This window comes from Halichoerus grypus, chromosome 13 (assembly GCF_964656455.1).
Source record: "Halichoerus grypus chromosome 13, mHalGry1.hap1.1, whole genome shotgun sequence".
NCBI classification, from domain to species: domain Eukaryota; kingdom Metazoa; phylum Chordata; class Mammalia; order Carnivora; family Phocidae; genus Halichoerus; species Halichoerus grypus.
The window spans coordinates 59,273,491-59,417,669 of NC_135724.1; the positions used below are offsets into that span (position 1 = coordinate 59,273,491).

Consider the following 144,179-nt stretch of genomic DNA (forward strand, 5'->3'; position numbering starts at 1 on the left):
TAATCCCAAAACCAGGCAAAGACCCCATCAAAAAGGAGAATTTCAGACCGACATCCCTGATGAATATGGATTCCAAAATCCTCAACAAAATCCTAGCTAATAGGACCCAACAATACATTAAAAGGATCACCCACCACGACCAAGTGGGATTTATCCCCAGGATGCAAGGGTGGTTCAACATTCGCAAATCAATCAATGTGATAGAACACATAAATAAGAGGAGGGAGAAGAACCATATGGTCCTCTCAATTGATGCAGAAAAAGCATTTGACAAAATACGACATCCTTTCCTGATTAAAATTCTCCAGAGTATAGGGATAGACGGAACATTCCTCAAGTTCATAAAAATCCATCTATGAAAAGCCCACAGCGAATATCATCCTCAATGGGGAAAAGCTGAGAGCCTTTCCCTTAAGATCAGGAACACGTCAAGGGTGCCCACTCTCGCCACTATTGTTCAACATAGTACTAGAAGTCCTAGCAACAGCAATCAGACAACAAAAAGAAATAAAAGATATTCAAATTGGCAAAGAAGAAGTCAAACTCTCTCTCTTCGCAGACGACATGATACTTTATGGGGAAAACCCAAAAGGCTCCACCCCCAAATTACTAGAACTCATCCAGCAATTCGGTAATGTGGCAGGATACAAAATTAATGCACAGAAATCAGTTGCTTTCTTATACACTAACAACACAACTGTAGAAAGAGAAATTAAAGAAACGATTCCATTTACAATAGCACCAAAAACCATAAGATACCTCGGAATAAACCTAACCAAAGAGGTAAAGGATCTATACTGTAGGAACTACAAAACACTCATGAAAGAAATTGAAGAAGACACAAAAAGATGGAAAAATATTCCATGCTCATGGATCGGAAGAATAAACATTGTTAAAATGTCTATGCTACCCAGAGCAATCTATAACAATCTATAACAATATAACTATGCCATCCCGATCAAAATTCCAATGACATTTTTCAAGGTGCTGCAACAAACAATCCTAAAATTTGTATGGAATCAGAAAAGACCCCAAATCGCCAAGGAGATGTTGAAAAAGAAAAACAAAGCTGGGGGCATCACGTTGCCCGATTTCAAGCTATATTACAAAGCTGTGATCACCAAGACAGCATGGTACTGGCACAAACACAGACATACAGACCAATGGAACAGAATAGAGAACCCAGATATGGACCCTCAACTCTATGGTCAAATAATCTTTGACAAAGCAGGAAAAAAAATGCAATGGAAAAAAGACAGTCTCTTCAACAAATGGTGCTGGGAAAATTGGACAGCCACATGCAGAAGAATGAACCTCGACCATTCTCTAACACCATTCACAAAGATAAACTCAAAGTGGATGAAAGACCTCAATGTGAGACAGGAATCCATCCAAATCCTAGAGGAGAACATAGGCAGTAACCTCTTCAACATCGGCCACAGCAACTTCTTTCAAGATACATCTCCAAAAGCTAGTGAACCAAAAGCAAAAATGAACTTTTGGGACTTCATCAAGATAAAAAGCTTCTGCACAGCAAACGAAACAGTCAACAAAACAAAGAGGCAACCCACAGAATGGGAGAAGATATTTGTAAATGACACTACAGATAAAGGGCTGGTATCCAAAATCTATAAAGAACTTCTCAAACTCAACACCCAAAAAACAAATGATCAAGTCAAAAAGTGGGCAGAAGAGATGAACAGACACTTCTCTGAAGAAGACATACAAATGGCTAAGAGACACATGAAAAAGTGTTCATCATCATTAGCCATCAGGGAAATCCAAATCAAAACCACACTGAGATACCACCTTACACCAGTTAGAATGGCCAAAATGGACAGGGAAAGAAACAACAAATGTTGGAGAGGTTGTGGAGAAAGGGGAACCCTCTTACACTGTTGGTGGGAATGCAGGTTGGTGTGGCCACTTTGGAAAACAGTGTGGAGGTTCCTCAAAATTTTAAAAATAGAGCTACCCTATGACCCAGCAATTGCACTGCTGGGTATTTACCCCAAAGACACAGATGTAGTGAAAAGAAGAGCCACATGCACCCCAATGTTCATAGCAGCAATGTCCGCAATAGCCAAACTGTGGAAAGAGCCGAGATGCCCTTTGACAGATGAATGGATAAAGAAGATGTGGTCCATATATACAATGGAATATTACTCAGCCATCAGAAAAGATGAATACCCAACTTTTACATCAACATGGATGGGACTGGAGGAGATTATGCTAAGTGAAATAAGTCAAGCAGAGAAAGGCAATTATCATATGGTTTCACTTATTTGTGGAACATAAGGAATAACATGGAGGACATTAGGAGAAGGAAGGGAAAAATGGGCGGGGGGAATTGGAAGGAGAGATGAACCATGAGAGACTATGGACCTGAGAAACAAACAGGGTTTTAGAGGGGAGGGGGGAGGGGGTATTGGTTAGCCCGGTGATGGGTATTAAGGAGGGCACGTACTGCATGGAGCACTGGGTGTTATATGAAAACAAAGGATCGTGGGTCACTTCATTGAAGGCTGATGATGTATTGTATGGTGACTAACATGACATAATAAAATTTTTAAAAAAATGCAGGAGTAGCCTGGCTGGGTGATTCTGGCTCTAAGGTCACTCACAAAGTGACTGTCACAATGTTGGGTCAGGGCTGCAATCTTCTGAGATCTGGCTCACTCACATACCTGGCAAGTTAATGCTGGTTGTGGGCTGAAAGCCTCAGTTCCTCTCCATGTGGGCCTCTGACACTTATCCAAGCTGTGTAAGTGTCCCTGCAGCCTGGTAGACAGCCTCTCCCAGTGATCCAAGATGGAACAAGGGAGAGGCCAACAGTTCTTTTATGACCTAGCCTTGGAAGTAATTCTCTGTCATTTCCAAAATATCCTATTGGTTACAAAAGTCAGCCCTATTTGGTATGGAAGGGGATACACAAGGACACAAATCCCAGGATGTGAGAGTACTTGGAGGCCATCTGAGAGGTTGGCCACCAACTGCCAGCTTGCTTCTGACCTCCCACATCAGTTGGCAGGCTGGTTAGCTGGAATGTAGTACATCTTCTCCCTGGAATGCCTAGCCTGTCAATCAAGCTCACTCTTCTCCTTTGTTGTCCTCTCCACGCTGCTTTGCATTTTTGTCCTACCAGCTTCTACAGCGGACATTACCTCTAGTCATTTTCACTGTGCTCTAGGGAACATTTATTCAAGTGTAAATAAACTTTCCCCCATAGCCTGGTTTAACATAAGGCTCTCTTTCCCCCTCTCCCAAGGAAATGGACCCATCTGAAACTCTTCCCAGCAGAGGTAAATCATTCTTCCACATTCCAAATACTTGCTCAGTTTCATCAATTGCCCTCATACTCCACTCAAGCCAGATGATATCCACATCCTGTAGCTTGTCACCTTGAACTGCCTCACATCTGAAATCTTAAATAAACATGCCAAATTCTGAGCCCAACCTCTTCAACTCCTAGGTTCTCTTTGCCTTATTCCTGCCATCCTTGTTTTTTGAATTTGGAAGCCCTCTAGTCCATTCTCTGAGTATGACCCTTCCTATATTCTTTCCCAGTGCAATCTAAGCCTCGTGATGTATTGCTTCATCCTGTTTTGTCAACATCCTCAATACTCTTGACTCCTTATAGTTCCATCATATCTATACTACAAAAGGTCAGTTTTAGAGAAACTCATCTAGGACTTCTAATCCCAGACAAGCTAGAGTAACAAAGATCAGACTTACCCTCCTGACCAAATAAGAAACTGGTGGAAAATATACTTTTAAAAAATATTTTCCTTTATTTATTTTTCTTTTAGAGAGAGAGAGATCACAAGTGTGGGGGGAGGAGCAGAGGGAGAGAGAATCTTAAGCAGGCTGCATGCTCAGTGCAGAGCCTGACAAGGGGCTCAATCTCATAACCCTGAGATCATGACCAGCGCTGAAATCAAGAGTCAGATGCTTAGCAATCACCTTAAGCGTCCCTAAAAAAAAAAAAAAAAAAAAAAGTTTTTCAAGACCCTGGACATCAAGTAGTAAAAGAAACAGAAAACTAAGTAGACACCAGAATTGCACCAGTTTATAACCTAGAGAGACTTTCCAGACAATGGGTGCAAGGCAAGGGAAGCCAAGTGCAGCCCAGTAGTTTCCCTTTGAAACAAGAGTTCTCTTATTTGAGCTGAGAGTTCCAAAAATCAAAGTGGTTAGTTTTCAGGGCAGGGCAGCAGAGATGAGAGGGCTGTATAAAGAGCTCTGACCATCTGCAGTTCCCCCATCGAGTCGTCCGTTAACTCCTGATCAGTGTAAACATGTGAGAAAATTATCTGAAGCCAAAAAAAGAACCACCAAAAACATTAGAGGGAACAACATTTACAGTTCGCACACAGCCAGATTAGCTCCTGTTCCCACTGGATAGAGAAACCAGAAAGAGTTTGCCTCAATGGGGCAAAATTATCTCTAGACTAAACAAATCTGTAATCCTGCCTATCAAAGCATTAACTGGAAGGATCAAACTGTTTCTAAGTAACTGCATTGCAGAACAAAGCTCAAGACAATTTATTGGAATACAAAAGTATCCAGCATCCGAGTAAGTAGAATTAACAGTGTCTGGCAAAAAATCCAAATTACCAGGAACAAAAAAGCAGGAAAATATGACACATGGAAAAAAAAAGAACAATCAGTCGAAACTGACCCAAAAATAAATGGATGATAGAATTAGTAGACCAGTAGCCATTATTCTGTAGTATTATTCCAGATTACCAAGAAACTAGAGAAAAGACAAAAATATGAAAGATACAAGAAAGACACAGCTTCAAGAGATGAAAATTACAAATCTTGAGATAAAAAATATATTAGTGGGATTTACAGCAGATTAGAATGTAGTAGAAGAAATTAGTGAACTTGAAGACATCAATAGAAACCATTCAAAATAAAATACAGAAAGAAAAGATTGAACAAAAATGAAAAGCATCAGTGAACTTTTGAAGTCTTCCCAGAGTCGGGGAAAGACAAAAAGGGCACCTGGGTGGCTCAGTCATTAAGTGTCTGCCTTCAGCTCAGGTCATGATCCCAGAGTCCTGGGATCGAGCCCCGCATCGGGCTCCCTGCTCAGCAGGAGGCCTGCTCCTCCCTCTCCCACGCCCCATGCTTGTGTTCCCTCTCTCGCTGTCTCTGACAAATAAATAAATAAAATCTTTAAAAAAAAAAAAGAAAAAATATTTGAAGAAATAGGGGCCAAAATTTTCCAAACTTGATGGAAATTATAAATGCACAAGTCCAAGAAGCTCAATAAACCTCAAACACCAGAAACATAAAGAAAACTGCACCACCGTACATCATAATCAAATTGCTAAAAACCAATGTCAAAGAGAAAATCTGAAAAGCAGCCAGAGAAGAAACACATTGCATGCAGAGAAAGGCACAAATTTCAGCAGAATTTTTTTGGACACAACAAAAGCCAGAAAATAGTAGAGCTATCATTTAAAGTACTGAATGGAGTAAAAACTATCAACCTAGACTTCTGCTAAATAGCAAAATAAAGGTAGAATAAAAACACTTTTTGACATAAGAAAGCTAAAAAAAATTCATCATCAGAAGACTCATGAATACAAGAAATGAATCAAAGGTCTCAGGTGAAAATCTGCATCCTTGCAAAAAAAGGAAAGAACAATTTGCAAAATGCAAAAGGCCTTTTTTGTTCTTATTTAAAAATCTTAAAAGATAATGGACTATTTAAATTTTTTAAAATAGGAAAATTGCAGTTTATAAAATAGGTAGAAAAAGAAGCTAGGACAACAATCGCTTTATAAAAGAGGGAAGAAATGGCATATACTCCTATAAGATTCTTCTAGAATACATGAAGAATGTCTACCTTCAAGAATCTTAAAGGTAAACAGTGATAAGGAATTAAGATGCTACAGTAAAGATACTATAAACCCTGAAGCAACCACTAACATCAACAGGAGTTATGGCCACTAAACCAATGAAGGAGATAAAAACTGAATCATAGAAAAGACTCCAGTGAGGAGCAAGATGGAGGAGTAGGAGACCTGAATTTTGTCTCGTCCCAGGAATTCAGCTAGATAGGGATCAAGCCATTCTGAACACCTACAGACTCAACAGGAGATCAAAGAAAAGAATAGCAGCAATTCTCTGAACAGAAAAGCGACCACTTTCTGGAAGGCAGGATGTGCGGAGAAGTGAATCCGAGGCGATATTCAGGAGGATAGACAGCGGGGGAGGGGGTCTCTGTCGGCCGCTTCTGGCAAGTGATAGCGGAGCACAAAATCGGAACTTTTAGAAGTCGGCTCCACTGAGCGACGTCGCTCCAGTGGCTAAGCGGGGGGTGGAACCCTCGCGGGACAGTGTGGTCTCAGGACCCTTGGGGTCACAGAAAGACCGGGGGTGCCTGAGCGTAGCAGAGCACCCAGGGATCGGAACGGGGAAGCCGGCTGCAGAGATGGAGCCGAGGAGCAGGCTCTCAGCTCGGGGTTGCCATAAACCATCATCCGCGGCACAGTCGGACCAGTACTCCTCCAGCAGGGACCCAACAAGTGGCAGATCTGGGGAGACACCCCCTTCCTCCCCTGGAAGGAGCAGCGTGGGAGCTCACTGCAGGACTGTGCTGGGTTTGGAGACTCTACACGGGGTCGGGTGCCAGAGATAGAAACACTCGGTCACAGGCCGGTGAGCACGGAGTGCGGCCGGAGACCAGGGAGATGGGGGTGATTGACTGCTTTACTCTGGGGGGTGCACCGAGGAGTGCAGTCCTGAGTTCTTGGCTCCTCTGGGGCGGAGATTGGGAGGCCGCCATTTTCACTCTCGTCCTCCAAAGCTGTACGGAAAGCTTTCAGGGAACAAAAGCTCCTGAGAGCAAACCGGAGCAGATTACTTAGCAACTCTATGCCAGCAAATTAGATAATCTGGAAGAAATATTACAGAGATGTATAACCAACCAAAACTGAACCAGGAAGAAATAGAAAACCTGAACAGACCTATAACAACCAAGGAAATTGAAGCAGTAATCAAAATTCTCCCAAGAAACAAAAGCCCAGGGCCAGATGGCTTCCCAGGGGAATTCTACCAAACATTTAAAGAAGAATTAATACCTATTCTTCTGAAACTGTACCAAAAATCAGAAATGGAAGAAAAACTTCCAAACTCGTTTTATGAGGCCGCCATTACTTTGATCCCCAAACCAGGTAGAGACCCCATCAAAAAGGAGAATTACAGACCAATATCCCTGATGAACATGGATGCAAAAATTCTCACCAAAATACTAGACAATAGGCTCCAACAGTACATTAAAAGGATCATTTACCACGACCAAGTGGGATTTATTCCTGGGCTTCAAGGTTGGTTCAATATCCACAAATCAATCAATGTGATACAATACATTAATAAAAGAAAGAACAAGAACCATATGATCCTCTCAATAGACGCAGAAAAAGCATTTGACAAAGTGCAGCATCCTTTCTTGATCAAAACTCTTCAGAGTATAGGGATAGAGGATACATGCCTCAATATCATAAAAACCATCTATGAAAAACCCACAGACAATATCAATCTCGGGGAAAAACTGAGAGCTTTCCCCCTAAGGTCAGGAACGCAGCAGGGATATCCACTATCACCACTGCTATTCAGCATAGTACTAGAAGTCCTAGCCACAGCAATCAGACAACAAAAAGAAATCAAAGGCATCCAAATCGGCAAAGAAGTCAAGCTCTCACTCTTTGCAGATGATATGATACTTTATGTGGAAAACCCAAAAGACTCCACCCCAAAACTGCTGGAACTCATACGGGAATTCAGTAAAGGGGCAGGATATAAAATCAATGCACAGAAATCAGTGGCATTCTTATACACCAACAAGAAGGCAGAAGAAAGAAATTAAGGAGTCGATCCCATTTACAATTGCACCCAAAACCTTATATAAGATACCTAGGAATAAATCTAAGCAAAGAGGCAAAGGATCTGTACTCAGAAAACTATAAAATACTCATGAAAGAAATTGAGGAAGACACAAAGAAATGGAAAAACATTCCATGCTCATGGATTGGAAGAACAAATATTGTGAAGATGTCAATGCTACCTAGAGCAAGCTACACATTCAATGCAATCCCCATCAAAATACCATCCACTTTTTTCAAAGAAATGGAACAAATAATCCTAAAATTTGTATGGAACCAGAAAACACCCTGCATAGCCAGAGGAATGTTGAAAAAGAAAAGCAAAGCTGGCAGCATCACAAGCTGTCATCATCAAAACAGTATGGTACCGGCACAAGAACAGACACAGATCAATGCAACAGAATAGAGAGTGCAGAAATGGACCCTCAACTCTATGGTCAACTAATCTTTGACAAAGCCGGAAAGAATGTCCAATGGAAAAAAGACAGTCTCTTCAACAAATGGTGTTGGGAAAATTGGACAGCCACAGGCACATGCAGAAGAACGAAACTGGACCATTTCCTTACACCACACACAATAATAGACTCCAATTGATTGAAAGACCTAAATGTGAAAGAGGAGTCTATCAAAATCCTACAGGAGAACACAGGCAGCAACCTCTTTGACCTCAGCCTCAGCAACTTCTTCGTAGAAACATCGCCAAAAGCAAGGGCAAAAATGAACTAGAGGGGCTTCATCAAGATAAAAAAGGTTTTCAAAACCAAAAGACAACAAACAGACTGGGAGAAGATATTTGCAAATGGCTTAACAGATAAAAGGCTAATATCCAAAATCTATAAGAACTTATCAAACTCAACACCCAAAGAACAAATAATCCAATCAAGAATTGGGCAGAAGACATGAACAGATATTTTTCCAAAGAAGATGTCCAAATGGCCAACAGACACATGAAAAAGTTCTCAACATCGCCCGGCATCAGGGAAATCCAAAACAAAACCTCAATGAAATACCACTTCACACCAGTCGGAATGGCTAAAATTAACAAAGCAGGAAACGACAGATGTAGGCGGGGAGGTGGAGAAAGGGGAACTCTCCTACACTGTTGGTGGGAATGCAAGCTGGTGCAGCCACTCTGGAAAACCATATAGATATTCCTCAAAAAGTTGAAAATAGAGTTACCCTACAACCCAACAATTGCACTACTGGGTATTTACCACAAAGATACAAATGTAGCGATCCGAAAAGGTAGGTGCACCCAGATTTTTATAGCAGCAATGTCCACAATAGCCAAACTGTGGAAAGAGCCAAGATGTCCATCGACAGATGAATGGATAAAGAAGATGTGGTACAAATATATAATGGGATATTATGCAGCCATCCAAAGGAATGAAATCTTGCCATTTCCAACGACGTGGTTGGAACTGGATGGTATTATGGTGAGCGAAAAAAGTCAATCAGAGAAACATATATCATATTATCAGACTGATATGAGGAATTCTTAATCTCAGGAAACAAACTGAGGGTTGCTGGAGTGGTGGGGGTGGTAGGGATGGGGTGGCTGGGTGATAGACATTGGGGAGGGTATGTGCTATGGTGAGTGCTGTGAATTGTGTAAGACTGTTGAATCACAGACCTGTACCTCTGAAACAAATAATACATTATATGTTTATAAAAAAAGAAGATAGCAGGAAGGGAAGAATGAAGGGGGGACTCAGAGGGGGAGACGAACAATGAAAGACTATGGACTCTGAGAAGCAAACTGAGGGTTCTAGAGGGGAGGGCAGTACGGGGATGGGTTAGCCTGGTGATGGGTATTAAAGAAGGCACATACTGAATGGAGCAGTGGGTGTTATATGCACACAATCAATCATGGAACAGTACATCAAAAACTAATGATGTAAAAGGGCGCCTGGGTGGCTCTGTTGGTTAAGAGACTGCCTTCGGCTCAGGTCATGATCCTGGAGTCCCTGGATGGAGTCCTGCATCGGGCTCCCTGCTCAGCAGGGAGTCTGCTTCTCCCTCTGACCCTCCCCCCTCTCATGTGCTCTCTCTCATTCTCTCTCTCTCAAGGAATAAAATCTTAAAAAAAAAAAAAACTAATGATGTAATGTATGGTGATTAACAAAACATGAAAGTTTAAAAATATATTAAGAAAAAAAGACTCAATTAATCCAAAAGAAGGCAGAATAAGAGAAAAAAAATGGAACAAAGAACAGATGGGACAAATAGAGACCGACGAGCAAAGTGATAGATTTTAACTAGACTATATAAATAATCCCTTTAAAATGTAAATGGGCTACATTCCCCGTTTAAAAGTAAAAGATTTTCACAGATAGGATAACAAAGTAAGACCCAACTATATGCTCCCTATAAGAAATGCAGTTTCAACATAAACAAATAAACCTATCCATCTGCTTTCTGTTATACACCCAAGCCACTAAAGCTGGTAAGAAGAAATTCACTCAAATGGGCATATTATTGCTGCTGTAAATTCTTGGGATCCGTCTTTTCATTCTAACTCCCCATGCAAATATTTCAAGACTTTCAACACGCAAGCTACATAGGGGACATCTAGGCTTTATAACCAAATTAACAGCAAAAATTACTCGTCCATTCTCGTAGCTATACGAGTATTTATCTCCATGTCCATTTTCACTTCCTTTTTACCAAATTCAGAGAAAGAATCCCTCAAGGGACAGGTCCTGAGGGCAGGAGCCATCGCTAAGTCCACGGGCTCAGGACCATATGACCAATGAATGGGTAGGTTTCCTTTCTGTTCTGGGAGCTGCTGCTCACTGCCTTCATGTCTGATAGACACCTTGTTCCCCTGGGTGCTTATTCAGGAAACCTGAGCTTGTTAGACTACCTCCTAAGTATCTGTCCTATTCCCTACCCGACCAAAACCAATACTACGCTCACCCAAGCACCTCTCTTATGTCCTCCACAGTGGCCTGCATATTCCTCTCTCGTGTTTGATTATGGCCCTCCCAATCCACTGTCCAGGCTTCATCCGGAGGATATTCTAGGAAGTCAAAATGATTCTGTCACACCCACTACGTCTGCTTAACTCTTCCCTGCCCACTCCCTGCCTTGTATTCAAGGCAAAGCCCTGGTTCTTCGATCTGCCTTATGTGACCTGGTCACCTCGTCCCCCACAGCCTCCCTGGTTCCCTGGGTCACCGTCCTCTTTCACATCCACATCGCATGTCAAAACTCTCGCACCCACTGTGACCACGGCCTTGAAAGCCTCTCCACCCTGTGACTCTTTTGCTGGGCCCACCCGTCAGCTTCAGCTTTGTTTTAAATGTCCCTGCTTCAGTGGAGCAAGATGACTCGGACTACAAGCTCAGGGCATGCAAAAAGCGTCATCCTATTTTTCTCTCAAGTCAATTTATATCTGACTTCAGCCCCCATCATGCCAGACTAGAGGGAAATTAGATCTCACTCTTTCTTGATGCTTTTATTCTACTCACTCCCCAATATTGTGCAAAATCCCCAGTCTTTTGTAGTGAGGAGTCCCCACCATCTGCTCCTATGACAGATAGGAAGGCCTCGTCCAGACCATGTGATCATCAGGCCATGTCAACCTGTCTGAACCAGGGCTGGGCAGTCAGGCATTGAGGGTCCCGTCTCTGGGAGCATCACACAGCCAGCCCCTCTGGGGTCTTGCCACCGCCTTGGGTTGCAACAATATATGGTTGTATATCCTCCCTCACCTACTCTCTAAGAGTCCACAGCTCTCTTTCCCCACCCGGTCGTGAGACATCTTATCTCTCGGTGTCAGTTCTCCCAGTCCCTCTGCACCCCCCCACCTCACCCCCTAGGACACCCATAACTACAGCTTCAATGGGAAGGTCTCACAGGTAACTTCTTCTCTCCTCCCACCCACACGGATCTCCCGCGGCCAGGAGTCCCTGACTTCATGAGGAAAGGGAAGTGGGAACCAATTAGAAGGAAACACCAACTAGAAGGAAACCCCAACCCAAACCTTCTTAAAATGTTTTAAAAATGGTATCCTGCTTCGTTGCAGAAAGCCTTCCCTGACCCTGCAGACTACATCTCTTAGGACCTTAAAATCTCCTTCATAACCGTCCGTGCACCCCCTCTACCCATTTGATGTCTGTGTCACCCACCAGACAGAAGCTCCGGGGCAAGGAGCCTGACATTGAGCACACCACATTGGGTTTGTTGAGACTGGCAGAATCAACGAAGAAACAATGCACAGGCAAGTCCTATACACCTGGGAGAGTCTCTTGGGTCTTGCCAAACTCTGAAACATCAATTCCCAAAAAATATTTGCTCTTACTTGAAAAAATGCTAGAAAGCCCGGCTCACTGGCGCTAAAAGGAAAGGAAGCTGTATTGATCTCGGTCCTGAGAGAAAGCAGAAAGAAGAAGTGTGCGTGTTCTGAAGGACTAGAAGTTTAAACGCAGGCAATTGGAAGACAATGTGTCGTTTCCACTCTACTTCTCTTGTTCCAGCTAATGGCATTTAAATGACGGTGGTGATTCAGCACGGCTCAGCCCCTCATGTTGTGCTCTGCCAGGAAATCTGAAGTGTGTAGGAACATCTGCACAGGCTGTCACGTTCCCCGTTCAGAATAAGAACCCTAGCTTCGTCCCCTGCTCTCATGCCGAGAGGGAGTTGCTTTGGTTTTACAAATGAGTCCACAGATCCTCTGAGAGCTTCCCCACAACAGGTGGCACCTAGGCCGCCTGGGTGGCTCAGTCGGTTGGGCGAATGTCTTCGGCTCGGGTCATGGTCCCGGTGTCCTGTGACTAAGTTCTGCTGCCTGCTACCTGCTGGGGGGGAGCCTGCTTTTTCCTCTTCTTGTTGCTCCCCCTGCTTGTGCTCTCTCGCCCCCTCTCTCGGACAAATAAATAAATAAAATATTTAAAAATAAATAAATAAAAATTTAAAAAAAACAAAAAAAGAGGTGGCACCTGACTGCCTTCTTCTTGAGACGTGTTTCTCACAAATGGAATGAAGGGGAAATGAAAAGTTTGTGTGATTTCTGAGACGAGGTTCTGAAAAGGCACGGCGGGGTCCTCGCCCCCTCACGAACCACTCCTCTGGGGGGACAACCAGATGGCCCGAAGAAAGGCTCCCAACAAACAGCCAGTGAGGTCCTTGGCCAAAATGTCTAGACAGAGTGGGAAGAGGGTTTCCCAGCCCCACGTATGCCTTCAAATGACTGCACCCCAGCCTACGCCTCATGAGAGACACTGAGCTGGAAATACCCACCTGAGCTGCTCCCAGATTCCTGACCCTCGCAAACTGTAAGATAACAAATATTTTTATTTTTACTGTAGGCTTTGAAGGATTATTCAGTATCTCTGCCTTGGGTTCCAATTCCAGTACCCAATAGAAACTTCCAGAAAGAAGGGTGTCCAGTCTAGAAATGTAAAGGTGTAGATGAATGTTCTTTCTTATCCTCTAGGTTCTGGAACCTTCTACCCAGGTGTTATATCTCAAAGTAGGACAGACATACCACAGATGGTTCATGAGATGACTGTAGCTGGTGCAAAGATGAGCATTTATTTTTATAACATTTCTAAATTTATTTTACTATGTATTAAAAAGCACTGGTTTTCCATTTTCAGTGCTGATGGATTTCTTAGTGTCTGAGGGGCATTTGAGCATGGAGAGCAATATTCACTACTAACTGTAACTCAGGCGATGTCCCAACTATTAATCTTGGGAATTTATTAAACAATTGGAATTTCTTAGATATTAAACAACCAACATTGCCCTAAATATTTATAACCACTTACCAATAACTAATAAAAAAGTTCAGATTTAGCAAAATAAATGTTCCCGATCAATAAAAAACCTAGATTACAAACCTAACCCAGAATTTTTATACATTAAATTAAAATCTTGCTTCTAACATATTTATTCCTTTGAATATTCTGAGAATTTAAATGCAAAATGGTCATACCAGCAATGTTAAAGTGCAAAACTGATTAATGCCCTTACACCAAAGGAGGTTACGATGATACTCGTACGGGGGCTTTAATTTGTTGTCTTTACCCTTGCACATTCTCAGCATCCATAACTGATTATTTTACACCTTTCTAGGATTCTAGAAATTTATGACTTCAGAGTATGGTAATATTGTTTTGAAGCCACTGGGAAATGACAGGCCTTGTGCTGAAAACTTCCTGATTATTGGTCAGGACATGGTTGCACAGAACAAGTTCATTCAAACCTGAACCACCTGTCATCAGGGTGAGTTTCTTTTGATTGCCAAGAAAAAGCACGTGTTATATAATGGGACATTTCACTTCCAATCTTCCTTAATGGTGTTGACCTTGAGACTCGAAGTTTTCCAGTAATGAACTGGTCTCTAGGTTTTTATGTGGCATTTACTTATTGTGCAATAATTAAGATTGTTGGTCTGTCTTATCCCAGTAATTGGAAGCTCAGAGACACATGTCTTATTAGTATCGCATTAAAATTAGTGGCGTTATCCAGAGTTTCATTGGGAAAAAAGGGAGTAAGTCTGGGGCTTGTTTTTCTTCTTTTAAGGGCATTTGGCTAATTTGCTTTCTAGGAGCTCATGTTTGGATATTGTTTAGTTGGTAGGACTGTGTGGGATCACAAACGGCCAATGGCTACTTCACTTTCCATATGCTTTCTTGTTCGTGGCCCAGTTCCTTTGTTTACTGGGATTATTTTAGCTGACTCACCAGTTTCAAGTCACTCCTTCCTTCTTATGCTGGTCCGCGTTGACAGCTGACAAATAGGTGCTCACCAAAGAAACATGATATCCACAGCTAACAGAGATAGCACTTTCTATTATGAAAATAACAAGTATGAGGCCTTTGCCATTAAACCCACCCTTTCTTGGAATAACTCCATTTTTAAACATTATATTACCTATCTTGATTTTTTACTCTTGTTCCAAAGCATTCAACCCTCAATTTAGTCTTTTCCTTTTTAGAGATGCGTGTTCGAAATCAAATATTAGCCCCCACGAGTGTGTATGAGTTGCCACTCTGGAAGAAATGCTATTTTTTGTTGATGTTGTAGGGACATTTTTTCCAAAATAACTGTCAATGGTATTTCTTTTAAGTCCATGAATTCACACTGACGTTCTAAATTTTGTGCTTTGTCATATTGCCTGATCAAATAACACGATTCCATCAATCACCAAGACTTTTTCTCCAGGATGGATGTACTACAGGGCTATATGGCTTCCTTTTAAAATCTGTTTAACATTAAAAAGTGAGGCAATAAAAAAAATACATTGTAAATAGCAGCACTGGGCTGTGACAATCACCCTGAATGTGGATGGTGAATGAGCGAAGCTCTGATCTTGCAGGCTGGTCTGTCCACATGCAAGCCTCCTGCTCCAGCACAGTGGATTAGGTTCTTGGCCCTTCCTCTGAGAAGCGCCACAGACTTGGGGACTTCAGACCACAGAAATGTCTTGTCTTAGTTCTAGAATCTAGAAGTATGAAATCAAGGTGTTGGCATGACCAGGTTCCCTCTGCAACAATTAAGGAAGTATTCTTCCTTGCCTCCTTGGCTAGTATTTATAACACTCCAATCTCTGTGTCCGTCACCACATGGCCATCTCTAGCGTTTTGTGTCTCTCTCTCTTCTTATAAGAACAGTGCTCAGATTAAGGGTTATCTTACTCCAATAAGACTTCGTCCTAATTAATTACATCTGGAATGGCCCTATTTCCAAATAAGGTACTATTCACAGGTACTAGGGGTTAGGACTTCAGCATATATTTTGGGGGGGCACAGAAGTCTACCCATAACAAAAAGCCTATCAGGAAGCCTAGCTCAGCTGTTTCTTGAGGAACATTCTAGCCTGGCCTTTCACGGTGATCAAGAGGTGGGAGTCCAGAGGATAGAGGCAGTGAAGCTCCAAAACAGAGGAGATGTGGCCACATGGGGGCCTGAGGCTCACTCAAACTTTCTTCTTCTGGTCAACCAGAAGGGTTTTTTTGGTTGCTGTTGATCAGAATTAAAGCTGGTAGTGGAGAGGTAGTTTGAAAGACGTTTTTCATAACTTAAAGTTTCTTAAGTTGTAAATTGAGGAGATTGGGCCTATTCGGGGGTTTTCCAGTTTTGTTCCAGGGAGCCACCTCGGACTCCTGTGCAGAAGGGTGAACACCATGTCCCACAACAGCTCCGCTTTTGTTCCTTTCACCAGTTGTAAAACTGCCGACTCTATTCCGAAATCAAGGTTTTGTTCTTTATACATACTGTTTATCTCTTCTTTTTGCTGGCGAAATACTTGTAACAAAAATTTCCCATTATAACCCTTGGTAAGTGTGCAAGACAGTGGCAAAAAGTACATTCACACTGTTGTGCAACCATCACCCCACGGCTGGAGTGAGGTCGAAATGGGTGAGTGAGGTCAAAAAGAAGAAATTTCCACATATAGAAGTCACGGGGATGGAACATATTGCATGGTGACTATAGTTAGGGGAGATCTTAAATGTTCTCATAGTAAGGAAAAAACTCATAAGTATATATGGTGATGGATATTAACTTATTAGGGTGATCATCTTGCAACATATACATCATTATGTTGTACACCTGCAACTAATATAATGTTATAGTTCAATTATATTGCAATAAAAACTATCTGAATATAGACAACTTTAAAAAAAAAACCCAACCAAACAAAATATCCTTAAAAGGATAAATTTTATCATGTAGAGTTTTACATAATAATACAAAACAAAACAAAAACTTGTCCTCCTTCCTTTCCAGGTGATGTAAATACCTCAGGGTGAAGGATAAGGCTTCTAAACTGGAGAGCCTTTTGGGCTCACATCCTGCCTCTTGCACAGCTTGAAACATCACTCTTGTTCTCTCTCTCTGCACTATCCTGACCCACATCCCAGTCCCAGCCTTCGCCTCTGCAGGGCCTCGAGAGTTCTGGGGCTTTGAATTTCCTCTCTGCATAGAGCTCCCATAGATTTTCTGTTTGCCTTTAGAGGATTCCAAGTGGGGATCAGAGTGTATTTTTTTCTTAGCAGCATGAAGCAACAAATAGGTGACTGGTAAAAACAGGGATGGGACCTTTGCTTTTGGGAACATCTAGACCTTTTTGACCAGCTCTGGATCGTTCCAGCTCATCACAGCCCAAAGCATCCCTGGGGCCCCTTCACTTTGTCTCTCAGTAGGATCTCATCCTTCAGGAAACATCCATGCCAGGCAGCATATGTGAATTTCGGCCCCAAACAGACTGAGTAGTAGCTCTTACGACAAATCTTTCCCATCTGCAGGAAGTTCTCTTCCATGTATCCTCTCTCTATGAGATAACTATTTTTGACCCTGCCTTGAATCTCTAGCTCTTGCTACTGTGCTAGTGCTGAGCTGGAATCCACTAAATATAAGATGTAGCCTACCAGAGCCATTTCAATATGATTAGACTATCATATGCTGGTGGGGTGGGGGACACTTAACCATTTGACCTCTTCACCTTTTCCTATAAGAGAAACCATACAGCTGCCTCAATCCTATTTTTTCAAAGATTTTATTTATATATTTGAAAAAGAGAGTGCACACGCACGTGCACAAGAGCAGGGTGGAGGTGCAGAGGGAGAAGAAGCAGACTCCCCGCTGAGCAGGAGCCTTCTGCAAGAGGTGATCACAGGAACCTGGGATCATGATTGAGCGGAAGGCAGATGCTGAACCAACAACAACCAAGATATCTTGATCTCAATCTTATTGTATCGTAAGAAAATGATGCACCATGTAAGTCACAGGTCAGCCTAGAAACCCAATGTCATTGGATGTTTGTTGAGTGTATTTATATAAAGAACAAGACAGCGTTCCACTCCACTTTTCCTTCTCCTGAGAGAGCAGAGACTATACCAGAGTCCCCGGTTCCCCGGGTCAGACGGAAAAGAAATTAACTTGCCACTGCCCCCCCCCCCGGGGGGAGAAGCCTGTCCGACCACCTCCTGGCCTCATCTGTGTGAAGGCAGGGCCTTCCCTCTTCTTCCTGCAAGGAGGTGGCACAGAACAAAATGAAATAGGAAGGCGTGGTAAACATTAAAAGAGCCCCAAGAATGAAAACCACAGCTGATAAGAGTATCAGATGTAAGGATCTATCCAAAGATTTTCACACACCTAAAGGAGCAGTTGTGGTACTTAAAATGATCATTAATGGAACTAAATATGATGAGAAACCATAGGAATAGACAGTTCTTCACTGCAGCATCTGGGCAGCAAAACCGTCGTGGACTCTAGGCTCTTCTCACCGTTTCCATGAACGAGCTGGGCCCCCCGGGCCTGGAGCTAAGCGAGGGGCCTGAGGGGCCCATAAACAGAGATAACACCGCAACCAGGCTGCAGATGCGCTGCTTAGCATCTGCAGACGCTTTCTCTTGGTTCATTAAAGCACCAATAAGATGCCCCTTTATCCCTCTATGTTCATATAAATAAAAGGATGAAAATGTAATTACCATAGCTACTTAATTAAGAACAGCTCTGAAAGTTGCCCCTTGCTCCTGGTGTATGAAAGACTGGATTTGGAGACCTTGGTCTACACTAGCTCTTGGCAGACTGCAACTTCATTCTCCAAAAATGCCCCCAGGAAGATGGTTTTTTCAGCCCCATTTTGCAGGCATAGAAACTGATACTGTGGCTTCCCTGAGGTTGCACCAGCTCCACGTGGCCTTTGCAAGACAGAAACTCAAGTAATCTGCACCCCCTTGTCCACCAGACCCTCACTTAGCAGGCCTGGGCTCGAGAACCAGCTTCTTAGTTTCAAGCCATGGCCACTTGGCTCTTCGGCTGTTGGATCTTGGGCAGTTAAATCTCTCTATCTTAATTGCCGCATCTGGACAACTCAATCAGGCACTTCCTGACCACGGGCACGTTTTGAGAAGATATGTGGGTTCTTTGCTTTCCTTTTCTTCCCCCTCCCCCTTATTGAAAATGAACTGCGGTCTTGCCACCAGTCTGACCTCGGCAGTCATACCCCAGAGCATTTCCGCAGAGGCGTCTCCTTTCACTTTCTCTTGTGGGGGACACAGTGGATTTGCAGCTAATTCACAGGATGAAGAAAAAAGCCCAGATCTGGGAGCCCGTGAACACATGATGAATGCCAGGGAAAGCTCAGGCAAACAGTGGCCTTGGAAAGCAGACCAGACTGCAAAAGTTCCCTGGGAGGACTGGCACTCCAGCCCAGGAATGCAGCCACCAAAACAGGAGTTGGGTCAGAGCCTTCTCTGGGATTCCTCTGGCCAGCCCAAACCTTGGTGTGCATGCTAAGCAAGCACGCTCCTGAGTCTCTGATTTTTCCAGAGTCCCCCGGCCACCTGGAAGTAGCAGAGAAACCGGCAGATGCTGCACTCTCACTCAGCTTTGCCATCTTAGATCATAGCACGACAGCAAGAGGGGCGCCCTTGTACTTGAAAAACTGACTGGCAGCTTCACCACTTGCCCCTGGTCTCTCGCTTCACCCAACTTGCCAGGCTCCCACTCCTCTTTCCTTCCTGACCTTGGTCCTGCCGGGAATGCTGGGAGGAGGCCTTCTCCTGCAGGGAAGCGGGGGGCGGCCCTTCCCGTTACTTGTCCTTTCTGGCTGAGCTAATGCATTGGATTGCACTCCTGCTCCCTAGGAGGAAGCCCGGGGGTTTGCAGGTTAGACCTGTTACCCACAGGGACAGCTTCTGCATCTTTCCAGTGCCCTCAGATTCCAGATCATCAAAACTCTTCACTAGCTGGCAAAGCGGAGGAGCTTGTGCTGCCTTTCCTGGGCTGAAGAGAAGTTTTTCTGGGGCTGGAAAATTATTGGATCTGGGATTTTGCACCCCACGTACTGGCTGTCTCTCCCCGACCGGAGGCAGAACGCTGGGGTCCCGCTCACCTGCTGCTTTAACGAGGGAGAGCCTCTGCCCGCTCAAGTCTCCCCGTCTTCCCAACGCTATCCCAGAGTCTCCATTTATTACATGAACACTAATTTATCACCAGGTGATGAAGAGTCGTGGAGGAAGAAGACCAAGATTTATTGCATGCCTCCTATGCGCCAGGCTCTGAACTTAACCCTTTGCATTTTTCTGTCATTTAATCCTTGAGTCACCACTATGTGTTTGACATTTGGGGATAGATTATAAAGACTCCCACAGTTCACCATCATCCTTATACATAAGCAGAGTCCAGTTTCCCATCTCTTTAATCTTGAATCTTGTTGGCGATGCTACTTTCTTTGGCCAAGGGAATTTTAGTAAATGGGATGTAAGCAGAGGTTTCAAAAAGGTGTATGCACTGAGGCTTCCTAGAGCATTATTACTATGTAAACAGACCTTGACCAGTAGTATGAGAAATTATGGCCTGGTCGCCTGTGTCACATCTGACCCCCTCACATGCGTGAGGCCACCCGTGATTAGCCAGCAACTGCCAACATGTCAGCCTACCTCACACACATGTACAAACCCAGCTGAGATAGGCCAACTCAGCCTAAACCACAAGAACCTCTCTACCTAAATCAATGGTTTTTCACCCACGACATTATGAAACAAATAATCAATACAGCCTTCCTACACCAATTTTACAAAACAGAACACCTGGGCTCAGAAAGATTTAGTAATTTGTCCAAGGTCTTCAAATTCAGGATGTTCTGGTTGCAATGCACATAACAGAATCCATACCATGGGAAGAAGTTTTGGCCAAACTCCATGTGTTAAGCCTGAAAAGAAAATATTTATGCATTAAGGCCGTCCTCCAAGATTCGGAAAACGGTTGAAAAGAAGACAAAATAGGCCTCTATTTTGGCTTGATTCAGCAGGGCCAAGGAATAGAAACTTTCAAAAACGCACAACTTAAGTAAAAAAGAGAAAAAACGTGATAACATCCAGAGTGATTTACTATAGAATATTTGAACACAGAAGGAAATCCTTTAGAGGTTCAATGACAAGCTCAGAGCAGCATTTTCCTCTTTGGGACTGAAGTTGGCTGGGAGGCAAGAAAATTTCCCTTCTGTACTTCAGGGTTCTAGAGAGACATGATGCCTCAGACCTTTTCTGGGTGTCTGCACAATCCAAAGTCATTGTGGGTAAAGCCCCTAAGACTTGAAATTTGGCCAAACTGAAAATACACAACACACCTGATGTGGTAGTTTGCCCAGAATGCCTTAGCACCCTGCTCCTTTGTTCTTTCTTTCAATACTGTACAGGTCACATCTGTGCACAATATCGAAAGCCACATATCAAAAGGAAAGCTGGGTTGATGCCTTGGTCTTTGCAATCATAGAAGAACCTTGTAAAATCTGCTCCGATCCTCGCCGGTTGCAAAAATGTACTTCCTGCCATCAAACGGAGCTGCTCTGTTAGTCTTGATCCCCCAATATCCTCCCTCTATACCCATCCAACATGGGTTCCTGCAAATCAGAAGTCTCCAGACTTACCCCAGTGTGGATGGATTTGGGCTCGCCTCTCAGGTGGAGGGCAGTAGTCAGCCTGACCTGACACTGGCGTTCTGTTTTTCGTAAAAGGCCTCTGTGTGCTACTTAATGAACACTACTCAGTGACGTGGTTTCAGTGACTGGGTGTTCTACAGATCTTTTATGTTTGCTTGTGTGAGTATAGAATTCTGTGTTACATACAGTGTTAGTTTTTGTTGAGGAAGAATTAGACAATGATTCAAAAGAATTCTAGAGGGGGGAAAGATGGCGGAGGAGTAGGGGACCCTATTTCAACTGGTCCCCGGAATTGAGCTGGGTATCTACCAGACCACTCTGAGCACCCATGAAACCAGCCTGAGATGTAAGAAGATCTGGATCTCTACAAACAGAATATCGCAGGCAGCTGGTTTTGAGGTAAGAAGCGGAGAGCCGTGATTCTGTGGGCAGATATCAGAGGATAAACAGCAGCAGGAGGGTGCCTGAACATGGGGATCCTACACCGCCGGTGAGTGACAGCCTCGCGCGCTGCAGACGGGGCACAGACTCGCAGACCAATAGTGTCGGGAAAGGACTTTAGGGCAGCCCCTGGGGTGGAAAACCAGACCGGCGGGGTCACGCGCACGTGAACGGCAGCCTCTGAGACGGAAACCCAGTGCGCCGGGGTCGCACCAGTGAGCTGAAACCCCCGGGGTGGAAACCTCAAATGGCGGAGTCATGCGCACGCTAACTGCAGCCCCCGGGTCGGAAAACCAGAGCAGCTGAGTCGCACGTGGGCGAACTGGGAGCGGCTGGCGGTTTTAGAAGCACAAAGGGCAGAGACGGGCCCCGACCTGGAGGCAGGACTGGGAGTGCTGCAGAGGGTCACACAACCCAGGATGCTGCAGTTTAAAGCAGCACGGACAGAAACGGAGACGGTGTGGCCTGGAGAGCTCACTGAAGAACAGACTGCGGTCTCTCTGCTCTTGGAAATGGTCTCTTCTGCTCTGACTCGCGTAAGAGATGTGGAAAGCCGCCAGGGAAAGGCGCCAGAGAGCAAAAGCCCCAAAGACTGATTCCCACTGAGCCCATCCCCCACCACAGGGGCACAGGGCAACTCCGCCCAAACAGGGTTGCCTGAGTAACAGCCCGGCAGGCCCCTCCCACAGAAGACAGGCTGGGAAAACAAAAGGCCACCAACCCTAAGGTACCAAGAAAACAGGTGCATCTTGCTTGGGTTCTGGTCAATAATTTGGACTCTATACATTCTGTCAAACACCCACTAACAGAATGATTCGGAGGAGGAGCCGCCAAAACAGAAAAGACTCAGAGATTATGACTTATGCTGCAGATTTACAAATGGATGCAGATATAACCAAGATGTCGGAGATGGAATTCAGGCTAGCAATTGTGAAGACAATAGCTAGAATGGAGAAATCAATTAAGAGTTTCTAAGGGCAGAAATAAAAGGTGAATTGGCAAAACTAAAAATGCTATCAAGGAGATCCAATCCAATCTAGATAATCTAACAGCTAGGGTAACTGAGACAGAAGAGAGAATAAGCGACCTGGAAGACAATATAATAGATAAAAAGGGAAAAGAGGAGGCCAGGGAAAAACAACTCAGAATCCATGAAAATAGAATCAGAGAAATAAGTGACACCATGAGGCGTTCCAATGTCAGAAAAATTGGAATCCCAGAGGGAGTGGAGAGAGGGAGAGGACTACAAGATGTATTTGAGCAAATCGTAGCTGAGAACTTTCCTAATCTGGGGAATGAAACAAACATTCGAGTCCTAGAGGCAGAGAGGACCCCTCCCAAGATCAAGGAAAACAGGCCAACACCCCGGTATGTAATAGTAAAACTTGCAAATCTTAGAACCAAGGAAACCATCTTAAGGGCAGTTAGGGGGAAGAGATTCCTTACGTACAGAGGGAGGAACATCAGAATAACGTCAGACCTATCCACAGAGACCTGGCAAGCCAGAAAGGCCTGGCAAGACATATTCAGGGTACTAAACGAGAAGAACATGCAGCCAAGAATACTTTATCCGGCAAGGCTTTCATTTAGAATGGATGGAGAGATGCAGAGCTTCCACGACTGGCAGAAACTGAAAGAATCTGTGACCACTAAGCCGGCCCTGCAAGAAATATTAAGGTGGGTTCTATAAAAGGAGAAAGACCCCAAGAGTGATCTACAACAGAAACTTTCAGGGACAATCTATAAAAACAACATCTCACAGGCAACATGACAATTAATTCATATCTTTCAATAATCACTCTCAACGTGAATGGCCTAAACGCTCCCATAAAACAGCACAGGGTTGCAGATTAGATAAAAAGACAGGACCCATCCATATGCTATCTACAAGAGACTCATTTTGAACCTAAAGATACATCCAGACTGAAAGTGAAGGGATGGAGATCTATCTTCCATGCCAGCGGACCTCAAAAGAAAGCTGGGGTAGCAATTCTTATATCAGACAAATTAGATTTTAAACTAAAGTCTGTAATAAGAGACACAGAAGGACACTGTATCATTCTTAAAGGGTCTATCCAACAAGAAGATCTAACAATTGTAAATATCTATGCCCCCAACATGGGAGCAGCCATCTACATAAGCCAACTGTTAACCAAAATAAAGAGTCATATTGATAACAATACGTTAATTGTAAGAGACCTCAATACTCCACTCTCAGCAATGGACAGATCATCTAAGCAGAAAATCAACAAGGAAACAAGAGCTTTGAATGATACATTGGACCAGATGGACCTCATAGATATTTACAGAACATTCCACCCTAAAACAACAGAATACTCATTCTTCTCCAGCGCACATGGGACTTTCTCCAGAATTGACAATATACTGGGTAACAAATCAGGTCTCAACCGATACCAAAAGATTGAGATTATTCCCTGCATATTCTCAGACCACAATGCTCTAAAACTGGAACTCAATCACAAGAAAAAATTTGGCAGAAATTCAAACACTTGGAAGCTAAAGACCACTCTGCTCAAGAATGTTTGGGTCAACCAAGAAATCAAAGAAGAACTTAAACAATTCATGGAAATCAATGAGAACGAAAACACATCGGTCCAAAACCTATGGGATACTGCAAAGGTGGTCCTGAGGGGGAAATACATAGCCATCCAAGCCTCACTCAAGAAAATAGAAAAATCCCGAATTCACCAACTAACTCTACACCTTAAAGAACTAGAGAAAAAGCAACAAACGACGCCTAAGCCACACATTAGAAGAGAAATAACTAAAATTAGAGCAGAAATCAATGAATCAGAAACCAGAAACACAGAAAGAGAAACACATCCAGATCAATGAAACTGTTTGTTCTTTGAAAGAATTAATAAGATTGATAAACCACTGGCCAGACTTATCCAAAAGAAAAGAGAAAGGACCCAAATTAATAAAATTATGAACGAAAGGGGAGAGATCACGACTAACACGAAGGAAATAGAAACAATTATTAGAAATTATTATCAACAACTATATGCCAATAAACTGAGCAGTCTGGATAAAATGGAGGCCTTCCTGGAAACCTATAAGCTGCCAAGACTGAAAGAGGAAGAAATTGACAACCTGAATAGGCCAATAACCAGTAACGAGATTGAAGCAGTGATCAAAAACCTCTCCCAAAACAAGAGTCCAGGGCCTGATGGATTCCCTGGGGAATTCTACCAAACATTCAAAGAAAAAATAATACCTATTCTCCTGAAGCCGTTTCAAAAAATAGAAACAAAAGGAAAACTTCCAAACTCATTCTATGAGGCCAGCATTACCTTAATCCCAAAACCAGGCAAAGACCCCATCAAAAAGGAGAATTTCAGACCGACATCCCTGATGAATATGGATTCCAAATCCTCAACAAAATCCTAGCTAATAGGATCCAACAATACATGAAAAGGATCATCCACCACGACCAAGTGGGATTTATCCCCGTGATGCAAGGGTGGTTCAACATTCGCAAATCAATCAATGTGATAGAACACATTTTTGAGAGGAGGGAGAAGAACCATATGGTCCTCTCAATTGATGCAGATAAAAGCATTTGACAAAATACGACATCCTTTCCTGATTAAAACTCTCCAGAGTATAGGGATAGAGGGAACATTCCTCAAGCTCATAAAATCCACCCATGAAAAACCCACAGCGAATATCATCCTCAATGGGGAAAAGCTGAGAGCCTTTCCCTTAAGATCAGGAACACATCAAGGGTGCCCACTCTCGCCATTATTGTTCAACATAGTACTAGAAGTCCTAGCAACAGCAGACAACAAAAAGAAATAAAACGTATTCAAATTGGCAAAGAAGAAGTCAAACTCTCTCTTTTCGCAGACGACATGATAGTTTATGGGGAAAACCCAAAAGACTCTACCCCCGAATTACTAGAACTCATCCAGCAATTCAGTAATGTGGCAGGATACAAAATCAACGCACAGAAATCAGTTGCTTTCTTATACACTAACAACGCAACTGTAGAAAGAGAAATTAAAGAAACGATTCCATTTACAATAGCACCAAAAACCATAAGATACCTCGGAATAAACCTAACCAAAGAGGTAAAGGATCTATACTCTAGGAACTACAAAACACTCATGAAAGAAATTGAAGAAGACACAAAAAGATGGAAAAATATTCCATGCTCATGGATCGGAAGAATAAACATTGTTAAAATGTCTATGCTACCCAGAGCAATCTATAACTACAATGCCATCCCGATCAAAATTCCAATGACATTTTTCAAGGTGCTGCAACAAACAATCCTAAAATTTGTATGGAATCAGAAAAGACCCCAAATCGCCAAGGAGATGTTGAAAAAGAAAAACAAAGCTGGGGGCATCACGTTGCCCGATTTCAAGCTATAATACAAAGCTGTGATCACCAAGACGGCACGGTATTGGCAAAAACACAGACATACAGACCAATGGAACAGAATAGAGAACCCAGATATGGACCCTCAACTCTATGGTCAAATAATCTTTGACAAAGCAGGGGAAAAAATGCAATGGAAAAAAGACAGTCTCTTCAACAAATGGTGCTGGGAAAATTGGACAGCCACATGCAGAAGAATGAAACTCGACCATTCTCTAACACCATTCACCAAGATAAACTCAAAGTGGATGAAAGACCTCAATGTGAGACAGGAATCCATCAAAAGCCTAGAGGAGAACATAGGCAGTAACCTCATCGACATTGGTATGAGAGACCGGGAAAGGGTCCCATACGTGAAATGAAGTGAGAAACAGGCCGGTGTGGAAGGGAGCTCTAAACTCACCTCTTGTTTCTGATGCTAGTACCCTTGCCCCGGCTGTGCCTGCAGGCCTAAAGCCAAGCACCTAACTCAAGGGAACAACGTTTAGAGAATTCCTGCTTCGGCTAAAATAGCCATGCCTGAGAGTGGACGCATTTTGCTGTGTGAAAGCGTGAGCGCACTGCAACTGAGTCCCAAACCATTTTCTGTGTGAGACTCAGGCCCCGGAAGAAAGCAGAACATGACTCCCCACTTGTTTCATGAAGCTAGCACTGCGGCCCCACTTTTGCATGGAAGTCTAATCGCTAGCGTTCTAACTCGGAGAAACAACACTAGAGAAACCGTAGTTTAGGTACCGTCAACCTCTGCGAGATGAAGCAGTTTAGGGTGAACTCTGGGTGAGAACCTGAGGACAGGTTCCATTTCGTAAAATACACCATTGATTCTTGGCCTTAGTAGCCTGGTAGGCGAATGAGCTGCAGCTGGGATTCTTTACAGGCTTGTTTCTTCCAAGTCAGTGTCGAGCACGGAGCATTCCTGCACACATGGAGCAGTAGTGTTAGCTTCAGGTAGCAAGAGCTGAGTCCAGAGGTGCCTTCTGCCCGGACCTGTTTCTCCCTCGGTTTCACGTATGGAACCCGTTCCCCAGGCTCTCACCCACGGTACCCTGTATACTGCTTCCTCCGCCTGGAGGTCGACAGTAACTAAAGCACGATTTCTCTACAGTGTTGTTTCTTCGAGTTAGAATGCTAGTGATGAGACTTCCATGCAAAAGCGGGGCCGCAGTGCTAGCTTGATGAAACACATGGGGAGTCGTGTGCTGCCTTCTGCTGGGGCCTGAGTCTCACTCGCAAAAAGCTTTGGACTCCCTTGCAGAGCTCTCACGCACGCACACAACAAAATGCTTCCACCCTCAGGGGCGGCCGTGTTAGCTGAAGCACGGATTCTCTACCAAGTTTTTCCTTTGAGTTAGGTGGCTGACTTTAAGCCTGCACGCACAGCCGGAGAAACGGTACTAGCCCCATAACCACGATGTGAGTTGAGAGCTGCCTTCTGTACCGGCCTGTCTCTCCCCCGATTTTACGAAATGGAACCCGTCCCCAGGCTCTCACCCACAGTACACCCTGACCTGCTTCCTCCCACAGAGGAGTCGAGGATGGCTAAAGCACGGTTTCTCTAGTGTTGTTTATCCGAACTACAACGCTAGCGATTAGACTTCCATGCAAAACTGGGGCCACAGTGCTAGTTTCATGAGACAAGTGGGGAGTCGTGTTCTGTCTTCTGCCAGGGCCTGAGTCTCACACGGAAAATGGTTTTGGACTCACTTGCAGTGCGCTCACGCATGCACACAGCAAAATGTGTCCGCCCTCAGGCCTGGCGATTTTAGCCAAAGCAGGAATTCTCTCCAGAGTGGTTCCTTTGAGTTAGGTGGTTGGCTTTAGGCCTGCAGGCACCCCCGGGGCAACGGCACTAGCCTCATAAACAAGAGGTGAATTGAGAGCTGCCTTCCGCACCGGCCTGTTTCTCACTCCATTTCACGTATGGGACCCTTTCCCCGGTCTCTCATACACGAGCACTGTCAGATTCCTCTGGCTTCAGGAACGGCACTGTTAACTAAAGCGCACTCACTCTATAGCATTGATTCTTTTTCTTTTTTATTATTGTTATGTTAATCCCCATACATTACATCATTAGTTTTAGATACAGTGTTCCATGATTCATTGTTTGTGCATAACACCCAGTGCTCCATGCAGAACGTGCCCTCCCCAATACCCATCACGAGGCTAACCCATCCTCCCACCCCCCTTCCCTCTAGAACCCTCAGTTTGTTTTTCAGAGTCCATCGTCTCTCATGGTTCTTCTCCCCCTCCGATTCCCCCCCTTCATTCTTCCCCTCCTCTTACATTCTTCTTCTTCTTTTTTTCTTTCTGAACATATATTGCATTATTTGTTTCAGAGGTACAGATCTGAGATTCAACAGTCTTGCACAGTTCACAGCGCTCACCAGAGCACATACCCTCACCAGTGACCATCACCCAGTCACCCCATCCCTCCCACCCCACCCCCCACTCCAGCAACCCTCAGTTTGTTTCCTGAGATTAAGAATTCCTCCTATCAGTGAGGTCATATGATACATGTCTTTCTCTCTTTGACTTATTTCGCTCAGCATAATACCCTCCAGTTCCATCCATGTCATTGCAAATGGCAAGATCTCATTCCTTTTGATGGCTGCATAATATTCCATTGTATATATATACCAAGTCTTCTTTATCCATTCATCTGTTGATGGACATCTTGGCTCTTTCCACAGTTTGGCTCTTGTGGACATTGCTATAGCATTGATTCTTGGTGTTATTAGCCTGGTTACTAGGCATCCAAGCACACAGGGTACAGCAGTGCTAATCTCCTCAAACAAGAGGTGAGTCCACAGCAGCCTTCCTCACAGGCCTGCTTCTCACTCCGACTTACGTTTAGGTTCCATTTCTCATGCTCTCACAAAAACACACAATAGATGAAGTTCACGCTCAGGAAGGGCGATCTTTGCTGAGGCACGGGTTCTCTGCACCTTTGTTCCTTTGCGTTGGGTGGATGGCACTTAGGACTGCACGCACAGAGGGGAGAGCCGATCTCGTTTCCCGAAACAAGAGTTGAGTCGAGAGGTGCCTTCTGCCCATGCTTATTTCTCCCTGGGAATTCTGCTGGGACTCATTCCCCAGGTTTGCCGTCAAGCAGAGTGGACAATGCTGCCACCCTGTGGAGAGGCGAAAGAGCTGAAGCTGGGCTTCTTGACCGGCTTCTTTGTGCCAAATCAGTGTGGAGCACTTAGCATTCCTATGCACACATGGAGCAGTAGTGTTAGCTTCAGGTAACAGGAGCTGAGTCGAGAGGTGCCTTCTGGCCCGGACTTCTGCTCCCCCGATTTTACGAAACGGAACCCGTCCCCAGGCTCTCACCCACAGTACACCCTAACCTGCTTCCTCCCACACAGAGGTCGACGGTCGCTATAGCACGGTTTCTCTAGTGTTGTTCCTCCGAGTTAGAACGCCAGCGATTAGACTTCCATGCCAAAGTGGGGCCGCAGTGCTTACTTCATGAAACAAGTGGGGAGTCTTGTTCTGCCTTCTGCCGGGGCCCGAGTCTCACACGGAAAATGGTTTGGGACTCCCTTGCAGTTCTCTCACGCATGCACACAGCAAAATGCTTCCAGCCTCAGGCATGCCTATTTTCGCTGAAGCAGGAATTCTCTACAGAGTTGTTCCTTCCACTTAGGTGCTTGGCTTTAGGCCTGCAGGCACACACGGGGCAACGATACTAGCTTCAGAAACAAGAGGTGAGTTGACAGCTGTCTTCTGTACCGGCCTGTTTCTCCCTCGATTTTACCTATGGAACCCGTCCCCAGGCTCTCACCCACAGTGCAGCATAAACTGCTTCCTCCCCCAGAGAGGTCGACGGTAGCTAAAGCACGGTTTCTTTTTTTTTTTTTAAAGGTTTAATTTATTTATCTGACAGAGAGAGACACAGCGAGAGAGGGAACACAAGCAGGGGAAGTGGGAGAGGGAGAAGCAGGCCTCCCGCTGAACAGGGAATCCGATGCGGGGCTCGATCCCAGGACCCTGGGATCATGACCTGACCTGAAGGCAGACGCTTAACCATCTGAGCCACCCAGGCGCCCCTAAAGCACAGTTTCTGTACACTGTTGTTTCTTTGAGTTGGAACGCAAGCGATTAGACTTCCATGCAAAAGTGGGGCCGCAGTGCTAGCTTGCTGAAACAAGTGGGGAGTCGTGTGCTGCCTTCTGCAGCGGCCTGAGGCTCCCTCGGAATTGGGTTTGGGACTCCCTTGCAGGGCTCTCACGCACGCACACTACAAAATGCTTCCACCCTCAGGAGCGGCTGTTTTAGCCGAAGCACGGCTTCTCTACCGAGTTTTTCCTTCGAGTTAGGTGGCTGACGTTAAGCCTGAACGCACACCCGGGGCAACGGTACCAGCCCCATAACCATGATGTGAGTTGAGAGCTGCCTTGTGTACCGGCCTGTCTCTCCCCCGATTTTACGAAATGGAACCTGTCCCCAGGCTCTCACCCACAGTACACCCTAAACTGCTTCCTCGCCCAGAGAGGTCGACGGTACCTAAAGCACGGTTTCTCTACACTGTTGTTTCTTCGAGTTAGAACGCCAGCTCTTAGACTTCCATGCAAAAGTGGGGCGGCAGTGCTAGCTTCATGAAACATGTGGGGAGTCGTGTTCTGCCTTCTGCCGGGGCCTGAGTCTCACACGGAAAATGGTTTGGGACTCAGTTGCAGTGCCCTCACGCAGGCACACAGCAAAATGCGTCCACCCTCCGGCATGGCTATTTTCGCCGAGGCAGGAATTCTCTACAGAGTTGTTCCTTTGAGTTAGGTGTTTGGTTTAGGCCTGCAGGCACACCCGGGGCAAGGGTACTAGCCTCATAAACAAGAGGCGAGTTGAGAGCTGCCTTCCGCACTGGCCTGTTTCTCACTCCATTTCACGTATGGGACCCTTTCCCTGCTCTCTCATACACGAGCACTGTAGAATTCCTCCGGCTTCAGGAACGGCAACGTGAGCTAAAGCGCAGTAACTCTACAGCCTTGATTATTGGTGTTAGTAGCCTGGGAGGCGAATGAGCTGCAGCTGGGGTTCTTTACAGGCTTGTTTCTTCCAAGTCAGTGTCGAGCACGGAGCATTCCTGCACACATGGAGCAGTAGTGTTAGCTTCAGGTAGCAAGAGCTGAGTCCAGAGGTGCCTTCTGCCCAGACCTATTTCTCTCTTGGTTTCACGTATGGAACCCGTTCCCCAGGCTCTCAGCCACGGTACTCCGTGTAATGCTTCCTCCGTCTAGAGGTCGACGGTAACTAAAGCACGATTTCTCTACACTGTTGTTTCTTCGAGTTAGAATGCTAGTGATGAGACTTCCATGCAAAAGCGGGGCCGCAGTGCTAGCTTGATGAAACACATGGGGAGTCGTGTGCTGCCTTCTGCTGGGGCCTGAGGCTCACTCGCAAAACGCTTTGGACTCCCTTGCAGTGCTCTCACGCATGCACACAACAAAATGCTTCCACCCTCAGGGGCGGCCGTGTTAGCTGAAGCATGGATTCTCCAGCGAGTTTTTCCTTCGAGTTAGGTGGCTGACTTTAAGCCTGCACGCACAGCCGGACAAACGGTACTAGCCCCATAACCATGATGTGAGTTGAGAGCTGCCTTGTGTACCGGCCTGTCTCTCCTCGATTTTACGAAATGGAACCCGTCCCCAGGCCCTCACCCACAGTACACCCTGACCTGCTTCCTCCCACAGAGGAGTCGAGGATGGCTAAAGCACGGTTTCTCTAGTGTTGTTTATCCGAACTACAACGCTAGCGATTAGACTTCCATGCAAAACTGGGGCCGCAGTGCTAGTTTCATGAGACAAGTGGGAAGTCGTGTTCTGTCCTCTGCCGGGGCCTGAGTCTCACACGGAAAATGGTTTTGGACTCACTTGCAGTGCGCTCACGCATGCACACAGCAAAATGTGTCCGCCCTCAAGCCTGGTGATTTTAGTCAAAGCAGGAATTCTCTCCAGAGTGGTTCCTTTGAGTTAGGTGGTTGGTTTTAGGCCTGCAGGCACCCCTGGGGCAACGGCACTAGCCTCATAAACAAGAGGTGAATTGAGAGCTGCCTTCCGCACCGGCCTGTTTCTCACTCCATTTCACGTATGGGACCCTTTCCCCGGTCTCTCATACATGAGCACTGTCAGATTCCTCTGGCTTCAGGAACGGCACTGTTAACTAAAGCACACTCACTCTATAGCATTGATTCTTTTTCTTTTTTATTATTGTTATGTTAATCCCCATACATTACATCATTAGTTTTAGATACAGTGTTCCATGATTCATTGTTTGTGCATAACACCCAGAGTTCCATGCAGAACGTGCCCTCCCCAATACCCATCACGAGGCTAACCCATCCTCCCCCCCCTTCCCTCTAGAACCCTCAGTTTGTTTTTCAGAGTCCATCGTCTCTCATGGTTCTTCTCCCCCTCCGATTTCCCCCCCTTCATTCTTCCCCTCCTCTTACATTCTTCTTCTTCTTTTTTTCTTTCTGAACATATATTGCATTATTTGTTTCAGAGGTACAGATCTGAGATTCAACAGTCTTGCACAGTTCACAGCGCTCACCAGAGCACATACCCTCCCCAGTGACCATCACCCAGTCACCCCATCCCTCCCACCACAGCCCCCACTCCAGCAACCCTCAGTTTGTTTCCTGAGATTAAGAATTCCTCCTATCAGTGAGGTCATATGATACATGTCTTTCTCTGTTTGACTTATTTCGCTCTGCATAAGACCCTCCAGTTCCATCCATGTCGTTGCAAATGGCAAGATCTCATTCCTTTTGATGGCTGCATAATATTCCATTGTATATATATACCAAGTCTTTTTTTTTTTCTCAAAGATTTTATTTATTTATTTGTGAGAGAGAGAATGAGAGACAGAGAGCATGAGAGGGAGGAGGGTCAGAGGGAGAAGCAGACTCCCTGCCGAGCAGGGAGCCCGATGCGGGACTCGATCCCGGGACTCCAGGATCATGACCTGAGCCGAAGGTAGTCGCTTAACCAACTGAGCCACCCAGGCGTCCCTATACCAAGTCTTCTTTATCCATTCATGTGTTGATGGACATCTTGGCTCTTTCCACAGTTTGACTCTTGTGGACATTGCTATAGCATTGATTCTTGGTGTTATTAGCCTGGTAACTAGGCATCCAGGCACACAGGGTACAGCAGTGCTAATCTCCTCAAACAAGAGGTGAGTCCACAGCAGCCTTCCTCACAGGCCTGCTTCTCACTCCGACTTACGTTTAGGTTCCATTTCTCATGCTCTCACAAAAACACACAATAGATGAAGTTCACGCTCAGGAAGGGCGATCTTTGCTGAGGCACGGGTCCTCTGCACTTTTGTTCCTTTGCGTTGGGTGGATGGCACTTAGGACTGCACGCACAGAGGGGAGAGCCGATCTCGTTTCCCGAAACAAGAGTTGAGTCGAGAGGTGCCTTCTGCCCATGCTTATTTCTCCCTGGGAATTCTGCTGGGACTCATTCCCCAGGTTTGCCGTCAAGCAGAGTGGACAATGCTGCCACCCTGTGGAGAGGCGAAAGAGCTGAAGCTGGGCTTCTTGACCGGCTTCTTTGTGCCAAATCAGTGTGGAGCACTTAGCATTCCTATGCACACATGGAGCAGTAGTGTTAGCTTCAGGTAACAGGAGCTGAGTCGAGAGGTGCCTTCTGGCCCGGACTTCTGCTCCCCCGATTTTACGAAACGGAACCCGTCCCCAGGCTCTCACCCACAGTACACCCTAACCTGCTTCCTCCCACACAGAGGTCGACGGTCGCTAAAGCACGGTTTCTCTAGTGTTGTTTCTCCGAGTTAGAACGCCAGCGATTAGACTTCCATGCCAAAGTGGGGCCGCAGTGCTAACCTCAGGAAACAAGTGGGGAGTCGTGTTCTGCCTTCTGCCGGGGCCCGAGTCCCACACGGAAATAGGTTCTGGACTCACTTGCAGTGGGCTCACGCATGCACACAGCAAAATGCGTCCACCCTCCGGCATGGCTACTTTAGCCGAAGCAGGAATTCTCTACAGAGTTGTTCCTTTGAGTTAGGTGGTTGGCTTTAGGCCTGCAGGCACACCCGGGGCAAGTGTACCGGCCTCATAAACAAGAGGTGAGTTGAGAGCTGCCTTCCGCTCCGGCCTGTTTCTCACTCCATTTCACGTATGGGACCCTTTCCCGGGCTCTCTTACACGAGAACTGTCAAATTCCCCTGGCTTCAGGAACGGCAATGTTAACTCAAGCGCAGTCACTCTATAGCATTGATTCTTGGTGTTAGTAGCCTGGTAACTAGGCATCCAGGCACACAGGGTACAGTAGTGCTAATCTCCTCAAACAAGAGGTGAGTCCACAGCAGCCTTCCTTACAGGCCTGCTTCTCACTCCGAGTTACGTTTAGGTTCCATTTCTCATGCGTTCACAAAAACACACAATAGATGAAGTGCATGCTCAGGAAGGGCGATCTTTGCTGAGGCACGGGTCCTCTGCACTTTTGTTCCTTTGCGTTGGGTGGATGGCACTTAGGACTCTACGCACACACGGGAGAGCCGATGTAGTTCCCGAAACAAGAGTTGAGTCGATAGCTGCCTCCTGCCCATGCTTCTTTCTCCCTCGGAATTCTGCTGGGACTCATTCCCCAGGTTTGCACTCAAGCAGAGTTGAAAATGCTGCCACCCTGTGGAGAGGCGCATGAGCTGAAGCTGGGATTCTTGACCGGCTTCTTTCTGCCAAATCAGTGTGGAGCACTTGGCATTCCTATGCACACATGGAGCGGTAGTGTTAGCTTCAGGTAACAAGAGCTGAGTCGAGAGGTGCCTTCTGGCCCGGACTTCTTCTCCCTCGGTCTCACGTAAGGAACCCGTTCCCCAGGCTCTCACCCACGGTAGCCTGGAAACTGCTTCCTCCCTCAGAGACGTGGATGGTAGCTAAAGCACGATTTCTCTACCGTGTTGTTTCTTCGAGTTAGAACGCTAGCGATTAGACTTCAATGCGAAAGTGGGGCCGCAGTGCTAGCTTGATGAAACACATGGCGAGTCGTGTTCTGCCTTCTGCTGGGGCCTGAGTCTCACTCGCAAAAAGCTTTGGACTCCCTCGCAGGGCTCTCACGCACGCACACAACAAAATGCTTCCCCACCCTCTGGAGTGGCTGTTTTAGCTGAAGCATGGATTCTCTACCAAGTTTTTCCTTCGAGTTAGGTGGTTGTCTTTAAGCCTGCACGCACACCCGGGGTAACGGTACTAGCCCCATAGCCATGGTATGAGTGGAGGGCTGCCTTGTGTACCGGCCTGTCTCTCCCCCGATTTTCCGAAATGGAACCCGTCCCCAGGCTCTCACCCACAGTACACCCTATACTGCTTCCTCCCACAGATGTCGACGGTAGCTAAAGCACGGTTTCTCTACAGTGTTGTTTCTCCGAGTTACAACGCTAGCGATTAGACTTCCATGCAAAAGTGGGGCCGCAGTGCTAACTTCATGAAACAAGTGGGGAGGCGTGTCCTCCCTTCTCCCGGGGCCTGAGTCTCACACGGAAAATGGTTTGGGACTCCATTGCACTTCTCTCACGCAGGCACACAGCAAAATGCTTCCAGCCTCAGGAATGCCTATGTTCGCGGAAGCAGGAATTCTCTACAGAGTTGTTCCTTCGACTTAGGTGCTTGGCTTTAGGCCTGCAGGCACACCCGGGGCAACTGCACTAGCCTCGTAAACAAGAGGTGAGTTGACAGCTGCCTTCTGCACTGGCCTGTCTCTCCCTCGATTTTACCTATGGAACCTGTCCCCAGGCTGTCACCCACAGTGCAGCGTAAACTGCTTTCTCACACAGAGAGGTTGACGGTAGCTAAAGCACGCTTTCTCTACACTGTTGTTTCTTCGAGTTTGAACGCTAGCGATTAGACTTCCAGGCAAAAGTGGGGCCGCAGTGCTAGCTTGATGAAACACATGGCGAGTCGTGTTCTGCCTTCTGCTGGGGCCTGAGTCTCACTCGCAAAAAGCTTTGGACTCCCTTGCAGGGCTCTCATGCACGCACACAACAAAATGCTTCCACCCTCTGGAGTGGCTGTTTTAGCTGAAGCATGGATTCTCTACCAAGTTTTTCCTTTGAGTTAGGTGGTTGTCTTTAAGCCTGCACGCACACCCGGGGCAACGGTACTAGCCCCATAACCATGGTGTGAGCGGAGAGCTGCCTTGTGTACCGGCCTGTCCCTCCCCCGATTTTCCGAAATGGAACCCGTCCTCAGGCTCTCACCCACAGTACACCCTAAACTGCTTCCTCCCACACAGAGGTCGACGGTACCTAAAGCACGGTTTCTCTAGTGTTGTTTCTCCGAGTTAGAATGCTAGCGATTAGACTTCCATGCAAAAGTGGGGCCGCAGTGCTAGCTTCATGAAACAAGTGGGGAGGCGTGTTCTGCTTTCTTCTGGGGCCTGAGTCTCACACAGAAAATGGTTTGGGACTCAGCTGCAGGGCGCTCACCCTTGCACACAGCAAAATGCGTCCACCCTCAGGCATGGCTCTTTTAGCCGAAGCAGGAATTCTCTAAAGAGTTGTTCCCTTGAGTTAGGTGGTTGGCTTTAGGCCTGCAGGCACCCCCGGGGCAAGGGTACTAGCATCAGAAACAAGAGGTGAGTTTAGAGCTCCCTTCCACACCGGCCTGTTTCTCACTCCATTTCACGTATGGGACCCTTTCCCGGTCTCTCCTACAGGAGCACTGTAAAATTCCTCCGTCTTCAGGAACGGCAATGTTACATAAAGGGCAGTAACTATACACCATTGCTTCGTGGCCTTAGTAGCCTGGTAGGCGAATGAGCTGCAGCTGGGATTCTTTACAGGCTTGTTCCTTCCAAGGCAGTGTTGAGCACGGAGCATTCCAAGCACACATGGAGCAGTAGTGTTAGCTTCAGGTAGCAAGATCTGAGTCCAGAGGTGCCTTCTGCCCGGAACGGTTTCTCCCTCGGTTTCACGCATGGAAACCGTTGCCCAGGCTCTCACCCACGGTACCCTTATACTGCTTCCTCCACCTGGAGGTCGACAGTAACTAAAGCACGATTTCTCTACACTGTTGTTTCTTTGAGTTAGAACGCTAGTGATGAGACTTCCATGCAAAAGTGGGGCCGCAGTGCTAGCTTGATGAAACACAGGGGGAGTCGTGTTCTGCCTTCTGCTGGGGCCTGAGTCTCACTCGCAAAAAGCTTTGGACTCCCTTGCAGGGCTCTCATGCACGCACACAACAAAATGCTTCCACCCTCAGGAGCGGCTGTTTTAGCTGAAGCATGGATTCTCCACCGAGTTTTTCCTTCAAGTTAGGCGGTTTTCATGAAGCCTGCACACACACCCGGGGCAACGGTACTAGCCCCATAACCATGGTGTGAGTTGAGAGCTGCCTTCTCTCCGGCCTGTCTCTCCCTCGATTACGAAACGGAACCCGTCCCCAGGCTCTCACCCACAGTACACCCTAAACTGCTTCCTCCCACACAGAGGTCGTCGGTAGCTAAAGCACGGTTTCTCTTCAGTGCTGTTTCTCCGAGTTAGAACGCTTGCTATTAATGTCCACAATAGCCAAGCTGTGGAAAGAGCCAAGATGTCCATCAACAGATGAATGGATAAAGAAGAGGGGGTATATATATATGTATATACAATGGAATATTATGCAGCCATCAAAAGGAATGAGATCTTGCCATCTGCAACGACGTGGATGGAACTGGAGGGTATTATGCTGAGGGAAATAAGTCAAACAGAGAAAGACATGTATCATATGACCTCACTGATATGAGGAATTCTTAATCTCAGGAAACAAACTGAGGGTTGCTGGAGTGGGGGGGTGGGGTGGGAGGGATGGGGTGACTGGGTGATGGACACTGGGGAGGGTATGTGTTCTGGTAAGCGCTGTGAATTGTGCAAGACTGTTGAATCTCAGATCTGTACCTCAGAAACAAATAATGCAATATATGTTAAGAAAGAAAAAAAGAAGAAGAAGAATGTAGCAGGAGGGGAAGAATGAAGGGGGAGAAATCGGAGGGGGAGAAGAACCATGAGAGACGATGGACTCTGAAAAACAAACTGAGGGTTCTAGAGGGGAGGGGGGTGGGAGGATGGGTTAGCCTGGTGATGGGTATTGAGGAGGGCACGTTCTGCATGGAGCACGGGGTGTTATGCACAAACAATGAATCATGGAACACTATATCTAAAACTAATGATGTAATGTATGGGGATTAACATAACAATAAAAAAATTTAATTAAAAAAAAAAGAACGCTTGCTATTAGACTTCCATGCAAATGTGGGGCCGCAGTGCTAGCCTCAGGAAACAAGTGGGGTGTCGTGTTCTGCTTTCTGCCGGGGCCCGAGTCCCACACGGAAAATGGTTCTGGACTCACTTGCAGTGCGCTCACGCATGCACACAGCAAAATGCGTCCACCCTCCGGCATGGCTACTTTAGCCGAAGCAGGAATTCTCTACAGAGTTGTTCCTTTGAGTTAGGTGGTTGGCTTTAGGCCTGCAGGCACCCCCGGGGCAGGGGTACCAGCCTCATAAACAAGAGGTGAGTTGAGAGCTGCCTTCTGCTCTGGCCTGTTTCTCACTCCATTTCACGTATGGGACCCTTTCCCCGGGCTCTCATACACGAGCACTGTCAAATTCCCCTGGCTTCAGGAACGGCAATGTTAACTAAAGCGCAGTAACCCTATAGCATTGATTCTTGGTGTTAGTAGCCTGGTAACTAGGCATCCAGGCACACAGGGTACAGCAGTGCTAATCTCCTCAAACAAGAGGTGAGTCCACAGCAGCCTTCCTTCCAGGCCTGCTTCTCACTCCGAGTTACGTTTAGGTTCCATTTCTCATGCTTTCACAAAAACACACAATAGATGAAGTGCACGCTCAGGAAGGGCGATCTTTGCTGAGGCACGGGTCCTCTGCACTTTTGTTCCTTTGCGTTGGGTGGATGGCACTTAGGACTCCACGCACACACGGGAGAGCCGATGTAGTTCCCGAAACAAGAGTTGAGTCGATAGCTGCCTCCTGCCCATGCTTCTTTCTCCCTCGGAATTCTGCTGGGACTCATTCCCCAGGTTTGCACTCAAGCAGAGTTGAAAATGCTGCCACCCTGTGGAGAGGTCCGTCAGATATAAATTTTACTGTCGCAGAATCAAAACATAATTCCAAATAAATAAATAACCCCAGTTTATATCAAAGTATTTTCAAAATTAAGCCTTAAAGACCTCAATTTTAAAACAATTACCTTAAAATAAGAGTAAAATTTTTCAGTGACTATACTTCATCTTTGATTTTCAAAAACTTGAAAGGCTCACAAGCACTGGCCAAGCTTGTCTATGCACCAAACTTCCATTTCTTGACATTTTGTTAACATTGTTAACATAGGATTTAAAATTCCTAAACCATAACTGAATTTTAGGAACAAAAGCACTGAAATTCCAAAAAAAAAAAAAAAATCTTTTCAGAAATTTTAACAGAGAACTCTTCTTAATCATTACTATAAATAGGAATTCTTTTGACAGAAAAATAATTTTATTTTTAGACCTTTAATATCAATTTTTTAAATGATCAGGTTAAAAGAATTCTCCAGGAAAAAAATATAATTATACCTAGGTTTTTATTTCTATGCTCAACAGTGTCAGGCTAAAACATCTCTAAGAAATGGTAGCTTTAAAGTATACTAAACAAAACTCGAAAAAGCAAATCCACTACTAGGCATACTTGCTGCCAACATTTTTCCATATTACCTGCAACTATCTATAGGGCAAAAGGGAACAGAGAGGATGACTACTGTTGGTCAATTTCATTTCAGTATTTAGGGTAATGAAGTTTAAATGTCACTTCATACTGAGAGGCTGAAAAATTCCAATTAGCACAAAAGCTAATGTTATATAAAAGAACAGTAGTTCACATGATTCAACCAATACATTGTAATACCAGTCTCCCATCATCCTCCTCTCTCACCACCAGTGGGATGGAAAAATGTCTACATTCCTGCTAAGTTCCAAAGGTCAGGTTTGTATCTTCCAGAGAGCAGCCTTCTTTTTTAGAAAAAAACTGAATTACTATGAAGAAACATTCATTAATTTACCTGAAACTATTTAACACCTGGTTAAAACATGAAAATTAAATTGTCTGACCAATCAGCATAAATTACCATGCATTTGCTTAACTGAAACTGCCCAGTATATGTTTAATGCATGAAGTGTTCACACTTTATCTTGCCATTAATAATCTTAACAATATTAATCTAAAGATTCAAGGATCACACTCCTGTTCAATCTTTCCTTGCTATTTTCAAGAGATCCATTCATCCTTCCATCCATTCACCCTTTCACGTATTCAGAAAACATTCACTGAAGGCCTCTCATGTGCCAACCACTACACTAGATGCTGGGGACAGAGTGGTGAAGAGGACACAAAGTTTTTGCCTTCATGGAGCTTCACGCTCATTAGAGAAAGAGCAAATAAGTAAGTACATAAAATAATTACAGATTACAGTTAAGTGTTGTGCAGGAAATAAGACTCTAGGAGGCAAATAAGAGGCAGCCGATATTAAATTAGGTGGTAAGGGAAAGTGAAAGAGGATGTGACATTTAAACAGAAAAGAGAAGGAGCTAGCATGAGAAAAACATTTCAGATAGCTTGGGCAGAAAGCACAAAGACAAAACAGAGATTGGCACTTACGAGGAACCAACAAAAAGTATGAATGGAGCATAGTGAGCTGCAGGGAAGGCTAATTCATACGAATATTTACTCAGGGATGTGATTTAACATGTGGTATAACTGAGCTGTTAGGATAATGAGGTGCACTGTCAAAGTATTTTACTATATTTGTAGCGTAAATTCCTCACCTACAGGTCTCCAAATAATTTTACATTCATGGACAATATTCCAATTTATACATAAATTGCCAAGTTTATAGGACTGGTACACATTTTGATACAATGACTAGATGTTTTCCTTCCTCAGTAATTCTCCTTTTCTCATATAATTTTTTTTAAAATATCACTTGCCCTCTTTCCAAACTTTCTCAAATACCTCCGATTTAATCAGAATAGTTCTCTTAGTTCCCCTCCTGAAGTCTCCCCTTAAATCAGAATTACATCCATTTGGAGGGCATAACTCCTGCCTGGGAGCTGGCAGATCTTGAGGGCTGCCAGCAACATTGCTGCCCGCCCCCCCGCCATTGTACAAGTGGGGCAGGAAATCAGATTTGGAAGGAGTGTTTCAGAAACCACTGCACAAATGAAAAAATACTGCTTTAACCTCTGCTCATATCTTCAGGGACTCTAAGGTAAGTGTTAGCTTGGGTATATGCCACCATCAATATTAGACCACAGGCATTCACATTCAGAAGCAAAATGTGATACAGTCCCTCTTCCTCAGAGTGACTGCTGGGAGGCTGTCTTTTGGGGGTGCTGTACAACTTCCCATCACCAACTGAGTGGGGATCAGATATTATAAAGGAAGAACATAAACTTTTTAAAGCATCAGGATTGTGACAGACAAAACTAGAGAATTTGTGGCAGGTGGTGCCACCTGCACCAGACTAACTGCATGAAAATGACTTCCTCCCCAGAGGTGGTGGTGATGGAGGATGGAAGGACGGCAGGCACAGAACGGGGGACGGGTGTGAGCAGAGACATTCTAGTACACAAATATACTAGGGAGGGAGGAATTTCTGCCAGTGGGCACAGCTAACTTCCTTCATGTAGAGTAACTGTTGAACATGCTCCAGTAACCTCCATGCCTTCAAAAATGTAACAGCTTTACAAGTCCAACACCAAATGCCACTGTATCAGATTGCGCACAGGGTATGTGTATGACTGCTGATCCACTAGTAGACAGCATACCCCAGGGACCTTGTTCTAGCACGCATTCTAATGAGAACACATTACAACATATAAATTTTAATAACTTTATTTTTCTGTCTTTTTTGCTGTTGTTGCTTCACCTTCTCTTCTACTTTAAAAGTTTTACACTGATTTTTTTATACAATTTTATTTATTTGAGACAGAAAGAGAGAACATGAGCAGGGGAGGGGGCAGAGGGAGAGGAAGGGCAAGAAGCAGACTCCCCCTGAGCAGGGAGCCCGAAACGGGGCTTGATCCCAGGACCCTGGGATCATGACCTGAGCTGAAGGCAGACACTTAACCGACTGAGTCACACAGGCACCCCTTCACTAACTTTTAAATAAGCGAATTTTAAAATTAATTAACCAAGGATCTGGTAAATGAATACTAAAAGCTAAATTGTTATCTATTTTTCACAAATTTCTCATTCTTCAAGTCAAATGCAAAGAATGATAGCAATTACTGTCTATTTTTCCATTTACTTTGAAATCATGCTTTAATTCAAAAGTTATTTCTATATGGGGCACGCCTGGGTGGCTCAGCCAGTTGAGTGTCTGACTTTGGCTCAGATCATGATCTCAGGTCCTGGATTAAGCCCAGCATCTGGCTCTGTGCTCAGTGGGGAGTCTACTTGTCCCTCTCCCTCTGCCCCTCCCCCCACTCATGTTTTTTCTCTCTCTCAAATAAATACAATCTTTAAAAAGTTATTTCTGTATATATTCCCCATGGCTAACAGTGATACTTTTATATACTTACTTTAATGCAATAAGAGATGCAATTATCTTCATAGTGTTTGCAACACCTATGCCTTGGTCCATGCTTACATCTGAAATAAGACAAAAATAATAAATGATGTGTATGTGTGTAGATGTGCTTAACACTCTCTAACCAAAAAAAGCAGAAAACATTACCTACTTGTTTCTAAATGCATGCATCTTTTGGTTTCTTAGGACATAAAAAAGCAAAGATAACAGATTTTTTTTTCTTTTCAGTTCACCATTTGACACAGTGCATAAAATATGTGACTGCAGTCAAAATACTTAAATGCAGAACAGAAAAAACATTGGTAAATATTTGTGACTAAATATGAAAAATATGTAATATATTATCTCTATACTCTGCCAAATCTTTTGGAAGCTTTAAGTTGCTTACTGTAGAGTATAACGGTCATAAGTCCCCCATGAAGTCAGTACTTGAGCAACAATCATAATGAGAAAGTGCTCAGGTTACAGGAATTTATACTTAATTATATTTGAGAGAAAACATCTGGAAAAGAAACATGATACGGTATTAGAATTCAAAATTCAGTTTTTAAAATAAATAGAGTAATAGATCATGTGGGAATTCAAAAGTAGGTTATTTGTGATTTAAATGCAAACCACTTGGTCCTCTGGTGTTTAGTAAATGTTTCTGCTGGGGGGGGCTACTGTTCAAGACACATAGATTTTTAATTATTTGGTATGCTGACTCCAGGACTATATTGAGGCGTAAAAAAGTAAGTAAAATATCTAACAGGGGTCTGGCTCTCCCCCTTTCTCTATGAAGTGTTCATGTTCCAAAATGAGTAGTCTTTGTAATTCTTGCAGACTGCAGTTAATTAATTATCTCATGGTTGGAACACATTAAGTTTCTTGTTTGTAACAATAATGTGTAGAGTGATATTCTGGCTCCACACCTCTTTAATTCCATTTGCAAACTGATTAGCAAAACCCTTTCGGAAATCCAATTCTGCACCACAGCTGGCATATACGTGTAGCCCTTCACAGACAAGGGGGACGGCAGGGATTCCTGCTGCCCGTAGCCCTTATGTCATCAGGATGATGGGACATATCTGGCCATGTGAAGTTGAGGGATTAAAGCTGGGACCTAAAAGAGGTAAATCAGAGAGGGGTGGCCATGTGTAAACCATCACTCTTCATACTTCTAAGTGTCCTCTTCAAAGGCATTCCTCAGCCAGTGCTACTGGAACTACACAGAAATCGTTAAACTCTCTTTGCTAGTGAAGTTCAATTCTGGTATCAGCTATACTGTCATTTAATCTTCCCTCAGTCTGTTATTAAAACTTCTCAAAACCTGGACTCCCCATCTCCTGTCTTATCTGCTCTGCTTATGTATTACCCTGCATCTGCTTCCACAGCAGTGGACTCACGGAGGCAAGTCTGACAAGTTCTGCCATGACCTGATTAGTTCTGATACCCAAGGCATCATTCACCCACATAATACATTCTCTGCATTCCCGTCTCCGCATTCCCCTCTGATTCATGGTGACATGATTTCCATGAATAGGGATTCCTTGTCTCTTTTCTTCACTCAGGTGATCAGTAACTATTTTGAACTTGCTTAAGAATTAAGAAGTTCATTACCAATCTCACTAGTGGCTATTTACCCAAAAATTACAAAACACTAATTCAAACGGACATATGCATCTCTATGTTTATTGCAACATTATTTACAATAGCCAAATTATGGAAGCAGCCCATTTCAATCAATGAATGGATAAAGAAGAGGTGGTATACACACACACACACACACACACACACACACACACACAGAGAGTAATATTCAACCGTATTACTCATATGTGGAATTTAGGAAACAAATGAGCAAAGGGAAAAAAAAAGAGAGAAACTAATCAAGAAACAGACTCTTAACTACAGAGAACAAACTGCTGATTATCAGAGGGGAGGTAGTTAGGGATATGGGTGAAACAGGTGATGGGGATTAAGGAGTGCACTTATCATGATAAAAAAAAAGGATATACATAAATTTTTTTAAAAAGTTTACTACCACAATTATTCCTGCCATCTGTTATTCCTTCCCTCCCTCTTACCTTCTGTATGTGCTGTATACTAAAATGAAGACAAAGTCTTTAAATACAGTAAAAATTTTGAGCACCTACTCTGTGCTCATGTACGTGAGGCAACTCACATGTTATTTCATTTAATGGACGCAACACTCCATAACAGAGATCATTAACCCAAGTTAACAGATGAGGACTTTAGGGTCCAGAGTGGTTAAATCACTTGCCCAAAGTCACAAAGCCAGCAGGGGTGAAATGAGAGTCTAAGGTCTGATTTATTGGCTTCAGCTTCCCATAACTGATCCCTAACTTTCTATATTGGCTATTCATTCAACACTCTCTAAAATATCACTACAAAGATTATTTTTATTAACTGATGTTCTAATTTTAAATCACTAAATTTTCTATTAATTATAGATGTATTTTAATATTATATAGAAGTATAATTCCTATACTTGAAATAGCCCAGTGATGGGTATTAAGGAGGGCACATATTGCGTGGAGCTCTGGATGTTATACGAAAACAATGGATCGTGGATCACTACATCAAAAACTAATGATGTATTGTATGGTGACTAACATAACAACAACAAAAAAAGGACAAAGTTAAAAAAAAAACCAAAAAAACCAAATACTATTTGTATGAAATTCAGACTTCTTTGTATAATATACAAATAAAGATGTTTTATTCCATTTCCAAAGCCCTGAAAATTTCTACTCTTACAAAAAACATTTATGTAAGGTTTGCTCCTTATTATTCCTCTATCTTCTTGAATGTGCCCCAGAACTTTTCTTTCTCCTTTCCACATTTGGAATATTTGATTAGCACATATTAACCTGTTTCCTAAAGTTCCCCATTCTAGCCTCCTACAACTGTGTCTAGTTTGACATAGAAAACTATTACAAGTTCATATAAATCTATTCTAAAGGCATATGTTGGTCTATAGTCCAGACAAAAATAATAAATAACACTGACTTGCCATTATGTGCCTTTTATAAAACTCTATGCACTGTTTCTGGTAAAAAAAAAAAAAAAGATAGATATGATATATATGTATATCATTACTGAAAAGAAAATAAAACACCTTGGCAAAGTACAAATATCATATAAAACAGTAACACAGTGTGCTAAATATCAAGATAAAAAACTTACACTGAATCCACAAGTTTCCTGATTAGAGCAATTATATTCAATCTTCTTGGCTTTTCTTCATGTTTCTCTGTCTTTTGTTCCACTTTTGCATATGCTGCTTCTGGTGAATAAGAATGTGTGGGAATTTCTTCCTTCCCTACAATAAACCTAAAGAAAAGAGCACAATGTGAGGCATTTTCACCTTTAAAAATAAAAGGAAAAAGACAATAAGGAAAAAAAACCCATCCTGATTCTGTTAATATACAAATACATTTTGGAGAGTACCTTATCATTTGAAATAATGTTTTTCAAAATTTAAATAAAATCTTATCCTTTATAAGAAAATGCTGACAGCCATTTCTTTAATAATGCAATAAATTCTTCTATTAAGTTCTCTATTTTAGTTCCAGCATAGTTAACATACAGTGTTATATTAGTTTCAGGTGCATAATACACTGACTCAACATTATTCAGTGTTTATCAAGATAAGTGTACTATTAATCTCCTTCACCTATTTCACCCACCCCCCACCCACCTACCCTCTGGTAACCATCAGTGTGTTCTCTGTAGTTAAGAGTCTATTTCTTCGTTTGTCTCTCTCTCTCATTTTTTTTCCTTTGCTCATTTGTTTTGTTTCCTAAATTCCACATATGAATAAAATAATACGGTATTTGTCCTTCTCTAGCTGGCTTATTTTGCTTAGCATTATACTCTTTAGCTCATCCATGTTGTTGCAAATGGCAAGATTTTATTCTTTTTTGTGGCTCAATATTCCATTGTGTGTATATGTGTATGTGTGTGTGTGTATAAAACCTCTTCTTTATCCTATTGATGGACACTTGGGCTGCTTCCATAATTTAGCTATTGTAAATAATGCTGCAATAAACAGAGGGTACACGTAGTGTCTCTGTGAATTAGTGTTTCTGTATTTTTTGGGTAAATACCCAGTACTGTGAGTACTAGGTTGTAGGGTAGTTCCATTTTCAACTTTCTGGGGAATCCCCATACTGTTTTCCAGCATGGCTGCATCAGTTTGCATTCCCACAAATAGTGCAAGAGGGTTCCTATTTCTCCACATCCTTGCCAACACCTGTTGTTTCCTGTGTTGTTGATTTTAGCCATTCTGCCAGGTGTGAGGTGATAGCTCATTGCAGTTTTGCTTTGCAGTTCCCTGATGATCACTGATGGTGAGTATCTTTTCATGTGTCCGTTGGACATCTGGATGTCTTCTTTGGAGAAATGTTCGTTCATCTTGTCTGCTCATTTTTAAATTGAATTAGTTGTTTTTCAGGCATCGAGTTATAGAAGTTCTTTATAATTCTGGATACTAACCCTTTATCAGATATGTCATTTGCAAATATCTTTTCCCATCCCATAGGCCGTCTTTTAGTTTTGTTGATTATTACCTTTGCTGTGCAGAAGCTTTTTATTTGATGTAGTCCCAATAGTTTTATTTTTGCTTTTGCTTCCCTTGCCTCAGGAGACATCTCTAGAAAAAAGTTGCTATGTCCGATATCAGAGAAGTTACTGCCTGTGCTCTCTTCTAGGATTTTTACGGTTTTATGTCTCACATTTAGGTCCTTAATCCATTTGGAATTTAGCTTTGTGTATGGTGTAAGCCAGTGGGCCAGTTTCATTCTTTTGCATGTTGCTGTCCACTTTTCTCAACACCATTTGTTGAAGAGGCTGTCTTTTTCCCACTGGATATTCTTTCCTGCTTTGTCGAAGATTAACTGACCATATAATTGTGAGTTTACCTCTGGTTTTCTATTCTGTTCCATTGATCTATGTGCCTATTTTTGTGCTAGTACCATGCTTGTTTTGATTACTAAAGCTTTGTAGTATAAGTTGAAGTCTGGAATTGTGACATCTCCAACTTTGCTTTTCTTTTTCAAAATTGCTCTGGCTATTCAGGGTCTTTGTGGTTCCATACAAATTTTAGGATTCTTTGTTCCAGTTCTGTGAAAAATGTTGTTGGTATTTTGATAGGGATAACATTAAATCTGTAGATTGTATACATTTGTGTAGTATGGACACTTTTACAATATTTGTTCTTCCAATCCATGAGCACAGATTATCTTTCCACTTGTTTGTGTAGAAACAGCAACATCTTTTATCAATGTTTATAAATATTGTTTATAAATATATAAACTATATATAATATATATATATAAAATATAAACTATAAAACATTGATAAAAGATAATTTATATATTTTTACACAAGTCTTTCACCTCCTTGGTTAAGTTTATTCCTAGATATTTTATTACCTTTGGTGCAATTGTAAATGGAATTGCTTTCTTAATTTCTCTTTCTGTTGCTTATTAGTATATAAAAATACCATGAATTTCTATATGTTGATTTGCTATCATGCAATCTTACTGAATTCATTTATCAGTTCTAATAGCTTTTTGGTGGAGTCTTTAAGGTTTTCCATATATAGTATCATGTCATCTGCACATAGAAAAAGTTTTACTTCTTCCTTCCTCTTTTCTGATCACTGTGGCTAGGACTTCCAGTACTACGTTAAATATGAGTGGTGAGAGTGGACATCCTTGTCTTGTTCCTGACCTTAGGGGAAATGCTCTCGGTTTTTCACCATTGAATATTATGTTAGCTGTGGGTTTTTCATTTATGGCTTTTATTATGTTGAGGTGTTCCCTCTAATCCCACTTTGCTGAGGGTTTTTATCATGAATGGATGTTTTATATTCTAAAATGCTTTTTCTGCATCCATTAAAATGATCATTTGGTTTTTATTCCTTCTTTTATTGATGTGATGAATCACATTGATTGACTTGTGAATACTGAACCACCCTTGCACCCCAGGAATAAATTCCACTTGATTCTGGTGAATGAATTTTTAATGTATTGTTGGGTTCAGTTTGCTAGTATTTTGTTGAAAATTTTTGCATCTATGTTCAGAAAGAGATATTGGCCTGTATTTCTCTTTTTTTGTAGTGTCTTTATCTAGCTTTGGTATCAGGGTAATGTTGGCTTCATAGAATAAATTAAGAAGTTTTCCTTTTCTATTTTTTGGAATAGTTTGAGAACAGGTGTTAACTCTTCTTTAAATGTTTGGTAGAATCCCCTTGTGAAACCATCTGGTCCTGGACTTTTGTTTGCTGGGACATAGGTTAACATTCTCCTACAATCTTTTTGATTTCTGTGCTTCGGTTGTTACTTCTCCCCTTTCATTTCTAATTTTATTTACTTGAGTCCTCTCTCTCTTTTTATGAATCTGGCTAAAGGCTTATGATTTTGTTGATTTTTCAAAGAACTGGCTCCTGGTTTCACTGATTTGTTCTATTGTTTTTTTAGTTTCTACTTTATTTCTGCTCTAATCTTTATTATTTCCTACCTTCTACTGGCTTGTGGCTTTGTTTGTTGTTCTTTCTCTAGTTCCTTTAGATGTAAGGTTAGATTGGTTGTTTATTTAGGATTTTTCTTGCTTCTTGAGGTAGGCCTATATTGCTATAAACTTCCCTCTTAGAACAGCTTTTGCTATATCCCAGATTTTGGACTATTGTGTTTGCATTTTCATTTCTCTCCATGTATTTTTTATTTCCTCTTTGATTTCTTGATTTACTCATTCATTGTTTAGTAGTATGTTATTTAACCTCCATGTATTTATGTGCTTTTCATGTTTTTTCTTGTGCTTGATTTCTAGTTTCATACCATTGTGGTCAGAAAAGATGTATTTTTATAACTTCAATTTTTCTGAATTTGTTGAGACTTGTTTTGTGGCCTAATATGTGATCTATTCTGGAGAATGCTCCACGTACATTTGAAAAGAATGTGTATTCTGCTGTCTTAGGATGGAATGTTCTGACTATATCTGTTAGATCCATCTGGGCCAATATGTCATTCAAAACCACTGTTTCTTTGTTGATTTTGTTTGAATGATCTGTCTATTGATGTAAGTGAAGTGTTGAAGTACCCTACTATTATTGTATTACTATTGATCATTTTCTTTATGTTTGTTATTAACTGCTTTATGTATTTATTTGGGTGCTCCCAAGTTGGATTCATAAATATTTACAATTTTTATATCTTCTTGTTGGATTGTATTGTTTATGATCATACAGTGTCCTTTGTCCCTTTTTACAGCCCTTGTATGAAAGTCTATTTTGTCGATATAACTTGCTACTCAGGCTACCTTTTCACTTCCATTTGCATGATAGATGTTTCTCTATCCCTTCACTTTCAGTCTGCATATGTCCTTAGGTCTGAAATGAGTCTCTGGCAGGCAGCATGTAGATGGGTCTTGCTTTTTTATCCATTCTGTCATCATGTGCCATGATTGGAGCATTTAGTCCATGTACATTCAAAGTAATTATTGATATGTATGTATTTATTGCCATTTTGTTACTTGACTTATGGTTATTTTGATAGTTCCTCTCTGTTCCTTTCTTCTCTTGCTCTCTTCTTTCATGATTTGTTGGCTTTCTTTAGCAAAATATTTGGATTCCTTATTGTTTTTTTTTAATTTATTAGTGTTTTTTTTAAATTTTTTTATTGTTATGTTAATCCCCATACATTACATCATTAGTTTTAGATATAGTGTTCCATGATTCATTGTTTGCTAGTATGCTCAGTGCTCCATGCAGAACGTGCCCTCCTCAATACCCATCACCAGGCTAAGCCATCCTCCCACCCCCCTCCCCTCTAGAACCCTCAGTTTGTTTTTCAGAGTCCATCGTCTCTCATGGTTCTTCTCCCCCTCCGATTTCTCCCCCTTCATTCTTCCCCTCCTGCTACATTTTTCTTCTTTTTTTCTTTCTTAACATATATTGCATTATTTGTTTCAGAGGTACAGATCTGAGATTCAACAGTCTTGCACAATTCACAGCGCTTACCACAGCACATACCCTCCCCAGTATCCATCACCCAGTCACCCCATCCCTCCCACCCCACCCCCCACTCCAGCAACCCTCAGTTTGTTTCCTGAGATTAAGAATTCCTCCTATCAGTGAGGTCATATGATACATGTCTTTCTCTGTTTGACTTATTTCGCTCAGCATAATACCCTCCAGTTCCATCCACGTCGTTGCAAATGGCAAGATCTCATTCAATTTATTACTGTTTTTGACTTGTAGTTACCGTTAGGTTTATATATAACATCTTCCGCATATAGCAGTCTATGTTCAGCTAATGGTTGCTTAATTTTACTCCTCTCCTCTCCACATTTCAGATATTTGGTATCATATTTTACATCCTTTTATTTTGTGCTTCTCTTGACTGATTTTTATAGATATACTTATTTTTTTGTTGTTTTTGTACTTCCTGTTTTTTCTTACTCTTACTTATGATTTTTGTTTTCCTCTTACAAAGCCCCCCTTAGCATTTCTTGTAGGGCTGGTTTAGTGGTCATGAATTCTTTTAACTTTTGTTTGTCTGGGAAATTCCTTCTAATCTGAATGACAGCCTTGCTGGATAGAATATTCTTGGCTTCCAATTTTTCCCTTTGAGCACTTTCAATATATCATACCAGTCCCTTCTGGTCTGCAACGTTTCTGCTGAAAAATCAGCTGATAGCCTTATGGGGTTTCCTGTATATGTAACCATCTTTTTTTTTTACAATCTTTAAAATTCTTTCCTGGCGCACCTGGGTGGCTCGGTCGTTAAGTGTCAGCCTTTGGCTCAGGTCATGATCCCAGGATCCTGGGATTGAGCCCTGCATCGGGCTCCCTGCCTGGCGGGAAGCCTGCTTCTCCCTCTCCTACTCCCCCTGCTTGTGTTCCTGCTCTCGCTATCTCTCTCTCTGTGTCAAATAAATAAAATCTTTAAATAAAATAAAATAAAATTCTTCGTTTATCACTATTTTTTGCCATTTTAATTACTATGTGTCTTGGTGTGTACCTCCTTAGGTTGAATCCTAACAGGGGGATTTCTGTGCCCCTGAATCAGGATCTCTGTTTCCCTCCCATGATGTGGGAAGTTTTCAGCTATTACTTCTTCAAATACATTTTCTGTCCCCCTTTCTCTCTTATGCTTGATGGAGTCACTGAATTTTCTAAGTCTATTCTCATTATGTAGTATTTATTTGTCTCTCACCTGTTCAGCTTGATTGCTTTCCATTACTCTATCCTCCAGGTCACTTACAGGCTCCTCTGCTTCCTGTAGCCTACTGTTTATTTATTCCATCTATTGTATTTTTAATTTCATTTATCGAGTTCTTCACCTCTGATACATTATTTTTTATCTCTCTCTCTTTTTTAAAGAGTTTATTTATTTATTTGTTTGACAGAGAGAGACACAGCAAGAGAGGGAACACAAGCAGGGGGAGTGGGAGAGGGAGAAGCAGGCTTCCTGCCAAGCAGGGAGCCCGATGCAGGGCTCGATCCCAGGACCCTGGGATCATGACCTGAGCTGAAGGCAGGCACTTAATGACTGAGCCATCCAGGCACCCATTTTTTATCTCTTTGTCAAGAGTTTCACTGATGTCCTCCACCCTTTTCTGAAGTCCACTATCTTTATGAGCATTACTTTAAATTCTTTATCAAACATCTTACTTTTTTCTGTTTCACTTAATCTCCTGCTGTGATTTTGTCCTGTTTTTTCATTTGGGACATATTCCTCTGTTTCCTCATTTTGTCTGTCTGTGTCAGTTTCTCTTTGTTAGGAAAGTCAGCTACACCTTCTGCTCTTGAAAGTAATGGCTTCATGAAGAAGAGGTCCTGTACTGCTCTGCAGTATAGTGTCCCCTGTTCACCAGAACCTGGCACTTCAGGGGAATCTCCTGTTTGTGTTGCTTGTGTTGTGTCTGAGTCGCTTTTTCTTTCAGTCCAGACATCTTCATTGACTCTGTATCTGTTGTGGGCTTTGCTTGCTTTCTGTGGTGTTAGTGAGACACAGGCTGCGAGCTCTGAGAAGACATCAGGTGAGCTAAGGGCTGAGGTCAGCATGCTTGGAGTGTGCCAGTCCTCAGGAGAACACATGGGCAAGGCACACTGCTAGCAGGTTAGGTAGCAAGTGTCTGTGCAGTGCTGCCCACAGGTGGCCCTGTGTTTATGCTGGGCAGCAGGGGAGGAAAATGGTGCCTGCCACCTCCTTTGTTCCCAGAGAAGTCCCCTAACACACTCAAAATCAGTATAAACATATCTTCCTCTTGTTTGTCCCAGGCACTATGCAAACTGTCATTTCTATGTTGCCTCTCTATGGGCTGCTGTATCTTTAAAGGCAAGATCCAGCTATCACTCACTCTCCCATCTTGCCCGGTGCTGAGTCAGCTGACTTTTTAAGCTCCAGACTCCAAATCCTGTGATTTATACAAACTCATGGAATTCAGCCCCTCTGGTTTTCAAAGCCAGATGTTATGGTTTGGGATCCCTAGTGTGAGAGACTGTTTTCTTTCCCCTCTCTACACCCGTAGCTCCCTCCCTCCTGTGGGCAGCTCCCAACCACTGTTTCTACCCTTGGTAACCTCTCAGATGCAGCTTTTTTTTCTTTAAAGAGTTCATTTATTTATTTGAGAGAGAAAAAGAGAGAGGGAAAGCACAGAGGGAGAATGAGAGGGAGAAGCAAACTCCCCACTGAGCAGAGAGCCCGACATGGCACTTGATCCCAGGACCCTGAGATCATGACCTGAGCTGAAGGCAGACACTTAACTGACTGAGCCACCCAGGCACCCCCTCAGATGCAGCTTCTTTACATTTAGTTGTGGAGTTTGTTCTACCCATCTTTGGATTGCCCTCTAGCGTATTTACATCGATGTGAGTGATATCTAGTTGTCAACATGGGATGGGGTGAACTTAGGGTCCTGCTACTCCACCATCTTCCCAAGCTTCCCAACAATGCACGTATTTTAAAATCAAATTAACCAAGTAAAATACAGCATAACACTTTTATGATGCACCCTTTTAACCTAAGTTACCACTTTTTAAAGATATTACACACCTTGAAGTTTTTTCAAACAAAAAAGCAGGTGAAATATTTACTTGGGTCTACTAGTTGATCAAAAAATTCTATTTTTTTGTCTAAATTCTACTAATAGTTACAATTGAATGAGGTTCTCATTTTTCAGTATAAAGTTATATCTCATGTCACTTTGAGTCATAAAATAGCTGCAATGCAATATTAGGTCATATAAAGATATTCAGGGAAATGGAGGAAACTAAAGACTGAGAATCATAAAATGGTCAAGATTCCATGCATTCTCACATAATTTCATTAGAAAACCTTAAACTCAATATTATTCTAATCTAGTTATTTCTCTTCTGAAAAACCTAATATCTGGGAGAAGACACTATTCTTATCTCATCAAAACTGGAGTATTTTTTTCCCAGACAATGCGAAAGAAAAGAAAGAAAAGAAAAGAAAAAAAGAGTTGCTACCATTAGATATCATTCAATCAGTATCCTTTACTAGTTTTCCATTTTTGCTGTTTGTACCTTCACTATGAGTCATTGCTCTTATAAAGAATAACTAAGCTTTCTTAAGAGAACTCTACCTGCTGAACTTTCAGAAAATACCATAAAATGCAGACAAAAACAAGGGATCAGTAATACTACACTAAGGTTCTGGAACATGGGACCTATGACAAATAGAATAAGAAAATGTAAACACTCAGAAAAGAGAGGTGAAACAAGCTATTACTATCAACAACTGTATCCCATCTCATTCGGACAAACTTGGTAAAATATCTAGCTTATTAAATCATAAAGGGCATGTAATGAGATTGTCACAAGGTGGCAGCTGTGCAGTCTCAGTAGCTGTTATTCCAAAAGAATTTGGTTCTTAATCATGGGTGTGCATGGAGAGTTCAAGGTCTGTACTACTGTTCTTTATAAACAAGACAAAAACTATGTTAGAACAGATAAAATCATCTCTCTCACACTGTTCATAACACTGTTTCTCTTTTGGCCAGGACTGACCATCTCAGATTAGAGGTCACTTCCTTGGAGAAACTGTCCCCGCCCAAGCTGCAGTGAGTTAGCAATCCTTCCCTTGTGCTATCAAAGCCCAATGAGTCCCCAATAGCAGAAGCACCTTATTAGTAGTTTGCATCTCCCATTAAACTGTGGGTCTGTGAGACTCTATACATCTTTTGCTATTACACCCCAGGGACTGGCACATAGTAAAAATTTAATTAATACATACTGAATGATCAAATATAGTAATAATGAGCATTTTCTGAACATTTACTATATGACAGGACAGTACAGAGGATTAAATCATTTAATCCTCATAGCAACACTACGAAGTAAGTAGGTGCCATCATTTCCGTGAGAGTTAGCATGAAAAAGCATTTGACCACATCCAAAAACAATTACTTGGACCCAAAAAACTGTCTGACTCTAAAGCCTGGGCTCTTAATCACTAAGCTGCCTATACACTTCTAAGTATTAAACTATGTTGATGCAGGTTTGGTATACCATAAGGCTCCTGAACTGGTTCCCAGCCTTTGACTCTATCTTTGACTCTATCTGTTCTCATAACTTCTACTAACTTAGCAAGAATTAATAACCATTTTTTTCCAGAATATTTTCCTATAATACAGAGTAAATTCTAAGTGCAAATAGTTATCCAGCCCCTTATTTTGAGTGGATTTGACGAAGAGACACAAAAATATCGGATACATTTTGAGTTTCTGTAAGGATTCTGGGAGCCTATGGAGAGACACGGGAAAAGGCAAAGTTTTCTCTTTAGGAAAACCAACTTTTGGTTTTGTTATAAACTTTTGACATAACATAGAATCTTCACATTCAATGCAACAACAACAAAAAGTTATTTTCTGAAATGTTTCATGATCTTTCAATGAAAAATATAATATGAAAAAATTACCGCTGTGTATTATGACTTAGTTACTGTTACCACAGAGTTTCCACAACCAAAGATACTCTTATTCACACAGGGGACTCAATTTGTCCCCTCCCAAACTAGCTTCCTTGCACACCATCTGATTTTCTGTTAATAGCACCTTTTTTCATGTACTTAGGTTTTCAAAACTTGGCTCGTAGCAAGGATTGGAGGGAAAGAGGAAGAAGGAAAATATCAATCAGTAGGTCTTCATTTCCTTCGACACCAGTCTCAACTTTGCCTCTTTCTCTTTAATCCTCCACTGTCGCCAAATCCCAGTCCTTATCACTTCATCTTTCTTCCTTCTGATTCTCTCTTTCACAATGTCTGTCCCAAATACTGTGGCCAGACTAATCTTTCTGAAACAATGTCAACTACCCTGCTCAAAACCCTTTAGTGGCTCTCTACTGCCCATCTTATCAAATTCAAATTTGTCTTCTTTTTTTTCTGTTTAGGTCTTCCAAAATCTGGCCCTGCTCTGACCATCATTTAAAAAATCAAAAAACCCCACAAAACCTTATGATCCCTAAAATAAGCTTTTCATACCAATTAAGTTGATTTTCCCACTCTTACCTCATATTTCATGTTTATAATTTTCATACTTTTGCTAACATTATTCACTTCTACCCAGAAGGTTCCTCCTCTTCCCTTCTAGTTCTCTAAAGCTATCCTTCAAGTGCAGTTTAAGGCTTATCCCCATAAGAATAATAATAACAGTAATAGCCAACATTTCTTGAGCACTATGTGCCATGCACAGTTCTAAACACTTTTCATGCATTAACTCATTTGATCCTCAAAATAACCTAAAAAAGACAGTCATATGAAATCTTCTAGCATACCGAAGGCTACCCTAATTTTTCCCTCCTATATTTATAATAAATACTCCACACCTAATCTTCACTAAGCATCTACTATATGTACTTAGGAGAATAAAAGAGGCAACATTTATAATACAAACTGGAAGAGCATTAGGTTTCAAGTAAGTATATGCAGTCACTGTGTGACATTAAATTAGTTAAGTATTCTAAGCCTCACGTCACATGGGCATAAAAATACCCATCTCACAGAACTGCTGTGAAAATTTTCTAATCTATGTGAAAATGCTTGGTGAACTGTAAAATACAATGGAAGTGCTGCCAACCAACTTTTCTACACTATCTACTACTATCGGCCAATAACTATGGCAAGAGATGGCATACAGGGTGAAAAGCAGATTCTAGTGACTCTAGTGAAGCTTATGATTCAAAATGTGTCTGACATGAGCCCTGTCCTAATGAAGCCCATAATGTGGTACCACACAATTCAGTATTTAATTTTGCAGTAATTATTCACATGTAGCTTTGTTTTTCCAATGCTCCTTGAAGAGAGAGTTCTTCTAATTCTTTCCTAACACCCAGTGATATGAGGCACACAATAGGTCCCAAAAGCAGTTGTTGATTTTTTTTTTTTTTCAAAGATTTCACTTATTCATTTGACAGAGAGAGACACAGTGAGAGAGGGAACACAAGCAGGGGGAGTGGGAGAGGGAGAAGCAGGCTTCCCGCTGAGCAGGGAGCCCGATGTGGGGCTTGATCCCAGAACCCTGGGATCAGGACCTGAGCCGAAGGCAGACGCTTAACGACTGAGCCACCCAGGCACCTCCAAAAACAGTTGTTGATTGACTGATTTTTAGGGGGGAAGAAATCCAATAAATTAGACTCTTTTAATAAAATATCGTAAAAGTGACTGTGACTCCTGCAATTATTTTGGGCTAGAAAACTAAGTCGATAAACATCTATTGTAATTATGCGCAATAATATTACTTTTTGAAAAAGTTAACTTGCAAATTCTCTCTTAACATAAGGTAAATAAACTACTTACCTAAGAGCAGAGAATGTAAATCCTTTCAAACCATCTTTGCACCTAAAACAATAAAAATTATGATAAAGTAACAATTTTTGAGATATAAAGTAGTATATTAAGTAGCTATTAAAATTTATTCTGAAACAGATGACTTTTATTTTTAAAATTTTTTTATTTTTTTAAAGATTTTATTTATTTATTTGACAGAGAGAGAGAGACAGCGAGAGAGGGAACACAAGCAGGGGGAGAGGGAGAGGGAGAAGCAGGCTTCCCGCCAAGCAGGGAGCCCGATGTGGGGCTCAATCCCAGGACCCTGGGATCGACCTGAGCCGAAGGCAGATGCTTAACGACTGAGCCACCCAGGCGCCCCTGAAACAGATTACTTTTAAAAGGTGAAACTTTTAGGACTCAGTGATCTGAGCAGTACAAATGCAACAAACAAGCAAGCCATCTTACACAGGATGATTAAAATTTCCTATGTCAAATTAACATAATTTAAGGCTCAACTCTCCTATTTGCAGGTGGAAGAGAGATTTAAGTATATCTTCTAAGGGCTCCATGTGGACTTAAAATGAAGGCTCAGAGTGGAATATTCATTTTACCCAATCCCTGGGGGAGCAAATTGTTGAGAAGAAAAGGCCACATACACCTGCTGGGTATTATGAATAGATCAATTCAAGGTCCTGACTTCTCCCTACTTATTAATTCAGTGAATGCAGAGCAATGTAGAGCTGGCAGGCACAAAAAGGCTTCAAGTTTAGTTCAACAGTTTTAACTTTTGAGTAAGCCCAATCAGAATGGATAACATAGCAACGGGAACAGAGTGGGGGTAAGGGGAGGGCACAGAGGCAGGAGTTCAAATAATATTTATTGAGTATTTACTATTGCTGGGCATTGTTTTGGGCACTTTATATGTGTTGTCTCATTTAATTATATCACACCTCTATGAATAAGTATTTCTCTATTCTATAGCTGGGCAGAGGCCCCCTCCCCCAAAACGGGCAACTTCCAAGAGGTCACAAAATAAATAATAGTCGGAATTCAGGAAAAAAAAAGTTCCTCTGACTTAAAAACTGTGGTTTTCTCTTATACCTCCTTCTGAAATAGTGTATTCCTTTTAACTGGGGGAAGGTTCAAACTGCATGACAATTAAAAAAAGATTCTCAGATCTGCAAAAAATATTTAAACAAGATTTTAAAATGGGGACATTACTATACTAGTCTTAATGGCCTGCTTTATAAGTATGATCAAGTTACTAAAGAATTGTTGTATATCTAGTATCAGAATCCTTTGGAGAAACTATAGAGATTGGTGATACAATGATGCTCAAATGTATGTTAATTTTAGACACTGGATATTCTTGGATAAAAAGTACAGCCTCAAATCTAATTGGGCAACTCTCTCAGTATACCTTTTATATGAAAGGTCACAAAGGAAATGCATAAAAATATAAGAAGTCCTTCTGAACAAGTCTAAATGTAGATATTTTTACTGGGGGACACACAGAATCTCAGAAAAGAATTTAATTCGTGTGCATAGATCTTTTAAAACACTTAAGAATTCATTTTAATTAAGAAACATGATCTACTTTGCGATCATGTTAACAGTGAGAAATGTAATCACAGAATTTAGCTAACATACTACATAATTACTCACCCCACACAGAATGAGGGTAAAGGCAAAAGAATTCATATGTTAAGCTAAAAATATGCATGAGAAAATTATAGCATTAACATTCTTAAACTTATCTTTTTTCCATCTGAAGTGTTTCTCAGTAATTTAAAACCCATAATTGGGCAATTTCTAGATAGGTGGGGTGGTGAGCGGGTTAGGCTAGGCGTCTACTGACTGGAAAACAGAAAGCAGCAGATTGATTAAAGATTACATACAAGTGGGAACAAATTTTGGCTTTGGTACGCTATTGTTAAGAGATAGCCATTTATCTTTGTGCAATGCTGAATAGATAAAGGATTCTGACAACTTGGTCTAGTCAGGATTGCATATTTGTGACCTTAAACAATAAATCTAATTGCAGACCAAACATCAAAAAGTAGCTTTCAAATAAAAAAGGGCATGTACAAATGAATTTGCAATTTCATTATGATGGAAGTTTGGTTCTTTCAGCAGAACCCTGTGGGAAGCACTTCATACTGATAAAGTCTTAGCCTGAATTCAAAAGGGGCTATTCTTCTTTCCATTCATGTGTATAAGGTCTGTTAATGTAATTGAGGGTCAGATGTCTATGTCAAAAGAACAAAAAAGTAATTATTCCCCTAAAAAGAATCTTTAAAATAATAATATTGCCCTGCATTTTGATACCAAGAGTATTGTCTGAGCCTTAGCCTAACTATGAAACACTATCGTAATCTGAGTTAAATGTAAAAAGTATGGTATGCACAGAAAGATTTATACAGAACAGACCCCATTAGAAGGGGCCTCACTATTTAACAGATCCAGTTATTATAATGCAAATCAAATTACTTTCTACATTCAGGTCTTAAGGCTCACTGATTTCCTCAACAAATACTGACTGAATGCCTACTATGTGTAAGCACTAGTTTCAGATCTAAGGAGGTAACAGCGGACAATACAGAATCTCTGTTTCCATACAGGTGACATTCTGGGCCAGGGAAAGGTCCGAGGAAAACAAGTAAATATATCTGGTGGTGATAAGTGCTATGGCAAAACACGACGCAGGGGAAGAGGAGAAACAGATGTGGTCGGGCCTTCTTATCTTAGGTAGTGTAATCCAGAAGGGCCTCTCCAAGAAGGTGAAATTTGATGATGTGATCAGAAGCCTTACAGGATGGAGGGAAGAGTATCTGATTGAAGGAAGAGCAAGCACAAAGCTCCTGACTAGGAGTTTTCGTGGCACTGAAGGAGAACAGCAAAGTAGATTACTGTAGCTGGAACAAAAGAGGGGAGGGAAGCCGTGGTAGGAAAGGAGGTCACAGTCACAGTGGAGGAGGGAAGGAGTGGTCCAAAGTTCTTGGTAGGGCCCTTTAGGCATGGTAAAAAAAAAAAAACCAAAACAAAACCTCAGCAGAAGAGTGACAAAGACCTGTCTTAAATTTTAAGATAATCTTTGGTTGCTCATTGGAAAACAAACCACAGGAAGGCAAGGTTAACAGCAAAGAGGCGAGGGGTGCCTGGGTGGCTCAGGCGGTTAAGCGTCTGCCTTCAGCTCAGGTCATGATCTCAGGTCCTGGGATGGAGCCCCAGCTCCCAGCTCAGCAGGGAGTCTGCTTCTCCCTCTCCCTCTGCCTCTCCCTCTGTTTGTGCTCTGTCTCTCTCTGTCTCTCAAATGAATAAAATCTTTAAAAAAAAAAAAAAACCAGCAAAGAGGTGAATTAGGAGGGGAAAGACGATTGTGGCTTGACTAGGTCATTAAGTGGTAGAGGTAGAGAAAAGTGGTAAGACTCCAAAGGTATTTCAAAAATAGAGTTGGTGGAATTCCTTGATGGTACAAGAGAAAGAGAAAATTTACAAATTATTAAAATATTTTTGATTTGAGCAAGCAAAAGGATAAAACGTCCGTTTACTGAAGTGAGGAAGACTACGGGAAGAACAGGTTTGAGGAGAAAATCAGTTTTATTTCGGACATGGTAAGTTTGAGATGACTGTTACCTACAAATGGAAATGTTAATGAAACAAGTGGCTGCTGTACAGGTTTGGGGGTCAAGGAAGAGGGGTGATTCATCTATAAGTAGAACTTAAATCCACAGTACAATCATCTAGGAAATAAGTGCCAATAGAGAAAATACCCAGGGACTGAGTGTATTTTATTTCTCTATTATTTTATAGTGCAGAAAATCTGTTCCATAGGAAAAAAACAAAAAACAAAGTCATTTCTCTTCCTAAAGAAATTGTTCTCTAATACAAAGTCTCATTTTTATTTTTGAGCGTGCATAAATATAATGCCTATAACTCATGTACACACAGACTTTTCTATTAGTTAGCCTATAAATGGCATAAATATCTAGTAAGAGTCAATCGTAGTTACTGAATCTCTACATTTGCAAGGTTATGTGCAAGGTTCAGGAAAGAGGAGGAGGAAAAAGTGCAGCACCATATCAAACAACTTAGGTGATACACAACTTATTAGAGAGGTTCAGGCTGGAATTATACACTGTGGAGAAGAAAGTATAAAGTTTAATACTGTTATTAGAATAATATACTTGGTCAAATGCCAATGAGAGGGGGAACCCACAAACACAATTTTTTTTTTAAATTGTAAGTGTAAATGATAGTTAAAAAAAAAACAAAACAATTTGCCCATAAAGATTCTTTGTCTCACGCTTAATTTCCATGAAATTATTTCCGGGAGATACTTTTATTTTTATTACCAAATTACACCAGCAGATGTCACTAGTAAACCATTTTTTGAAGAGTTTGTAGCTCTGTGAGGTGATTTATCATTTTTTGCATGTTTTCCCTTAAAAACACATTTACTGACATTTGAAATGTTGTTAATCTTAGCTACATTGCATTAAATTCCCACAAGTAAATATCGTCATATTAGACTTTTAATTACAGCTGATGTTCATTCCTATCATTCTATACAGTTATGAAATCTTTAAGAACACCCCACCATTTGACACCAACATAAAATCTGATATGTACATGTGCTATATCATTATGGTCTCTATTAAGCTGAAAACAATGAAAACTATTTTGTTTCCCACTTTTTTTATTTGGTAAACATAATGGAATATAAAAGATGTAGTACTCAATAAATCTTTAAAATATTTCTTGAAGGCAGTGCATGCTACAGTGGAAAAGACTCTTGATTTGAATGATTCACAGTCATAACTTCACTACCAACCTGGAGTAAATCATTTAACTTTAGGGTTCAATTTTGTTGTCTGTTAAACAAGAGCCTGGAAGTAAATTACCTTCATAATTGACTGACTGAATGTCTTCTAATTCTGAAATTCTACCAATTATTTTATCATTTTATTTACTGCTACTGTTATTAGAAATCACAATAGAAAAATAGAATGAATTATTCTGTCACTAGTAACATAAACAAAAAATTGATCTCACCATCGAGAATAAAAAAATTTTTTAAAAACCATACAAAAAACCCCCCTGAATTTGCCTTGAGATTACTGGCCTGCTACTAATATTATTACATTTGCTTATTGTTTTGTAATACTTACTGATGTGGAACTTATTCCTGCAGAGGTTCAAAGGGAACCTTTTCTTTTTTAACTTTAAGATTACAAGACCAACTATTGGATTAGTCTGCTATAGAAAGACCTGATAAGAAACACCATCAAATAAAAGAAGGAATTCTATAGATATAATCTCAATAATGATTAAATGTTACATTATTATCTATATTAAATATCAATGCTGAAATAGAATTAATGAGAAAACGTACAAATGTTGTTTATATACATATGAAAAAGTGGTCAAAAAGAAATATCTGAAACCCTTGATAGTAGGCTACCTAATGAAGTCGAATGGGTTAAGATGCACGAAAAGAACATAACCTTTTACTCTCTATTTATATATTACTAAAAAAATTTTTACAAGTATATATTTATATATTGTGTAGTTTCATTTAAAACATCAATACTTGAGTACTTAGGAACAGATTAAACAGTGCAAATTATTCATCTCTATTTCACCCCCACAATGGCAGAGAATGTAAACTCAAAGTAGTCAACTTCACTGTTGTAAAAGTTTTGTAAAATTACTAACTAAAGTAGATAGTTTAGATTAAAATTTTCAGAAACTATATCCCCAATCAACATGGATAATTAGGTGACTACAAGGATTAAAAAAAGAAAGAAAGAAAGAAACATGCATTAAGTATCAATTTCAGAGTTCTGTCCATTTTTAATCACTGAATTGATTAAAAGGAAACTCAAATATTGATTAAATATTACATCATCTATCTTTATTCGCTCAACAGTCATTTCTTTATTGGGCAGCTAATACACAGAAAACACTGTATTGCTTATTTCTTGAGGAAGGGAAAGATAAATTATATGCCATCTCTGACCATTAAAAAAAAGGTATATGCAAAGCTCTGTGTTTGTTTCTCATAAGAATAAAAATAACCTTGACTAAAAGTTATAACCTTGACTACAAGTTATGACACAAAATTTCTTGTATCAGTAGTGCTTCTCAAGAGTTTAATTACTCTACCGTGCTTTATATTTATAATTCAGCTTCAAATTTCTTTGTCCAGTCTTTTTCTTCATTTATCTTCTTAAATTATTTGATTTGAGAAAAGCAGTACATGCAAAACCATAATTAACGATGCTAAAAGACTGGCAATAAATAGAGATGAATTAGATTTAAAATAGTTGAGTACATTGATAAGCCTTAAAATATTCTATTCTGTTGATTATATTGTAATCACCTAAGTCACTCAGTATCAAAAACAAGTTACATTATTATATGTGAACAAAATTATTTAAAACAGAAAATGCTTAAAGTTCAGGCATATAGAAGGTATAAAAAGAATGACATATAAAGTTAATTATAAATAATAGTTACAGATAATAGCTGAATCAAAATCAAAGTTTTGATTTGTCTAATTATTACTGGTATTAAAAACATAAATATATTTGGAGTGAATATGACTGAAAAGTTTAATGTGAAAGTTAAAAAAGGAACCAGAATGCCTATTTAAATGCTTCAAATTTGTGACTCATTGTTGTATTTATTATAAAGAAAACTCATGCAATTTTATATAGTTTTTTTTTTTAAATGAAAGAAAAAGTCCATGATTTTACTGAAATGTTTTAATACACTTGGGCACCCTGGGTGGCTCAGTGGGTTAAGCATCCAACTCTTGATTTCAGCTTGGGTCATCAGGGTTGTGAGATCGAGGCCTGCGGGCAGGCTCCTCGCTGGGCATGGAGCCTGCTTAAAATTCTCTCTGGCCCTCTGCCCCTCCCAGCCACCCCACCCCCGCCCCCGCTCATGCACACTCGCATGCGTTCTCTCTCTCTCTCTCTCAAAAAAAAAAAAAAAGTTTTAGTACAGCATTGGAAGATCTTAAAATCATATATCCTAAACCAATACAGCATTGAAAATGACATATTCCTGAATCTAGTTGACTTCTAAAAAAGGAAGGTTATAGTATATCCATAAGTTGATTAATATATTTATGTTAGAGACTGAGCAGCCCTGGTATATTCTTATTTCTCTGGCTCCCTTTTCTGGCTAGATATATGCCAAGTCTAGCCCATTCAGCAGAGTTGGACAGGATTAATGTATTTGGTGGTTTCCTAATGTTAATGAAAATGTCAATGTTTCCACAAGGGATGTGCAAGTTCTGGGATTAGGCTGCTCTTGAGGCCATCTGCATCATCTTTGTTGAACTCAACTTAAAGTTAAATTTTTCTTATTTTGTTTTGAAAACTCACATAAAAGAAAAAACCACTTTTTCTAATTAATTTTCCTAATCCATTTTCAAGTGTAGAAACTCATCTAAGTACTCAGTTATAAATTAGTAACTGAAACTTGATCAACAACTATAGAATTTTGGTTGACACCTGTTTATCATAAGAATAACAAAAAAAGATCGACATGGAATTAATTCCAGCCTTTTGTTTTCGTTTTGTTTAAAAAAACAAACAAACAAAAAAAAACACTTCACTGTCTTAATCACATAGCATGCTCCAATAGCTTAAATCAACAATTTCAATTTACTACTCAGAACTTGGGGTGCTCAATTAAAATACATTCATTGCTTACATACACACAAGAGACTTTTTCTCTTAGATCTAATATTATTTGACTAATAGACTGAGAGAGCTCAGTTTCAGTCTGCATATGGCACTGTATATGAGAAAGCAAAATAACTAATGTTATGTTCCTATCTTAAGAACCTCATACAAAAATCTGAAGTCGGAATAGCAACAAATCAAGAAATTTGAGGACGATTATTTTCTTTGCTTCATGAACACATTATATATCTTCAAACTAATTTTCAACTGGATTTCTTTAAATATAAGTGAATTCTCCAAGAGCATCAAAAATGTTATTTTTGATTCTGGCAAATATTTTACAGTACTTTATTTCATATGGAATGGAACATTGGTGTTTAGCTTTGTTCTCAAGAACCTAAGGGACGTTACTGAAGCAGGCAGCAGTTACGGGTAATCAAGTGTGTTTGTAAGTCCCCAGATGATTATTGTGCACTTTTTCTGGTGTGTCCTAAATATGAACCAAGAATCACCTACAGAATGTTTCTAAAAGAAATGCTAATTAGGATGAATTTCCCTCCCAAAATGAAACAGTAATAGCAATACTAGTCAAGCTTTAAAATACTTGTAAAAGGAGTAGATTTGAGTTGTATTGGACCTAACATGAAAGGCCTGTTTGCAGTTGCTGAGGAAATGGCATGTGTTTAGACCTGACAAATTAACTAGAGGCAAAAGCCAAATTTGAGATCAAAATGGTGTTTTATGTAAATCCAAGGAAAAACTTTGCAAGTTCCTTAAGATCATGGCATTGCAATAGCCACAAATTATTTACATTAAACAGAATTATAACCACAATTCTGAACCAATCCATTTTTTAAAGACTTCAAGACTGGCAAGTATTTTCATTTTTTCTCCCTCCCATAATGGTTGTAAAAGATTAAAACAAATGTTTTCAATTATACAGAATCTTTGAATCAACATTAATTTGTTTTCAAATGCATGTTGGTATCTATGTCATTAAAATAATAATGGCAATTGGTTTTCATACTGAACAAAATAAGCAGCTATTTGAAACTATAACATTAGGCCATGCTTTTTCCTAAGTTTATGCTTATTCAGTATCAAAGTTCAAATCTAAAAATAAAATACGCCATCTATAGGTAATGGAGTAAAAACAAAATTTTGGAAGCTTTTAGAAAACTATTTTCTGATTGAGCACTACAGAGTATCCTAACTCTAAAAGAAATACATTTATTTCAAATACTGCAGCGTACTTCATGCATCTCAAAGATTATGAACTTAATTTGTGGTATGTATAATAGAAATTGGGCAAGTTAACACATACCGGAATTTTGTTGGCCGAAAGTATTAGAAAAATGGAATACTGGAACCTGAGAGAATTATATTTTACAAATTAAGAAACCAAGGCCCAAAGAGGTTAAGTGATCTCCCTGAAAACAGTTTGTTCCTAGACACCCTCACACAACACTAAAATCATTCTACATCCCAGTCAACTCCCTTTCTGCCTGCTGAGGTCTCCCTGTGGAGGAGAAATACCACAGAGAAGCAGTGGGACCTTGGGCCATAGAAAAGAAACCACAAAACATGTGAACACAGAGAGCAATGCTCTTCCAACTAGTTCTATGCAAAGACTTTACACAGGACTGAAGCGCATGGAACCAATTTCCATTTCCTCACTTCCACATGTCTCCTAGCTAAACCTGACGTACTGGGGAGTGTCCTTTGGTCAAGACTCCATGCTGGCCTCTCTCACCCACTTCCTCTTCGACAATAGCTATTATTCACAGCAGTCTCTCCAGGACTTCCTGGACAATCATAAGGCTTACCCTTGGTATTAATTTGCCACCTTTAGCAACAAAAACTCCCAAAGCACCTCAATGTAAACATGAATACAAAAAACAGTACTGAACTGAAGCTTCACTGTGTTTCATTACAGACCAAGTTAGAAACTGGACTTCTGAAAGAGACTCTCCTTTATCTGTCTCTCAGTAGCGAACTCTATTAGTGTTACGTTCAGATGCATTTCACACTTTCTCACCTCTCTCATTTTGGTCATCCGTGGTCCTTCCATATGCAATGACCTCTTTAACTACCCTCCTTTTTTGAGAGAATTCCTACTAAGTCCATCAGGATGGCATTTTCTCCCACAATCAGATGTGACTGTTTCTTTCTCAAATTCCCTTTGCTCTTTGTATATTTTTAGCACCTTTTATTTGAATCTGACTAATATGGTAGTAATTTCCATGGTTATCTAATCCACTCTACCAAATTTAGGGTTTCTTACGACATTTTGTGTGTCCATATTCCACAAATCAAAGGAGCATTTTACAGAGTTTACTTCTTTATTAATGAAGTTGGGAAATATTCCGCATTTTGTTGCTGTAATATTTATTAAGTAATTAGAGTATCCAGGAATATGAATTCACGGGCTGTATCAGGAAAGGTGAGTTCTCAAAGTGCGGGCTCTGAAGCACCTCAGCATCTGATGGTAACTTGTTCGAAATGCAAATTCTTGGTCCCCACCCCAGACCTACTGAATTCAGAAACTCTAAGGGGCCCAACAGTGTAAAACCTGTACGATCGCCTTTTAACAGAATCTTCACGTGATTCTAATGCATGCTCAAGTTGGACAACCACTGGGTGAGGTTATGTTGCCGTAATAAAATTTCAATGGCTTTCAACATTTTTTTTTCTTGCTCATGTTACATGTCAAACAAGGGTTGGCAATGGCTCGTCTTATAGGTCATTTTTATTTCAGACGTTAGGGTGAGGAAGAAGCATCTATCAGATCTGCTGGTTGTCAGAGCAGAGAAGAAAAGAGAATATAGGACACTATGTTCTGACTCAAAACTTCTGCTCATAAGTAAACATAAATCATTTCCACTCTTATTTTATTAGTCAAGGCAAAGCTAAGGCCTGGCATGAGGCCAATAGGATAGGGAGGAGCAGCAAAGGTTTCTGAACAATAACACAGTCTACCATACGGGCCAGGTATATTATTCTTGAAGATCAATTGTATTTGTTTATTACATTTAAGGAAATTCAAAGCACAATTCCCCCTTTCCTCCCAAATCCTACCATCATTTAGTTTTTTTCACAGTAACTTTAATATCTCACTTTAAATAATCCTAAAATCTTTTGGTATTGGTTTCAGAAATAGGCTTATCTAAAACATACTAATTAGTATTTTACATATATGCATAAACGTGTGTGTGTGTATGTGTTCTAGGCTCCATTTTTTCCTATTTATTAAAGCATTCAGGAAGTTAACATTGTTCAATTATGTATCCCAAGTGCCTACAGCAATGCATAACATATTAGTCACTCAAAAGATATATGTTGAAAGAGAGAAATTTTTATCTGTGTAGTAACTGATAACATCATACTTCATATATTTCTAATTGGGTACCAACTTTTTTGGATTCTTTTTTTTAACAGCAATTCTAGAGTTTGGGGGTTTTTCACATTCAGTTTCTAAAGAAATTTGTGTATATTTTTTGAGAAACTTTTTAAAAAAGATTTTATTTATTTTGAGAGAAAGAGAGAGAGAGAGCACGAGCAATGGAGAGGGGCAGAGGGGGAGGGAGAAGCAGACTCCCCGCTGAGGAGGGAGCCTGACCTGGGGCTCGATTCCATGACTCCAGGATCAACACCTGAGCCAAAGGCAGATGCATAGCTGACTGAGCCACCCAGGTGCCCAGAAATTTGTATATGTTTAAATTAGCTACCCTGACACTTATTAACAACTTCCAATGATTGTCCTTAATATCAATTTGTATTAATTTTTTATACTGATAATTTGGCATGAATTTATATAGACATAAATATGCATAAGTAAGTCTAAAATATGAGTCGCTCATCTTTTTTTAATGTTTTTTTTTTTTTTTTAAGTAGGCTCAATACCCAACATGGGGTTTGAAATCATGACCCTGAGATCAAGAGTTGCATGCTCTATAGATTGAACCAGCCAGGTGCCCCTAGAGCTATTTTAAATACCTCAAATGCAATGTAAGTGACTGTAATGTAAAACTATCAAGTCTAAAAGGCAGGACTGGGATGCTGATATAGTTAGCTTGTTAATTTACTAGGATCTGTACCTGAGTAAAAAAAGTAAGACCATAAAGTTTGTAGATTGGGGCATTATTCACACTCATTCATCATTCATTCACTTATTCACACATTCAATATTTCACAAATATTTACTCTGAGTTGACTATGTACCAGGCAGGTTGCCAAGTGCTGGGAATAGCTATTTTCCCTGTTTTCCAGAAGTTCACCATCCAGTGGGGTATACATATAAGTGAAAAGTGCTACAATATTACAGAAAGTGTATCAATATAAGGGACACAGTGTTTATAGGAGCACAAAGGAAGGGTGCCTGACCTTGGCTTTGTCACGGAAGGCTAGCCAGAAAAATGACATATTTAAGGTGGTATGTAAAGGAAGAAGGGGAAGAAGAAAGCAGGGAGAGACAGTATCTATAAGATTTAGAGAAAAGAGAACATTGAGTATTTTGGGAACTGAGGAAGTTTAATGTAACTGGAGCCTGGAGACAAGGAAGCAAAGTGGAGGGAGACTGGCACAGGCCAGACCACCCCAAATTGAGTTTGAAATTTACCTATAAGGCAAAAGGCCCTATGCTCCACAAGAATGACATGGCCAGATTTGTGTTTAACAATGATATTCCAAGTGGAGTTTTCAGGACCTACTACTGAATCTCATCTCATTATTTACTTCTAAATTAATCTAATTTAGTAATATTTGTTTAAACTTTGTAACATGTCAACTTACAAACTGAATTCTGTTGAAAGCAACAGATATTAAAGCCATCTAAAAACTTATATTGTTCTTTAAGATAATAGATTAAACCACACATCAACTTTAAGACAGATTTTTAATATCTTTTGATAGATTAACAAATTAGTTTAAAAATAATAACTCCTTTCAAAACCACAACTAAATACAGACATAAAGTATGAAACTTAATGACACTATAAAATCAAGGTCATGGGGCGCCTGGGTGGCTCAGTCAGTTGGGCGTCTGCCTTCGGCTCAGGTCATGATCCCAGAGTCCTGGGATCGAGCCTCGCATCGGGCTCTGTGCTCAGCAGGGAGCCTGCTTCTCCCTCTCCCTCTGCCTGCCTGTCTGCCTGCTTGTGATCTCTTTCTCTCTCTCTCTGTCAAATAAATAAAATCTTTAAAAAAATAAATAAATAAAATCAAGGTCATTAACACTAGCTGTTGCAGTAAACAAGCCAAAAAATCTCAGTGCTTTAACATAATGAAGACCGATTACTTGCTTGTCACCATCCAAGTAGGAATTCATCTAGACTGTCTCTGCCTCAGAGAGTAACCTCATTTCTGGCAACCATAATGGAGTTCTAGATATTGCTCTGTGTGTATATGATTAATAAAGTCACATCATTTATTGTGGGAACAGGGAAGGATGATGAAAACTAAGACTACCAATGAGTCATTTCAGACGAAGTTATATACTTTTGTGTAACTAACACCATATCCAGAGAACTATGAAGCAATCCTTATTCTTCTACACATTCATTTGTTTGTCCCACAATTATTAAGCACTGAGGCAGCAGAGTTAAAAGGGGAGGGCTACAGAATCAGACAAGCAAGTTGTATAAATCCTGTGTCTGTTTACAGGTAAAATGCAAAAAATAGCACCAACTTCATATAATTATTATACTAAGTGCTCAATATCACCTATTACTACTGCTTCTGTTATTACTGTGAAGTTACAAACTACAAAGGTGAGTGTATGGTAGTTCCTGTCCTCAGTAGTGGGAGGACTATAAAGAAAATGTAATAATCCCTACCCATGTCAAACTCATCAGCTTAAACCCTAAGTTGAAAGATCGAGCCACGAATAGCAAGAGGAAATTGGACAGCATCTGCCAGGACATTAACACCATTATCTAAAAGGTCCAACATTACAGCCCTCCCTCCAAAGATACAAAGATATAATCACGTTATAACCTAATTATTTACAAATCTGGGACAATACATATGACATAAACTGTCAAATGAAAAGTTGAGTGGACCTGGAAAGGATTCCACAGACATATGAATGCGTAAACTGTGGCATATCAGGGAACATTACTCAGCAGTGAAAAAAAACGAACTGGTGATATACTCAACAGAACAGATGAATCTCAAAAAAATGTGGAGGAGAAGCCAGACCCAACACTGTATACTGTGTGATTCTACTTATATGAAATTCTAGGGAAAGAATCTCATTTATAGTGACAGGAAGCAGATCGGCATTTCCCTGGTACCAGGGATGGGGTAAGTGTAGGAAGTGACTGCAAAACTGAATGCACAAGAGAACTTGTAGAGACTAATGATTAAATCACTTGACCTCAGAGGGCTTCCGTTTCCTCAAATGTAAAATCACATAGTATGACTTCCCGTAAGAGCACTGCTGTAGGACATAGAGTTAGGTCTGAAACAGAGAAGGTGCTCAATACATTGTTACTGCCTGGGGTTTTGTTGGTGGTCTTTTGGGAGGAGACGGGGAAAGCGCCAGAGGGTTTGAGCATCGTAACACATAGCTTTCTAAACACAGGATTAAATGCCTGCAATTAAAGAGTTATAAAAATCTCAAAACTACTCACTGAACACAGAATTTATCATCCTTTAGGCATTATAATTTTAAGATAACAAAACCAGCAAATCAACCTCAGGGAGGGAAATGAGTGACAAAAGACAGAAAAGATGGAGCACTAGGGGAGGGTGTGGAGGAGAAGGGGCTCCTGAAGTCTTCTTAATCCCTTCTAAGAGGATCTCATGGGAAATCCTAAGTTTGATGGCTCTTACCAGCCTTAGAACTCCACTTCTGCAAATATTTTGGGGGGATTGAGTTGAGTAATGGAGGGAAGAAAAAGGGACTGTTTGCAGGGATACCCTGATATTTTTTGAGAAACTTTAGAAAGGGATGTTTTACTTTCCCCCAAGCTTTATTAAAAGTAAAATTCCACACAGATAAAAAACTAAAATAAAAAGGTTTTAATTCATCAAACTACTTGGAAAAATGAAGTTTTTTTTTAACACACACACAAAACACAATGAATTTATATGCAAACAGTCTTCTTTACCTCAAAAACAAAAACCAACCCTATCTGACCAGCCTGAATGAGGAACAAGCAGTTTTGCAACACAGTTCAGTAAACAAACAGTAAAGCCATCTGGAAGGTATTTCTGAGATATCAATCATGTGGCATTGATAATTTAGAAATGCAAGAGAAAGGAAAGACAGCTATTCTTACTTGAGCAGTGTTTCACTTACTGGAGCCAACAACATTAATGACTTAGAATGGTCTTAAGGTTATCATGAATTTCGACAGAAATGACTGGTTCATCTACAAATAGGTCAAGAGATATATATATGTTCTGCTATAGTGAGAGGTTAACTCTTTTCTTTCTAGTGAACATTCTTCTCCCAGTTTAGACTCCACAATTAATTTATGATAAGCCAGAGTCTGAGATTCTCATTTTTAGTTCTGGCTCTTTGACTAAACAGTTACAAAACCTTAAACAGAAACATACTGAGATTCTCAGCCTTAGTTTCTCCAAGTATAAAATGAAAGGACTGAATTGAACAGTCCTTCAGATTCTGCAAAACTTAAAAATTCTGGTGCAAATTATCCACAAATTTTTATGATTTGCTCAAACCTGATACAGTCCCAGTTTGATTCTAGGTTTCGAAGTAAAACCAAAATAAAAAACCAAATCAATACCAAATTTGTATGAGGTGCACTGGAACATATTCTAGAGACCACTGAAGATACCTTCTTTGTTCTAAGTAGAAAAAATATTGTATAATTAACACTCTACCCAAAGTAAAAAAACTTCTAATACCAACTAAATAGTCAAATGGTCAAAATCATATTTTACCTTCAAGGGCTTATCTATTTCTGTATTAGTCCATCATATTTCCATATGTGGAAATTATCTGAGCTCTGTTGAATTAAGTACTATAGCAAATAACCAGGGTATACCGCTTACAGTAGCATCTACATTTTTTATAAGCTGACTTTCTGCAACATACTCTTGCTTTTACCAGTTTTGAAAGGTGAAACATTCATGTGCAACATTTTACAGGAAAATACTGTAGAGTATTTAATGTGTATATAATCTAATATTTAGCAAGAAAATATCTCAGAACATTTAACAAACCTCCACTGGGAAATGTTTAAGAATATATTAAAAAGCTGACAAGATTTATATACACACACAGTTTTAGGATTACCTATGTTCTGCTTTAAAGATGGCAAAACTGATGTACGGGCACACCTAAGTAATTCTAATTACATCTTAATTCCCTCCTAAATACCATCCTAGCTAATGTCTGTTCCTTATAGTTTTTTTATTTTCCTTCGCATATGTAAACTGAGATGCTGGGGAGTCAAAAGCAGTAACAGTATTTAAAAATGCAGAAAGTACTTTCTTTTCAGTGCTACATGATTAGGGGGCCCTGTGGAGCTTGGTAGTAGGGGAAAATGGGAGGAAAACTTTAAAATCCAAACTAGCTTGGCTTTTCTCACTATGAGACTCTAACTTGGTGAAAAATGTATTTTGTCTTCCAACAAGTTTGTATGTGTGGGCTATATTTTAGGTTTTCAGTATCCTGCCAGACAAATACTTAATACACAGAGTGGTTTTTTTTTTTTTTTAATTTTTGGTAACAGTATATCAACACTCCACATTCTTAGAGTTAGTCCAGTACCCTTTCCTAGAACATATAGTCACCCAACAGCCAAGTGGCTAATAGGCAGGCTTTGGCCTTAAGGAGCCTGTATCGGTTGCTAGAACTTAAAGATGGGAATTTACTTTGACTTCAAGCCATGCCTTGTTCTGCATCTCATTTTTGTAGAAGAAAGGGAAGGAAATTCAAGCTTCAGAGGCAAAATTCCAAGAGGCTAAAGAGGAGGGAGAATTAAGTGAAAGTACAAAAGACAATCACACAGTAGGATAAAAGAATTATAATATTCTGGTATTTAGTTTGAAATAAAATTACCCAATGTAATAATAACACTTCACATAACTTTCTTTTTTAAGTAGAAAAATTGTAGAGGTCTGAACGTGGAGATAAGAGCTTCTCAAATATTCATTCATGTAAATGAAAGAGAAAATGAAGAAGAAAGAGGTTAAGGGTTATTTGTTCTAGAAATACAACAGATGCCTCTTTTCTCCTTAAGGGAAAAAAGATTTCTTTAGAAACCTGTGCACTTAGAAATCATATTTTATAAATGTCTTGTCCGGCCTTCTTTAGTATGAGAACATGGACTTGAAAATACGGTATTTCTTTCTCAAGAGTCCATTCATTCCTGCCACAAATTCTACACTGGAGTCCATAGAGCACATTTGCCATAAGACTTCGAAAGCACAAAGTATCCGGCATCTTTTGGCCATTCCAAAAACGAAGTCAGCAAGTCAGGAGGGAAGAATGGACTGGTGGAACCTAAGAGACATGTATGGGGTAGAACACGAGGGAGCTAATAAGCAGAAAAGCATGGACAGAGAGGAAAGCTTTGAGGGAAGCACGCAGATTGTTATAAGCCACATTTGTGAAGACATTTCAAGTGAGTCTGGAGTTAGCCCTGAAAGGCACAGCATAATTCACAAATTTACAATTACCATTTTAGCTTTGCCTACCCGTAACGGAAGTAGCTGGCTGAAGAGTGAGAGCCAGGTCCTAAGGGAATGTGGGAAAGAAAACCAGACACTGAGAGGGTTTCACTTTGAGTGTTGAGCAGCTTTCAGACCTGAAAGTTCTGTTGGCATTTTTAGCTCGGGAAAGGAAGGCCTTCTGAATTACCACCACCCTCCTTCCACCCACTCTAAAGACCGGTCTAGAGATCTATGTTTCCCAAAACAGTACAAAATTCATTTCATAAACATCGTATCTGGTATCCTTGTTTAAAAACACTCAAATTTCATTTAGTTTCACTAGTACACTGGAGACCAACTCTATCTACATTGTTAGCATAGAACTCAAGCACCCAAAGTAAATAGTGCTTACCAAACAATGGTCTGGGGTGGGGGGGAATGCAGATAAACAATAAGGAGAGACTTGAATTACTTGAAAGCAAGTTACTTAATGGCCTGGCCCGAAGTTCCTTTCTCTATAAGATAGGAGGAAAAAACAAAACTCCCTTAAAAAATTGTAGTGAACATGAAATAAAATGAGGTAACATAAAATCATCTATCAAGAGCAGTGCCTGGCACATGATAAGTATTCAGTATGTGTTGGGTTCTCCCTTCACCTAGGGTCTTGTATTCTTCAATATGTGGTGCTCTCCCTTCCCCCACTCTTGGTATTTGGAACTTTTCTCTCAATCTATGATCTCGGCTATTAAAAATCTACATGCAAATCCCAAGTGATGCTTTCATTTTGTGAGCAATAAGATATTTGCTCTATTTTTCCTTTATAACCATAGTTTCTTAGAAGGACTAAAGATCGTGGAAACACAAATATCAATGGATGAGAGAAAGAGAAGACCTAAAATAATAATAGGAGTAAATAGCAAGGAATAAAGGACACTAGGAAAGGACAGTACCCTTGAAGTCGAATGCTGTCAAGAAGGTTAAAAGGAAAATATTTCTGAATAAGAACATGGGTAAGTGGTAACAATATTTACATAATGTTTTATTTGAGCCTCATAATATCCATTTTACAGATAAAAAGATTGAGGTTTAGGAAGACAATTGTCTTGTCTAGGATTGTTAAGTTAGTAAGTTATTAGATGAGGAACCAGAATTAGAATCTAAGACTTTTCACTCTAAATCCTATATTCATTCATTCTATTATCCATTCTAGACCTAATGAAGACAGAACTCAAACTCTGAGAAGTCAAAAGTTTTGGATGGAAAAATGCGATCACTAGATAAAATCAATAAATGTGAGGTTTTTAACAATAAAATGATGAAGAAAGGCATGATAACAGCTTACCAGGTAGAAAGATCCAACTTCAGAAATGAGAAAATTTAGGCATAATAAAAAGTTTAAAGGTGAAATTCTCCAAAGCGAAGAAGTTTGGTTTATGCCCTGAGAAACAGAAAGGATTTTCCAAGAGCTCTACATTCCAAAGTAACATACTGTAAAAGTCCTCAATAGAGACAGCAATATCATAACAATCAAAAATAAAATGACGGCTCCATAGTCAATCAGGACATCAATCAGAATCACCACAATGCTGGGAACAGAAGGATCCATAGAGATCATCTCTAGTCTTATATCTGCTAAAGTATCACTGTCCAACAGAAATATAATGCAAGCTATGTGTATATAATTTTAAATCTGCTAATGGCCATATATTAAAAAGAAAAGTGAAAGATGAGAAATTAATTTCAATAATATATTTTACATAACCCAATATATCTAAGATATATCATATCAACAAATAATCAACATAAAAGAATTATTAGTGAGATATTTACACCTTTTTCTGCACTAAGTCTTCAAAATCTAGTGTGTGCTTTATACTTATAGCACACTAAATTTGGACTAGCCCCATTTCAAGTGCTCGAGAGCTGTATGTGGCTGGTGGCTACCATACAGAACAATGAACTTCTACATAATCACAAAAGTAACGACAGCCTGCGTATGTTAAGTGACTTTCTAAAGATTAAAATTAATACTGTGATAATAGAATGTGAGATACAACTTTCTTCTCTTCATTGATATTAGAACCATGAAAACCTCATAGAAATCCATACTAAGTTAATGTGACCATACGGTGGTTCAGGGGGTGGTTATTGATCAATTGAATCCAGTAAGATTATGATTACAGACATATATTTTTAGTGCTGGTATATAATTTTCAAGGGGGGCTTTTCTTCTAAGGATTATAGTCAACAAGGAAACAATCACAAATGACCTGTCTAAAAAGTAAGCTGATAAGTAACCTGATATAGTGTCATGAGAAGTATATTATAACTGGGACTTCACATAAAAACAGAATTGAGATTTTTACAGATGCTCTCTCAGGTATGTATGATCTGAATATGATAAAACTGAAAGCTTATCTAAAAAAAACCAACAACTTTTGAAAGTCAACAGAAATCTGTAGTCTTAAGAATAATGATGGCCAATACCTTTCCAGAAAATGTTATTGTGTAGAACTTTTAACATTTGTAGCATTATGAAGGAAGATATGCAACTCTGCTTTAATAATAAACAGAAGAGTCTGACAAGTCATGTAAGTCAAAACTATATGTTTGAAACTGCTTACATTTTGGTGAAAAAAATAAGAAGGCAAGAATTCATGCAAAAAATTCGGGTATGATAAATCATATGGTAAATATGAATAGAAGTTTGTCTCTTCACATTATTAGAGGTTATAATTTCTGAATCAGAAGCACTAAGGAAATGTTCTTTTGATATATACTGTGGCACTTTTCTTGGAGTGAATTCTGATTTGATTAATTGAAATTAGAAAAGCACAAGTAATTAAAAAAAACCCTTCCTTCCTTAAAACTAGCCATTTTTTGGCTGGGTGATAGACATTGGGGAGGATATGTGCTATGGTGAGTGCTGTGAATTGTGTAAGACTGTTGAATCACAGACCTGTACCTCTGAAACAAATAATACATTACATGTTAAAAAAAAGAAGAAGATAGTAGGAAGGGAAAAATGAAGGGGGGAAAATCAGAGGGGGAGACGAACCATGAGAGACTATGGACTCTGAAAAACAAACTGAGGGTTCAAGAGGGGAGGGGGGTGGAGGGATGGGTTAGCCTGGTGATGGGTATTAAAGAGGGCACGTACTGAATGGAGCACTGGGTGTTATATGCAAACAATGAATCATGGAACACTACATCAAAAACTAATGACATAATGGTGATTAACATAACATAACAAAATAAAAAACTAGCCATTTTTACAAGCAAATTTTGGAATCTATAATTCTATCAGTGTAACAAATTGAAGCTTAAATACCGATTTTTAACATGAAAATCTAAGTAAAATTCTTCGAAACTTAGAAAAACAAAGAATTTAAACTGCTTAAGAAAGACTAGGAAAGGGGGGCCTGGGTGGCTCTGTTGTTAAGCATCTGCCTTTGGCTCAGGTCATGGTCCCAGGGTCCTGGGATCGAGCCCCACATCGGGCTCCCTGCTCGGCAGGAAGCCTGTTTCTCCCTCTCCCACTCCCCTTCCTTGTGTTCCCTCTCTCGCTGTGTCTCTCTCTCTGTCAAATAAATAAAATCTTAAAAAAAAAAAAAAAAGAAAGACTAGGAGAGGCATCTAACCAGAACTGTCTTTTCAATCTAGATGCTCTATGAAACCTAGACTTCTAAGAGAAAAACCTCAAACAGCTGGAATCCAGCTTAGATACACAAAATAAATCATTTCTGACTGAAAATTCACTCTCAAAAGCTCTAATCAGGTTTCCACAAGCAACAAAACAAAACAAAGAACATCAATAACACTAGTAAACTGGGTTTACTAATTGTGCAGCAACAAAAAAAAAACACAATAGAAAAGAGGAGACAGAAAAGAATTCCTTGTTAAATCCATGATCATCCATCCAGTACCTTTGACCCTTAAGGTCAGAATTTGTTCCTACTTAAGTCATCTAAAATGTGATAGTTGATAGAGTCTGTATAAATGACAAAGTCATAAATATTCATACTTAGGCCATCTTTAGAAAAAAGTAGGTGTACTTAATCTCCCCTGAAAATAAATAAGACTTTACTATAGCTACCCTGTATTCCAAAGCACACTGTCTTACAGGGAAATAAGAATATGGATCATGACATTTAGTTTCATATATTGTTTTTTTAAATGTATATCATGCAAAATATTCTCTACTTTCATGAAAACTTTTTATGTATTACCAAAAGCAATAAAGAGATCCAAGCTGTAAATAAAACAAGAAATAAACTTAAGTAACGATCAGAAGCTTACTATTACCTTCAGCTGGGGGGGGGGGGGAACGAAACTTTTCCAATGAAATGTTTTTCCTCCAAAATACTTTGTTTTTCTTTTTCTGTATAATAAAACTCCCATAACTCCATGTGAAATCAGACATAGCATGTCTTCCACTCTTTAAAGGGGGGTGGACAAGAGAGAGGGAGAATTAGAAAGGAACTTCCCTCTGATCATTTAGAACTCTCTCAGTTCAATAATCAATCTTCTCTTACATACCTAAATAAATGACACAAAGTGATAATTTTTTCATCCACTCCCTTCCCATGTAGGGACAAGAAGCCCAATTAAAAAACACTGCTTAGCAATGTCCACAATAGACAAACTATGGAAAGAGCCAAGATGTCCATCAACAGATGAATGGATAAAGAAGATGTGGTATATATATATATATATATATATATATATATATATATATATATATACAATGGAATATTATGCAGCCATCAAAAGGAATGAAATCTTGCCATTTGCAACAACGTGGATGGAACTGGAAGGTATTATGCTGAGTGAAACAAGTCAATCAGAGAAAGACATGTATCGTATGACCTCACTGATATGAGGAATTCTTAATCTCAGGAAACAAACTGAGGGTTGCTGGAGTGGTGGGGGGTGGGAGGGATGGGGCGGCTGGGTGATAGACATTGGGGAGGGTATGTGCTATGGTGAGTGCTGTGAAGTGTGTAAGACTGTTGAATCACAGACCTGTACCTCTGAAACAAATAACACAATATATGTTAAAAAAAAAAAAAAGAAGAAGATAGCAGGAAGGGAAAAATGAAGAGGGGGAAATCGGAGGGCGGACGAACCATGAGAGACAATGGACTCTGAGAAACAAACTGAGGGTTCTAGAGGGGAAGGGGGTAGGAGGATGGGTTAGCCTGGTGATGGGTATTAAAGAGGGCATGTGTTGAATGGAGCACTGGGTATTAACCACACACAATGAATCATGGAACACTACATCAAAAACTAATGATGTAATGTATGGTGATTAACATAACAGTACAAAAAAAAAGTACTGCTTTTTATTAACCTGTTAATAACATATTTTATGTGAATATATAATCAGACTTCACTAGTCACTTTATGGAAGAGTTTTACTCTAAAGGAAAACTACAGCAATTATGACATGTGCCCGCCACAATTTGCTTTTTGTGTTACTCTCACCATATGCTATGAGTGCCCCCAAAATCCCCATTCTACTCTTTTTCAATCCTTCTCCTCACTTGTGTCTGTTATTTAAATTTTCAGTCCAGGGCACCTGGGTGGCTCAGTCAGTTAAGCATCTGCCTTCGGCTCAAGTCATGATCCCAGGGTCCTGGGATGGAGCTCCAGCATTGGGTTCCCAGCTCAGTGGAGAGTCCGCTTCTCCCTTTCCCTCCGCCCCTCCCCCACTCATGCTCCCACTCTCTCCCTTTCCCTCCATCTCTGGCCCTCCCAAATAGATAAATATTTTTAAAAAAATGAATTTTCAGTCCAAAATGTTCTGATAAAATCAGTGTAAAAGACCAGTAGGAAAGGATGTGGATACCAAGGATGGTGTCTTGCAGGCTGCTGGATACTTACCCAATATCCATTCTCCCTTTCTAAGTAACAGAAATCATTGTCTAGTTATGCTGTTATCCAGAACAAAAGACCACAATTCCCAGCCTGTATGGCCATATGACTGAATTCTAAATAATGAAATGAGAGCAAAAGTATTAGTGGGGCTTTGTTTAAAGAAAGCTGAATCTGATAGAAGTGGTCCATTTTTTTCTTTTTTCACTATTCATCTCCCTTCTGGCCTGTAAGACAGACACAGTGGCTGGAGTTCCAGCTGCCATCCTAGTATAGGAAGTGATCTCAGGAATGAAATACACTCACAAGGCTGATGAAACAGATAGTGGGTCCAGACACAATGACTATGGCGTTGCCATATCAGCCCTGCACTGCCCACCTCGTGTCCTCTTTTATGTAAGAAATAAATTTCTCTCACAAAGTTTAAGCCACTGTATTTTGGGTTCTTCAGTCTTAAACACTGAATCCTAAGTAATCCACAGGGACTAAAAAATAAGAAAGAAAATGTAAAAGTTTTATTTTTTCATGGGCCATATTCTTCCCGATATCACATAAAGTGATTTAGCATAATGGTTAATATCACAGACTGGATTCAAATAGCTGGGTCCAGGTCCTGGCTCTGCCACTTACCAACAGGTTAGTTTATCCTCTCTGTACCTCAGTTTACCCATCTGTAAAAGTGGGATGATGATAATAATGGGATTACCCCCATAGGATTGTTTTGAGTATCAATTAATACATGTAAAGTACTTTAACAACACTTGGCACAATATAAGTGTTATATCTATGTTAGCTACATGATTACCTCTGTAGATACTTTTAATAACAACAAATAGCCTTGATTATAAATTTATATTTCAATACTAAATGGATTTGAGGAAATTGCTCAACACAAGGAGATTTTCTCAAACATACACCAAGTCCAACACTGGAAGATGGGTGCAGCCAAATATATCTGCTTAGTAAGAGAAGATTTATTTCACTGGGAAATTTTTAAAAAGTATTTCCAAGAAAGGATAATGACATCATTCAATGAGAAAACAATTTTTTAATTTTACCACTTAGTAGGTTAAATGAATCATTAAAGAAAAAGCAATTTTTATTGTATCTTGGTAATTTATAAGCATGATCATATGATCATTAACTCAAAGAATATTAAACCTAGAAGCATTTTCTTTAAACAGCATGAGACACTGAGGAAAATTTAATTCCAACAGGTGCATAATCAGTTTACCACATTTACAAATAGAATACTACAGTCCTTAAACAGTAGATGTTTCATTTGATTTATAAATTTTGCACTGACATCACCCATCGTTCTGATAATTTCTCTTACCCATCCTAGTACTCTTGACCTCATCTCTTTAATGGTGAGATTATTAAAGTCCATCTGTATAGGCATACTCCATTCCAAACACCAATACACATGAAAACCAAAAGGAGTAAGCACGTAATATTGGTGTTTCAATCAACTTTATTACTAAATCACCTTTCACTGAGTACCGACTACCTGTGTTTTGTCCTATAATATTAACTCCATCTTGAAAAGGTTCGGTGTGTATGTGTATTTTTGTTTTTTTGCCTCCTCCAGTGAAAAGTAGCTGTTCCTTAGAGACATATATGCCCTGTAGCCATCTCAGATGAAGGCTATTTGTTTACTAATCACATTCTTCCTTGTTCTCTATTTCTAGCTTTACACCATTTATCTCTGATTCTTTAGTAAAGACCCTGATCACTTGAGGCTCATGCCATTCAGTCATACCACCCCCTCTGCCTCTGCATCACTGTTGTATCTACTAATCTCTTGTCATTCTTCCATATTCATCAAAGGCTTTGGAACTTAACTCAGTCTTCTCTGCATTCCAAATCTTTCCATTATTCTGAGTGACTTCTGTATCCACATGTGTGATCCATGTAGTCCTCTGGCCTTCTCGATTCCATTAAGTAACTCCACGTCAGCTCAGCCATTTACTTCCACAATTATCATAATCTTGCCATCCTAACTGTTCTTGAATCGTTTATTCAAGCAGTCCATCTTATTACTTCCAATTGTCTTGATGAACTACTCTCACCATGAAGATCCGTCTCTTAAGAGACTTCCAATTCATTAGCTGCGTAGTGCTTCCCACCTATCAATGCTTTCTTCTTCACTATCCTCCTAATCTAGTTTAAATTCCATGATCCTAGGAAACATTCTATTACTCTAAACTCCTTTCCCATTCAGTCTTTGCATCGCCTCCATTGGCAAAACTGCAACCATCGTGAAACTAACTACTTTCTCTGTAAATATAATGAAGCTGGTATGTGCTGCTAGGGAAAACCACAAAGCAAAATATAATCACCATGCTCAACGGATCCTGAATATGGCCCAGCAATCCTATCATTTTTTCTCTGATCTATACAAAACAAGTATTTCAAATCCTCCAAATTCTGACCCTACCTTCTACTTTACTGAGAAACACAGAGGTTCACAGACATGACTTTTCAATGAAAAGTGGAAGACATTCATGCCTGACAGTTTCTGCTTTGCACCATTTTCTTTTCCTTCCCTCCTACCATTAGACAGCAGTTAAAGCTATGAACATGAGATAGCTATTTATAGTGAGAATTCAGAGAGAGATAAGAAGAGAGTTTAGAACCAGTCTTTGAAGAATTCTAAGATTTGATGGCTGAGTAGAGGAGAATGAAGCTTCAAATCAAGGTATAAATTTTGCACTAAAAACAAGTCAGCTACATTTTGTGTCTTTGTTTATGCAGTCATACATACATACACACACTCATATTTATACAAGAAACTGGTTTTGAAGGCAAATATAACTCTAGTGTTTTCCAACAATATTAAACATTAGCCCTTTGGCAGATGAAATTTGGAAATGTTATCATTGCTGAGGTCCAAAAAAATCTTTTCCCCTGTGGAAATGAAATAATCTCCTTGACAGAATTTTACTAGCCAAGGGTGGTGGGGAGAAACATGAAATTATTACCCTTTGTAGACATAAAACTTTCTAGCTGGAATAAAGATAGCTCTTGCTCATCAAGAGCATATGTAGATTTAAGATCCTTAACTATAAACAGTAGGCTTCAGGCCTGGGTGGTCTGTGTTATTTCCAATAATATATAAATTGGCTTATCCTCAAAATAAATATTTCCTTTTTCATTACTGAGTCATGGAAGAGATTCAATCTTTGTTTAAAAAAGAAAGGTTTTCAATAAAGTCTTTTAGATATAAGTCCATATATTCAATAGATAGTTCAGGATACTATTCTTCATTAAATGCATATGAAAAGATCTTAACTGATTTTCTCAGTACCTCAAGAACACTCAGTAAACTGGGAAGATGCTTAATGAGAAATGAATCCTCCCCATGCATTTAATGATCACTGATATTTTTTGCATAGTGTTTAATAATAAGCTATGATTCAGGGGATGAAATGAACATCAAAATACCCTGTATTCCTGTTTTTATCTCAGAGATAACTTATTACTATATTATTTGGCATAACATACAAGCCCCCTAAAGACTATTTTTAAACGAACATGTCTTTCATTTTCTTTAAATTTTATATCAAAATGACAGCTGATTAGGTTAAATGTGTCTTTAAGAGAATATTTAAATATTTTATAAATGATGCATATGAATTATTTTAAAGCCTTCAGATCCTTATCAAACTTTGGTCTAAAAATAAGGAAAAGTAGCATATAAATGAAAGGAAGTACATTTCCTTTTTCTTTTTTTTTGAAAAAGAGTAGAAGAGGGGAAAACACTGAGGAGTAACATACTCCATTTATGTACAATATGGCAAAATGGCTCCATGAAACCATCCACAGAATTGTTTTTCTCTTTCACAATGAAAAGAGTCCAGTATTCTTCATGCATGATAGGAACTCGGTCTGACTCATTCAGGATTTGTTTCCATACCTGCCTAATGAGTTGGCCAGAATATATTCTAAAGTCATAACAAAGACATATCATCAGTGTGTAAAGATTCCAAAATCATCATGACCAGATGTGTAGGACTGAAAATTTTGGCTTCTGGCTGGGTTTCTCACAGTTGGTCTATAAAATGAGAATTAAATACTATTTGTTCTAGCTCTAAATTTCCTCCTTCTAAAAGAGCTGATCTAAGTGTGAAACACTTTCTCTATGAAAAGTTAATGAACATTATGAGGAAATGTGTGAGCTGCAACTGGCTGTTTTCCAGACGGGTACACATATACTCAGATGTTCACTCAACTCTTATATAACCCAATACTCAGACCTGCAGCTGTGGAATACTAACACTACTTTATAACAGTAATTATATAGTACCCTATATAATTAATATGACACTTTTTATTTTATTATCTAAATGATAAAAAATTTCACCTTCGATTCTCTTAGTTTTTCTAATAACTGAAAATTTGTGACAAACACCATAGCCATCTTTTAATTATAAAAATCTTTATTGTATTGGGATAACATAGGCAGAAAAAAGCTACACATTTTTAATAATGAGGAAGCTAAGATTCATCTTGAGTTTGAATCCAAACATTCATTATGCTAGTATTACTGGATGCATTAAACTAAGTCTAAATAAATAGAAATCTAATATGTTGGGGGAGGAAGGCACATTTTAAATAAAAACGATACTATTTTGTAAAAAGAATAATGGGAGGGACACCTGGGTGGCTCAGATGGTTAAGCATCTGCCTTCGGCTCAGGTCACGATCCCGGAGTCCTGGGATCGAGTCCCGCATCGGGCTCCCTGTTAGGCAGGGAGCCTGCTTCTCCCTCTGCTGCTGCCTCTCTCTATCTCTCTCTCTGACTCTCATGAATAAATAAATAAAACAAACAAACAAAAATTAAAGAATTAAAAAAAAAGAATAATGGGAAATAAAGAATACATGCCATCTTTAAATTATTCTAGTTAAAATATGAAAACAGGATTTTCTTTTCTTCCCTGTTGTAAGACAGTACTAGCCAGGAGCCATGAGCGTGCAATACAGGAAACCTTTCATGTACTTGTGGAAAACTTCACTTCAGAGTTGTAATTTAAACATTAGTAATTGTGCTTTATAAAACAAATATTTTATCAACCCAGGGACGTGTCCACTCAGGAAGAGTGTGTGATTTCTATCATAAACTTCATAAAGGATGGTCCTTTTTCATACTTGTGTCACTCCTTATTCTGCTTATTACTGAACAAAATTCTGGGGTGTAACATACCTTTAAAACAATGAATTGAGGAGGAGGAGCAAGATGGCGGAGGAGTAGGAGACCTAAATTTCGTCTGGACCCAGGATATCAGCTAGATAGGGATCAAACCATTCTGAACACCTAGAACTCAACAGGAGACCAAAGAAAAGAATAGCAGCAACTCTCTGAACAGAAAAGCAGCCACTTTCTGGAAGGTAGGACATGCGGAGAAGTGAATCCGAGGCGATATTGGGGAAGATAGATGGCGGGGAGGGGGCCTCCACTGGCCGCTACCGGCAAATGATAGAGCAGCAGAGCACAAAATCGGAACTTCTAGAAGTCGGCTCCGCTGACAGATGTCGCTCCAGTGGCTAAGCGGGGGGTGGAACCCTCGCTGGGACAGTGTGGTCTCAGGACCTTTGGGGTCACAGAAAGACCGGGGGTGCCTGAGTGTGGCAGAGCTCCCAGGTGTCAGAGCAGGGAAGCTGGCTGCAGAGACGGAGCCGAGGAGCGGGCTCTCAGCTCGGGGTTGCCATAAACGGTGATCCGCAGCACAGTCGGGCCACTGCTCCTCCAGCACGGACCCAACAAGCAGCAGATCTGGGGAGACTCCCTAGCGTGCTGCAGGGATCTGCTGGGTTTGGAGACTCCAGATGGGGTCATGTGCCAGCAGAGATAGAAACACTCGGTCACAGGCCGGGTGAGCATGGAGTGCGGCGGGAGACCGGGGAGACGGGAGTGATTGACTGCTTTTCTCTGGGGGCTCACTGAGGAGTGGGCCCTGAGTTCTCAGCTCCTCCCGGGCAGAGATTGGGAGGCCGCCATTTTCACTCTCGTCCTCCAAAGCTGTACAGAAAGCTTGCAGGGAACAAAAGCTCCCGAGAGTAAACCCAAGCAGATTACTTAGCCCGGACCCGGCAAGGGCGGGGCAATTCTGCCTCAGGCAAAGACATTTGGGAACCACAGCAACAGGCCCCTCCCCCAGAAGATTAGCAAGAACAGCCAGCCAAGACCAAGTTTACCATCAATGAAAACGGCAGAACTCCAGGGCTAGGGGAATACTGCACATAGAATGCATGGCTTTTTTCCCATGATTCTTCAGTCTGAATTTCAAAGTTAATTTTTTTCTTAACTTTTTCTTTTTTTTTTGAATTTTTCTTCTTCCCTTTTTCAACCAACATCTTATCAATGCCTTTTTAAAAAATCTTTTTTATTTTTCATTTTTAAGTCATATTCTATCCCTTCATAGTAGTTAACCTTATTTTTGGTATATATATATATATATATATATATATAAGTTGTTCTCTTTTTAAAATTTTGGGATACAGTCTCTTCTAACAGACCAAAATATACCCTAAATCTCTAGTGTATGGCTTTGTGCTAGTCTCCTGCCTGATGACATTCTCTCCTTTTTTTTTTAAAAGATCCTCTTCTTTCTTTTTTCAACCAACTTCTTATCTTATCAATTCCTTTTATAAAATTTTTGATAATTTTCATCTTTACAGTCATATTCCATCCCTTCATTGTATTTACCCTTATTTTTGTACATATATAAGGTTTTCTTTCGTTAAAATTTTGGGACGCACTTTCTTCTACCAGACCAAAATACGCCCAAAATCTAGTGTGTGGCACTGATCTATGCACCAGCCTGATCATATTTGATCATATTCTGTTTTTTTTTTGTTTCTTTGTTGGTTGGTTGGTTTATATCTTTTTCTTTTTTCTTCTTTCCCTTTTTTCCCCCCGGTTTCAGGTCCCTTCCGATTTTTTTAGCGTGTATTTTTCTGGGGTCATTGTTACCCTGTTAGCATAGTGTTCTCTCATTGATCTATTCTCCTCTGGACAAAATGACAAGACAGAAAAAATCACCTCAAAAAAAAAAAAAACAAGAGGCAGTACTGACTGCCAGGGACCTAATCAATACGGACATTAGTAAGATGTCAGAACTAGAGTTCAGAATGACGATTTTAAAGATACTAGCTGGGCTTGAAAAAAGCATGGAAGATATTAGAGAAAACCCTTTCTGGAGAAATAAAAGAACTAAAATCTAACCAAGTCGAAATCAAAAAGGCTATTAATGAGGTGCAATAAAAAATGGAGGCTCTAACTGCTAGGATAAAGGAGGCAGAAGAGAAAATTAGTGATATAGAAGACCAAATGATGGAAAATAAAGAAGCTGAGAAAAAGATAAACAACTACTGGATCACAAGGGCAGAATTCGAGAGGTAAGTGATACCATAAGACAAAACAATATTAGAATAATTGGGATCCCAGAAGAAGAAGAAAGAGACAGAGGGGCAGAAGGTATATTGGAGCAAATTATAGCAGAGAACTTCCCTAATTTGGGGAAGGAAACAGGCATCAAAATCCAGGAGGCTCAGAGAACTCCCCTCAAAATCAATAAAAATAGGTCAACACCCTGACATCTAATAGTAAAACTTATGAGTCTCAGAGACAAAGAGAAAATCCTGAAAGCAGCTCAAGAGAAGAGATCTGTAACCTATAATGGTAGAAACATTAGATTGGCAACAGACCTATCCACAGAGACCTGGCAGGCCACAAAGGACTGGCATGATATATTCAGAGCACTAAATGAGAAAAATATGCAGCCAAGAATACTATATCCAGCTAGGCTGTCATTGAAAATAGAAGGAGAGATAAAAAGCTTCCAGGACAAACAAAAACTAAAGGAATTTGCAAACACGAAACCAACCCTACAAGAAATATTGAAAGGGGTCCCCTAAGCAAAGAGAGAGCCTAAAAGTAACATAGACCAGAAAGGAACACAAACAATATACAGTAACAGTCACCTTAGAGGCAATACAATGGCACTAAATTCATATCTTTCAATACTTACCCTGAATGTATATGGGCTAAATGACCCAATCAAAACACACACGCTATGAGACTGGATAAAAAAACAAGACCCATCGATATGCTGTCTGCAAGAGACTCATTTTAGACCCAAAGACACCCCCAGATTGAAAGTGAGGGGGTGGAAAACCATTTACCATGCTAATGGACACCAAAAGAAAGCTGGGGTGGCAATCCTTATATCAGACAAATTAGATTTTAAACCAAAGCCTGTAATAAGAGATGAGGAAGGACACTATATCCTACTTAAAGGGTCTATCCAACAAGAAGATCTAACAATTGTAAATATCTATGCCCCTAACATGGGAGCAGCCAATTATATAAGCCAATTAATAACAAAAGCAAAGAAACACATCGACAACAATACAACAATAGTGGGGGACTTTAACACCCCCCTCACTGAAATGGACAGATCATCTAAGCAAAAGATTAACAAGGAAATAAAGACTTTAAATGACACACTGGACCAAATGGACTTCACAGACATATTCAGAACATTCCATCCCAAAGCAACGGAATACACATTCTTCTCTAGTGCCCATGGAACATTCTCCAGAACAGATCACATCCTAGGTCACAAATCAGGTCTCAACCGGTACCAAAAGATTGGGATCATTCCCTGCCTATTTTCAGACCACAATGCTTTGAAACTAGAACTCAATCACAAGAGGAAAGTCGGAAAGAACGCAAATACATGGAGGCTAAAGAGCATCCTACTAAAGAGTGAATGGGTCAACCAGGAAATTAAAGAAGAATTAAAAAAATTCATGGAAACCAATGAAAATGAAAACACAACTGTTCAAAATCTTTGGGATGCAGCAAAGGCAGTCCTAAGAGGAAAGTATATAGCAATACGAGCCTTTCTCAAGAAACAAGGTCTCAAATATACAACCTAACCCTACACCTAAAGGAGCTGGAGAAAGAACAGCAAATAAAGCTTAAAATCAGCAGAAGAAGAGAAATAATAAAGATCAGAGCAGAAATCAATGAAATAGAAACCAAAAGAACAGGAGAACAGATCAACGAAAGTAGGAGCTGGTTCTTTGAAAGAATTAACAAGATTGATAAACCGCTGGCCAGACTTTCAAAAAGAAAAGAGAAATGACCCAAATCAACAAAATCATGAATGAAAGCAGAGAGATTATTATAAGAACATATTATGAGAACATATTATAAGAACATATTATTATAAGAACATATTATGAGCAACTATATGCCAGCAAATTAGATAATCTAGAAGAAATGAATGCATTCCTAGAGATGTATCAACTACCCAAACTGAAGCAGTAAGAAATAGAAAACCTGAACAGACCTATAACCACTAAGGAAATTGAAGCAGTCATCAAAAATCTCCCAACAAACAAAGCCCAGAGCCAGATGGCTTCCCAGGGAAATTCTACCAAACATTTAAAGAAGAATTAATACCTATTCTTCTGAAACTGTTCCAAAAAATAGAAATGGAAGGAAAACTTCCAAACTCGTTTTATGAGGCCACTGTTACCTTGATCCCAAAACCAGACAACGACCCCATCAAAAAAGAGAATTACAGACCAATATCCTTGATGAATATGGATGCAAAAATTCTCACCAAAATACTAACCAATAGGATCCAACAGTACATTAAAAGGATTATTCACCACAACCAAGTGGGATTTATCCCTGGGCTGCAAGGTTGGTTCAACATCTGCAAATCAATCAGTGTGATACCATGCATTAATAAAAGAAAGAACAAGAACCATATGATCCTCTCAGTAGATGCAGAAAAAGCATTTGACAAAGTACAACATCCTTTCTTGATCAAAACTCTTCAGAGTATAGGGATAGAAGGTACATAACTCAAAATCATAAAATCCATCTATGAAAAACCCACAGCCAATATCATTCTAAATGGGGAAAAACTGAGAGCTTTCCCCCTAAGGTCAGGAACACAGCAGGATGTCCACTATCACCACTGCTATTCAACATAGTATTAGAAGTCCTAGCCATAGCAATCAGACAACAAGAAGAAATCAAAGGCATCCGAATCGGCAAAGAAGAAGTCAAACTCTCACTCTTTGCAGATGATATGATACTTTATGTGGAAAACCCAAAAGACTCCACCCCAAAACTGCTAGAATTCATACAGGAATTCAGTCAAGTGGCAGGATATAAAATCAATGCACAGAAATCAGTGGCATTCCTATACACCATCAACAAGAAAGAAAGAGAAATTAAGGAGTCGATCCCATTTACAATTGCACCCAAAACCATAAGATACCTAGGAATAAATCTAACCAAAGAGGCAAAGGATCTGTACTCAGAAAACTGTAAAATACTCATGAAAGAAATTGGGGAAGACATAAAGTAATGGAAAAACGTTCCATGCTCATGGATTGGAAGAACAAATATTGTGAAGATGTCAATGCTACCTAGAGCAATCTACACATTCAATGCAATCCCTATCAAAATACCATCCACTTTTTTCAAAGAAATGGAACAAATAATCCTAAAATTTGTATGGAACCAGAAAAGACCCCGAATAGCCAGAGGAATGTTGAAAAGCAAAGCAAAGCTGGTGGCATCACAATTCCGGACTTCAAGCTCTATTACAAAGCTGTCATCATCAAGACAGTATGGTACTGGCACAAAAACAGACACATAGATCAATGGAACAGAATAGAGAGCCAAGAAATGGACCCTCAACTCTATGGTCAACTAATCTTTGACAAAGCAGGGAAGAATGTCCAATGGCAAAAAGACAGTCTCTTCAACAAATGGTGTTGGGAAAATTGGACAGCCACATGCAGAAGAATGAAACTGGACCATTTCCTTACACCATACACAAAAATAGACTCCAAATGGTTGAAAAACCTCAATGTGAGACAGGAGTCCATCAGAATGCTAATGGAGAACACAGGCAGCAACCTCTTCGACCTCAGCCGCAGCAACTTCTTCCTAGAAACATCGCCAAAGGCAAGGGAAGCAAGGGCAAAAATGAGCTTTGGGACTTCATCAAGATGAAAACCTTTTGCACAGCAAAAGAAACAGTCAACAAAACCAAAAGACAACCGACAGAATGGGAGAAGATATTTGCAAATGACATATCAGATCAAGGGCTAGTATCCAAAATCTATAAAGAACTTATCAAACTCAACACCCAAAGAACAAAGAATCCAATCAAGAAATGGGCAGAAGACATGAACAGACATTTTTCCAAAGAAGACATCCAAATGGCCAACAGACACATGAAAAAGTGCTCAACATCGCTTGGCATCAGGGAAATCCAAATCAAAACTTCAATGAGATACCACCTCACACCAGTCAGAATGGCTAAAATTAACAAGTCAGGAAACGACAGATGCTGGCGTGGATGCGGAGAAAGCAGAACCCTCCTACACTGTTGGTGGGAATGCAAGCTGGTGCAGCCACTCTGGAAAACCGTATGGAGGTTCCTCAAAAAGTTGAAAATAGAGCTACCATAAGACCCAGCAATTGCACTACTGGGTATTTACCCCAAAGATACAAATGTAGGGATGCGAAGGGGTACGTGCACCCCGATGTTTATAGCAGCAATGTCCACAATAGCCAAACTATGGAAAGAGCCAAGATGTCCATCAACAGATGAATGGATAAAGAAGATATGGTGTATGTGTGTATATATATATACAATGGAATATTATGCAGCCATCAAAAGGAATGAAATCTTGCCATTTGGAACGACGTGGATGGAAGTGGAGGGTATTATGCTGAGCATTTCAAAATAAGTCAATCAGGGAAAGACATGTATCATATGACCTCACTGATATGAGGAATTCTTAATCTCAGGAAATAAACTGAGGGTTGCTGGAGTGGTTGGGGGTGGGAGGGATGGGGTGGCTGGGTGATAGACACTGGGGAGGGTATGTGTTATGGTGAGTGCTGTGAATTGTGTAAGACTGTTGAATCACAGACCTGTACCTCTGAAACAAATAATACATTATATGTTAAAAAAAAGAAGATAGCAGGAGGGGAAGAATGAAGGGGGGGAATCGGATGGGGAGATGAACCATGAGAGACAATGGACTCTGAAAAACAAACTGAGGGTTCTAGAGGGGAGGGGGGTGGGAGGATGGGTTAGCCTGGTGATGGGTATTAAGGAGGGCACGTTCTGCATGGAGCACTGGGTGTTATACACAAACAATGAATCATGGAACACTATATCAAAAATTAATGATGCAATGTACGGTGATTAACATAACATAATAAAGAAAAACAGAAAAAAAAAAGAAGATAGCAGGAAGGGAAAATTGAAGAGGGGGAAATCGGAGGGGGAGACAAACCATGAGAGACTATGGACTCTGAGAAACAAACTGAGGGTTCTAGAGGGGAGGGGGTGGGGGGATGGATTAGCCTGGTGATTGGTATTAAAGAGGGCACATACTGAATGGAGCACTGGGTGTTATACACAATGAATCATGGAACACTACATCAAAAACTAATGATGCAATGTATGGTGATTAACATAATAAAAAACACAATGAATTGATAATTAGCATTTTTTTATAGTATTTCAAATGAATGAAAATTCTGGATACTACACTGTCATATAGTATACTAATCAAAAGTAGCGTTAGTTACGAACTACACATTCTGAAGGAAATTCAATTCTTAGGTGGTATGAAATGATAATGAAGAATATAATAAGACTACTCAAACATAAAGCAAGACTATTCCTAAAACTAAACTAGAATTTTTTTTTTTAAAGATTTTATTTATTTATTTGAGAGAAAGAGAGAGTGAGAGAGAGCACAAGCAGGGGGAGCGGCAGGCAGCGGGAGAAGCAGGCTCCCTGCCGAGCACAGAGCCCGATGCAGGACTCCATCCCAGGACTCTGGGATCATGACCTGAGCTGAAGGCAGGCGCTTAACTGACTGAGCACCCAAGCATCCCTAGAATTTGTTTCTAAACTGTTTCTAACATTGGCATTAGCCACCGAAGATGTTTCAATTATGTATCACTAAATCTACAAACTTTGTCAGTTCTACAGAATCAATAATGTATACAGTCTCCTGACATAGATTACGATAAATCTGCAATTTGCAATTGCAACCTCTGCTGCAGTTTCAGATGTATATTGCCTCTTTTCTCATGTGGCAACAATATTCAGAAAGCCCTAAACAGGGAATCAAGATTTTTTTCAAAATGTAAGACAATGGACAAAACAGGGTATGATATGGGAAATTTGTTTCATCAACAACCTTTTTTTTTTTTTTAAGATTTTATTTATTTATTTGACAGAGAGTGAGAGAGCACAAGCAGGAGAAGCAGCAGGCAGAGGGAGAGGGAGAAGCAGGCTCCCTGCTGAACTTCAGAGAGCCCGATGCGGGGCTCGATCCCAGGACCCTGGGATCATGACCTGAGCTGAAGGCAGCTGCTCAACCTACTGAGCCATCCAGGCGCCCCTCATCAACAACCTTTTATTATCAGACGGGCACAAAGCAAACAGCCTTCTGACGATTTAATTTAATAGAAAGTTTCTAGACTAACACCTGTTCATATAGGCAAGTCAAGAAATAATATTTCTATATTCAATATGCAGTCTATATGTATAAGTATGAGCATGATAAATACGCTGCTGGATAATTAAAGAATAAATTGAATCTAACCTACCATTTACTGAGGGCCTATACTATACACAGAAATGAAGACCTATTTTAACAGGTATTTGGTAGTCCTCTAGAATTAAAAAAAGAGTTCATGCCCCTCAAGAAACTCATAGTCTAGTGAGTTTTATGTGATATTACAGAAAATAAAAGGATTTTATAAGCGCTACTACTCACAAGAAAAGGAATAGTATCACTCCTTTCTAAAAACATGTAGAAAAAGGAAGGTCTTAATAATGCATCAGCACCACCTTTCACAACAAATGCAGTTAACAGGAGAGCATAGGAACTCCCATATTTTTAGCACCTTCTAAATTACAGTCACAGAGCTAAATATTGAATATGCTATTCCATAATACATTAGCTCATATCTTTACATCATCAGGCGGCATTACCCTGCCCATTTCATGGGTAAGAAAACAAAACCAAAAGAATTATAGAACTTGCTCGAGATGAAGCAGCCAGAACAAGTGGTGCACATTCTCACTCAACCCCCAAAGCATGTAAAGCAGATGCTTAAATAGGCAATCATGCTAGCAATGCAAGTGGCAGCAACTATTATGAAATACCATTAATCTGAATCTACAGTTCCTAACCTTTTATCTTTCGTTCAGGACCTGTGGTGTTCAGTGGTGTTAAACAGCTACTCTTGCTGCTATCAGGCATGGGGTCCTCCACACTAAATGAAACCCAGAGGCTTTCTACTGCCTAACAATGTACCCCACCCCCATGTTATACTTATTAAGAATGTAACTTCTAGATTCCAACGTGCCTTTTAAGCACTACATTCTTATAAAATATAGTCTGTGTTTTCAAAGGCCACGATGTTCAAGATCAATTTTGCATTAATGAACAATCATAAACAATTTGTGTTTTCTAAAGGTCAAATCTTCATTTACAACAAGTAAAGATTTTGCTTCATTCACATAAAAACTACACACGATTTCTGAGTAGTTCTGTATCATTCGGGACATGGTTTGACAGCAGTAAGGAACTATGCCCCAATCTCAGTGGCATAATACAGTAAGTTTATTTCTAGCTCATGCTGCAAGCTCAGCAGGAGGAGCTCTGTTCAATGTAGTCAGGAACCCAGGCTGATGGGTCCTCTCTATCTTGACATGTATTTCTTCTATCAGAAAGATAAGAATAGGGGCGCCTGGGTGGCTCAGCCAGTTGAGCAGCTGCCTTCGGCTTGGATCATGGTCCTGGGGTCCTGGGATCGAGCCCCCGTCTGGCTCTCTGCTCGGCGGAGAGCCTGCTTCTCCCTCTCCCTCTGCCTGCCACTCTGCCTACTTGTGCTCTCTCTCTGTCGAATAAATAAATAAAATCTTCAAAAAAAAAAAAAAAAGGAAAGACAGGAATGGGGATATGGCAACTGATACATGAATTCTTAACGCTTCTGCCTGGAAGTGACATACATAAATCACATTCATTCACATCCATTTGGCCCAATCTAGTCACATTTAGCTTCAAGGGTCAGTAAAGTACATGCCTACCATGTAACCCAAGGTCGGGGGAGAAATTTGGAAATATTTAGTGATTAGCACTAACAACTATTACAAAATTTAACAGATATTTTCTCAAACTAAAATATCTTTTTCCTTCACAGAAGTGGCACAATCCCCACAAATTTACTGAGTATTTACTATGTGTCAGGCACTGAACGAGGCCTTATCAGAACTGTCTCTAATCTTCAGTACAATCAGCAAAGAAGAAATTATTGGTATTTCATGAATAAATAAATAGGCTCCAGGAGATTAAGTAAATTATTCAAGGTTGCACACAACCAGTGAATGGTAAAAGTGGAATCTGAATCCAGAGTAGTCTAATTCTAAAGCCTGCTCACTCCACTACGAAATTGCCAACTGTATGTTCAAAAGGCAGTCAAAAAGAGAGAGAGAGGGAGAAAGAGAGTTTAAGGTTACATTTTCCCCCATCCTAACTCAAACTAAAACATCAGGATGGATGATCTAAAATCACTGATAGAAATATAAACAGTGGAAAAGAGAAGCCAATTGCCAAGACTTCATTTCCAAGATGTTTTCTTTAAAGGGGGAAAAAATCAGAAGTCACTTGGCATACAAATGCACTAATACAAATAAATATGTCTGTGAGAAATTTCAAAGAAAAAAACCTTCTTTCATCTGGTATTAGTGAAAAGCAGTAAGTCATATTCTTTTCATAAAGAGCTCAATTAACTTGTGAATTGTTGTCTACATCCCTACATCCTGACAGTTGAAAAAAGAGTTGATAATCTCTTTATCAAAGAAACAGAAAGAACAAAAGACTAAATAACATTCTGAAAAGTGAAAAATGTTCATAGTTTTGGCCTGCTAGGGCAAGCTATCAAAAAAAAAAATCAAAATTAACTTTTAGATATTTTAAAAGAAAGAACAAAAAGCAAACCATGCAATAGGTATGCATAATACCAAATTAAATCTGGGATGAACGACAATAATTGTTGGATAATCTTTTCCAATGAAATGAAAGAAAAAGGTATTACCACATAGGTGGCAACCAAAGCCAATCTATCCTCACAAGAGAATCTAATGTGTTTGGTGTTCGAAAATATAGTACTTGTTGTAACACCATTTAAAGTCTATTGCAAATAAAATAAAAACCCAATATAAACATCCCAAATCTTCAGACAAAAGCTCTGTAACAAATGCTCTCCTTTCATGAAATGTACTAAGCCTACAGAGTCAGATTAAATCAAGCCTGAACAGAACTTCTCTACTGTCAATAGGATATTAGTTCTTTTTTAACATTTGCAAAAGTACAAAAGGCTAAAGCGACAGACATATTTAACATAAGCTCCTCTAAACTTAACTCGGAATGTTTCACTTAAAAGCCTGAGGTAGGGCGCCTGGGTGGCTCGGTCGTTGGGCGTCTGCCTTCGGCTCAGGTCATGATCCCGGGGTCCTGGGATCGAGCCCCGCGTCGGGCTCCCTGCTCCGCGGGAAGCCTGCTTCTCCCTCCCACTCCCCCTGCTTGTGTTCCCTCTCGCGCTGTGTCTCTCTCTGTCAAATAAATAAAATCTTTAAAAAAAAAAAATAAAAAGCCTGAGGTAACACAACATGTCAAATATTTATTTATTTGTTTTGTGCATTTGAACACTGACTCCCGAAACCTTTCATGTTACAAGGCTGATGTTTGGAATTTTTTTTCTTTCTACATGCTGAGACTATAATTTACTTGAAGAATGTATTTTATGCATGAGGAGTTTGGATAAATATGCCATTTTATATACATTTAAAATAATGTCAGGATGAAGAAACTAAATTGTTTTTCAACACCACTAGAGAGACAAAGAGATTGTGTGTGTGCATGCATTGCCTCAAAAGACTTGTGACAGATAAGGAAAAACATTTGAAAACATGAATAATTGGAAGACTTCTTGGTCATCTCTCTGGATTTGAATTCCAGCTCTACATTTGATAGGACTGCCTCATTTTTGTTGATTCAGTTTCCTCATCTGTAAAACAGGGCTACAAATAACATTTCTGAAAGCTCTTTTGAGGAAAATAATGTACATAAAATGTTTAACATAGTCCCTGGCACATAGCAGGGGCTCAGTAAATGTTAGCTACTGCAGCTACCACTGTACTGATTATCTTTTTAAAGGACAGATCAAATTTTCACAAAACATCTTCTTCCTCTTTTGAAATCTGATGGTGTTCAAATGTCTATTCTCTCATTTGGCACCTAACATATAAACCATTTACTTTCTGCTAGTACATATCTGCAACAATCACCAATTACCTCATGCTCCCCACGTATGCTGAAATCACAGAAATCCTTGTGCTCTAACCAGTGAATGACCATATTAAGTGATGCCCTAAGATTGGATTTAATAATGGATTTGGGTAAGGTAACAATTGCAATAATAAGAGTTAACATTTACTGACTAATTACTACATACAAGGTATTGTTCTAACAACTCATTCAATCCTAGCAATAATCCTAATCCCATTTTAACAAAGCAAAGAAATGAGGCAAAAGAAAGATAATCGGTCCAACATCACACAAAGTGGTATCCAAATCCAAGCAACAGACTCCAATTCCTGAGCAGGATCCTAGTCTCTCAGGTGAGACCAGACCATTATAAAAAGACTTATAAATACCTGAGTTTAGACTTTACTCTGAGGGCAAAAAATTCACTGAATGGCTTTAAACTGGAAGCACAGGATCAGAATACTCTCTGGTTATAGTTCGGAAATGAACTGGACAGGTGAGACAAGAGACGCGTGGAAACCTATAAGAAGGCAGTTGTGGTACCAAGGCAAAGGAAGCCTTGATCAAGGAGGAGAGCAGCAACAGTGGGCATGGAGAGAGTCTCAGGGATTCGACATTTATTAAAGAGGCAAAATAGATAATTCTTGGTGACTGACGATATCGTAGTAATTGAAAAGGAGAAGTTTGGGATGGTGGCCAAATTTCCAACTGGGGCCAACAGGGTAGGTGGCATTTCCATTTATTGCAATCAACACTTGATGAAAAACAGAGTTTAGGGTAGAAGAGGTTAGGGGAGGGGTTGAGACAGTGACAATATGTTCAATTTGGGAAAAATTTATTTTGAGGGGCAGTGAGATAACTAAGCAAGCAGTTCAGGAGAGATCTGAGACACAGATATAGATTAGGGGGTCGTCAGTATATACATGGTAACTGAACCCAGAGAAATGTGTAAGAGTACCCACAGAGAGTATGAAGAGTAAGAAAAGGTGAGGTCCTAGAAAAGAATATTGAATACAAGAACACTTAAGGATGGTAGAAGTAAGAGAGGGACAAAAAGAGGATGGAGGAGTGACTAGACAGAGAGGAAAAACATGATTTCAGGGAAACTAAGGAGAATGTTTTAAGGGATGACACATGGACAACAATGTTGTAACCAGTTGAGAGACCTGATAAGAACATAAACGTGCCTGGGAGATTTAGTTACAGGGTGTCTGATGATCTCAGCGAAATGAATCTCAGAAGCATAGTATGTGGAAATCAGATTACAGCGGCACAGAAGAAGGCCAAACAGCAAGTATGGGCAAATGATTTGAGAAATTTGGCTATACAAAGGAAGAAAGAAATAAGGTACTAACTGGAAGAAACAAGGGGCAAGAAAGGGTTCTTTTCCTCTCCTTGTCCCTCCCTTTCTTTTTAACAGGTAAACACTGTTCTAAGCATTCCAACTTTAGTCTAAGTCTTTCCTGATACTATCAACTCTATCTGCATTACTGTCCTCATCACCAACCTCTTAACCTCCTGTGTTTAAATTCCACTAATCTTTCAAGGCCTGGATAAGATGCTACCTGTTAGTGAAACATTCACTACACTTACTAACTGAAACTAATCACAGTACCCTTCCTGTTTGTTGCACTTTGTTTATGACACGGGTAGGATACTGTACACGCTATAGTAAAGTAATTGATGTACAAATGTCTTTGTCCATTTGAGCTGCTTCAACAAAATGCCATAGTCTTAGTAGCTTATAAACAATAGAAACTTACTGCTCATAGTTCTAGAGGCTAAGAAGTCCAAGATCAAGGCACCAGTGTCTGGTAAGATTCAGTGTGTGGTGAGAACCAGTTTCCTGGTGTGTGGGATGGCACTTTCTTGCAGTGTCTTCACATGGCAAAAGGACCAAAGTATCTCTCTTGGGCCTGTTTTATAAGGACACTGATCCCATTCATGAGGGTTCCACCTGCATAGCCTAATCACCACCAAAAGGCCCCTCCTTCTATACCATCACCTGGAAGGTTAGAATTTTAATATATGAATCTGAAGGGGGACACAAACATCCAGACCATGGCAACAAGTATCATCTCTGCTGGCAAACCGTGAATCTTTTTTAACTACCAAAGTGCTGCACATAGAAATATTCAATAAATATTTCTTGAATGAACAAAACTCAACCATCAATAATATATGTTGTTATTACTTCAGCAGATGATGGGGGCGAGGGAGGAAGAGAGGAATATAACAGATCTGAGAACACATCACCAATCCAAACTCCCACCACCTGGTCTGTGATGATAAGGGGAGCCGGAGGCATTGTGAACTTAGGAAAAAAAAACCTCTCACGTCCTATTTTCTACAGGGACACTGTAGTGTAGCGCAGAGCTTCCCAATGGGTGGGCCTGCCACAAATAACTGACCAGTATCACTAGGTACTAAATCCTTCTTTACTCTGACTTGACTCAGTGGGATCCAGGGAGAGACCTCTAGGTTATCCATCATCTCCAGGTCAGTTGCCTCCAGTTGTAAGCAGCCTAGCCGTTTCCCCCACCATGCTGTAAACACACGCACATTTTCTAGGTATGACATGATGTGGAAAAGACTGGAAGTACTGGTGTGGTCAGATAGGTAAGAAAATGAGAACAGGCTCTGAGATTAAAGAGACCTTAAAGCAAACCTCATCTCTGTTTATTTCTAGTTCTATAATCCTTGGCAAGTTACTTGGCCTCTCAAAGCCTCAGTTCCCTCACATGGAATATGGAGAAGATAATAGTACCTACCCTAGTGTATAGTGGGTACTAGGAAGGATTAACCCAATACTGTTTAAACACAATGCCTGACACATAATAAGCATTCAGTAAATACTAGCTAGCTATAATTATTTCATCTTTCATCAGAGTGTCACCATCCACAGCCCTCTCCAACTGCCAAAGAGGGACAAAATGGCTCAGATGCTCTGGCGGACACTGACTAGTAGGGTGGATTTTTTAAGTCACGGGAACTTTGTATACTATTTACATGTAAAGTTCCTATTAATATATGACTCCTTCAAAGCTGATAAAACAAATATCTGTTCCTCAGATTCACAATATTTGTCTCTTTCACTAGTGTGTTGATAGCCCTTGCCATAAACATTTAAAATTTCTTCCACTCATGTTGCAGGCCAAGAAATCAGACTTTCTGCACTATTTCCTATATGAGAATATAGAAGGTTCTACTTAGGGTACATTAGTCACACGCCACAAAACTGGGCACTGAAATAAGGCATGCTGTGCCCAAAGTGTGACCTGTATAATGACTCCCACCTTGTAGATGACCACTCACAGGGTAGACTTCACTGACAGGCAGAAAAAAAAAAAAGAAAAAGAAGGGAAATTATGCTGAAAAGAAGAGATAGGCTGAATTTAAACAAAAAGTTCACAGCCAAAAAAAAGAGGGGGAGGGCCCCTGGGTGGTTCAGTTGGTTAAGTGTCTACCTTGGGCTCACTCAGGTCATGATCCCAGGGTGCTGGGATCCCTGCTCAGCAGGGGAAGGGGTCTTCTTCTCCCTCTACCCCTCCCTCTGCTCATGTTCTCTCTCTCGCACTCTCTCTCAAATAAATAAATAAAATCTTAAAAAAAAAAGTTCAACAGCCAAGAGAGGGAATCTAGTCAGATTTGCAGGGTTAGAAATGGGGCAGGAGGTCAAGATCTAAATATTATTAACCCATAAAAACAGTTAAACCCAAAGGAATTATGATTTGGAAAGAATAGTTTTAGACAAGACAGAACATTTTACAAGGTGGGTGTGATCAGTTTTAGACATGACAGAACGTTTTACAAGGTGGGTGTGATCAGCCTAATATCCATTTAATTCATTTCTGGAGAGGAAACATTTGGTTCTTGAAGAGAAATGAAGCAGAGCAGAATTAGAACTAAATTCAGTAAGCTAAAAGATGAGACTTGTGAGATGTTCTATACACACAATAAAATTCTAGCCACTCTCTTTTATGACAACAGCTGTTAGTAACATTCCAATTTCTGCTTTACGTCAAAATTTCATATTTCAATTGTAGCTTATTATTACTGTAGCCAATTTGATCTGAAAACCAAGAATGTAAAACCTGTCTTCTACAACCTAGTTTCAGACTTATGAAATTTCAAGTAGTTCAGAGCTTTAAAAAATAACAATCTCTTTTTATAAATCTCTTTGGAAATCTAGTCAGTCATTTTTCAACAAAATAAACTTTAATGCTACAAGTAAAATAATGTTCTCAAAGGTAATAAATACAGAATAAAGTTTAATATGTTTCTGAGTTCCTACATGAAATTAATATAACTTACCTTTAGAAGATTAAATGTAAGTGACAACTGACTATATGCACTGGCCTTAAGGCTGCAACTATATTGCAGAAATTAAAACTGAAGTCCTTAAAATGTACCAACTGCTGTTTAATACATATCTCTTTACATTTCATAAAAACATATTCATGATAAAATTTCAGAGATGATTATAAATATATACTAATGTATAGTTTCTTCGTTTTAAGAAATTAGTAATAAGGCATAAGGAGGAGTAACATAAATTTAATTCCATTCTAAAATGCCATTCACAGACACATTTGTCACACTTAAAATGACATGATGGATATTTAATGGTAAGTGCCATAAAGCAATTCTAGTTATTTCCTTGACAATATATAATAAAGCAAAAAACAAAAAGATTGAAAGAGAAACGGTGGAGATGGGGAGGGTCAGAGGCAGGGAGGAAGATAGGGAAAGGGAGAGAGGCTGAAACACAGAGACAGAAAGCATAGCCATCTGACTACAAAGGAGCTTTTCTCCTTTCTGGTTTAAAATCTAGTCACAAGAAAGGAGTTCCAAGGATTTCTAATGGCAATTATCAGAAATATTATTTCAAACAGAAAGATTAATAATCCCATGAGATGGTATTTCCGTTATAGTTAAAACTATTTCATACACAAACCCAAAATATGCATTAAGAAAATTGTGACCAAACTTTTACCTTCCTTAATTTCTAGGTCTTTCCGTTTAATTTCAGCTTTCCTCTCAAAAAGTGCTTTCCATTACATTGTACATTTAAGAGTACAAAAACAGCTGAATCTTTTGCCATGTTTCTCACATAAATTTCTAAATATTCAACTGTTTTGAAATGATTTATGGTATGTAAAGCAAATTTTTCAAAATTCTACTTCTACCTCTGCCCTAATTGCTGACTGAGCTAAGACAAGTCACAAAAATCCTCAGAGATTCTGTTTCCTCAACAGAAAAGGGACAATGCTATATTACATAATCTCTAATTTGCTCCCTACTCTAAAAATCTATGATCCTCTGAAACATTAAGTATTGGTATTATTCACTTTAAAGGAAAATACTTTTGTTTATGGATTTTTGCAACATATCAAATGAATTTAAAATAACACTGAATCAGCATATAATCCATGAATTCTTAAATTCAGTTATTTTTAGGCTAAATAAGCATCAAGATCTATGTCAAGTATATAAATTGATTCCTACAGTGAAAGTATGACTGAAGTTTGGCTCTACTAGGATAAATAAGCCCCCCGCCCCCACCACCACCAACAAAAAAAAAAAGGGTAACGGCCAAATTTTGAGGGCTTTAAAGCATAGAAAAAAAATCCTGAAAGAATGGAAAAGAAGCCAGGATGATGATATTGCAGAGGTAAAAGGTGTAGGATCAGAAGTTAGTATGTTTTAAATGTGCTCCTTACTGTAAAAAATTATCTAACCTCCATTTAGGAGACTACATTAAATAAGACAAATTTATCTTGGCGTCTCTATTTTCTCTCTGTAAAACATTCTAATATTCACATTGATTGCTCAGAAATAAAAACACCACTCTCAAATATGACTGCATACACATCTGTTCACACTAGCTGAGTTATATGCCTGTCAAAAATCGGTTGTGTTTGTCCCCAGATGTGTTGATGTCATTTATATTTATTAATGTAATTATGTAACTGACCTACACATTACATAAACCAAAAAGGATTAAATTTTTTTTTCCATGGAAACTGAGTTGAATGCTTTGGAAAGACAACACCTTATAAGTATGGTTTATACAACAAAAACAACTCAGGACCCCAGCTAGGGAACTCATACTCGAAGAAAATGCCTTGGTAAATGAGCGAATATAGATGTGTGCTAATAAAGCACTTAAGATATACACGTACAAACATTTTGGAGAATGCGTTAGTGAAAACAAACCTCATTCCACTGCCCTGAGGGCGGCTTTCCTTGCATAGCTTTTGTCTCTTCAGCGTGGGCATCAGAATGAACACATGAGGAGAAGAACTGCCCTAACTGACCCACAGACCTGCAGCATGACACAGAGCTGGCCCAGTCAACTTGCTTGTTACATGCTATGCTCTGTAGATGCCAGCTAAAACTGGGATAATAAATTAAAGTAAAATACACAATGAATGCTAAAAGAAGTTGATATTGAGAAAAATGTAAGAGAGAGAAGGAGAAACTTAATAACCACTAAGCATCCAAAGTGAGTATATGAATACCTGTTTTCTATTTCATCTAAGAAAAGGACTTGGATAAGCCCATTTCCCCTTGTTAGAGACATTTAGGATATTTGGGGAAAATGTCCTGACTCTATATATTGTCAACTACTAGAATGGGTTGCCAAGAGAGGCAGTGAGATTATAAAGTCTTGGATTTTTTTTTTTTCATTTTAATTTTATAATTTGTTTCTTGAGGTGACTTACAGATGTGCCGCTCAAGATGTGATCCCAGGGCCAGCAGCACTAGCATCACCTGGGAACTTCCTGGAAATGCAGAAGCTAAGATCCCACCCCAGACCAACTGAATCATCATCTGCATTTCAATAAAATCTCCCAGTGATCTGTATGCACATACACGTTTGAGAATTTCCTTATAGCTTTTACATCAGACATCTGAATTTGTAATAATTCATTTTATACCTCTTGAGCATTAGTAAGTGTGTACTTCGGAATCAATAAAAAGGAATACCTCATTTAACAACAAAACCTTTCTTTTTCATCCTTATTGGAACTATTTTATTTCTGCTCTTCTAAAGAATAATTTAAAAGAACACTATTTCACCAGGTCAATATTCTTTTAAGGTGAAAGCCATCTCAGTCCAACTCATATCCATTCACACAGTTGTTCCTATCATTAGAATGTAATAGAAAATTATAAGGGATATAAGCTAAAATCCAAAAGAAAGAGTCAATAACTTTAGTTAAGCGATCAAAAACTTTAATGACTGTAAGTAATTTCAACAAGGTTGGCTTGCTATAACAAATTTCCCTACATGTTTCATACCAGAAGTTGCTAGTGATTTTAAAAGGTGAGGGGAGTCTCCTCTTCTATAAGAATCCCTGAAAATATCTTAAAATGACACCCTGCAAGAAGGGTTTGTACAAAATATTACAATTGGTACAATTACAATTGGTACAATTGAGAATTATCCAATTCCAAAAGCATCTTTTTAACACTCAAGCAAGAAACATAAGATAAAATAGCAATTGTGCTCCTATTACTAGAGCTTGATGTTTCTGTGATAGAAGACATTAACTCTGATAAGCTCAACTGCTTTCCATTATCAGATTCTGAGTATTATTCTTGTTCTGAATGTGCTTTAAGGAGCTTAAAACTGTAAGAATTACATACTCCATTTTAGTGAACAAACAAATCACCTCAGAAAGCATTCCAAGGTAGCTTGGATTCAGAGGACCCGGGCTGCCACAAGCAACTTAATTCTCTAAGGCCTGGGAACCCAAAGTTATGTTTTCCTCCTCCTTTTATTTTGCGTTTTAGGATGACGGGAACATGATAAACAGCCAGCCCTCAGTCACCATCCAGGCCCCACCAGTACAAAGAGGCTTTGTGATTGACAAGAGCATATAAAAAAGGGAGGAGGAGACCCACTTTTTTCTTCCTCTAGGGAAGACTATGGCTGAAATTTTAGAACTTAAAAGCTTCTCCCGTTTCGACCAGCTCACCTTGCAGGTAAACACCTTCCTGGTTCAGTGACTCAATCACAAATTAGAGACAGAATCTGTGCTGAAAACTGATAATGGTGGAAAAATATTCTTTTACTGTAACTTTCAGCTCAGTGCAGCTGTAACGTACTTCCTCCCCCAGGAAGCCCTGTCACTAAACCTGTGCAGCACGAAAAATAAGCCTTCATGAGTGGAGATTTTATTTGACATTTTAAGGATACAGATTGGAATAAATCCAAATATTTCCAATTTTTGCTGTGACTTTTAAAAAAATGTCTAGAATAGATCATGAAAGAAAAAGAATTGATGATACATGACATAAATACTAATATAATTTCCTTCTATGCCCTTCCATTCAATTCAATAATTTTCTACGGCAAGGACAGCGATTTAAAACATCTCCCTCAAAATAAAAGGACACTACAGCAAAATTCTTCTTCAATATATAATCAAATATAATCTATGAAATACATATTCAAAATATAATCAAGTCTAATAATTTCTTTTGCCAAAGACTATAATTTAATTTTCATTCAAACTAAATTGGGATGTATTAGCAATGCACTTTCTAGGTATTTAAAGAACATCCTCGTGATCAGTCTTTAAATGGCAATCCATGACTTTTCACTTTGATAAGCAAGACTTATATATAGAGTCAGGATATTTTCCCCAAATATCCTAAATGTCTCTAACAAGGGGAAATGGGCTTACCCAAGTCCTTTTCTTAGATGAAATAGAAAACAGGTATTCATATACTCACTTTGGATGCTTAGCGATTATTAAGTTTCTTTTTCTGTCTCTTACATTTTTCTCAATATCAACTTCTTTTAGCATTCATTGTGTATTTTACTTTAATTTATTATCCCAGTTTTAGCTGTCATCTACGGAGCATAGCATGTAATAAGCAAGTTGACTGGGCCAGCTCTGTGTCATGCTGCAGGTCTGCGGGTCAGTTAGGGCAGTTCTTCTCCTCATGTGTTCATTCTGATGCCTATAAGTCATCAGACTTATATTTAAGAATATTTTCACTAAACGCCTGTTTCATATAAATAACTTTATCTCATCCTTCATCTTGTTTTCCTCCAATTAATAAATACTTTTGATATTGTACCATATCTGCATGTATTTCTGAAATTAGTCTTTGTTGGCAAGCCTATAAACCTTTTTTTAAACTGCACTTTTCAAATGCTACTACCAAGTAAAAAATTTAACATCCTAACTCAGAAATATCAAAAAACGAATTTCAGCACAATGTTGTATTAACAATCTTATATACACTTGAGACTTCTATGGCAGCTTCCTCTTTTGTTTTCCTTCTAATTCCAAAGTGTAGTGTCTCATAACCAAGAGCATACATATCCTAAACTGCAGTTCTGACAATTCTGGAAAGAGAGCTGATAAGCCCTACAGGGCACGTGCATGTTCTTCATTCTGTCATTCTCCAAGGGAACACTCCTTCAAATACACCTGAGAAAAAGAGAAGTCTCCTGATGTTCTGTTTCAGTGTACGCCTATGTGCCCACAAAAATGAGTAGCATCCCTGAGAGGCAGCAACCAGTGGGATATCTGATGGTGGTAACACAAGAAACACCATGCCTCTGTGCAACAAAGGTTTGTTTCCAGTTCAGATTTTTTAATAACATGCTAATTGATATAATTTACATAATATACAAATCACTATTTAAAATGCAACATTCAGTGATTTTTATAGTCCCAGCCTTGTGTACCCATCATCACAATTACTTTAAGAACATTTTCATCACCATTAAAAAAATACTCATTTGTAGTCATTCCCCATTCCCTGCAAGTCCCCTAGTCATAGGCAATGCAAATCTACTTTCTATCTCTATGGATTTGCCTATTCTGGACATCTCATATAAATGGAATCATAGACTACATGAATGATCTTTACAGCTCAGACTTAAATAATAAAAATAGCTAACATTTATTGAGTGTGTAAAATATGACAGTCATTTAATTCTTTTATTTGACAGAGAGACAGAGACAGTGAGAGAGGTAACACAAGCAGGGGGAGAGAGAGAGGGAGAAGCAGGCTTCCTGCAGAGCAGGGAGCCCGATGCGGGGCTTGATCCCTTAGCTGAAGGCAGACGCTTAAGGACTGAACCACCCAGGCGCCTCAACAGTCATTTAATTCTTATAATAATCCCATGAGGTAAGTACTATTACTATTCCCACTTTAAGATGAGAAAGCTGATGCACAGAGAGGCTAAGTAGCTTAGCCAAGATCACAAAACAAGTTAGATGAAGTGAAGATTTGAACGTAACGCAGCCTGGCTCCACAGTTCACGCTCTTAACCAACTCTGCTACACTATAGTGCCCCTTACTTACCTCTAAGCAAACTCACACGGTTGAAAACAACAGAAACAAAGTCAGGCTTGAAAAAAACATAGTGAGTTACAGCATTCCTCATAACCAATAAAATAAGCAATTAACTGCTTCAAATTTGTACATCTGTATCAGCAAAGTCTAAGAACTTTCTGTGATTAGTAGTAATTCTCCTTAAACAAGAAGAAGATAGCACACAGAAGAGGATTCCCCGGACTTGAAAGAATAGATGCTTGGAATCATTATTTTAGTCATGTTCAGATTATTAAGAGTTATCACCAGTTTCTTTTAGTGAAGAACTGAAGACTGGTGTCAGAATCCTTTCTACCGCTTCTAATAATTTGTTGTGTGCACCTGGGCAAGTGGATGTGAGTATAAGTGTGTGTAATTCAAGAGAAGGCTTGCTGCTTAGACTAATCACAGAAAGTTCCTAGTCTTTTCTAATGCAGATATGCCAACAAAAGGCATTTCATCATCCAGCAACATGATATGATCTCATTTGAGAAGTATATCTATGTAGAAGATGTGGAAGGAGAGAGGAAATGAGGAGGGGGGAAGAAAAGGAATAAGGAAGGAAGGGAAAGCGGAAGGCAGAGGGAGAGAAGGCAGGCAGGTGGAGAGGAAAGACAGACAAAGACATAGCAAATGGCCAATAAGGATATACACAAAGGTAGCAGTTATTCTCTGAAAGATTTTGTTTGGTATTTTTCTACAATGAACAAAATATATACATATATGTATTTTACAAAAAAATCAATATAATCTTAATTTGAGGCTATTTGTCCTCTAATGTGTTTTACAAAATTCTGGCTATTTTTCTAATTCACAAGGCATCAGTTCTCATTATAGAGTTAGTTTTATCATTCTTCTTTACTCATCATAATTCCCAAATTTAAAAATCTCTCTAGGCATTATATCATAACTCAACCAAATAAAGCCAAAAGGTAATTCTTAAAAGTATCTGCAATTACTTCTGTATCGTCTCTTCACAGCTAAATCGCTTCAAGCTTCTATATTTATCATTTATAAATTATATTCAATTCCAAATAATTTTAATCTCATATTTTCAAAACCATTATATTTATATCTCAAGCCCAAATGAAATGGAGTAAGTTATAATTACGACTATGGTGTATAGGTGTGTAAGTTTGCGTAGCTGGAATCCCTGGTTTTGGCTAATACTATAGATCTTCTATTGTATACAGTAGAGTGGTGTTTGGGTTAAGAATGAATAATAAATTTAATTCAAAGGAGTTTATAATTTCAGACTTCATTTAAAAGACTCCTATTAAAACACTTTCCTTTAAGGGAAAGGAAGCTTACATGGAGACAGTAGTTGGCCTACACCTCAGGGTAGCAAGCAGGTCTGCAAGCCAATTTTTGTAATGGACACCTGAAATATTAACGCATTACATTAGAAAGTGGAAAAGCCCTTCCCAGTTGTCTTAGTTCAAGCTAGTATAACAAAATACTAGACACTGGATGGCTTACAAACAACGGAAATCTGTTTCTCACGGCTCTTGGGGCTGGGAAGTCCAAGGCCATGGGTGCCAGCCTACTCAGTGCCTGGTGCAGCCCACCTCCTCATGGACAGAGGCTTCTCCCTGTAACCTCCTATGGCAGAGGAGAGCACGGGCGCTCTCCTCAGCCCCTTTTATACAAGAAGATGATATACCAGCAAATTCTGGGAAAATACTGGCTTTTAACTACACGGGAGATACACAAAGATGAATGTAGATTCTTCCAATACAAATGGCCACTCTAGCAACATAACTTAGGCCTCCTCTTAACCTACTGCTTCTAGCAATTGTTTCCTCTTCCTTATTCCTCCCCTTCTCTATCATTCCCACCTCTACAGGCAAGAGATGAAATAGTCAACTGTGTGAAAACAGGGTCAAGTGCACGGTAGCTGTTTGAAAAATGACAAAAAAAAGTGCTGCAGACACTTTCAGGAATCACCTATGGCTTTATTCTGTTGAGTTATGATAGAATATGATGCAATATGATGCCCAGAGAGATTTGGAACGTGGAGTGAAAAGGATACCCTATTTGGCTCCATTCTTTTTTTTTAAGTTTTTATTTTAATTCCAGTTAGTTAACATACAGTGTTGCATTACTTTTAGGTGTATGTGTAGTGATTCAACAATTCCATACATCACCGGGTGCTCATCACAACAAGTTGCACTCCTTAATCCCCATAACCTTGGTTGGTTCCATTCTTTAGATTTTTTTTAAACCAATTTCCAATGGATGGACTAGCAACCAGTTAAGAGTAAGGCTGGCAACAGAAAGACACAGCCAAATCTTGCTGCTCTGGGAATCTGGGGCCAATACACTTCCTTCCTCCTCACTCTCCTCCCTACCCACCTACCCCAACCCCCACAGCGCCCATCTACCCTATACTTCCAAGACCCCTTCTTCTCTAGCCCCACTTACTGTGCTGCCCCAACACCCCTCCAGTCAGATGGCATCAGAGTAGGGAATAGGGAGGAGAAGAAAGAAAAAGGAAGACAAGTAAAAGGAAAGCCCCAGGTTAAACCATAATCCCACTCTTTTGGCTCTTAAATTTGCGGTATTAGCCTGTTTTTGTTTGTTTGTTTGTTTTAAGATTATTTATTTCGGGGTGGGAGGGAGAGAATCTTTAGCAGACTCCTCACAGAGCACGAGCCCAATGCGGGGCTCTATCTCACGACCCTGAAATCATGACCTGAGCCAAAACCAAGAGTCGGATGCTTAACCACCTGAGCCACCCAGGCGCCACTGTTTCATTTTGCTTTTAACCACTCTCTTCCTGAGAGGTCTAATTCTGTTCTTCTATCCCCTCATTTCCCGTCTCCTATGCTCTGAGCTCTTGCTCTGACAGGGGACGCTGTGGAATAGCTCAAGAACTGGGTAATTTCCAATCCTTTTGCTTTAGCTCTAACATATTGGAAATAAATATATTTTCCCAAAAATATATTATCATAAATATTATTTGTTTCTATAGTACTACTGGCACTATACTCCAAGTACATTTTATGGATTCATTTATAGGTTAATTTTAAAGGATTAGCTTGGAAACTTAAATATCATTTAAAAAATATTTTCTTGGGGATATCTGTTCTAAATTCTCATAACTATAGGGATACTTTTATGGATGAAAAATTTAAAAAGAAACCAAAGAAATAATTTACCAAAGCCACAGAATTAGTAAGTGGTAAGAGCCAAAACCTAAAGAGAGGTCTGTTCGAACGTGAGGCACTGAAGACTATACAATTTCCATTATACCATGGAACCTCCAAAAACACATCTACGTTTTTTCATTAAGTAAATGAAAATTCTGAAAAGCTAAAAATTTTACTCAATCATTAGATATTTTAAACTCAGTATCATTTATTCAAACATTTACCAGGTACTCTTTTACTCAAACCATCTCCAGCAATAATCACCAATGCTAATAAACTATGACTGACATCATCAGGGAAAAAAAAATGTATCTACATTATTTCAAGAATTCACCACTAATGTTAGAACTTTATCATATTATTTCTCTTACTTATGAATATTTGATTTGCTGAGACTTCTGTTAAGGTAACAGATTCTTACACCCAAGAGTGATTTTTTGTTGCTCAAAACAGAAATGCTTTATTAAAATCTTCTGTGAATTGTCATTTCCAAAACAAAAACATTTTCATTTCTCCTAAATACTTAAGAAGAATTATTTATAAGAATTATTCTTCTGTTAATAAAATAAATACAAGTGTAGAACTTGGAACAAATGACTTCTTATGCATGACATAGCTATTAACTACTATTAAATTCTAGCTACATTGTATCTTACAGATTCAATAAAAAATAAATACAACTATATAGTGCCAACTTGATTTAGGTGAAAAGTGCTAACATAAGTTAAAATTGTTTTAGTAAAAAAAAAAAGATAAGCATAATTATGGTTTATCCTTTATTGTAACTGCAAACTGCCATCTTGATTCACAGAGGCTCCAACATCCAGTGGAACCTGAGAACTACTAGAACAAGCCTACTGGCATGTTAACAGTGTAAACTCTTCACTGACTTAGTAACATGTCATCACTTCTTGAACTTCGACATCAATAAAAATAAATAAAATATTTACATTTAGAAAACCACCCAAAAATGCATTTTTATTCTTGAAAATAAAACTGCAAAGACAACTGACCACTTCTAATGTGATTGTGTGCCACGAAGTCTGTAAGAAGTTGCATTTTAAGTTGATAGTATTTCTCCAAACAATATTTCTCTTTGCTTTCTACTAAAAAACAACAAACATTTATATTAGATATAAAATGTTTGAGCAATTTCTTTATTGAGGCACAGTATTTCAAAGGCTGATAGGCAAAAAGTGAAAACAGATTTGCCACAACTTCCATCCATAGATGGAGTATATTCACCACATGGGCAGACTAATTCTCTACCTCCCCCAAAAAGAAAGTCAGATTACAGTCATTTGACTTGATAATAAGCTCTGCATTGTCAGACACAGTGATTTACAAAATTTTGAACCTATGTTTTCTCACCTTTTCAACTTACTTTGAGGAAAGCAACAGTCCTGAGGATCTCTACCTTTATCTTTGCATAGGACAGATTTTGCATTCTTGGTAAGCTCCCTAGTTAGTTGCCATTTATGAAAGTACCTCAGTTCACCTGCATATATCTTCTGAGGAATGTTGGTTTCCCAAGCCCATGTCAATTTTTATCAACAAGTTAATTAACTTGTAATTAATACCTTTTAAGAATGACAATGAATTTAGGAAGCCAAAGACCTAAGATTTTTCTATTTACTACCTCTTCTATATTTATCAATCCTCTTCCACTTAAACAGTATGTTCAAGGCTTTTAAAAGGAACTTCAATTTCCTCATAATTATCTAACATGATCTCTATCAGACAAATAGGTTTAACAATCTAGCTATCTCTGTTGACATTCTGGACTGCATTTTAGACCATTTCTCTTCTCTTTCCTATTTCCCCAACTTGTTAATCTCTCCTGCTTGTGCAACCTTCTTTTACTCACTTAAACTTTCCCATAGTCTAGTCTCTCTTGCCTAAAAAAAAATAAACTAAGAAGGAATCCAAAAGAAAACCTTACTCCTATAACAACTTGCCCTTTCTCCGCTCAAACTTTGAGTTTATTATACTCATTCCGCTTCCTCAGCTCACACCTTTTTTGCATTTATTAAAAAAAAATTTTCCTAGCTTTCCTCAAAAAATAATTGACAAAATTAATTGTATATATTTAAAGTGAACATCATGTCACATTTCTCAATCTACTATCCCAATTCAGCAACAAAAATTTCTCTAGCTGGTTACCACTGACAACCAGGTTGCTAGAGCAAATGAGCATTTTTAGCCCTTACCTTAATGAATATATTTACAGCATTAACACTAAAGATAATGCCCTCATTCTTGAAATCCTCCATTTTAATTAATTTTCTTTCCTAGTTTACAGACAATAATCACTACTCATAACTCTACTTCTGCTAAAGTAATAATCACTGAGCAAGGTGCTCACCTGTATTAGCTCAGTGTTTTTTCACACTGCTGGTAGTTCAAAGCAGCTTTTTAAATAAAACAAATTAGAATAAAAAATATCCAAATGTATTCCATGTAGTAAGGTTAAGTATTATTCTGGAAAATTTATGTGTGTGTGTGTGTGTAGTTCTTATTTTGGGTCATATTCAAAAAAGTTTGAAAGACACTGTGCTAATTTAATCACCAGAAGCCAACCTATGAGGTCCATATAATAATTTATACTTTTTAATAAAGAAAAAACTAAGCATACAGAAGTTGTATAATTTGTCTGTACTCAACCAATTGGTGTGACAATCAAGCATAGCCTCTATTTATGTCCTAATCTCCAAATACCCAAGTGATATACATTTATATCTCTTAATGTGAGTGTCTTAAATGCACTTCAATCTCAGTAATTGCAAAACCTGTACTCAATTTCCATACATTTTCTAATTTGCTAATTTTCTAATTTCCAGTGTTTTTCTCTTCTTCATCCAAGCATCAATACTCATATCTCATATAGATCCACTCTTTACTATGTTTATTATTTATTATTACCATAATAACCTTCAGTCACGCCCCCACCATTTTCTTCCAGGATAACTGCAACAGTATCCTCCCATTAACTGCCATTATGCCCCCTACAAGCCCCCAATTCACTCTCTGCTTTGCTGGATGGAAGAAATCTCTTCAAAATACAAACCTCATTAGGGCAAACTCTCCTAATCCTGAAGTAAAACTTTTAAAGTTCAAATGCTATATATAATTTTCTAGACTGGATTTCTGTGTAGTTTTAGGCAGTACTTTAAAAAATAGAACCTAATTGATATTTAAAGGGCTTTTGTTAAAATCAATAATTGTCGAAAGACCCAGATCAAAAGTTCTTTACTTGCTGTTAAAGTCACTTCAAAGATACTAGGTTCCGTTTACATTAGGAGATTCAAGGACAATCACAAATGTCTTTCACTCAAAAATGCAGACAGCCAATGAATAGTGTCATTTCATTTTCTTAAAAACAAAATACATCCATTATCTTGAGACTAATGAAACAGTTTATTATTTGTACCTTCACAGAGACTTGACCAGAATTCATCCATGGCAGGCATCAATACTATTTCTAAATAATGTTTTAAACACAACAATCAACTTTAATTTGCACTAGATTCTAAATAAAAATACGTTTTTCAATGTTTATAGCAGATTAAGTTATGTCTCCTGTGAATCAGTCATACACAGTCCATAGATTATCTGCTATGACAACAAGTCTGAGCCTTTCAATCTACATGTTTAAACAAACTGTTGGATTTGTTGCTGCCTTTGCAAAGGCAGGTGGAAAGAATTTCTAGCTAGGTACTCACCAGGATGGGATCAAAGCTGTCATGATATGCTTTATGATACTATTTTAAATTAAATTATTAAAGAAAAGTGAAACAATTATTTCACTTTTCTAAACTATGTGTTCTCCATACACAGATACCTAATGTTGAAATAAAACCAATAAATAAATTGTTTAAAAGTATAGCATGTTTCATTGTTTTTTGTTAGCAGGATTATGTGTATTAGTTTTGGCATGCTGTTTGTGTTGTTGTTGATTCTCTCCTTTGCTTTTCAGTTAAAAAAATGAAAGAGCTAATGGTTCAAAAGAGACTCATTTCTTCTCTCCACATGACTGTTGGAAAGATCCTAATAAAGCCTGAATCAACAACTATAATAAATCCTTGACTTAAAAAAAAAAAAAGTTGCTTTACCCATAAGTATACATTTAGAAGTTAAAAAAAAAATGTGCTTTAAAGGTATGCATGAGAAGAAATATTCTACCAAATTTTCAACTATGATTTCTGCTTCATAGTGACAGACATGCTCTAAGACGAAGTTATGACAACAACATACAAAATAATAACATGATTGAACAATGGAAGCAGAATCATTATGAAGAATGCCCACTGGGGGGTTGTACAGAAAGACTTCGTTCAAAATATCTTCAAAATATTGTACCCCAGTTCTTAACAGAATCCACAGCATATGTTGGTATCAACAGACACCTGAATGGATGGATGGCCAGCTGGCTAAGAACTAGAACTCTCTTCACGTTCCTCAACCCAAGCCTCTGAAGTTTTCTTAGAATTCTATCTGAATGTAAGCCTTATTTCTGATGTACAGATTGAAAATCAAGATCACTGTGTATGAGAAAATGCATGTGAAAAGAAAACTGTACCTATTAAAAAATAACAAAAGAACTACTCAAAAGTAAGATGTTTTCATTACACATTTTAATAGCCATGATTTTAATACTAAGAACACTGCATTACTTTTTAAGTAAATTCATACTGTAACCATCACATCCTATATGTCACTTTTAGAAAATACTTATAGAACTACTTCCTCAAGTTCCTACTCTAAATAAATAAAATTGGCACATTTCCTCTCTATTGAAAGGGGGTCTCATTTCCCTTTTTCCCACTTACAGGTTAGGATAAAAACACAAGCTTATTAATTTCTAACATAAAATGATTCCCTTATCCTCTCTTCTCAAAGGAAATTAGTATAAATGGAAACCTAGGGACAATATCATTTGATATTTACCTATTTTAAGCAATTAGAATTAAAATTGTTAATAAATGGAAAAAATATGACCTCACATATCTGTATATTAAACTGAGTTTTAAGAATAAAATATTTTAATGCAATTAGACTCGCTAACTGCTATGTACAATGTTGTTTGTTCATTCCAAACACAGGCCAGAGTTCAGACAAACATGTAACATTGTTTTGTTTGATTGTAGTACTTTATAAATGGTTTTATTTTACCATTTGCCAAACCTCTTTTGTTGAGTTATTCAAACTAACTTCTGCCAAGAACACTAGGAATTTGGTGATAGTGCTTCTTTTAGGAGAAAACAAGCCCTTTCCTCAGAAAACTGAAAATGTTTATCTTGGCACTAAAACCTTGTATTGAGCCTTCTGGAAAGTATTTTAAAATGTTGTTTTTAACCTAGACTTTGTGACTGAAACAGGAAAAGGCTTCATAGCTCTACACCAAAATACATATTTATAGGGCTGATTTTCTTTCTACACCAAAAATACTACGTTGATGGCAGCAGTTTTCAAAGTATGATTTCTGAGGACCAAGCTAAAACTTGGGCATTATCACGATATTCAACATACAATTTGTTTTTTAAACCTCAAAAACTGGCGACTAAGAAATGCTAACTGTTGATCAAATACACTGTCTTTAAGTGTCAGACTGGAAGGACTGTTGCATTTAACTATCTGCTTTTGGGAATTTTCACAAAAAGAAAATTTACTTGATATTGTATTTTCCTCCTGTACATGTCAACAGAAGATAGGTTTCTAAGTTTTTCTCTTTTTTATATTTTCCCCACTAGGTAAGCTTTACCTTCAGACTAGATAGACATAAAGATCAACCATGTGAACTTTTTACATATTGTCCTAATAATGTATCTGAATACAATATACAATTTTTGGAAATTGATGAAATGATATAGTCAATGTCCCTAACTCCTATACCTGACCCCTAAATTGTTAAAATATAAGAAAGAGACCATATGGTAGCTCAAACAATTTCACAAAGACCCCCGGAGAGCTGCAATGATTTTTCAGTCATTAATAACTGACAAAAAATATTATGCACCCATTACCAATCCTTTACAAATCAAGTTCTCCCTACCTTGAAATCTGATCCATTTTTCCCTTCTAATGGCCTGGCTGTCCCTTGACAAGAATAACAGCAGCAGCATCACTTTAAATGTGCATGTAAAATTTTGGATAAAGTCATAGTAAGTTAAAATCCTATCATTGTGCTTATCAAATATTTATTAGGATGTTCTGGCAGGAAATTGTTTTAAAATTCTGGTATGGTTGAATTGTCTGATTTAGGTAAAAAGAAAAAAATTAAGATATCTATCAAATATATCTTATTAAAATCTGTAACTGCTTTGGTCAATCAAGTACAAATTTTAATTTTAAAAGTTTGGTCCTTCCTATTGTGATTGAATTCTGCCTATATCCAGAAAAATCAAGAAAAGTCTATTCAAATTAGTGTAATAAGACTGAAATAAATGGGAATTACTGGTATCACTGACAATAAAGGTTAGGAAGGAATGGACTCTTCCCAATCCAAAATCCTCTTCCTGTACTGCTATGGCTATAGAACGATGGTATCCTTTTCATTGGCCTTGAAATCTTGAGCCATCCTAACACTGCTCCACAGGCCTCACAGTTTCAATGTCAATGAGAAATACAACTCTGACATTATGGACTAATTTAATATTTTAAAGACAATTATTAATGTGCTACGTTACCTTGGCAGAAGATTTAGATTAAGCCCTACCATCACTTTTTTCTTATTTAAATTTATTTAAATTTCTTATTTAAATTTAAAATGTTGACTTAAATTGATTTAAAATGTTGGAGAGTGGAGAATATCTAAAATCAGGTCCACAAAAAACAAAAACTCACTTATCAGTATTTAAGATTATTAATTTATATATTCAGCTTTCCAAGATGAACCTGTAAGGAGAATATGAGAAACAAACAAACAAACAAAACAAATCTTTTTTCCCTCTCTTCTATCCACTAAGAAGCAGTGATTTATCTCTAACAATCCTAGAGGAAGGAAACAAAAACAAAACAAAACCTCGTGCTACTTGTGAGAAATAATTATTTAGGGAACAACATTAGTTACATGGCTGATTTAAAAAACACAAAGGAACCCTATTTTTTCTATTAAAATAAATAGGTATAACAGGACATACCTGAAAAAGAACATGTACATGGCAGCTGTGATGCAGAACAAAAGGACCTACAACAAGGAGAAAATATATTACTTGCAAAAGAACACTGACATCATTTGTGTATCTTTCTTTTTCTAAATTTTAATTCCAGTATAGTTACCATACAGTGTTATATTAGTTTCAAGAGTAGAAGATAATGATTCACCAATTCCATACATCGTGGGGTACTTATCAGGACAAGTGTACTCTTTAATCCACATCCCCCCACGCACCTCCCCTCTGGTAACCATCAGTTTGTTTTCTATAGTTAAGAGTCTGTTTCTTGGTTTGTCTCTCCTCTCTTTTTTTTTCCCTTTTCTTGTTTTGTTTCTTAAATCCCACATGTGAGTGAAATCATATGGTATTTGTCTTTCTCTGACTGACTTATTTCACTTAGCATTATACTCTCTAGCTCCACCCATGTTGTTGCATCATTGTGTCTTATAAAAGCAAAATACCCACTATTAAATCTTGTGCCTGATTTAAAGATGTGAAAACTAGCCATACACGTGTCATATTCTCTACCTTTCATATAAACCATATTAAGGCAATAATGAGTCTGTACACACACATATAAATAAAATTACATACATTTTACATTATGTAGTATAAAATATGTATATATATTACTATATGTATATATGTATACAGATTAGGTAGAAGGATAACATGGTTCAAAAAGGATCGATTTTTTAAATAATCTAAAAATGCCTGAAAAAGCAAGTAACTTAAGAACAAAGACAATGGCTCTTATATAATGAAGTCAGCAAATAAATCATAAGCATATTAACTGTTATACCAAGATGACCAGATTTTTTTCAAACCTAAAATACAGTTCAGTTGTCAACCAATTCTAATCAATAAGAAAAACTCCTAAAAATATAATCATCCTTTGTGGGATATGGACTAGCTATAAAAAAATCCTCTAAAAACAGGCATCTGAATATAGTAAACCTAACTTTAAAAGCTCCCCTCAAACGTATCACACTAAATACAACAAAATAAAATGTATATGGAGGGGTGCCTAGGTGGCTCAGTCAGTTAAGCATCTGACTTGATTTTGGCTCAGGTCATGATCTCAGTGTTGCGAGATCAAGCCCCACGTCCAGCTCCACACTGGGTATGGAGCCCGCCTAACATTCTCCCTCTCCCTCTGCCCCTTCCCCGCTACTCTCCTAAAAAAAAAAAAAAAAAAAAAAAAGGTATATATGGAAAGAATCCAGAATCCAAGTCCTGACCAAAAGCTTAGTTGTGCCAACAAAGAGGATCTCCATAAGTTGTTTTAAATCACTGAAAAACAAGTTGTAAAATGTGTTCTTATGTTAACAACAGTGTAAACTAAACATGACTGTCAATGGCCTCACATCATAGACAAATGACAAATGGACAATCTTTAACTGTAAATGGCTGACCACAAAGCGCACCAAAAATGAATATTGTGCAAAACAGTGTTTTGTTACTTCCAACACAAATAATTTCTAGTCAACTTAAGGGAAGTCTAATAGTTTTGCTATTACAAATTAAGTTTGACAAGTTTGCCACCTTGGCTTAAGATAAGCACTATAAACATAACCTGAATGGCTTAGAAATCTATAAACCTACAAACCAAAAGAAAGTATCAGTTACTACAAAACAAATATTTTTATTACTTATTATACAGAAAATATATAAAATCTTTTTCTATATGTAAAGTATATAAAATTTTTTCTAATAAGCACACACACACAATCTTCTGTCCTCCTCGCTCCTTCCTTTCCTCTCTCCTTTCCATTACCTTTAAAAATACCCTATCAATGATGTGTAAGGTTCATATCACTGCTTTTGACAACATAAAGCATATGGAATAATTTTCAATTATTGATTAACCAATTAAAAATTAGAGTCCAATTGAGTTTATTTACTGGTTATAATTTGCCAGCCAATGACCCAGATCACGAACCTCAATTTGTATTTCCCTATCATTTTATCCCTTTGGGCAAAGCCATCCTTCCTAGATGTTCAATGTTTCATTCCTTCCCTGACCTAGTCATTTTCCCCTTTGCAGACCTATTCACAAACCTCTCTAGAAGTGTCCCACAAATCTTTCCCACACCCTCTAACTTCTCTAAGGAAAATTTCCTTAGTCTCTTTCCCTCAAAATGTTGCTATGCTCTAACCTAATATGCTAAACCTATCGATACTCATGTTAAACTAACATTTATCTCTGCAAATAATACATCTGAAACTGGGAAAAAGTACAATGTTTAAGATCTCAATCTTTAGAGTATGGCAGATCTGGGTTTGAATCTAGTTGTATGTGACTTTCAAAGCCTTACTTAATTTCCTAAGCCTTAGATCCCTTGTCTGTAAAGTGAGAATTTCATCTCACTTTGAACTGCTGGGAAGATTCAATGAGACGATAATTGTTAGAGGTGTTCAGCAAACTGTTTTAACTTTGTTTTGTTACTTATAGAAGTGATCTAGATACGAAAAACGTCACCCAGACACCTAAGTCTGGAAAGTTTCTATTAAACAGACAGACCTTTCAAAATCTCTCAAATTCAAGAGATGAAAATCTGTACAAATGGGGTGGGGGGGAGGAGAATCTAAAGGATATTAATGTATAATTGATCATTTCATTTAACAGGTATTTACTGAATGCCTATTATGTGCTGGGCACTGTTCGAGAACTTACAACAGTACACAAAATGCACAAACTCCTTGCCCTAAAGAAAGCTATCTTTTAGTTAGGTAAAAGAAGATATTAAAGGAAAAGATAGTGGTTGCAGTTTTGGAGAAAAACAAAGCAGGATAAGGAAATAAATGCAGGAGAATAGGGGTTGTTGTTTTATACAAAGTAGTCAAGGATGCAGAGACTTGGTACAGACATTGAGGAAATGAGAGATAAGTGAGGGGACTATATCAACAGAACCATGGGAAGGTTCTGATTCTTATTATGAAAGGTATTCAGTATTGTGTTAAAGATGCTAAAGAAAGGATTGAAATTTGAGTGACCTAGTGTTTCAAATTTTTTTTAATTGTGCTAATTTACTATACATCTTGACTTTCAAAAACATGTTTTTTCAAATAAATGTAAATCTGTAGGTAAATAAAGAAGAGTATTTTCTCTGTGTTTCAAATTACAAAATTTTAAAGCTAAAAAGAATTTAGGTCCACCTAAGTTTCACTTTTGGTTTCATTAATGTTCTCTATCGTTTTTCTGTTTTCTATTTCATTGATTTCAACTTGATCTTTATTAGTTCCTTTTTCTGTTTGCTTTGGATTTCATTTGCTTTTGTTTTCCTATTTTTTTAAAGACAAAAATTTAGGCCATTGATCTAGATTTTTTTTTTTAAATATAGGTATATAATGCTATTAATATCTTCCTAAGATCTGCTGTACCTGTATCCTGATAATTTTGATAAGTTCGTTATTCATTTTTATTCATTCAAAATACTTTCAAATTTTGCTTTTGCTTACCTCTGTGATACATGACTTACTTAGAAGTATGTTTAGTTTCCAAATATTTGGGGATTTTAAGTGACCTTTCTGTTGTTACTGACTTCTTATTTGATTCCATTATGGTCAGAAAATACTTTATATGAGTTGATTATTTCTAAATTTATCAGGACTTATTTTGTGTCCCAAAACATATCAGAATATGTTCCATATATTTGGTAAATATCCATGTGTATTCTTTTTTTTTATGTAACCTCTACACTCAACATGGGGCTCAAACTCACAATGCTAAGATCAAGAGTTGCATGCTCCTCAGACTGAGCCAGCCAGGCAACCCTCCATCCCAATGTGCATTTTATTTTTTTAAGATTTTATTTATTTATTTGAGAGAGCACAAAAGTGAGAGAGATTACAGAGGAAGAGGGAGAAGCAGACTCCCTGCCGAGCAGAGCCAGATGTGGGATCATGACCTGAGCCGAAGGCAGACACTTAACCGACTGAGCCACACAAGCGCCCCCCAATGCGCATTTTAAAAGAATGTGCCTTCTACTGTTGCTGAGAGAGATATCTATCGATTAGGTTGTTCAAATCTTCTGTATCCCTAATTGTCTACTTGTTCAATCAATTATTGAGAAAAGTTATCAAAATGTCCTGCTATAATTGTGGAGTTGTCTCCACAATCTCTCCTTGCAGTTCTATCAGTTTTTCCTTGGTGTATTCTGAAGCTCTGTTTTTAGGAACATAAATATTTAGAATTATGTCCACTTTATCATGATTAAATTACCTTATCTCTGATAATATCCCTTGTTCTGAAATCTATTTTGTCTGTAACTCCAGATTTCTTTTGATACTATTAGTTGTCCATTCTTTTACTTTTAACTGATTGGGTCTTTATATTAGAAGTTCATGTGTGTAGGCATTCTTGTTGTTTCTTGTTTTACATGCTATCTGAAAACCTCCATCTCTTCATTGGCATTGAGTGTTCATATTTAACATGACTACTGGTAAGTTCAAAATTAAATCTATCATCTTGGTATTTATTTTTCTATTGTTTCTCATTTGTGTTCTTTTTCTGCCTTTTCTGGATTAACTATTTTTTATGATTCCATTTTCTCTCCTTTGTTGGCTTATTTTAGTGTTTGCTTTAGGGTTTATAGTATAGATTTTTAAATTGATAGTCTCCATTCAAGGGATATTATACTACTTAATATATAATATGGAACTTTACAATAGGATACTTCCATTCCTCCTCTTCTGCCCTTTGTGCTATTATTGTCATCTATCATACTTTAACCTATATTACAAAATGACTACATTTTAATATTTTTTCTTTAAAAACATAGATCTAAAATAATTTCCTTTATTTTTAAAGACTTTTGCAGGGTGTAGATTTCTAGGTTGATGGATTTTATTTCAGTAGTTAGCTCAACAAATGTCACTCCAATATCTTCGTACAATTTGATTATGATGTGCCTTGGAGTAGTCTTCTTCTTGTTTCTTCTACTATGGTTTCATTAAATTTCTTGGACCTGTGGGTTTACAATTTTCACCAAATTTGAAAAATTTTTCAGTCATAATTACATTAATTTTTTTCTTTCCCCCTTTTCTTCTTTAGGAACTCAAATTAATATACAATAGGCCCCCTGAAGTTGTCCCACAACTAATGTTCTGTTTACTTTGTAAAAAAAAAAAAAATCTCTTTACTCTCTCTGTTTTATTTTGGGTTGCTTCTATTATTATGTCTTCAAGTTCACCAATATTTTCTTCTGCAATGTGTGTCATTAATGCCATTCAGTAGATTTTCCATCTTACACTGTGTAATTATCATCTCTAGAAGTTTGATTTAGATTTTTTCCCTATTTTCCATATCTCTAACTTTTTGAAACTATGGAATTCAGTTATAATAACTCTTTTTAATGTCCTTGCCTACTAACTCTAACAGCTTTGTCAGTTTGGGTTTGGTATTGACATATTTATTGTCTCATTATGGGTCAAATTTTCTTGTTTCTTACTGCATGCCTGGTAATTTTGATTGGCTATCAGACATTCTGAATTTTACCTTGGTGAGTGCTCGATATTTCTGTATTCTCATAGATCTTGAGCTTTGTTCAGGGACACAGTTATTTGGAAACAGTTTGATCACTTAAGGACTTGCTCTTAAGATATTTTAGGAGGGAGCAGAGTAGTGCTCAATTTAGAGCCAATTACTCCCCATTAACTGAGATAAGACCCTTATGTGTACTTTACCCAAAGCCACATGAATCTTGAGATTTTTCCAGTCTGGCTAGTAGAAACAAGACACTATTCCTGCTGCTATCTGAAAGGCAAGCACTCAAGTAAGGACCTCAAATCCTTTCAGGTTGTTCTTTCCTTGACCTGGGGCATTTCCCGCAGGTACTTGTCCTAATCATTAGGCAAGCAGCTAAGCACTTTTCTCTCTAGTCTTCTGTTCTATGAACTCTATCCAGCATTGTCTTCTCTCACTCTCCACTCTGTTTCTTCAACTCAGAAAGTCCTTGACCTTGTCTGAATGCCTCCTCTTTGATCCAAGCCTTGAAACTCCCGCAAGCGGGAAGCTAGCATACTCTACTGTAGGGTTCATTTCATTTGTTTCCCTGCTCTCAGGGACCTCTCTGCCCTTTGGTGTCTTATAACCAAGACCTTGAAACCACTGTTTCATCTGTTGCACAGGGTTTTTGACTGTTACAGCTGTAGGAGTAAGGATTACTGTGATCAACCGGTAACTGTTACTACATCAAGGACAGAAGCAGAGTGTAGTTAAATTTAAATTATTTACAATTATATAACATTAAAATTTAGTTCCTCACTCACACTAGTCCTATTTCACGTAACCAACAGCCACATGTAGTTGTGGATACTATAACAGAAGAGATACAGAATAGATCTATAATTGCAAAAAATTCTATTAGAACTATCTGGCTAATGAGTGGTATTTCCACTGTGCATTGTGGTGTTATGTAGCACGTAAAATATTCTAACTTTGGCTGTAGATATCTGCATACATCTATTTTTATACTTTATGCTTTTATGTGTAAATTGACACAAAACTTATAATCATACCACTTAATTTACTCATTTGTAGAAACAATACAATACCATCTATTACATATATTGTAAGGATTAAATAAGATAACATACATAAAGCCTAAAAGAATTACTAGTACATCAAAGATGCTCAATAAATAGTAACTCTGACAACAAATACTTTCTCTGTAATTCTCTTCCATTTCACAACCATTACACAACATACTTAAAAAGGATAATTTTCCAATTGCTTTTTTTACTTTAATTTTAACATTTTTTAACTCAAAAAGTAATATAGGGCATGCTACAACATGGATGAACCTCAAAAATATTATTTAACTGAAAGAAGCTAGTTATAAATGACCACATGTTGTATGATACCATTTATATGAATTCCAGAAGAGACAAATCTATTTACAGAAAGTAGAGTAATGGATGTCTAGAGCTAGGGAAGTGAGGTGTGATAGCAACTGTTTGCTAATGGTACAAAGTTTCTTCTGAGGATGATGAAAAGTTTCTAAAATTAGATTGTATGGATAGATGCAGAACTCTATAAATACACTAAAACTCACATAATTAACTTTCAACTGGCAAATTTTACAGCATGTAAATTACATGTCAAAAACTATTCAAGCTGATTTTTACAAAGTAATGCATATACACAATAAAAACAAAACTGCAAACTGAATAACAAAAATACAGTGAAAAGAAAGTCCCCTCCTATTCCAGGTCTCTGATATCCTGTCTGTGCACACATTTGTATATATATACCTAATAAAGGCACTGTTTTATACTTTCCTTTCTAATTTTACACACACACACACACACACACACACACACCCCATATGGAAATGCTGACATTTTTAAAAACAGTATATGAATAGATATTTAGAGTGGGTGGAGCCAGAAAATACTGAATACCAAAGTATATTTTGCAAACATGTGCACTTATATCTCTTGAGATAAATTCTTAGACCTGAATTCACTGCATTTAGGGCTAGGTGCATTTTTAATTTTGATTTATTCCCATCATCCACATATGAAAGCACTTATTTCCTTACACTACCTATTTTCCCATACCCAGTTTGTGTTTTATCAAACTATTCTTGCCAATCTGGATGCATGAAAGAAGCGATAGCTCATATTATAGTTGCATTTTTCTTGTAAGTGAAGCTGAGCCTCCCAGATTTATAAACATTTTTGTTTGTTTTTAGGTCATTTGGTTTAACTCTTTTTCATATCCTTTGCCTATTTTTGGATTGTTGATCTGTTAGAAACCATTTATATTTTTTGAAACTGCATATACTTACATGAAAACATAGAATTTATTTCATTATTATCGATTTGCACCAAGAATATGAATAACCGGTTAAATAAAAGTAATCATGGAAAGGAAATCTCATAATGTCCAATGCCAAAAGAACATTTTAAGCCAAGACTATACACAAAGTATAACAAATAATGTAAAAGTAAAGTTCATTCAGCTGAAAAGTAGTTTCTTCCAGAATGCCTTTTTAGGAAGTGATAGATTCACAATACACCATTTCCTGCTATCGAGCTTTACAAAACTTGCAGAAAAAAAATTGTACTATTACTCTTTTCACTATGTCATGTGGAATTATATGAAAACTATCCCTCTCAAGGCTCTAACAAAGAAAAAACAGTACCACAATATATGAATACTTTAAAATCCTAAAAATAACCAGGAATATTAAAAATGTGAATATAGCCCAATGTGAACATGTCCCGGAAAAGAAACCTCAAAATGGTTAAAACACATATCCTGAAGTCATTTTAGAGCCTACTAGAGACCTAAACAGATGGCACATTTAACTACTTCCTACCACAGAGCTCTCCTGCTTTTCTTTAACATACTCGATTAAATGTTCTTTGTCCCTGATCACTCCTTCTTGAGTGTGTCCAAAGACAATGACGCCCTTTGCTGCCTGGCCTTCATTACTCATCAAGCCCATTTCCCCCATATTCATTGAGCCCTCTTCTTCCATGACACAAATAAATACTGAAATCTCACTTCTGTTTCTGTAAAAGAAGCAACAAACTCCCCTTGCCCATGTGTGCTTTAGTCATACTTCAGCCAAGCAGCCCATTCACAAAAGTTGATCTGGTGTGTCTATGTGTTTCTGAACACTTTGTGACTTAGCAAGTCTGTAAGAGAGAGCTATACAGAGGTAAGCTCCAGACGATCAGGAGCCCACATGATCTTTGGGTGAAAAAGAACAGATAAAGAAGCACACAGGTTCTCACCTTTATTTATATATTTATTCAGTACTTGCTATATTGCCAGCATATTATGGAAACAAAACTACATAATTATGGATACCTGTTGCCCTTATGAGGCCAGTCTAGTGGAAATGCAGGCACATTAACAAATCATTCCAATATGATACGTGAGGACAGAATATTTACACTTCACCCTTCAAGAGGTGCTCACCAAAACATCTGATTATGTTATTATTGTAATTATTCGACATATTTAGGTAATGCTCTTTGGCCATCTATATACCTTTTTTATGTCTCCACCAGAACCTACTTAGAACACAAAGTCCCAAAGGACAGTCTCTATTTCACCTAATTCCATACATGGATAGATTTTTGATATATAAGGCTTTTGATAATGATATTAGTTTCTATTTATAGAATCCATCTTTCAAAAAACTAAATAGTACTTCTATTCATACACTTTTTAAAAGGCTGAACTTTAGACTCTAAGCATTTTTTCACTTTTCTGCAAACACAGATCACTGCATGGCCTCTTGGGAGAAACCACTCTTACTGGATGATTGAGTGTTATCATAACTTGCAGTGTATACATTTTGACTTTGAACACACAACTTATCATTATCACAATATTGATTGGCTTTAGACAATGCATAGTTTTAAACAGTGCTATTCTCAAGTTAAATAGCTATGTATTGCTTCATAATTTTTAAAAATCCTTATGTAATTAAAATCTCCCTTAACACACAGTCCACCTTTTTAATCTGTCCCTTTGTTTTACATTGGCAGTTTTACTTAATGATTTTTTTAAAATTTCCCTTCCTTGATAAAACAAATACAGGAACAGTATAAAACACCCTATGGGGAGTTTTAGAGTCACAAATGCCAGAGTAGAGGTAAGAAAAAAGTCTTGGTTCTCCAGATTAAGACTAAAAACTTGATCAAATCACTTCAATTTTTTAAACCTTAACTTTTTCATCTTTAAAAGAAGTTAATCTCTAGGATTCTTCAGAACTCCAAAATTCCATGACTCCCTACGTCAATTTTTTTCACCGTACAAGAAATTATTTCAAAGCAAACCATCACTAATATACTAGGAGACAAATCCCAGAATATTTATATATATTGGGCAATTTAAAGTATTTGCACTGAGTATAAGAAATTACACTAAATATGACCAAAATTTGGGCCTAGTCTCTTCCTTGCATTGCTGACTATTCTTGATTTATACCTTCAAGGTCAGCAAACAAAGTCTGTCAACACATTAACCTTGAAATTTTTCAGTTGTGAACGAATTATGTTAGATAGTGGCTGGGAAGTATAGCCTATATGATATCCTCCTGTCCTTTTATGGCTAAGTGAGTAAACTGTACTTTGTTTTCCATAAAAATGAAACAATGTAAAGTATACAACTATGAAAAATTTCAGTACACGGTAATTACACAACTTGCAAGTTAATTCCTTATAACAACAAAATGTTAATTCTCCTAAAGTAAATAGCTTTAAACAACTATTTAAAAGACCAAAGATAAGATTTATACATAGAAACATTCAGTGCTTATTTAAAAAATTTTTTGGGCGCCTGGGTGGCTCAGTTGGTTAGGCGACTGCCTTTGGCTCAGGTCATGATCCTGGAGTCCCGGGATCGAGTCCCGCATCAGGCTCCCTGCTCAGTGGGGAGTCTGCTTCTCCCTCTGACCCTCCTCCCTCTCATGCTCTCTGTCTCTCATTCTCTCTCTCGCAAATAAATAAAAAATCTTAAAAAAAAAAAATTATAAAAAATTTTTTAAATGTAATGGTCAGGTAAAAGCCAAGATGTGAATTCATTCACTGAACAAAATATTCGTTGAAAGCATACTCTCTGGTCTATAAATACCAGTTAGACATTATCGTTCATACACCCACAACACTTTATTCGCATCCCAATTATGATCAGGTAAAGGAAATGCAGTTTATTGGAAGTAAAGTTTGGCCACTGACTTACATTTAAAAGTTATCAAGATACTCAGCTGCTTCTTTTTTTCCCCATACCCATTTCTCTATTGTATGGTCATTTCACTAGTCACTAACATTCATTAAAAATGCAATTCAAAACAAACAGGAAAAGAACTAAGTGTGAAAAGGAAGCCAAAAGAAATCATGGTTGAGCTTAAAGATGCAAAGTTAGTAAAGGTAACTCAAGACAATCAAAAGGACCAGAAAACAAGGAGAAAGAAGAAAGGAGAGGAATAAAACAGATAATAAACTGCTATTGATTAACAGTGCCAGGTACTATAAAAGGTATTTTTAAAATATTATCTTTAATCCTAACAACAGCTCTTCAAGGTAGGTTTTTTATTACTCCCCTTTTAAGTGGGCTCACTTATTTCATCATGGAAACACAACAGATCAAGGCCTCTCAGTTATGTTGGGTTAACTAACTTTAAGAAAACTTCATTTTCTGTGTTGTTTTTTTCCTCCCCAGTCAGCAAGACAGATTCAGTACCTAGTTTATCACTAAGAGACACAATAATATGGGAATGTATGCTTTAAAAATACCTACAAAAGCATCTTAACAGTTTGAACAGAAAAGAGAATGATAAATGAATTAAAAAAAAATCACTACCAATATCTTCTGAAATCCAAAGTCAACTTTGTTCAGTATTTATGGGTCTAGGGCAATGAGAAGAAACTTAAATGCTTATCTGCTCTTGTTCCAACAGTAAAAATGGATTAAGATTAAAGAGATAAAAATCTAGTACAAAATGAAGTTTACATCCAGTATTAGCTATTAGTTATGGATTGCAAAATGATTTTAAAAACAGAGATTTAAGAGAGAGAGGGGCAGAAGGTATACTGGAGCAAATTATAGCAGAGAACTTCCATAATTTGGGGAAGGAAACAGGCATCAAAATCCAGGAGGCACAGAGAACCCCTCTCAAAATCAATAAAAATAGGTCAACACCCCAACATCTAATAGTAAAACTTATGAGTCTCAGAGACAAAGAAAAAGTCCTGAAAGCAGCTCGGGAGAAGAGATCTGTAACCTACAATGGTAGAAACATTAGATTGGCAACAGACCTATCCACAGAGACCTGGCAGGCCACAAAGGACTGGCATGATATATTCAGAGCACTAAATGAGAAAAATATGCAGCCAAGACTACTATATCCAGCTAGGCTGTCATTGAAAATAGAAGGAGAGATAAAAAGCTTCCAGGACAAACAAAAACTAAAGAAATTTGCAAACACGAAACCAGCCCTACAAGAAATCTTGAAAGGGGTCCTCTAAGCAAAGAGAGAGCCTAAAAACAACATAGACCAGAAAGGAACACAGACAATATACAGTAACAGTCACCTTACAGGCAATACAATGGCACTAAATTCCTATCTTTCAATAGTTACCCTGAATGTAAATGAGCTAAATGCCCCAATCAAAAGACACAGGCTATCAGATTGGATTAAAAAACAAGACCCATCGATATGCTGTCTGCAAGAGACTCATTTTAGACCCAATGACACCCCCAGATTGAAAGTGAGGGGGTGGAAAACCATTTACCATGCTAATGGACACCAAAAGAAAGCTGGGGTATTAGAAGTCCTAGCCACAGCAATCAGACAACAAAAAGAAATCAAAGGCATCCGAATCGGCAAAGAAGTCAAACCCTCACTCTTTGCAGATGATATGATACTTTATGTGGAAAACCCAAAAGACTCCACCCCAAAACTGCTAGAACTCATACAGGAATTCAGTCAAGTGGCAGGATATAAAATCAATGCACAGAAATCAGTGGCATTCCTATACACCATCAACAAGAAGGAAGGAGAAATTAAGGAGTCGATCCCATTTACAATTGCACCCAAAACCATAAGATACCTAGGAATAAATCTAACCAAAGAGGCAAAGGATCTGTACTCAGAAAACTATAAAATACTCATGAAAGAAACTGAGGAAGACACAAAGAAATGGAAAAATGTTCCATGCTCATGGATTGGAAGAACAAATATTGTGAAGATGTCAATGCTACCTAGAGCAATCTACACATTCAATGCAATCCCCATCAAAATACCATCCACTTTTTTCAAAGAAATGGAACAAATAATCCTAAAATTTGTATGGAACCAGAAAAGACCCCGAATAGCCAGAGGAATGTTGAAAAAGAAAAGCAAAGCTGGTGCATCACAATTCCGGACTTCTAGCTCTATTACAAAGCTGTCATCATCAAGACAGTACGGTACTGGCACAAAAACAGACACATAGATCAATGGAACAGAATAGAGAGTCCAGAAATGGACCCTCAACTCTATGGTCAACTAATCTTTGACAAAGCAGGAAAGAATGTCCAATGGCAAAAAGGCAGTCTCTTCAACAAATGGTGTTGGGAAAATTGGACAGCCACATGCAGAAGAATGAAACTGGACCATTTCCTTACACCACACACAAAAATAGACTCCAAATGGTTGAAAGACCTAAATGTGAGACAGGAGTCCATCAAAATGCTAAAGGAGAATACAGGCAGCAAACTCTTCGACCTCAGCTGCCACAACTTCTTCCTAGAAACATCGCCAAAGGCAAGGGAAGCAAGGGCAAAAATGAACTATTGGGACTTCATCATGAAACTGGACCACTTCCTTACACCACACACAAAAATAGACTCCAAATGGTTGAAAGACCTCAATGTGAGACAGGAGTCCATCAGAATGCTAATGGAGAACACAGGCAGCAACCTCTTCGACCTCAGCCGCAGCAACTTCTTCCTAGAAACATCGCCAAAGGCAAGGGAAGCAAGGGCAAAAATGAGCTTTGGGACTTCATCAAGATGAAAACCTTTTGCACAGCAAAAGAAACAGTCAACAAAACCAAAAGACAACCGACAGAATGGGAGAAGATATTTGCAAATGACATATCAGATCAAGGGCTAGTATCCAAAATCTATAAAGAACTTATCAAACTCAACACCGAAAGAACAAAGAATCCAATCAAGAAATGGGCAGAAGACATGAACAGACATTTTTCCAAAGAAGACATCCAAATGGCCAACAGACACATGAAAAAGTGCTCAACATCGCTCGGCATCAGGGAAATCCAAATCAAAACCTCAATGAGATACCACCTCACACCAGTCAGAATGGCTAAAATTAACAAGTCAGGAAACGACAGATGTTGGCGGGGATGCGGAGAAAGCGGAACCCTCCTACACTGTTGGTGGGAATGCAAGCTGGTGCAACCACTCTGGAAAACAGTATGGAGGTTCCTCAGAAAGTTGAAAATAGAGCTACCATACGATCCAGCAATTGCACTACTGGGTATTTACCCCAAAGATACAAATGTAGGGATCCAAAGGGGTACGTGCACTCTGATGTTTACAGCAGCAATGTCCACAATAGCCAAACTGTGGAAAGAGCCAAGATGTCCATCGACAGATGAATGGATAAAGAAGATGTGGTATAATATAAAATGGAATATTATGCAGCCATCAAAAGGAATGAGATCTTGCCATTTCCAACGACGTGGATGGAACTGGAGGGTGTTATGCTGAGCGAAATAAGTCAATCAGAGAAAGATATGTATCATATGACCTCACTGATATGAGGAATTCTTAATCTCAGGAAACAAACTGAGGGTTGCTGGAGTGGGGGGTGGGGTGGGAGGGATGGCGTGACTGGGTGATGGACACTGGGGAGGGTATGTGTTCTGGTAAGCGCTGTGAATTGTGCAAGACTGTTGAATCTCAGATCTGTACCTCTGAATCAAATAATGCAATATATGTTAAGAAAGAAAAAAAGAAGAAGAAGAATGTACAGGAGGGGAAGAATGAAGGGGGAGAAATCGGAGGGGGAGAAGAACCATGAGAGACGATGGACTCTGAAAAACAAACTGAGGGTTCTAGAGGGGAGGGGGGTGGGAGGATGGCTTAGCCTGGTGATGGGTATTGAGGAGGGCACGTTCTGCATGGAGCACTGGGTGTTATGCACAAACAATGAATCATGGAACACTATATCTAAAACTACCGATGTAATGTATGGGGATTAACATAACAATAAAAAAATTTAATAAAAAAAAAAAAGAACGCTTGCTATTAGACTTCCATGCAAAAGTGGGGCCGCAGTGCTAGCCTCAGGAAACAAGTGGGGAGTCGTGTTCTGCCTTCTGCCGGGGCCTGAGTCCCACACGGAAAATGGTTCTGGACTCACTTGCAGTGCACTCACGCATGCACACAGCAAAATGCGTCCACCCTCCGGCATGGCTACTTTAGCCGAAGCAGGAATTCTCTACAGAGTTGTTCCTTTGAGTTAGGTGGTTGGCTTTAGGCCTGCAGGCACACCCGGGGCAAGGGTACCAGCCTCATCAACAAGAGGTGAGTTGAGAGCTGCCTTCCACTCCGGCCTGTTTCTCACTCCATTTCACGTATGGGACCCTTTCCCCGGGCTCTCATACACGAGCACTGTCAAATTCCCCTGGCTTCAGGAACGGCAATGTTAACTAAAGCGCAGTAACTCTATAGCATTGATTCTTGGTGTTAGTAGCCTGGTAACTAGGCATCCAGGCACAGAGGGTACAGCAGTGCTAATCTCCTCAAACAAGAGGTGAGTCCACAGCAGCCTTCCTTAGAGGCCTGCTTCTCACTCCGAGTTACGTTTAGGTTCCATTTCTCATGCTTTCACAAAAACACACAATAGATGAAGTGCACGCTCAGGAAGGGCGATCTTTGCTGAGGCACGGGTCCTCTGCACTTTTGTTCCTTTGCGTTGGGGGGATGGCATTTAGGACTACACGCACACAAGGGGGAGCCGATCTAGTTTCCCGAAACAAGAGTTGAGTCGATAGCTGCCTCCTGCCCATGCTTATTTCTCCCTCGGAATTCTGCTGGGACTCATTCCCCAGGTTTGCACTCAAGCAGAGTTGAAACTGCTGCCACCCTGTGGAGAGGCGAATGAGCTGAAGCTGGGATTCTTGACCGGCTTCTTTGTGCCAAATCAGTGTGGAGCACTTGGCATTCCTATGCACACAGGGTGCGTTAGTGTTAGCTTCAGGTAACAAGAGCTGTGTCGAGAGGTGCCTTCTGGCCCGGACTTCTTCTCCCTCGGTCTCACGTAAGGAACTCGTTCCCGAGGCTCTCACCCACGGTAGCCTGGAAACTGCTTCCTCCCTAAGAGACGTGGATGGTAGCTAAAGCACGATTTCTCTACCGTGTTGTTTCTTCGAGTTAGAACGCTAGCGATTAGATTTCCTTGCGAAAGTGGGGCCGCAAGCTAGCTTGATGAAACACATGGCGAGTCGTGTTCAGCCTTCTGCTGGGGCCTGAGTCTCACTCGCAAAAAGCTTTGGACTCCCTTGCAGTGCTCTCACGCACGCACACAACAAAATGCTTCCACCCTCAGGAGCAGCTATTTTACCTGCAGCACAGGCTCTCAACCGAGTTTTTCCTTCGAGTTAGGTGGCTGTGTTTAAGCCTGCACACACACCCTGGGCAACGGTACTAGCCCCATAACCATGATGTGGGTTGAGAGCTGCCTTCTGTACCAGCCTGTCTCTCCCCCGATATTACGATATTGAAACCGTCCCCAGGCTCTCAGCCACAGTACACCCTAAACTGCTTCGCCCACAGAGAGGTCGACGGTAGCTAAAGCAGGGTTTCTCTACTGTGGTGTTTCTTCGAGTTTGAAAGCTAGCTATTAGACTTCCATTCAAATGTGGGGCTGCAGTACTAGTGTCACGGAGCAAGTGGGGAGTCGTGTTCTGGCTTCTTCCGGGGCCTGGGTCTCACAAGGAAAGTGGTTTTGGACTCACTTGCTGTGCACTCACGCATGCACACCACACGATGCGTCCACCCTGAGGCATGGCTCTTTTAGCCGAAGCAGGAATTCCCTACAGAGTTGTTCCTTTGAGTTAGGTGGTTGGCTTATGGCCTGCAGGCACACCCAGGGCAAGGGTACTAGCCTCATAAACAAGAGGTGAGTTGAGAGCTGCCTTCCGCACCGGCCTGTTTCTCACTCCATTTCACGTATGGGACCCTTTCCCCGGTCTCTCCTACACGAGCACTATACAACTCCTGTGGCTTCAGGAACGGCAATGTTAGCTAAAGCGCAGTAACGCTACAGCATTGATTCTTGGTCTTAGTAGCCTGGGAGGCGAATGAGCTGCAGCTGGGATTCTTGACAGGCTTGTTTCTTCCCAGTCAGTGTCGAGCACATAGCATTCCAAGCACACATGGAGCAGTAGTGTTAGCTTCAGGTAGCAAGAGCTGAGTCCAGAGGTGCCTTCTGCCCAGACCTATTTCTCTCTTGGTTTCACGTATGGAACCCGTTCCCCAGGCTCTCAGCCACGGTACTCCGTGTAATGCTTCCTCCGTCTAGAGGTCGACGGTAGCTAAAGCACGGTTTCTCTACAGTGTTGTTTCTTCGAGTTAGAACACTAGCTGTTAGACTTCCATGCAAAAGTGGGGCTGCCGTGCTAGCGTGATGAAACACATGGGGAGTCGTGTTCTGCCTTCTGCTGGGGCCTGAGGCTCACTCACAAAAAGCTTTGGACTCCCTTGCAGGGCTCTCATGCACGCACACAACAAAATGCTTCCACCCTCAGGAGCGGCTCTTTTAGCTGAAGCATGGATTCTCCAGCGAGTTTTTCCTTCGAGTTAGGCGGTTTTCATGAAGCCTGCACACACACCCGGGGCAACGGTACTAGCCCCATAACCATGGTGTGAGTTGAGAGCTGCCTTCTCTCCGGCCTGTCTCTCCCTCGATTTTCCGAAACGGAACCCGTCCCCAGGCTCTCAACCACCGTACACCCTAAACTGCTTCCTCCCACACAGAGGTCGTCGGTAGCTAAAGCACGGTTTCTCTTCAGTGTTGTTTCTCCGAGTTAGAACGCTTGCTATGAATGTCCACAATAGCCAAACTGTGGAAAGAGCCAAGATGTCCACCAACAGATGAATGGATAAAGAAGAGGGGGTATATATATATACAATGGAATATTATGCAGCCATCAAAAGGAATGAGATCTTGCCATCTGCAACGACGTGGATGGAACTGGAGGGTATCCTGCTGAGCGAAATAAGTCAAACAGAGAAAGACATGTATCATATGACCTCACTGATAGGAGGAATTCTTAATCTCAGGAAACAAACTGAGGGTTGCTGGAGTGGGGGCTGGGGTGGGAGGGATGGGCTCACTGGGTGTTGGACACTGGGGAGGGTATGTGTTCTGGTAAGCGCTGTGAATTGTGCAAGACTGTTGAATCTCAGATCTGTACCTCTGAAACAAATAATGCAATATATGTTAAGAAAGAAAAAAAGAAGAAGAAGAATGTAGCAGGAGGGGAAGAATGAAGGGGGGAAAATCGGAGGGGGAGAAGAACCATGAGAGACGATGGACTCTGAAAAACAAACTGAGGGTTCTAGGGGGGGGGTGGGAGGATGGCTTAGCCTGGTGATGGGTATTGAGCAGGGCACGTTCTGCATGGAGCACTGGGTGTTATGCACAAACAATGAATCATGGAACACTATATCTAAAACTAATGATGTAATGTATGGGGATTAACATAACAATAAAAACATTTAAGAATAATAAAGAAAAAGAAAGCTTGCTATTAGACTTCCATGCAAAAGTGGGGCCGCAGTGCTAACTTCATGAAACAAGTGGGGAGGCGTGTCCTCCCTTCTCCCGGGGCCTGAGTCTCACACGGAAAATGGTTTGGGACTCCATCGCACTTCTCTCACGCAGGCACACAGCAAAACGCTTCCAGCCTCAGGAATGCCTATGTTCGCGGAAGCAGGAATTCTCTACAGAGTTGTTCCTTCGACTTAGGTGCTTGGCTTTAGGCCTGCAGGCACACCCGGGGCAACTGCACTAGCCTCGTAAACAAGAGGTGAGTTGACAGCTGCCTGTCTCTCCCTCGATTTTACCTATGGAATCTGTCCCCAGGCCCTCACCCACAGTGCAGTGTAAACTGCCTTCTCACACAGAGAGGTCGACGGTAGCTAAAGCAAGGTTTCTCTACTGTGTAGTTTCTTCGAGTTAGAACGCTAGCTATTAGACTTCCATGCAAATGTGGGGCTGCCGTGCTAGCTTGGTCAAACACATGGGGAGTCGTGTTCTGCCTTTCGCTGGGGCCTGAGTCTCACTCGCAAAAAGCTTTGGACTCCCTTGCAGTGCTCTCACGCACGCACACAACAAAATGCTGCCACCCTCAGGAGCAGCTCTTTTACCTGAAGCACAGGCTCTCAACCGAGTTTTTCCTTTGAGTTAGGTGGATTCATTTAAGCCTGCACACACACCCTGGGCACCGGTACTAGCCCCATAACCATGATGTGGGTTGAGAGCTGCCTTCTGTACTGGCCTGTCTCTCCCCGATATTACGATATTGAAACCGTCCCCAGGCTCTCAGCCACAGTACACCCTAAACTGCTTCGCCCACAGAGAGGTCGACGGTAGCTAAAGCACGGTTTCTCCACTGTGTAGTTTCTTCGAGTTAGAACGCTAGCTATTAGACTTCCATGCAAATGTGGGGCTGCCGTGCTAGCTTGGTCAAACACATGGGGAGTCGTGTTCTGCCTTTCGCTGGGGCCTGAGTCTCACTCGCAAAAAGCTTTGGACTCCCTTGCAGTGCTCTCACGCACGCACACAACAAAATGCTGCCACCCTCAGGAGCAGCTCTTTTACCTGCAGCACAGGCTCTCAACCGAGTTCTTCCTTCGAGTTAGGTGGCTTCATTTAAGCCTGCACACACACCCTGGGCAACGGTACTAGCCCCAAAACCATGATGTGGGTTGAGAGCTTCCTTCTGTACCAGCCTGTCTCTCCCCCGATATTACGATATTGAAACCGTCCCCAGGCTCTCAGCCACAGTACACCCTAAACTGCTTCGCCCACAGAGAGGTCGACGGTAGCTAAAGCAGGGTTTCTCTACTGTGTTGTTTCTTCGAGTTTGAAAGCTAGCTATTAGACTTCCATTCAAATGTGGGGCTGCAGTACTAGTGTCACGGAGCAAGTGGGGAGTCGTGTTCTGGCTTCTTCCGGGGCCTGGGTCTCACAAGGAAAGTGGTTTTGGACTCACTTGCTGTGCACTCACGCATGCACACCACACAATGCGTCCACCCTGAGGCATGGCTCTTTTAGCCGAAGCAGGAATTCCCTACAGAGTTGTTCCTTTGAGTTAGGTGGTTGGCTTATGGCCTGCAGGCACACCCAGGGCAAGGGTACTAGCCTCATAAACAAGAGGTGAGTTGAGAGCTGCCTTCCGCACCGGCCTGTTTCTCACTCCATTTCACGTATGGGACCCTTTCCCCGGTCTCTCCTACACGAGCACTATACAACTCCTGCGGCTTCAGGAACGGCAATGTTAGCTAAAGCGCAGTAACGCTACAGCATTGATTCTTGGTGTTAGTAGCCTGGGAGGCGAAGGAGCTGCAGCTGGGATTCTTGACAGGCTTGTTTCTTCCCAGTCAGTGTCGAGCACATAGCATTCCAAGCACACATGGAGCAGTCGTGTTAGCTTCAGGTAGCAAGAGCTGAGTCCAGAGGTGCCTTCTGCCCAGACCTATTTCTCTCTTGGTTTCACGTATGGAACCCGTTCCCCAGGCTCTCAGCCACGGTGCTCCGTGTAATGCTTCCTCCGTCTAGAGGTCGACGGTAGCTAAAGCACGGTTTCCCTACAGTGTTGTTTCTTCGAGTTAGAACACTAGCTGTTAGACTTCCATGCAAAAGTGGGGCTGCCGTGCTAGCGTGATGAAACACATGGGGAGTCGTGTTCTGCCTTCTGCTGGGGCCTGAGGCTCACTCACAAAAAGCTTTGGACTCCCTTGCAGGGCTCTCATGCACGCACACAACAAAATGCTTCCACCCTCAGGAGCGGCTCTTTTAGCTGAAGCATGGATTCTCCAGCGAGTTTTTCCTTCGAGTTAGGCGGTTTTCATGAAGCCTGCACACACACCCGGGGCAACGGTACTAGCCCCATAACCATGGTGTGAGTTGAGAGCTGCCTTCTCTCCGGCCTGTCTCTCCCTCGATTTTCCGAAACGGAACCCGTCCCCAGGCTCTCAACCACCGTACACCCTAAACTGCTTCCTCCCACACAGAGGTCGTCGGTAGCTAAAGCACGGTTTCTCTTCAGTGTTGTTTCTCCGAGTTAGAACGCTTGCTATGAATGTCCACAATAGCCAAACTGTGGAAAGAGCCAAGATGTCCACCAACAGATGAATGGATAAAGAAGAGGGGGTATATATATATACAATGGAATATTATGCAGCCATCAAAACGAATGAGATCTTGCCATCTGCAACGACGTGGATGGAACTGGAGGGTATCATGCTGAGCGAAATAAGTCAAACAGAGAAAGACAGGTATCATATGACCTCACTGATAGGAGGAATTCTTAATCTCAGGAAACAAACTGAGGGTTGCTGGAGTGGGGGCTGGATGGGAGGGATGGGGTCACTGGGTGTTGGACACTGGGGAGGGTATGTGTTCTGGTAAGCGCTGTGAATTGTGCAAGACTGTTGAATCTCAGATCTGTACCTCTGAAACAAATAATGCAATATATGTTAAGAAAGAAAAAAAGAAGAATAAGAATGTAGCAGGAGGGGAAGAATGAAGGGGGGAAAATCGGAGGGGGAGAAGAACCATGAGAGACGATGGACTCTGAAAAACAAACTGAGCGTTCTAGAGGGGAGGGGGGTGGGAGGATGGCTTAGCCTGGTGATGGGTATTGAGCAGGGCACGTTCTGCATGGAGCACTGGGTGTTATGCACAAACAATGAATCATGGAACACTATATCTAAAACTAATGATGTAATGTATGGGGATTAACATAACAATAAAAACATTTAAGAATAATAAAGAAAAAGAAAGCTTGCTGTTAGACTTCCATGCAAAAGTGGGGCCGCAGTGCTAACTTCATGAAACAAGTGGGGAGGCGTGTCCTCCCTTCTCCCGGGGCCTGAGTCTCACACGGAAAATGGTTTGGGACTCCATTGCACTTCTCTCACGCAGGCACACAGCAAAATGCTTCCAGCCTCAGGAATGCCTATGTTCGCGGAAGCAGGAATTCTCTACAGAGTTGTTCCTTCGACTTAGGTGCTTGGCTTTAGGCCTGCAGGCACACCCGGGGCAACTGCACTAGCCTCGTAAACAAGAGGTGAGTTGACAGCTGCCTGTCTCTCCCTCGATTTTATCTAAGGAATCTGTCCCCAGGCCCTCACCCACAGTGCAGTGTAAACTGCCTTCTCACACAGAGAGGTCGACGGTAGCTAAAGCAAGGTTTCTCTACTGTGTAGTTTCTTCGAGTTAGAACGCTAGCTATTAGACTTCCATGCAAATGTGGGGCTGCCGTGCTAGCTTGGTCAAACACATGGGGAGTCGTGTTCTGCCTTTCGCTGGGGCCTGAGTCTCACTCGCAAAAAGCTTTGGACTCCCTTGCAGTGCTCTCACGCACCCACACAACAAAATGCTGCCACCCTCAGGAGCAGCTCTTTTACCTGAAGCACAGGCTCTCAACCGAGTTTTTCCTTTGAGTTAGGTGGATTCATTTAAGCCTGCACACACACCCTGGGCACCGGTACTAGCCCCATAACCATGATGTGGGTTGAGAGCTGCCTTCTATACTGGCCTGTCTCTCCACGATATTACGATATTGGAACCGTCCCCAGGCTCTCAGCCACAGTACACCCTAAACTGCTTCGCCCACAGAGAGGTCGACGGTAGCTAAAGCACGGTTTCTCTACTGTGTAGTTTCTTCGAGTTAGAACGCTAGCTATTAGACTTCCATGCAAATGTGGGGCTGCCGTGCTAGCTTGGTCAAACACATGGGGAGTCGTGTTCTGCCTTTCGCTGGGGCCTGAGTCTCACTCGCAAAAAGCTTTGGACTCCCTTGCAGTGCTCTCACGCACGCACACAACAAAATGCTGCCACCCTCAGGAGCAGCTCTTTTACCTGCAGCACAGGCTCTCAACCGAGTTCTTCCTTCGAGTTAGGTGGCTTCATTTAAGCCTGCACACACACCCTGGGCAACGGTACTAGCCCCATAACCATGATGTGGGTTGAAAGCTGCCTTCTGTACCAGCCTGTCTCTCCCCCGATATTACGATATTGAAACCGTCCCCAGGCTCTCAGCCACAGTACACCCTAAACTGCTTCGCCCACAGAGAGGTCGACGGTAGCTAAAGCAGGGTTTCTCTACTGTGTTGTTTCTTCGAGTTTGAAAGCTAGCTATTAGACTTCCATTCAAATGTGGGGCTGCAGTACTAGTGTCACGGAGCAAGTGGGGAGTCGTGTTCTGGCTTCTTCCGGGGCCTGGGTCTCACAAGGAAAATGGTTTTGGACTCACTTGCTGTGCACTCACGCATGCACACCACACAATGCGTCCACCCTGAGGCATGGCTCTTTTAGCCGAAGCAGGAATTCCCTACAGAGTTGTTCCTTTGAGTTAGGTGGTTGGCTTATGGCCTGCAGGCACACCCAGGGCAAGGGTACTAGCCTCATAAACAAGAGGTGAGTTGAGAGCTGCCTTCCGCACCGGCCTGTTTCTCACTCCATTTCACGTATGGGACCCTTTCCCCGGTCTCTCCTACACGAGCACTATACAACTCCTGCGGCTTCAGGAACGGCAATGTTAGCTAAAGCGCAGTAACGCTACAGCATTGATTCTTGGTGTTAGTAGCCTGGGAGGCGAAGGAGCTGCAGCTGGGATTCTTGACAGGCTTGTTTCTTCCCAGTCAGTGTCGAGCACATAGCATTCCAAGCACACATGGAGCAGTCGTGTTAGCTTCAGGTAGCAAGAGCTGAGTCCAGAGGTGCCTTCTGCCCAGACCTATTTCTCTCTTGGTTTCACGTATGGAACCCGTTCCCCAGGCTCTCAGCCACGGTGCTCCGTGTAATGCTTCCTCCGTCTAGAGGTCGACGGTAGCTAAAGCACGGTTTCCCTACAGTGTTGTTTCTTCGAGTTAGAACACTAGCTGTTAGACTTCCATGCAAAAGTGGGGCTGCCGTGCTAGCGTGATGAAACACATGGGGAGTCGTGTTCTGCCTTCTGCTGGGGCCTGAGGCTCACTCACAAAAAGCTTTGGACTCCCTTGCAGGGCTCTCATGCACGCACACAACAAAATGCTTCCACCCTCAGGAGCGGCTCTTTTAGCTGAAGCATGGATTCTCCAGCGAGTTTTTCCTTCGAGTTAGGCGGTTTTCATGAAGCCTGCACACACACCCGGGGCAACGGTACTAGCCCCATAACCATGGTGTGAGTTGAGAGCTGCCTTCTCTCCGGCCTGTCTCTCCCTCGATTTTCCGAAACGGAACCCGTCCCCAGGCTCTCAACCACCGTACACCCTAAACTGCTTCCTCCCACACAGAGGTCGTCGGTAGCTAAAGCACGGTTTCTCTTCAGTGTTGTTTCTCCGAGTTAGAACGCTTGCTATGAATGTCCACAATAGCCAAACTGTGGAAAGAGCCAAGATGTCCACCAACAGATGAATGGATAAAGAAGAGGGGGTATATATATATACAATGGAATATTATGCAGCCATCAAAACGAATGAGATCTTGCCATCTGCAACGACGTGGATGGAACTGGAGGGTATCATGCTGAGCGAAATAAGTCAAACAGAGAAAGACAGGTATCATATGACCTCACTGATAGGAGGAATTCTTAATCTCAGGAAACAAACTGAGGGTTGCTGGAGTGGGGGCTGGATGGAAGGGATGGGGTCACTGGGTGTTGGACACTGGGGAGGGTATGTGTTCTGGTAAGCGCTGTGAATTGTGCAAGACTGTTGAATCTCAGATCTGTACCTCTGAAACAAATAATGCAATATATGTTAAGAAAGAAAAAAAGAAGAATAAGAATGTAGCAGGAGGGGAAGAATGAAGGGGGGAAAATCGGAGGGGGAGAAGAACCATGAGAGACGATGGACTCTGAAAAACAAACTGAGCGTTCTAGAGGGGAGGGGGGTGGGAGGATGGCTTAGCCTGGTGATGGGTATTGAGCAGGGCACGTTCTGCATGGAGCACTGGGTGTTATGCACAAACAATGAATCATGGAACACTATATCTAAAACTAATGATGTAATGTATGGGGATTAACATAACAATAAAAACATTTAAGAATAATAAAGAAAAAGAAAGCTTGCTGTTAGACTTCCATGCAAAAGTGGGGCCGCAGTGCTAACTTCATGAAACAAGTGGGGAGGCGTGTCCTCCCTTCTCCCGGGGCCTGAGTCTCACACGGAAAATGGTTTGGGACTCCATTGCACTTCTCTCACGCAGGCACACAGCAAAATGCTTCCAGCCTCAGGAATGCCTATGTTCGCGGAAGCAGGAATTCTCTACAGAGTTGTTCCTTCGACTTAGGTGCTTGGCTTTAGGCCTGCAGGCACACCCGGGGCAACTGCACTAGCCTCGTAAACAAGAGGTGAGTTGACAGCTGCCTGTCTCTCCCTCGATTTTATCTATGGAATCTGTCCCCAGGCCCTCACCCACAGTGCAGTGTAAACTGCCTTCTCACACAGAGAGGTCGACGGTAGCTAAAGCAAGGTTTCTCTACTGTGTAGTTTCTTCGAGTTAGAACGCTAGCTATTAGACTTCCATGCAAATGTGGGGCTGCCGTGCTAGCTTGGTCAAACACATGGGGAGTCGTGTTCTGCCTTTCGCTGGGGCCTGAGTCTCACTCGCAAAAAGCTTTGGACTCCCTTGCA

General features: G+C 39.9%; 1 protein-coding gene across 1 annotated transcript; it reads right to left on the reverse strand.

The window, feature by feature from the left end:
• Nucleotides 1-20,582: 20,582 nt before the first annotated feature.
• LOC144379886 (transmembrane protein 135-like) lies at nucleotides 20,583-118,908 on the reverse strand. Its single transcript, XM_078060540.1, has 5 exons — nucleotides 118,778-118,908; nucleotides 57,557-57,598; nucleotides 45,918-46,064; nucleotides 42,721-42,790; nucleotides 20,583-20,699 (listed from the first exon to the last, which is right to left on the reverse strand). The coding sequence occupies exons 1-5, from the start codon at nucleotides 118,795-118,797 to the stop codon at nucleotides 20,583-20,585; spliced, it is 396 nt and encodes a 131-aa protein (XP_077916666.1). The 5' UTR covers nucleotides 118,798-118,908.
• Between the last annotated feature and the right edge of the window lie 25,271 nt (nucleotides 118,909-144,179).

Excerpts from the sequence above, each read along its gene's own strand:
- LOC144379886 (XM_078060540.1), bottom strand. The coding sequence starts at position 118,797 with ATGTACATGTTCTTTTTCAG. Across the intron at positions 57,599-118,777 it reads ATGTACATGTTCTTTTTCAG|GTGCAAAGATGGTTTGAAAG; the intron begins GTATGTCCTGTT and ends TTATTGTTTTAG. Across the intron at positions 46,065-57,556 it reads TTTACATTCTCTGCTCTTAG|GTTTATTGTAGGGAAGGAAG; the intron begins GTAAGTAGTTTA and ends TCTTTTCTTTAG.